Genomic DNA, 143,076 nt, shown 5'->3' on the forward strand with positions numbered 1-143,076 from the left:
GGCACCTCACCTCTATGGAGTGTGCTCAGTTGCTCAGTCGTATCCAACTCTTTGGGAGCCCCATGGACTGTAGCCCACCAGGTTCCTCTGTCCATGGGATTTCCCAGAAAAGAATACTGGAGTGGGTTGCCATTCCCTTCTACAAGGGATCTTCCTGACCCTGGGATCAAATCCACATCTGCACTGGCAAGTAGATTCTTTACCACTGTGCCACCTGGGAAGCCAACCTCAGCTCTGCCATAATCCCCTCCAAATCTCAAAACCTCAGATAAATCCAAACTGAGGATGACATTCCACAAAATACCTGACCAATTCATCTTATATTTGTCAAGATCATGAAAAACAAGTGAAGAAAGAAACTGTCACAGATAGGAGAAGCTAAGGAAACATGATGATTAAATGAAAGAGGGATCCTGGATTGGATTTTGGAACAGAAAAAGGACATTAGTGGAAAAACTAATGAGATCAAATAATGAATGAAGAAATAATAAATCTGTAGTTTAGTTAATAGTAATGTACCAATGTTGATTTCTTAGTTTTGACAAATATACCATAATTATGTAAGATGTTAACATTAGGGCACCGGGTAGCAGGTATACAGGAATTTTCAGTGCAGTCTTTACAACTTCTCAGTAAACAGACTTATTCCTAAATAAAATGTCCATTACAACTCAGTAGATGTCCATGCCTCACTGTCTGAGATTATGATTCACTATTTCTGGGTGAGGGGGGAAATACCATTATTTTCTAAAAATTCCCCAGATGACTCTGGTGTGGGGTCCACACTTTAACTACTGCTCTGTACCAAACTCATGGCGATTTCTCTCAAACCACTGTGAAAAGTAACCACGTGATACATAGCAGTGTTATATAGTGCAAAGAGCACTAGTTTACAGCTCAAGAGACTTAATCCTTCATCTATCATCATTCAGCTATAGAACCTGGATAAAGCACTTCATCTCTCTTAGCCTCAAGCTTCTCATCTTCAAAATAGAGACTGGTTTAATGACCATTAAATTAAATAAAATCTATAAAATCTAAAAATGTTTCCAACATTTTTAATATTTTAAAAACTTTAAAAATTATTTGTGGCAGTGCTGGGTCTTCGTTGCTGCATAGGTTTTCTCTAGTTGCAGAGAGTGGGGGCTACTCTAGTTGTGGAGCTCAGGCTTCTCCTTTTGATGGCTTCTCTTGCTGCAAAGCACTGGCTCTAGGTGCTCAGGCTTTAGTATTTGCAGCACATGGGCTCAGTAGTTGCAGCTCACAGGCTCCAGAGTGTGAGCTCAGTTGTGGCATTGCCCTGCAGCATGTGGAATCTTCCTGGACCAGGGATTGAACCTGTGTCCCCTGGATCAGCAGGCAGATTCTTAACCACTGAACCACCAGAGAAGTCCTCAACTTTTCAGATTACCATCTAGTTCTGTTATCACCAACTTAATAAATAATTCCATGAAATCTAAGACAATATTTTTAAAACATTAGTGGAAGACTTTTCTCTAGGATACATGCTAAGAAGTAATGAAGACTATTATAATCAATAAGCCAGAGGTAATATATCTCAAATTAATAACATCCACACTTCATGGTATTACCATATACCCAGTCCAATGATGCTGTCATCGCCCCAGATACTTTGGGACTCCTTTAATATAGATTGAAGCCAGTTTTTAGGTCACACAAGAAAGTCTTTTAAAATCACACCTCATTGACCAAATGTAGCCAGCTTTCTCACCCATGTTTAACCACAAGACAGCTCTCCAAATGATCCTTGGTTATTTCTAAAAGCCAAAACTGCCCTAAAGGAACATAGGTCATTAGGGGGAAGAAAATTCATTTGAGAACTTGATAAAAAGATACACAGTCTTCCACAGAAAAATATATCAGCATGCAAGAAAAATTTGCCAACAATTTGAATCCTTAGACTTTATTTTAAAACTCCCAATCTGGGGAGATAAATATTTACCATTATTAAGAAAATTCAAATGTTCTGAAAAGGCTCAGAAGAAATCCTTTGGAGGCAACTTCTCTGAAGTAAATAAATGCACAACAGGAAAACACTGTGCTTGGGGTGAAAACAAACACCTCAAGATTTGGCTATGTCACTAGTTTATAGCAAAAAAGTCACCTTCCTCTTAATGTCAATTTCCTCATTTGCAACATGCAGGAAAGAGGATTGCACTACATCAATGGTTCTCCATGTGTTCATGGACCAGCCTCACAATCACCTAGGAGGTCATTAAAAGTACCTACTGAATCAGAAACTTTGTGAGTGGGGCCTGGCCATCTGTGTTTTAACAAGCCCTCCAGCGGATTCTGATGTACACTCAAGTTTGAGAACCACCAAGCTAAATGAACTCTAGTCTATTTGAGCTCTCAAATTCTACAATTTGGAAAGTATAAACTTCAGTAAGTCAAAATATAAAACCAAAACCAACAGTTTCAGTCACACATGTGTTAAAAGATTTTCTAAAATTAATTTCTAAGGGAAAAAGAATAAGAATCTTTACTTTTACGTTATACCCCCCCATAGTACCCGTGCATACCTATTTACAAATACTGGGCATTCATATATTTACCATGTGGTCCAATTTGGCTGAAAAAGAAAATTCTCTGACCCAGAGGTAGGTGAGAGATAAAATACCTAGTTCAACTTATCTTGTAGTTATTTTCCCTTCCTTCTACCTGCAATCCAAATTATTCCATGGTTTTATTAACAAAGTAGTACGGAAAACTGGACTTTGTTTTTATCTAAAAGTAATACATATCTTGTTTTTACTGGAAATATGCTCAAGACACACCACTAGGACTTATCAAGCAATAATAAAAATAATTATTCTTAGTGCTAACAAAAGTAGAATAATTTTGAAATTAATAAGGCTGATGGTAATGGTTCTAATTTCAAACAAGTAAACCAGATATTTAATATTAAGGAATTATTTTAATAAGTATGATGATATCATAGTTATATATAATATAGAAGTGCCATTATCTTTAAAAAAACTTGATACTGTAATATTTAAAAATGAAAAATAATACCTGTTAACTTTACTATCATCAAGTATTGAGCTAAGGCGAGTGGTTCGGTTCAGTTCAGTCACTCAGTTGTGTCCAACTCTGTGACCCCATGAACTGCAGCACGCCAGAACTCCCTGTCCATCACCAACTCCTGGAGTTTACCCAAACTCATCTCCATTGAGTTGGTAATGCCATCCAACCATCTCAACCTCTGTCATCCCCTTCTCCTCCTGCCCCTAATCCCTCCCAGCATCAGGGTCTTTTCCAATGAGTCAACTCTTCACATGAGGTGGCCAAAGTATTGGAGTTTCAGCTTCAGCGTCAGTCCTTCCAATGAACACCCAGGACTGATCTCCTTTAGAATGGACTGGTTGGATATCCTTGCAATCCAAGGGACTCTCAAGAGTCTTCTCCAACACCACAGTTCAAAAGCATCAATTCTTCAGTGCTCAGCCTTCTTTACAGTCCAACTTTCACATCCATACATGACCACTGGAAAAACCATAGCCTTGACTAGATGAACCTTTGTTGGCAAAGTAGTGTCTCTGCTTTTTAATATGCTGTCTAGGTTGGTCATAACTTTCCTTCCAAGGAGTAAGTGTCTTTTAATTTCATGGCTGCAATCACCACCTTCAGTGATTTCGGAGCCCTCAAAAATAAAGTCTGACACTGTTTCCACATCTATTTCCATGAAGTGATGGGACCAGATGCCATGATGTCAGTTTTCTGAATGTTGAGCTTTAAGCCAACTTTTTTACCCTCCTCTTTCATCAGAGGCTCTTTAGTTCTTCTTCACTTTCTGCCATAAGGGTGGTGTCATCTGCATATCTGAGATTATTGATATTTCTCCCAGCAATCTTGATTCCAGCTTGTGCTTCCTCCCGCCCAGCATTTCTCATGATGTACTCTGCATATAAATTAAACAAGCAGGGTGACAATATACAGCCTTGATGTACTCCTTTTCCTATTTGTAACTAGTCTGTTATTCCCTGTCCAGTTCTAACTGTTGCTTCCTGACCTGCATATAGATTTCTCAAGAGGCAGGTCAGGTGGTCTGGTATTCCCATCTCTTTCAGAATTTTCCACAGTTTAGTGGATGGAGAGGTAAAAGGAACAAGATTGGCCATGAGAGAAGCGTTGAAGTAGATATGGTATCTGAGGGTGCACTTTACTCTTTTACTTGAAAGTTTTTAATAAGACAAAGCAGAAAATATACCAATTCAATTATCTGCTGTTTTAAGGAAAAAGAAGCATATAGTGGGATCCTGCCAACCAAATGAATAAACTGGAATTTAAAACAGAAACTGGCACCCAATTTCCACATCATTCAAACATTAAATTGTATTCATAGTCAAGTGAAACAGTCAATATTTGAGAAATTTTTTTAATTTTTCCATTAAACCATCAATTTCACAGCTTAGATAGTGGCTTTAAGGAAGTAGAAAAGGAAATACAGCACACTCTTCCTCTCATACCAATCACTTATAAATAGTAACTGTGGGCAGCAGTTTTGAGTCACTGATTACTGTTCACTGGTAAAATGATGATACATAAAACATCAAATATCTAGATCTGTACTATCCAACAGAACTGTGATGATGGAAATGTTCTATATCCTGTATTTTCCAATGCAGTAGTCTCTTCTCTTATATGGCTACAGCACTCTTGAAGTGGTGCTAATGGAACCAAGAAGCTAAATTTTAATTTTCATTCATTTAAATAGCTATGTGTGGTTATGGGTTACCATAATAAACAGTATATACAGTTTTACAGTAGCTAAGAAACACAAACACACAGATACACATTTCACTTAATATCTGACTCACATTTATTAAAAATTAAAGATTACCAGAAAAGCATGAATTATATTGGCTTTATTAAACAAGCTCAATTAACTTACCTTTGACTAACAAATCAAAGCATTTAATATCACAAAAGGAATTTTGAGCATGAGGTCAATTCCAACCTCTGAAATAAAAAATAAATGAAAAGCAGCCAAGACATTTTCCAAATGAGAGAGCAACCACAGATCTCCCTCTAGTGGCAAGAGATAAAGTTGCTGCTGAAAGGCTGAACTGCTTCTGTACCAATACATAAAACTGCTCACAGACATTACTTTTATATAACTTAAGAAAACTCTACAAGGAAAATAGATCTGGTTTTTGTAAACAACGTTAGACCTAATTTTCACTTACTATGAATTCTAATGCCTCTAGAAATCTGATCTTTCCAGGAGAAGAGAGATTTGCCAGTGACATCTGGGGAATTAGGACTTAAAACAAAACAAAAGCTATAGAGCCTTAACCAAACTGAGCAAAAGAGAAGAGAGAAATTTTTCTCTGTTGATAAATATTCTAGAATGGGACATGAAAAGGAGTAGATTCAGAAGTATAAAGCAGTAAGCAGCAGTGGGTTTGTACAAATCCATGGTACACCAAAAGAGAATTTAAAATATTACAAGTTTTTCATAACCAAAACACTTTTCATTCTTATAATCAGTTTCAAAAGACAGCTCTGCCACATTGCCATTTTAATTACAACCGTACATACTATATAGATTTAACTACTGAATGACTACTCTCAAGTACAAGAGGAAACTCAAAATAGAAGTGACTTGTGTTACAGCTATTGTTTTTCCCTCACAGCTTCAGGAAAAACAGCTTTTATATACAGTGAAGTAAGTACAGAATGTACAGAAGACAGATATATAGATATATATATACAAAAGTGCATTAATACAGTAATACATTTAGCAGAAATACAGGAAAAAAATCCTGGTTAACAATCTGATACATTACAGTATTTAAGACTACTTGAAGATTCTCCAAACCAGTCAACTTCCTACTTGCTTTGGTTATGATATTGGTGCTACATAACTAACCTTTGAAACTAAAACAAAAATTTGAAATTTTTTTTTTAAATTTGAAATTTTTAACCATCTGTGAAATGTTTTACATATACTTGTGTTTATCCTTAATAGCTTTTGAAAACAGTTCTATAAAACTCCCAACACAAAGATTTAGAATGGATAATACATATATCTAAATAAGAGTGTTCAAAGAGGAAATTAAATTGATCCACTATAGGAACAGACACAGTCTGCTCCATTCCTAAAAGCCTCAGCTTGGTAACCTAACCCCAAAGTCTCAACTTAAATCCAATTGGTCAGCTACTATTAAAGAACAAGCAGCTCCACAAAACAAGCCATGGCTTCAGGCCACTGTTCCTTAGAACAATTCACAATAGGTAAGTGCTAACTTGTCATTTATACATATTAATTCTACAACTACCTTTTTATAGTCAAAATGCATATGTATAATTAGACTACTCTCCTCTTTTCTACCCCCACCCCTCACCACAAAAAAAGAACACAGATTTCCACAGGTTCCACTGACCACTAAGATGTAACAAAGAAATCCAACAATACCTACTGAAATCAGAGAAGACCAAATCAGTTTTTCCAAGTTCAGTATGGATATCAAATTTAAAAAAATTAATTTACCATTATGTTATCTAGGTTAAAACATTAATAACCTTAATTTAAAATACAATTGTGAAGGGTGTATTTAAAATACAATTACTGAAAACAAGTAATCTTTATATTAGAAAAAATATGTAAATAAAATTTTATTAGTGAGTCAACTTGGCTATACCATACAACTTCCTATTTTTTTGTCTTAAAATATTTTATTGAAGTATAGTAGATTTCTTACTCATATTAATAATAGCCAGTTACTTAGAATTTGTCAAGTTCCTTCTAAGCCTTCTGGAATTTTCCAAAGAAATAAGAATTAAGCATTTCTAAGGAGATATGTTCCAGATACTACACTGATAAGGATGCCTAGGTATAAATATCTCTCAGATACCTCCCGCCACTTAGCATAATTTAATTGTAAAGATAAAACTTATCTTACTTTGTCAGACTTAAAATGAATCCAAAGTTATCACAGTACATGTGTATACAAATATTTATTTTCTACCTAATAGTCCTTTTAAGGATTAAACTTACTTCTAGGTTTAGACATATTGAATGTCAGTGTGCTCAACATCAATACTCGCATTTGACTGTAATTGGAAATTTTCTTATCAACCATCTCAAACTATAAACTGATTTTAAGTAACCCCTTCCCAGTTTGGAGCAAACATTTTTCTTATAGACAGAAGTGTTATGAAGTTAAAGGGGAAGAGGAATGTTACGCTATTACATAAATGAATACAAAGAATTGCTAAAGTTAACAAATCAATTTGCTATATAATCTCTGATTTGAAGTACTTTTGCCTTGAAAATTATCTTTCCAGAGTTAACTCAACTTTAAAAAATATTCTTGGGAATTCCCTAGAAGCCCAGTGGTTGGAACTCCATGTTTTCACTGCCGAGGGCCTAGTTTGAATCCCTAGTCAGGGAACTAAGATCCTGCAAGCTGCACAGTGAGGCCAAAAAATAAAATAAAATAAGTAAAATAAAAAGTATTCTGCTTTATGACTTTTATCAGGGGAAAAATAAACAAATACATTAAACTATACTTTAGATGACTTCAATGTTCTATGACTTAGCTGGGCCAAAAATCAAGTTATATAAGTGAAATTTAAGATCTGAAGGTTTTTGTTATGTACTCTATTATCATTGATTAGTTCGATATAATGCCTTTGCTTACTGATATCCAAGAGCATGGGCATTTTATAAAATGAATTACAACATTTAGATTACTTTTGAGTTTGGAAAAGCGTAATATTGACGAGACGTATAGAGTTCACCTTTAAGGCACAGGAAGCTATAAGGAGTAAGCCACAAACAAAAGACTGCTAGAGAATCCTGGGAACAAGACTTTTCTATTTGTCATGAACTAACATTTTTGACTTAAAAATGAATACATTTGATAAACTTCACAATTTTTAAAGCTCATCACAATCTGGATACCTTTATATAGTAGTTTCTTAAAATTTTTCCTTCATGAGGGGTTTTAGCACTTTTAAGAGCTAAATAAAGTGAGACATCTATCCAATCCATGGAGTCATCAAATTTCAAATCAGTTTCTGGAATTAATTCAGCAATATCTAGTTAACCCAAAGGACTGACAAAATGGACAAAACAGCCACCACTTAACTAAAAATGAGACAAGTCTCAAAAAATAAAGTTATTTTACTCTAAATTCTTCTTGGGACAGAAGAACAGTATAAAGTCCTGTGTACTTCACTACACATTATACCACATTGCCTCACTTTAACTCAGTTGCAAAACTGTAGAAAAAAATACACCATTTTGTTTATAGTCAAGGTTTGTACTTTTAAAACCTGTGGTAGGGACTGACAGACTTCTACAAGGTCTTTTTTCCCCAGTTTTGTTGAGATATAATTGACATACACACAAGATCCCTAATAAATGTGAATAAATGTGATGTGACTTCATTATGCCCTTAATTAAGAAGTCTTATTTTTTAATCACGCCCTCATGTAACAAGGCTTATTTTTAGAGGGAAAGACTTATTTGCTCTAATGTCAATTCTCTACAGTTGAGAATTGACAATGGAGCAAGTAAGTCTCACATTTTTATTAATCGGTTAGTCGAGGTTTATACTTTTTTATACTTTTAAAGAAAAAAATTGAGTTGGATTTGTTTTAAATTGAACTTAGAAAGAGATTAGACTAAATTTATTATTTATTCTGAGAAAGAAATAATTCAAACCTGAATTATCTACATGAGGCATTAAAACCTAAAAAAAAAGTATAACACATTAACAAAGACGAGAATTTTTTGTCTTTTTCTGTTGTTTTATTGGGGGGGGGGTAGGTAGAGAAAGACTTTGTAATCTCCCTCTTCAATCATAAGCAAACACAAGTTGCTTAATTTTTTTTTCCTGTTCTTTCTTTCAATCCCTTCCAAGCCACCTTACTGACCTATCTTCTAATTTGTGGTACCATAAAGACAGTGCATCCAGATTTGTACAACGCTTCATGGTGTACTTTACTATAAACACTCAAACCTTTATAAACTTTAAAAATTGGCTTTGTGACACTTTGGTAAACTTGCTTAACAGTGACTTAAGTTAAATCTATGGTAATAAGACTGCGATTATTGGGAGAGTAGAGGAATTGGTTTTATTAGGATCTTCTTTTACTGGTCACTGTCAAGTAAATTGTTTCCAAGTATTTAACAGATACATGCTGCTCTAAGGTCTCCAAAAGGGGCCTGTTTTCCTTGAAGAATAACTAAAGAGAATAGGCAGTCATTCCCTGGAATTTTGCTTTTGCTAAGAGCAGGTAGAGAATTCAGCTGTATTTGCTCTTCTATTTACTCTTTCTATATTTAGAAGGGACAACACAACAAGGTGGACCCTTTCAATCTTCCTCAAGAGTATCCTGGGGTTTATCCCCAAGCTCTCTTTGGGCACTCTAAGCTAGTCAGAAGCACTAAAGAGGGGGTAAGAGGAAAGTCAGAGGGAGTACTCCAACTGACAACCATATACACATATATACCATTATTTCAGTAAAATTTTGAAGTATGAATTTAGTAGTCTTCAAAATGTTACAACCATACCACAGACCTCAGTAAAACTGCAATATATAAATTTTTTCCCTTAGTTTCAATTCTTTAACTTTTGAAGAACCAAAATAAAGTAAAAATTTCAAAACATGATTGTAAGCCAAGGTTATGCTGAGAATTAAGAATCCGAAGCTGAGAATTAAGGATCTACATTGTTAATCTTTTTAATGGATTACTTGATATGATACAGTGTAAAAAAAAAGTAGGAATTTATCAATCTGACTCGAGTTTAAAAAAATATTGACAACTCATCCTACAAAATCATGATTACCTCCAAAGTTTCCACAATAAAAAGAAAATTATGAAAGTCAGAAAGCAGCTTGATTGTCAGTAGTATCAGTTTCCATTTTCTTTAACCCGTGTGAATGTTTAAAGATGTGTGGGAAAATAAAAGGAATCACACTACTTATAACGTTCATGATAATAAACTCTTCACGAAAACATTTAGAGACTCTATGATTTCACATTTAAAATTAGGGTACTATTAGTAGCCAAGAAGCAAAGGTTTTTTTTTTTATATCTCACTGCTCAGTGTATTTCTAGCGATTTACAGAGTTTAGCAGAACTGTAAGGGTTTTCTTGAGTTAATTTTGAACATTAACTTGTTCACATGCCACAAAGCTGTTACACCAAATATTTAAAAATTAGAGCTGTGCTGAAAATAAAAAGACCTACAAAAAGAACTTGACAGAGGTGTTTCTTGCCTTTAAGACAGTTTCACAGCCTAAAATTTCAAAAAGCAGTGAAAAGTAGAACTGGTTGTTTTGCTTGCTGGATTTTTCCATTTAAATATTAATCAATGTAGCATTAAGTTTAAAATTCAGCTACGAGTAACATTATTTTCTCAGTAGTCATCACTTGCAGAAAGGATTCTGAATATACATAAAGTGAAAAACAAAAACAAACCTAATAAAAGATGTTAGGGCCTATTTTTTACACATTTGAGTTAATAATGAATGAAAACAAATAAACCTAATGAAGGCACTATTGTAAACAGCAATCCACATCCTATCCCTATAACCTCAAAAAAAAGATGTCCACTAGGAATTGAGAATTATGCTATGGCCCTTTAGAAAAACTAAGAAATCACAACATTAAGAAACTAAATTATGATCTCTACACATTCTATACTGACATAATAAATTATCTGTCAGCAGTACCTTGAAATCTCCTAAACTGTTAAAGTACTAGTCTGAAAAAGCCCACTTAACCACTCTGAAGTTTAAATAGTCAAACATTTACTAAATCAGTGGTTCTTAAAACTAGAGTGTTTGGCAGAATAACCTGGTACCTGTTAAAACACAATGCTATGCCCTTTCCCCAGCGTTTCTGATTCACTAGGTCTGGGGTGGGTCCCAAGAGTATGCATTTCTAATAACTTCTCAGGTGATGCTAAAGCTACTGGTCCAAGGACCACCTGCTGAGAACCACAGACCAAATTATTAACGGTACATCAGCACAGCCCTAACCAAAAGTTTGGTCAAGATGCATGTAAACAAATAAGGACAGAATAATGCTTAGAAACAATGCTGATAAATTCACCCTTATTACATCAAAACATCTACATCTGCTTCATGATCTTCCTCAGTCACTTTCAAGGACAGCACTTCTTCATTAAGGAAGAGCCCACTGAGCCTCTCCTTCCGAGCCTGCCTCTGCTCTTTCAGCTGCCTCTTGCGTAAGGCCTTCTGCTGTAACTTCCGCTGTTTGGATCGCTTCTGTCAAAATAAAAATTTCTAAATCAGTGAGGTTCAGTTCTGGCATATCCACCCCGAAGTACTGTGTGGATCACATTCAATATTTTCTGAATAGAGATGTTCAAATTCCTCTGCAGTACAATCCTGGTTCTAGTAAGTGAGCCATTAGCTTAGGCATGAAAACAATTCTTCAAGATTCTATATTTATGGTATTTGACCAGGGAATCTTCTGATTAGGAAGGTTTGAAGCTTGATCATTTGACTAGTTATGGATAACAAATCATTTCTAAGGTTTTTTTATATTAAATTAAGGTACACTGGTGTCAGTGCAGAAGAAACATGCAGTGAACAATAATGAATACAAATGTAGAGAACATTGTCAAAATCTCTAATGCTTATGCTTCAAAGGTGCCTTTCATCCAAAAGCATTAGCAATTTTACAATGGCTGGGAAAGAACCATGTCTTTTTCATATTAAGCAAATACCATCTTTTAAGCCCATTAGAAACCCAGTGGGTACTCTATTTCTTGCCACTGGTGAACTGATGCCAAAAAGAATGACCACATACACAGAGGAAACCCTTGGCAACCAACAAAGATGGCTATGTTTCTGCTACTTTGGTTAAGAACCAAGTAAAGAATCAGTTTCCAGGAAAAGTCACCACTGGGTTCCCAAGAGTTATAGAGATACCCTTATCATCTGTAAGTTGGCTCCACACTGTCACCACTGCAAGGAAATGAACTCTCCTGCTAAGCATCACAAAACTATTCTATATACATTTAAACTTTCTATTTCTTATGCATTCAAAAATATTATAGAGTTTTTTCAACTGTGAAAAGAGTATTCAGAAATTAGAGAAAGCACTATTACATTTTAAAAAGAGCTACAAAGAAATATTCATGATTAAAACTTCAAGAAAACATTTAACACACACACACACACACACACACACACACACACGACATACAGGACATTTTTAGGAGCTAATAGACAGCAACATCAGCAACCTAGTGAGATCTGCTTAATAGTAAGTTGCAGTCAGTATTGCAATCTTGAGACTCATTCATTATTTCCATCAATTTATCTTACTTAAAACAGACACAAAAATCAGATAAAATTGAAGGTAATATGGCTGTAGGTTAAAACAGCATTTCAAAGCACTCAGTGTAGAGGGCTTTGTTCAAAAGCAGAGAATTCTGCTTGCTCAATTAAAATCAAAACCCACAGGCATCTATAGAGCAGGACAATTTTAACTCTTCAAGAACTGTATATGAAGGAACACTAATGTTAATATTGAAAGGTAAAGTTTTGTATTGATTAGACGTTTTACTTTTGAATCCCGAATCCGCTCTGCTGCACTTGCAGACAAGTTGCTGTCACTGTGTGCTCGACTCATGTTGGCACTGGAGTTTGAAGCAGAGTTTCCAACACTGGACCCACTGCTGCTTGCAGAACTGACCATGCTGGAACTGCTGCTGCTGGCACTGGCACTGGCACCGCTCACTCCACTGGTGCTTGCACAACTAAAGTTGCTTCTCTTCCAGGCCTCTCTTGTGGGCCGTAGGCGAGGGCTATGCTCCTTGATATAGTTTCTGACCTTGGAACAGACAGACAAAAACTGGTTAGTACTGTACCTTGATGTTCTGCCCTCAAAATAAGGGAGAAAAAAAGAATATTGTACTTAAAGATTGTCAAAAGTGCTGTAGATGCATACAGGTAGATCAGAAAGACAAAAGAAATCTCTAAATGTAGAAACAAGTACCAGAAAAATTCTGGTGTTCAAAACTTTAGAATAAATATTATGAAGCTAGATTTTTTAAGTATATAAAGTATATTCAGTAAATGATAAGCTACTAGCTTCCAGAATTTAGCAGTGTAAGAAAATAACACTAGAAACAGAAACTAACAATAAAATAGATAAGAGTAGGCATATTTTAAAAGGTTGCCACTTAAGTATGCTGCTGATTATATTAGAGTGTTTCCTAGATCTTAGGTAGGGGCCCATAATACCTGTCTTCAAATGCAAGGCATCAATTTACCATACTAGTGAAAAATGGGCTGGAATGTAGAAAATTATATAGTATGTCTGTTGAGAGAAACACTGAAATGAGGGAAATTTCTCATAAATGATGACAAATACAAAATTTAAAATGTTCACTCAAGTATAGCTCTCAATAATATTTTGATTCTCTCCACTGGTCTTTTGTAAGATGAGTTAGAATAAATCTATACCTTAGCATAATAACTCCTTAAATTGTGAAGTCAAATTTCAAAATCTATATAACTAGAAAGTAGGTTCTAGATCCAAATAATCCCAGAAAGGTATGGCCACATGAGATGTACATAAAACCTCTTAAAACCACATGTTCTAATATTACATTTCACAGCAGTGATTTTGACCTTAATTATCTATATATATGACTATCCAAGTCATATATAACTATTCAAGTATAAAAAGCAGAGACATTACTTTGTCAACAAAGGTCTGTCTTGTCAAAGCTATGGTCTTTCCACTAGTCATGTATGGATGTGAGAGTTGGACTATAAAGAAAGCTGAGCACCGAAGAATTGATGCTTTTGAACTGTGGTGTTGGAGAAGACTCTTGAGAGTCCCTTGAACTGCAAGTAGATCCAACCAGTCCATCCTAAAGGAAATCAGTCCTGAATATTCATTGGAAGGACTGATGCTGAAGCTGAAACTCCAATACTTTGGCCACTTGATGCGAAGAACCGACACATTGAAAAGACCCTGATGCTGGGAAAGGTTGAAGGCAGGAGGAGAAGGGGACAACAGAGGATGAGAAGGTTGGATGGCATCACCGACTACAAGGGACATGAGTGTGAGTAAACTCCGGGAGTTGGCAGTGGACAGGGAGGCCTGGTGTGCTGCAGTCCATGCGGTCGCAAAGGATCAGAGACAGCTGAGCTACTGAACTGAATGATTCAAGTACACGTGTTATAAAACAATGGTATTTTTAATAGCTGTAGAATCTGTATTTTCTTTACATACCTGCTTCAGTTTTTCATCTGTGAGACAGTTAAGTTCAATAATAAACTCACTGTCAGTAGGGGAGATTTGAGCAGAAGGATCAATTATTTTAATAATATCAAGTTGTTCCCGAAGACCCATCTCAGTACTGACTTTACGACTCAGATACTCAATATATTCCACCTATGTGATGAAAAATTATAATAAATAAGATCAATGCCAAAACCTCTGATCTTTTAGTGTGCAACTTATAATATGTTTAAGTATCAGAAACACTTATATTTTTCCATGCAAAACAATTAGAACTCAAATTCATATTTACTAAGCAATCCACATTTATCCAGTAGCTTTAAATTAGACAATACATCAAGCTTCACATATTCTCCACATATATGCTTTTAATTAAGAATGTAAAGATCTCTACCTGCTCATCATTTGTCATTGCACTCCAAGGAAGTTCATCTAAATTCTGGTGCTTGTTTTTCTTTTTAGGAAGCAGGCAAGGTGAACTTGGAATACTGGGTATGACATCAGAAAGTACGTCACTCCCACTGGCAATGTCACTGCCAGGTAACTTTATAAAAATAAGGAGAAGGTAGGGAAAGAAAAATTAAAAGCAAGTTTAAATGCCATGTTTCATATTGACCAAAAATTACTTTAATAAAAGACTACTGACAAATACTGAATCAGAAGACATTAACTCTGATCCACTCCTATTTTATACAAAGCAGCAACAACAACATACTCTCTGTATATGTAGTCAGTTATTCAATGAGTGGTATTTTCCAAAAGTTTAAAATCACAATCAAAGCTTATTAAAATGCTAACTTAAGAATCACTCATCATTAAGGTTTTAAATTCATGTGAATGCAGACTAGGGCCCACACTGCATAATGAATAAGGAGCGCTAGTCTCCATCTCAAGAAACCTGAGTGATCTGCCACTATCTGGCTCTTTGCCAGACACTGTGCTAGACACACTGCCAATACAAAGACAAATAAATCATGGCCCTTGTCCTCATGCCTGTATTAATAACCTCAAGACAATTAAAATAATTTCAAATATGTTGTTAATATGTACCCATGGCACTGTAACAGGTACACGGAATCCAAAGGAGTCTAAGTCATAGTCCTTACACAAGAACTTTATATTCTACTTGGAAAGATAACACAGTAGTACAAACATATAATTATACAACATAACAAATAACAAATGCACGTTTGAGATGACAAGTCATCAATGGAAATACCTAGCAACAAGTTGAAGCTGCAAGATTAAAGCTTAGAGTACTACTAGGGGACAGGCACTGGGGAGTAAATTGTATAGAAGAGATGTATGAAGCCACAGAAAGGAGGTGGATCACTATGCAAGGTGATCATGTTTACAATGAAGTTATCTAAGTTAGCTATTCCCCTTTAAAAACTACATTTTCACTTTGATAGTCATTGATGAATCCAAGTACATAAGTGACATCCAACAATCTATAACTTCCTTCAAAATCTCATTAACTAACACTGCTTGAATTGTCCACCCTTAGCCCAAATGTCAGTGTAATAGTCAGTATTAAGAATGATTGCTGAATGCACGCACAAAGGCCATCGTTTTCAGTTTTTAATGTCAATAAAATATTTTGCTATTTCCCCTTTGAAAAACTTCAAATCACAACATTACTATGTTAAAGATCCTCCTGGGGTTCCTAAAACAAAACGAGATACTCCTTATCAGATAAAAGGCCTCCCCTACTTCAAACTACTTTGATAAACTAGGTAGAGAAAGGAACTTTCAAAATATCTATACTCTCAAAAGATAAGAAAAAATTTCATCTAAATCTTTAGCAAATATCTGCTAAGTGCCAGACTACATGTTAAGCATTTTAATTTGTCCCTTTAATCCTATTTACATGGTTGTTGGGGGATGGGTGGTAAAAAAACAGGCAATTAATGGTCCTTTGGCCAATTTTTTTCTGGGGAGAAGTAAAAGATCCCAGAGTTCAAATCCCAGCCCCACTGCTTACTAGCTGTGTGATCTTATAGAGGTTAGTTCCCTTCTTTGAGCCTAAGAGTCTTCAGTAAGTTATGGTTACTATCATCCATCTCAAAGGACTGTTGAGAGATTAAAATGAGGTAACATGCCCAGCACATAGGTGATACTCAATAAATTGAAGTGTGTCCTTTTTTCTGTACCTTGCCATGATTTTAAAAAGAAAGGAACAGGCAGGAGGGGGGATCGGGATGGGGAACACATGTAAATCCATGGCTGATTCATGTCAATGTACGGCAAAACTCACTACAATATTGTAAAGTAATTAGCCTCCAACTAATAAAAATAAATGAAAAAAAAAATAAATAAAAGCCAAAAAATAAAAAGAAGAAAGGAACATAAACTCTGAGAATACTTCATATTGCTTAAGTGGCTGGGTTAAGTTTCACATGTTAGTCTCTAAGAATGACAGCATGGGGAAAAGGAAGAGGCAGTCACACAAAGAGAATAATAAAACCATAGGTAGAAGGGGAAAAAAACTAACACAGGATGAGATTATGAAGACCTATATAATTAAAACAGAAAATCAGTGCTAGGGATTTAAAAGCTTTACAAATGAACCAGAGCTGTTATATGATATAAAGAAGTAGGCCAATAACATTTCTAAATAGAAGAAGTATGGCAGTTCTAATTCCAGGTTTTTAAGAAATCTCCACACTTTTCTCCATAGTGGCTGTACTAGTTTGCATTCCCACCATATGACCCAGCAATCCCACTTCTGGGCATACACACTGAGGAAACCAGATCTGAAAGAGACACGTGCACCCCACTGTTCATTGCAGCACTGTTTATAATAGCCAGGACATGGAAGCAACCTAGATGCCCATCAGCAGACAAATGGATAAGGAAGCTGTGGTACATATACACCATGGAATATTACTCAGCCATCAAAAAGAATTCATTTGAATCAGTTCTAATGAGATGGATGAAACTGGAGCCCATCATACAGAGTGAAGTAAGCCAGAAAGATAAAGACCAATACAGTATACTAACGCATATATATGGAATTTAGAAAGATGGTAACGATAACCCTATATGCAAAACAGAAAAAGAGACACAGATGTATAGAACAGAATTTTGGACTCTGTGGGAGAAGGCGAGGGTGGGATGTTTTGAGAGAACAGCATCGAAACATGTATATTATCTAGGGTGAAACAGATCACCAGCCCAGGCTGGATGCATGAGACAAGTGCTCGGGCCGGGTGCACTGGGAAGACCCAGAGGAATCGGGTGGAGAGGGAGGTAGGAGCGGGGATCAGGATAGGGAATACATGTAACTCCATGGCTGATTCATGTCAATGTATGACAAAAACCACTACAATATTGTAAAGTAATTAGCCTCCAACTAATAAAAATAAATGAAAAAAAAAAAATAGAAGTAGTAATGATGAAATTGGTCTTGAAGGAAGATGAGTTAAAAAGCAGTATGGGGGCTTCCCTGGTGGTTCAGTGGTTAATAATCCTCCTGCTAATGCAGGGGACATGGGTTCAGTCCCTGGTCTGGGAAGATCCCACATGCCTTGAAGCAACTAAGGCTATGTGCCACAACTACTGAGCCTGTGCTCTAGAGCCTGAGAACCGCAACTACTGAAGCCCTGGCACTGTAGAGCCTGTGCTCTGCAAGAAGAGAAGGCAATGCAATGAGAAACCTGTGCACCTCAACAAAGACTTGCTCCTGCTCATTGCTAGAGAAAGCCCACACCCAGCAATGAAGACCTAGTGCAGCAATCAATCAATCAATAAAATTTTTAATAAAATGCAGTATGGGAACAAAATAGAGGAAAAACTGGAATTAGGAAGCTCTTGTGATTTGGACCTGGACTAAGATAAGCATCTCACATGTGTGGATGTGAGAGTTGGACTGTGAAGAATGCTGAGCACTGAAGAATCGATGCTTTTGAACTGTGGTGTTGGAGAAGACTCTTGAGACTCCCTTGGACTGCAAGGAGATCCAACCAGTCCATCCTAAAGGGGATCAGTCCTGGGTGTTCATTGGAAGGACTGATGCTGAAGCTGAAACTCCAATACTTTGGCCACCTCATGCGAAGAGTTGACTCACTGGAAAAGACCCTGATGCTGGGAGGGATTGGGGGCAGGAGAAGAAGGGGACAACAGAGGATGAAATGGCTGGATGGCATCACCGACTCGACGGACGAGTTTGAGTAAACTCTGGGAGTTGGTGATGGACAGGGAGGGCTGGCATGCTGCGATTCATGGGGTCGCAAAGAGTCAGACACAACTGAGCGACTGAACTGAACTGAAGATAAGCAAAAACAGAAAGAAAAATGGGAACAGATAGGGAAATTTTCAAATGAAATACAATTTACAAGACTATTTGATAACTGAATAGATAAGGATAATAATCGACTGGGGCTACCCAGGTGATGCAGCGGTAAAGAATCCACCTGCCAATGCAAGGGATTCAGGTTCAATCCCTGGGTCAGGAAGATCCCCTGGTGTAGAATATGGCAACCCGCTCCAGTATTCTTGCCTGGAAAATTCCACAGAGGAGCCTGGTGGGCCACAGTTCAGGCTGTCGCAGAGGGTCAAACATGTCTAAGCACACGGCACCATATGTGAGACCAGAAGAAAATTGGCAACATTTCAGTCATACAACCCATCCAGGTTAACACACAACCCTTAAAGACCTCATTTTTTTATGACAAGAGACCTGAAGTAATGTTATATAGATCTTCTAGTCCAATACCTCATTTTATAAGTAAGGAAAAAATGATATCCAGGGAGGGCCATACGGTTAGTGGCAGCATTCAAATCAGGACACAAGTCCAGTACTTTCAATTATATCAGGCTGTCTTGCCCTGCAGGTAGTTTGGAATGAGAGAAGGCAATCTGGGATATGGTGAGTTTGCAGTGATAATGAGAAAACCAAGTACAAGTGTTCGTTGAAATTACAATAATCATTTTTCAATACACTATAAGACATGTCACAAAGCAGAGTTTTTTTCCCCCCATGGAAACACAGTAATTGGAAGTTGCATTACTGATTAAGGATTCAGCATCAGATAATGGGTTAGCATTAAATAATAAGGTCATTCAAGTGGAGATGTCAAGTAGCCAATTGGAGATATGGGATTACAGTTGCAGATGTACAGAACAATTAACTGTATGGACTTCTGTGTATTTATTAAAGCAGCAATTTTCCACTTTATAACTGAATATATTTCAGAATCAAAATGGTTAATAATTCTCATATTTTTCATGGGCAACAATATTTTGTATATTTATATTAGAATCAGTAATTGTGACAAGGAGAATTAAATCAAACCTCTGCTATATTTTCTGTAGCATGCAGCAAAATTTTATGAGTAAGCTCATTTCTGTAACAGCTGATGTACAATTTCAAATTGCACCTCTAGGTTTCAAGCATGACAGCTATATTACTCACTTTCTAAATTTTCTATGCTTTCCTGCTCAACAATAAAATAATTTCTCAAGCTCTAAGACTAGTCATATATATCTTTAACAATAAAAGGACTGCAAGCAAAGAAAACTATGTGCAAGGCAAAATGCTTTGATGCAACTTCAAATGCTAAGATGCTTTTCATTCTAAGGTTGAAATCCTGCCTTATCAGGTAGTTAGCATTTCTCTTCAGAGAGAATCTATGAATCATTTATATTTATTTTAGTAGTAACTGAAACATCTGTTCAGAAGAAAGATTTAAACATATGTAGATTTTAATCACAACAGAGGTAATATGAATTTTTTAACTACAGTCAATGATTTCTAGCCTATATTAATCCTAACACATAATTTGTAATTATCTTCTAGGGTAATTTACTATTCATCACTATGAGATCTCCCAAAGACAAGAGAGCTTTTTAAACCTTTCGGCATATTTAAACAGCAAATATCCATGGTAACAGAGTACCTACACTCCAATTTCAGAAGTGGGAAAACACATTACTAAGGCAGGCCTTAGTTTGTTTCAATGTTGTAGTCAGTCGTGTGCATTAATGGTGAGTGGTTGGGGATAGTTTTCCACTCCACTCATAAAATGAATGAAGAAGTCAGCAATTAAGATTTTAAAGTGCCTGCCATTTTGCAACATTATGTATGATAAGAACTCTAAATAAGTCACATGAGAATTTTGCTGTATATACTGACAGTTCAATGGTCTTAATATCCAGTGTTTCCTTAAATATGTTCCGGGCAGCATGGGTTCAGTAGGACCTTAATGGCTGTGGTTTAAGTAAGGGTCTTCTGATGATTAAACTGTGGGAGACACCATATTAAACAACAACAACAAAACAGAATTCTTTGTGCAGAATTACAAACCACCTTTAATATATAAACCTGCCCCATGAATCTCTAAAGAAGAGCATTTCCCCATGCTTACTTAACCAGACAAATCAATTATTCTTCAGTATGAAACTCCTACCTTGTTCATTAACCAAAAGAAAGATCAAGCTGAGGAGGTATCTGTGTTAACCCTAACACAGGTCATACATTTCACATATGATATCAATTTCTTCTTTGCAATAAATCCATGAGTTTGTTATTAGATATTAAATACAAAGTGTGCACTTCAAAAAAATGAGACAGTGGGAAGTAGAGGAGCAAAGAATGAGAATTTGTGATTAGCAGAGGCAAACTATTATATATAGGATGGATAAATAACAAGGTCCTACTGTACAGCACAGGGAACTATATTAAATATCCTGTGATAAACCATAATGGAAAAGAATATATATATATATATGGGAGTGTGTATGTGTATAACAGAGTCACTTTGCTGTACAGAAGAAATTAATACAATATTGTAATCAACTATACTTCAATAAAATTTTTTTAAATGAGGCACTGGAGAATAAAAAGGTATAATATCTAAACAAAAATGCACACTATTATTTATAATAGAAAAAAACTGAAACAGATATGAATAGAGGAATGGTTTCATAGGTTCTGGAATATCTAATACCAGAAATATTATGTAGTTATCAAATGAATAATTTAAATATCACAAAAAAGTTTATATGTTAAATGAAAAATTTTTATTACAGCATCTTATCCAGAAAAAAAGCGAACACTGCCCAATTCATTCTGTAAGGTCAAAGTGATACAAAGGCATCACAAGAAAAGAAAACTACAGACCAGTACCTCTTACTAATACCGATGCAAAAATCTTCAACAAAATAGTAGCAAACCAAATCCAGCAGCAATTTAAAAGGATTATATACCATGAGCAATTATGATTAATCCCAGGAATGCAAGGGTGAATCATTATTAGAAATCAATATACTACATCACACTAACAGAATGAAGAGAAGAAACTGCATGATCATCTTAACAGACATGCAGAAAAAGCATGTGACAAAATCTAACACCTTTTCAGATTAAAAACACAGAACTAGGAATAAAAGGGAAATGCCTCAATATGACAATAAAGAACATCTGTGAAAAAGCTACAGCTAACATACTCAATAGTGAAAGACAAAGCTTCTCAACTAAGATAAGGAAAAAAGCAAGGATACCTGCTTTTGCCAGGGGTATCTAGATCTTCTTTCTTTCAACATTGTACTAGAGATCTCGTCAGGGCAATTAAGCAAGGAAGAAAAGTATCCAGATTGGAAAGGAAAAAACAAAACTATATATTCATAGATGGAGGAGATCTCGCTCTGTCATGTCCGACTCTCTGCAACCCCGTGGAAGGTACCCTACCAGGTTCCGCTGTCCATGGGATTTTCCAGGCAAGAATACTGGAGTGGGCTGCCATTTCCTTCTCCAGGGGTATTCATAGATGACATGATCTTAAATACAGAAAACCCTAAAGAATCTATACACAAAAAAATTATTTAAAATGAGTTCAGCAAAGTTTCAGGATATAAAACTAATATATGAAACACAACTGTATTTCTATACACTAGCAGTGAAAACCCAAAAAAATGAAATCAAGAAAACAACTCCATTTACAACTGTATTGAAAGAATAAAATGTTTAGGAATAAATAAGCTGAACCAAGGAACTAAAAGACCTAATTAAACATAGAAAACTATTTAAAAAATCACTGACAGAAATTAAAGAAGGCCTAAATACATTCCAGTCCATGTTTATGGACTAGAATATTTAATAATACTATTAAGATAGCAACATTCCCCAAATTGATCTATAGATTCAATGAAATCCCTATAAAAATTCTAACTTCCCTTTTTTGAAGAAGTGACAAGCTGGTCCTAAACTTTGATAAAAAAGAACAAAGTTGCAGAACTCATACTTTCTGATTTCTAATCTTGTTACAAAGCTAGTCATCAAAACATAACTTGCCATAGATAGATATATGAATCAGTGGAATAGAATCAAGAGTCCAGAACTAAACCTATATATGTCTATGACCAATTCATTTCCACAAAGGTACTAAGACCACTAGATAAGGAAAAAATACAGTCTTTTCAACAAGTGGTGCTGGGACAACTGGATATCTACATTCAAAAGAATGAATCTGGAACTCCTACCTTATACCATAAACAAAAAGTAACTCAAAAGGATCAAAGACCTAAAATGTAGGAACTAATTAAAGCTATAAAATTCTAAGAAGGAAACAGATGAAAAAATGTGCATAATCTTGGATTAAGGGATGGTTTTTAAAATATGACATGATAAGCATAGAACTCAAGAGAATATAAATTGGAATTCTTTAAAAGTTAAATTTTTGTGTATTAAAGGACACTATATCAAGCAAACAGACACAAGCAAGTGAAAAGACAACACAAATAATGGGAAATATTTTTGCAAATCATGTATATGATAAGGGTCTAGTAGTCATCATATATAAAGTATTCTTACAATTCAAAAATAAAAGATAACACAACTTAAAAATGGGCAAAGGATTTGAAAAGACATTTTCCCAAAGAAGATATACAAATAGTCAATAAGATAAGAAAAGATGCTCAACATCATTAGTAATTAGGGAAATCCAAATCAAAATCACAATAACATACCAATCTTACACACAGTAGAATGGTTGTAATAAAAAAGACAGACAATATAAAGTGTTGGAAAGGAAGTGGAGAAACTGGAACTTTCATGTATTGCTAGTAGAAATGTAAAATGGTACAGCCACTTTGGGAAACATTTTGGCAGTTTCCCAAAAAAGTGAACATAAAGTTATCACATGACCCAGAAAATCTCAATGGATTATCAAGAGAATTAAAAATAAAAATCCATATGAAAACATATACCTGAATATTCATAGTAGTATTATTCATAATAGCTCCAAAGTGGAAACAATCCATCAGTTGATGAATGAACTAAACAAAATGTGATGTATCTATAAAATGGAATAGTCAGTCATAGAAAGAAACTGCTATGGACTAGATGTTTGTCACCCCCTAAATCCGCATCTTGAAGCCCTAATCCCCAATATAGTATTTGAAGGTGGGGCTTTGGGAGGTAATTAAGTTTATAAGAAGTCATGAAGGTGGAGCCCTTGTGATGGGACTGGTGACCTTATAAGGGAACCAAAAGAGGATATTGCAGAAGACAGCATCTGCAAGCTAAGGGTATGCTCACCAGAACCTGTCCATGATGGCATTCTGACCTTGGACTTTCAGATTCCAGAACCATGAGTGTTTGTTTTTTAATGCACCCAGTCAATGATATTTGTTACAGTAGCCCAAGCTGACTTAAGACAGGAATGAAATACTCTTATGTGCTATAACCTGGATGAACTTTGAAAACAGTAATGCTAAGTGAAAGACCACAGACACAAAAGGCCACATATTACACGAGTACATTTATATTAAATGTCCAGATAGGTAAATCCATAGAGAAAGCAGAAGAGTGGTTGCCAGGTGACAGGGGGAAATTAGGACTATCCACTAATAGGTATGGGTTTCTTTTGGAGTGATGTAAATATCCTGGACTTAGATATGGTGGTGGTTAAACAACATTGTGAATATATTAAAATCTCTGAATTATACATGTTAAAATTATTAAAATGGTACCTTTTATCTAAATTTTTAACTTTTTATCCAAATCATATTTATAACTACATATGAAACAGAAGGATTTGAAATAAAATAAAATACAAAAATAAAAGTGGTTGTAGATTATTTCTTCCTCTTTAAAAACCTCTTATTTTTCAGCATAGTATTGTTTATAACTAGAAAAAACTGAAATCAACCTAAATATTCATTAATAGGGAAATGATTCAATTATGCTTCAGTTATTGAAAAGAATGAGATAAAGTAGTTGAAACTGCTATCACTGAGGTGACCAGGGATCAAACCTGTTCCCGCTTCAGTGGAAGCACAGAGTCTTAACAGCTGGACTGCTAGGGAAGTCCCTTTGTGTGCCTTTGTAACACTGTGCAAACATACTGTATCTGTATAAGCTCTTAATGGTGGTAACCACAGCAGAGTTGGACTTGGAGACTTATTTTTAATTGTATGCCATTTGATATTACTTTATATTTTAATAAAAATTTCTCAAAATATTTGACTCCTCTTTTGTACAACAATTTCAAGTACCTAGAAGGCGATATTCAAGTATACACTGAATATAACAGTTTCTGTATGCAAAGAAAGCTTCTTCAAATGTTATTGTCTTTTTTGTTGTTGTTGTTATTCTCTTTTACAATCAGAAAATGGATGTTGCAATAACATGATCTACATTTTCTGAAGGACTGTTTGGAAATGCTGCCTCATAATGACAGCAATTTGCCACAAAGCCATTTTATAATGTGTTATAATGTGCCACAGAAGAAAAACACTGTTAGGTGGAAAACATCTCTACATATGACGAGAATACAAAATGAGAAATTATATTCCTGACAACAATGAAAAATTATGTACTATGGAGTGGTTTGTGATCTTATATAATATGACCCTGGTGTAAATTTATTATACCTATAAGGACATGCAGGCCATTTATTACTAAAGAGAAAATTTGCTTGGATTAATACACAGAAAGGTATTGATGATATATATATTAGGAGGAACATTATACAAGTACTAAATTACATGAAAATGTACAAAGGTCACCTGCAGCATGAGAAGCCTAAAATGTACATTAGTAAAAATAAAGGATACATATTTCTTCTAATTCTTAATGCTGTAAGAGAATCTCTAGGACTGAATAAAAATTGGGAGAAATTTACTTTGAGGTAGAAATGAAAATACTGAAATAGAAATTCATACTTCTACTTATGGAGTAATAATGGCAATATAAGAAAAAAAAACCTACCTGCCATTCAAATTCGCTATCTGACCAATCCCAGTATGTGCTAATAGAAGAAGAGACATCACTGCAGACACTCCCTTCAGGAAATAAATCAAAAGATGTGAACTCTTGATCATCTAATAGGGAATAGCAATCATCTTGATCTCCAACAGAAACGGATGAAAACAGTTCTTCACTGCATTCTGAACTGGCCACACTTGTTCCACAGGAAGTTAAGTTCCACCTTAAAAATGACACAAAATCAATCACAACAGAAACTACAGAATCCATACAATTTTTTAAGATACAAACAGTTCAGTTCAGCTGCTCAGTCATGTCCGACTCTTTGCGACCCCATAGACTGTAGCATGCCAGGATTCCCTGTCCATCACCAACTCCCAGAGCTACAAACAAGATATATTTATTACATTTATGAGGAGTATGACCATATTTCTAGATACAATAATTATTTTCAAAAGAGCTCTATCTTTTAAAGATATATAGTAAAATATTTATGAATGAGTATGTCTGGAACCTATCTCAAAATTATATGGAAGGGATTGAGGAATGAGTGCATGTTCAGTCACTTCAGTCGTCTGACTCTGCAATCCTATGAACTGTAGTCTGCCAGGTTCCTCTGTCTATGAGATTTTCCAGGCAAGAATATTGGAGTGGATTGCCATGCCCTCCTCCAGGAGATCTTCCTGACCCAGGGATAGAACTTGCATCTCTTAGGTCTTCTGCATTGGTAGGTGGGTTCTTTACCACTAGGGCCACGGATAGGGGCATTGATAAAGTACACTGCCATATGTAATTACTGAAGCTGCATGATGGGCATATGGGGTTAATTACATTATTCTCTACTGTTATATCTGACTGGAGCCAGAATGAATTAAAATTCTTGCTCTGTCATTTGCCTGCTGTTTGATCTTAAACAAAACAAATCTTCACCAAGCCTGGGTCATCATCTTTAAAATGCAGTTACTATAAACATTATATGAGAATGCATACAGAGCACTCAGTGGATATAAAATGTGCTCAATACATGGCAGCTATTATTTTTTTTTTAATTTTTGGTTTTAGGCTGCACTGTATCTTTGTTGCTGTGCCCATGTATTCTCTAGTTGCTGCAAGTGGGGGCTACTTCTCTAGTTGTGGTGCATGGGTTTCTCATTGTGGTGGCTTCTCTTCTTGTGGAATATAGGCTCTAGGGTGCAGGCTGAATAGTTGTGGTACATGGGCTTAGCTGCTCTGTGGCAGGTGGAATCTTCCCAGACCAGGGATCAAACCTGTGTCTCCTGCATTGGCAGGTGGATTCTTAACCACTGTGGACAACCAGAGAAATCTACAGCTATTATTATTAAAGGAAGAGGGCAGTCAGTGCAGGGCAGAGAAAAGTACCAACAGAGTATACAGGTAGAAGCTCAAAGTGTTTCTTATATTTAAGTAACTTTTACAAATCAATGATATACAGGATCATTGCAAATATGTTAGAATAAGAAAGGAGTCATGAATAAGGCTAAAATTACCAATAATTCCCCTAATTAGCAATAACTGATCCATAATATCTTGGTACTTTTTTCTACATGCATATGTATATTTTTATAGAATCAGTGTTGTGTGTATAGATATTAGTACCCTATTTATTTTCACTTAATATTATATACTGAACATTTACCCAGCTATATTACTTGAAAACATTTTAATGCCTATATAAATAGTCCATTAATTAAACATAATTTATTAAATATTATCCTTCAATAACAGGTATTCTGTTCAAAATTCTATTTTTTTTGTATTACAAATAATACTGAAATGAAACCTTGTTTATAATTATTTATCCAAATATACAATCTCTCAGGATAAGTAACTTGAAAGGAAATTACTAAATCAAACAATATGAACACTTCTAAGGGTGTAGTATACTTAGCCAAGCACCTTTCTGAAACGTTGCATAAATTTACACTCCCTAAAGCAGTCTATAAAAGTGTTCATTTCACAACCTTAATAGCACTGAAATTTTAATTTTTAAAATTTTACCTAGCTGATAGGAGAAAAACTTTTTTATATCAATTTTTATTTCTTTGACTACCATTGAGAGTAAAATTAAAAATATTTATTAGCTATTTTGCTACAACATTTTACAATGTGTTAGTATTTTTCTTGTTGATTTTGTTAAGAGTTCTTTATGTAGTAAGGATATTAATATTTTGTCTGTATTATTTGTATGCAGATCAAGAAGCAACAGTTAGAACCGGACATGGAAAAATGGACTGGTTCCAAACTGGGAAAGGAGTATATCAAGGCTGTATCCTGTCACCCTGCTTATTTAACTTACATGCAGAGTACATCATGCGAAATGCTGGGCTGGATGAAGCACAGGCTGGAACCAAGATTGCTGGGGGAAACATCAATAACCTCAGATATGCAGATTACACCACCCTTATGGCAGAAAGCGAAGATAAACTAAAGAGCTTCTTGATGAAAGTGAAAGAAGAGAGTGAAAAAGCTGGCTTAAAACTCAACATTCAAAAAACTAAGATCATGGCATCTGGTCCCATCACTTCATGGCCAATAGATAGGGAAACAATGGAAACGGTGACACACTTTATTTTGGGGGGCTCCAAAATCACTGCAGTTGGTCATTACAGCCATGAAATTAGAAGATGCTTGCTCCTTGGAAGAAAAGCTATGACAAACCTAGACAGTGTAGTAAAAAGCAGGGACATTACTTTACCGCCCAAGGTCCATACAGTCAAAACTATGCCTTTTTCCAGTAGTCCTGTATGCATGTGAGAGTTGGACCATAAAGAAAGCTAACCGCCAAAGAATTGACATTTTTGAATTGTGGTACTAGAGAAGACTCTTTGAGAGTCCCTTGGACTGCCAAGAGATCAAGCCAGTCAATCCTAAAGGACATCAACCCTGAATATCCATTGGAAGGACTGATGCTGAAGCTGAAACTCCAATACTCTGGCCACCTGATATGTAGATTCATTAGAAAAGGCCCTAATCTGAGAAAGATTGAAATCAGGAGAAGGGAATTACAGAGGACTAGATAGTTGGATGATATCACCAACTGAATGGACATGAGCTTGAGCAAGCTCCAGGAGATGGTGAAGGACAGGTATACCTGGCATGCTGCAGTCCATGGGGTCTCAAAGAGTCGGACTATGGAGCAACTGAACAAGTGTATTATCTGTTGCAGGGTTGTGCATTTTTCATTGTTTTTTGGTCTTGAAACCTACAAATCTGTTTTCTTTTATAAATTTCCACTAGCTTTATATTATTAATCAAATAATCTTCATTGCTCTGGCAGTATCCTAGGAAATTAATCCTTAAGACATGAGTTAGTATATCCAATACTAATAAGGTACTGAAATAATGACTTCCTGAAGAAGAGCCTATTACTTACCTATTATTAGGTTGTTTCTCATGCTTCATTAAATCCAGTTTTTTCTTGAATTATGTATTCATTTTTTAACTTCCCCTCTTATCTTATATAGCTAATCTTAATTCCAAAGTTCCTGATTTACAAAATTTGGGCAATCTGACAATTTTATGGCACCTTTTCCTTTGTGATAAAGGTAGAGAATTTTAAAGCACTGAAACACACAGAACATAAAACACTGAAACACATACGCTAACCTAGTAGTTCCATAATATAAAAGCAGATGTCAAAAAACTTTTATAAATAGGCAAAAACTCAAAATTCATCTAAGAATCCTAGAATACCTTTTAATATTACCTAGTTTTATCACATGCTTGCTAGGTAAGCAGTATACGCAATTTTTTAAAAGATCAACAAACCTGGTAGAATTAACTTAATTGCTTCAGTCATGCAATAGGGCAATAAAAAGCCGTGAATGGCAATTACAAGTTCTGCCCTTTCACACACTCAACAGACATTTAGTCAGTATCTTCAAAGTGCCAAACACTGTGTCATGTACTAAGAAAAGCTGTTAGGTAATTGTTTTTAATGAGAATTTCTCCTCAGCTTCAAAAATTTAGTAGAAATGTGTTTTCTTTCATGAGTAATAATGACTCTTTTTAAAAAAACTATGCCATATTTAATAAATGAAACATTAGGTCACTGACAAGGGAGTCTGGAATTTGCTTGATTTTGTGCTCTTACCTTACAGCAAAATCAGGATGTTCTTCAGTTTTTCAGATCTGTAACTTTTAATAGATATTACAAAGTTCTGGGTATTCTTAGAAGCCTTAGCTCCTTGTTCTTTTCTTTTTTTAATTAACAACAAGGAAACTGATCTCATACTTGAAAGTCATTTATGAAACAGAAAAACAGCACTTCAAGTTTTCAAAAGATTCTCTTATCTTCTAATATGCAAATATTATTGTTGTTGTTTTAAAACAATGTAGATAAAAACCAAGTAGGAAGTACTTTCATCCCCTGCCAGTGGGAGTGTTATATTGGCACTGACATAATCTGTATATATAGATTTGGTAGATATGTGTATAAAGCAATTTGGTAGTGTATATATAAAGAACTTTAAAAAGGTTCATTCTTTTGACTCAGTAATTGCTTTGCTAAGAATCAATCCCTTTTCCCTAACAGATATTTGGAAAAGAAGCTGTATATATAAACTTGCCCAAATATTATAATAGCAAAAAAAAAGGGGGGGACAAATGCTCCCAAAACATTGGGAATAATTAAATGAGTATATTTTATAATCATTAAAATCATATTTTCAGACCATTTATTGAAAAAGAAAATACAAGTGCAAATAATCTGGTCACAAATTACAACTCGATCCTGGTTTTTAAAATTACATGTGTACAAAAAAATAATAACATTAAAAGTAACAACAGGGAATCCTCTCTAGTCCAGTGGTTAGGACTTGGTGCTCCCACTCCAGGGGCCCAGGTTCAATCTCTGGTCAGGGAACTAAGATCCTGCAAGCCTCATGGTACAGCCAAAAAAGGTAACAACATCAAAATGTTGACAGCTGTTATCTGTAGTGAAAAGGATTATAAGCAGTGTTTATGGTTTTGTATATATGCCCACAATTTTTTCTAATGAGCTTTTATAAGTTCACAATTAATGAAAAATAACAATACTTATTATTTTGGCCAAGTATTGATTGTTGTATATATGGATATACAACAAAAATGTACATTTTTAAAAAAGATGCTATATAGGTCATGTGATCTTTTGCTAATTGTATTATTCCTCCATGTCTTTATTTTTGTCTATTAAAAATGTCTAGTTCTGAAAAAAAAAAAGAAATTTAAGTGATGCTTTTAGACAGTTCTGTCGGCTTCAAATATGTAACGCAAGACCATCATGTACGTGTGCTCAGCACTGAATTCTTCAAACTTACAAAGCCCTTAAATATTATTTCACTAAGAGAAAACTACTTAACACTAAGATCCTAGCAATAACCATGCAATTATTCACAAAGGAGACTCTCTCCATATCTCAAAAGAAAAATGTTGAAAAGAATCCATGAAATGGGGTTTAACTCAGTAAATAGGCTTACTGCCAAAATTTTAATTAAAAAAAAAAAAAGCCAAGAACACTTATCTGCAAGGCATTTCGGCAATAATATACAGATGAAGGGCTTTCAATGGCATTTTTGTAAAATTAAAAAAGCATGGGCATCATATACATTCTTCTGAAGCATTTCTCAGGAAAACCTAACCATTACCTCTGAGAATGAGAATCCAATGAGCACTGTGGAATCAAGTCCTACTGTCGATGATGAAAAGTCACTCCAAAGTTATCCTTTCCCAGTTAACAATCCCCTATCATCACTTGTATTCATCACTGATGCCCTGCTAGAACTCCCATACAACCACCTTGACCTCTGCTACTGTTGTGGAGCCCAAAAGGCCATCAAGGTCCCAAGTTAGAACAGATGATACAACCCCCTACTCTGCTCATTCAAATTTCCAACTTTCATCCCAGCGACTTCAACAGTCTTGGGATCCTTACCCATCGCTCTTACCCCCTCTATAGTTTGGGAAGTAAACAACATTCCATGTCATTTCTAAGGCTAATTCTTCCATTTAGCCTTCTGAGTTAATCCCATCCATCTCCTTGTCATCCCACCTGCTCTAGTATTTTTGATTTCTTCTTTTCCTGTGGGCTTCTTCTAAGGAGCTAACATATCTATTCTTCGAAAATAAACACTAAACAAGACAAAAAACAAAGAAACCTTCACTTTTTTTTTCAAATTATCATCACATCTCCCTTTCCTTTCCCTGTTAAATTTATTGAAAAGTTTCTTCTATTCTCTTAACTTGTGTAACCCACAATTCCACTCCTATTGCACTAATGAAACTGCTGTTCTGATTACTCCCCAATCTACATTTCTAACCTGGGTAGTTCTCCAAAGCCTTATCCCCATCCTCAATTTGTCACAAGTCCCTAAATAAAATTCCTCCTGCCTCTGTAACATACCTCACTTCGTGAAATGTGGTTCTCCCACCTGTAACTCACAGCTCTTCTGCACCTACAATTTTCTAACAAGACAGGAAAACTGTGGGTGGAACAAAAGGCACCCAGGAGTCTTGGGCTTTCTCCAGTTAATAGTGATTGAAAATGGGGCTCTGAAATCACAGAACTGAGTAACTAACTGCTTTATACAATATGTAGTTCACTTTGTATCCTGCCAATAGGGTGTAGAAAAGTGAGACACTGTCCTCCCACATGCTTTTCACAATTGTTCAATGTCAAAGTACTGATGTACTCCTGAAAGAGGAAGAGAAAAACACACTGAGTAGTTCATATTAACCTCCTTCATCTCACAATTATAGGATCTACCAATATTGCTGTAATTTTTTCAATTTGCTAAAGGATATCCTTCATTTGATGACAATGGAAGTTACAGTGGACAAAGGCTGAAAGAAAATCCACAATTACATCAGAAAAATCCCATCCTCCAAACAAAAAAAAAGCCTTAAAAACTATATACATATATATTTCATATTGACATTTCAATTAAAAAAATGTTTTTTGGCTTACTGAAATTCTCCCCAAATTCCAGACAAATCCAACTGGTCATAAAATCCTAAAAGATACTCCTAGGAAAGTGAATTCTCAGGAAGTTGGCTATGTTCATGTAATTTATTTTCCAGTGACCCTAGACCAGTGACACACCAATATAAGTCACAGGTGATTCTAAACACAACAAACATTCAAACTTAGGGATTATAAGTAATAGTGCCTTGACCCTCTTGGTTAATGAAGACTGCATAGATACCCCAGCGTCCAGTAAATGAGAGGGCACAAAATTGTCATCATCACAAGGCCCTTATCAATAGCATTATCTAAATAATCTCCTGATAACAGTTTTGTAATCAGGTAACAATGAAGAAGCAAAATAAAGGTAAATCAATTATCTACCCACTGACAAGCTTTCTGTTTTCAATGGGACTTATTTTATAATGATTAAACCCAAGACAAGGCTTCCCTGGTGGCTCAGACAGTAAAGACTCCACCTGCAATATGGGAGACCTGGGTTTGATCCCTGGGATGGGAAGATCCCCTGGAGGAAGGCATGGCAACTCACTCCAGTATTCTTGGTTGGAGAATGCCCATGGACAGAGGAGCCTGGCGGGTTATGGTCCATGGAGTCTCAGACAGTTGGACATGACTGAGCAACTAAGCACACAGCAAATCCAAGACACAATATCAGTACTCAACTATTCAGATCTGATTGCTGGATTGTTCCTTGAATTGGTGAATAATGTGCTGTGAAGAAAAAAAGTGACCCATATGATTCTGAAATAAAAGAACTCCTTAAACTAAACTTTGCCCACATATATGATTTAGCTGTTTGCTTCTCCCTAAAAAGAAATGACTGGAAGCATATGGTCCTCTCAAACATCATCCTGAGGAGGGGATAATAAGGCAGGACATTCCAGAAGGAAAAAAAGATTTAAAAAGTAAGGTAGCCTGGGGCAGAAACATCACCTGCTCTAAGAATTGCTAACTCTACTTCCCCTAAACTCTGCTGAGAAGAGTACAGAGCAAGATACACTAGACCTGCTGCTACCATTCCAAGCCCTGTGAAAAGGAGTTGTTGTTGTTGTTTAGTCACTAAGTCCTGTCGGACTCTTCATGACCCCCTGGACTGTAGCCCGCCAGACTCCTCTGTCCATTGGACTTCCCAGGCAGGAATACTGGAGCTGGTTGCCATTTCCTTCTCCAGGGGATCTTACCGACCCAGAGATTGAACCCGTGTCTCCTGGCATTGGCAGGCAGGTTCTTTACTGCTGAGCCACCAGGGAAGCCCAGGGTAGGAGAGGGGATTTTGAAAAACAGGCAGTAACTAGAAAAAAATACTTGACTTGGAAAAACTGGGGTTGAACAAGAACCTCCCCCTCTATCTTCATCACCTCATTCTGGAAAACAACCTTGACCTCACCAAGGTCTGATAGACAAGGGGGAGAAAAACACAAGGAAAAAATGGGGAGGAGAGAGAACAGAACAATCTGTAAGAAATGTATATTCACTGTTCTTCACTCCCCAGCACCCCCACACATTTTGGCAGCACTTAACCCTTGTCCCCACTCCCCTGCCCTCATCATTAGAGCAGGCTAATCCCGAGATCATTTAACTTTCCTATGTATATGATTTACTCCAATGCTGCAAAACTTAAATATCAAATATGTGCACAAGTATTTTTATTTTCCAATGCTAACAATTCTAAGCACACTTGATTTCATAAATGTTACATTCATGCTATAGTCACATCCTGGGCTTCTGTATTAGTCTAAGAAACTGTAACAACCATTTATAACACTGCAGCCATTAGCTCTGTTCCAAGTTTCATCACTGGCTCCAAAGGAGTAATTCTGGCTTTGCCAAACTCGGTTTTATGACCTTGAACTCAGTCTTTTCTTTCTGGGCCCGTTTCTTCATTTTTTGTAACCAGGATTTGGAACAGTTAAAACCAACTTACCATGACTTCCTTTTCAACTGTGTTACAGTGATGAACTATATCGTTATTTAATTGTAACATCTTGTTTCCAGACTATAACTTTCTTTTAGGTAACAAAGGTATTTGATACATTCCTTGTACTCAGTAGAAGCTCAGCAACTCTGTAGATTGATTTAAGGGATTGGTGGGGGGGGGCACGCAAAAGGTATTAGACTGTGGAAGGATTTGTTCATGCTCATACCGCAAAATGGACCAGAAATCAGAACTAGACGGCTTAATTCAGCTCCAGTATTTTCCATAGCTGAATCCCTCTCTCCTTCCCTCCTCCCTTGCCTCTCCTCCTCCTCCCTTGTTCTCCACACACCTTGCCCTGCCTGTTTGTGTGCCCCTATACAGGCTTCCCTGGTGGCTTAGCAGTAAAGAAGATCCCCTGGAGGAGGGCATGGCGACCTACTCCAGTATTCTTGCCTGGAGAATCCCATGGATAGAGGAGCCTGGTGGGGTATGGTCCATGGAGTAAGAGAAGAGTCAGACATGAGCGATTGAGCATGCACATACACAAATACATATAATATGCGCCTATGTTATAGGTTAGGGCTGTGTGTAAAACATCTTCAAATTCCCCACATTTGATATAACACAAATGTCTGCATGAGAGAATTCTCCAGAACACTCTACCTTCTAATAAAACTAGTTAGGGGATGCACCCTCTGAAAAAATTTGTATAAGCAAGCTCATCCTAAGCTTCCCTCCATCCCTCCACTGGCGGAACAAACCAAAGGATGTGCTTCAGGAAAGAATCTTCCAGATTTAAGCTTATACATTTTGGCAGGGCCTAAAGCGCTGCCTAAAGCAAAGAGTTCATAGAGGAAGGAAAAAAAAGAGAATCGTCTGGTTTTCTAGAGCTTCACTAAAAAATGGGAGGGGGGGGGTTGGAGGTTGGAAACAGCGCTATAAGACATTAAAAAAATAGGGAAAGGAAGATTCTAGCTTTTAAAATGCCACCTTTCAAAACGTCGACTGATTTTGATTTTGAGCCACCCGAAATCTTCTTTATAGCATACCGGAATTGGAAGGGGTTAAACTTTTGCTGGTGGATGGAAACAGGGAAGCATCTAAAAATCAAGGGTGGGGGTTTGGGATTCGCGGGGTACAGATGGGGCAGAAGGGGGAAGGGAAGGGAACGGAAGGGTCAGAAGATGAATGGGGTGGGGGGAGAGAGTAAAATGCCGGCCAAAAGGAAAATAGGAGGGAAGGGATGCAATAGGGAGGGGGAGAGGGAAGGAGCCCGAGAATGAGAGCTGGATGGAGAAAGGTGAGGGAGGGTGCAACTGGACGCACAGCCCCTAGGCGGAGGGCCAGGATACGGGGGGAGCCGGCGTTGTCCGACTGGAGGCAGGGGTGTGGTAAATTTGCTCCTGCCCTCAGCAAAGGTTTGTACCTGTTGGTGTGGAAGCGGTGGAGCGGGTCCGTGCGATGGCAAGAGGAGAGCTGGCAGCCGAAGTCGCTGATATCCAGGCAGCCCGGCTCCTCGCTCGGGCATGTCCCCACCCCGCGAGGGGGTCCCAGAAGCGGGAAGGGCTCCTCGGGAGTTAGAAACTTCTCGTACGAAGTGGTGGCTGACGCCTCGTCGGACATGGTTGGAGATGGCCTGGCTCAGACTCCCACTCCGGCCCGGGGCTGCTCCCGCGCCTGCCCCTGCCCCCACTCTAACCTGTCTGCGGCCCACTGCTGCCCGGGGAGCGCCTGACGGCTCGCAGGCGCTGCTCGAGGCCACCCAATCAGCCCCTCAGTGGCCTCTGCAGCCACCTCAGCTGTCGTCGCGGCTTCCCGCCCCAGCCCAACGTAGCGCCGCCGCCGCCGCCGCCACCCGGCCCGCCCACCGCGCTCGCCACTCGCGGTAGCAGCAGTCCGCCAGGCGCCCGCAGGTAGGGGAAAGGCGGCGGGAAGACGCTCCCTATGCCCCCTGCTGGCGCGGAGGAGGAACTGAATCTCCGCCCGCCGCAGCCCGCTCCGCCGGCTCCACCCCGGCCCGCCGGCTCCACCCCGGCCCGCCGGCTCCACCCCGGCCCGCCGGCTCCACCCCGGCCCGCCGGCTCCACCCCGCCCCGCCGGCTCCACCCCGCCCCGCCGGCTCCACCCCGCCCCGCCCCGTCCTCCGCGCGTCGAATCAGGGATTCCAGGAGCTGTAAGAGCCCGACGCTTCACGCCAACATCCTCCTCCACTTTCTCACCCTCCGCTGATTACTAAGCGGCAAGCCACAGTCCCAAGAAAAAGGACTTGGCCAAGGTCACACTGCGGGTGCGTGAGAAAGAATCCGGAGGCTTTGGTTCCCAGCACACTCGATCACCCTGTCCCAATTTAACAAGTATTTATTGAGCTCCTGCAGTGTGTGTGCCCAGCACTGTGCGATGGGCTGCGGGGGAAGAGGGCCAAGTAGGAAAAAAATAGTCCCTGCTTCTCTCTTGATCGCCTAGCCCTGAGAACTTTTGGCAACAGCCGGCGGGCTTCTTAGAGTTGCTGGGCACGTAATGCTCTTTTGTGCTCTGTGCTCTTGCTCACATTATGCGTTCTGCTTGGAAAGCCCTGCCTTTTCTCCACTGCTAATCCTTAAAGCCCCAACTCAAACGTTACCTCCTCTGTGAAGCCTTCCCTGACTCCCAAATGAGACTGAGGCATTTCTGCTGCTGTAGAAGATATAATACATTAAGGCGCTAAACGTCTTGAACTTGATAAATCAACTTATTAGGTGTCGCATGCTTTTCTTTCTTCCTACCTCTTTCTCGTCTCTCTCATTTCTAGACAGTAGTTCCAGATCTTGGGCGTGTAAAATTTTTAAAAATAGTCGGAGGAAAACACAAGGTTACCAATTACTTATTTTGCCAAAGACAATTTTTAAAACTACCTATGACTATTTTACAAAAGGAAGTACATTTTAATATAAAATGATAAGGCCATAATCTTTCAATTAAAAAAATTAAATATATTTAACTTTATGGAAAAACATCGCAATGATCCTTGAGGGAAGTGTAGAAGTAGATGGAAAGGAGAGGAACAGTGAAAGAATGCAGGAGGATGGGAAGGATAAAGGGGGTTGGGAGAAGTGGGGAGTTGTCACATGAGCCCCAAACAGTGTCTTGTCCTACCAACTCCTCAACCGCTCCTTAAAATTTAATGTCTTGCTTCAGTTATTTGGCTACCCCACTGTTGAGTATATCTTCTTTCACTCAATTTAGAGATCAAAGAACAGTGATGATGGTTTAACTGATGGTCTCCAATGCACCCATTTTCAGGGGCCTGGACTAGTGAGACAGAATGGCCCATACAAACAGGAGACTTGATTCTCCAAATGAAGCAGGAGTCAAGTGCTGCATTATAATGCAGGAACTCAGATAATAGTACCATAAAGTATTACTAAGAAGCTAACAAAATAGTCTCATTTAAACATATATTTATTTACACATACTATAATAGGACAGTGTTTATCAAACCGGAATCCGATGACAGAGTCTGAGTTTTTCTCTAAGTATGTTTTACATTCAGTTTCAGGCATATTCTGGAGTATCTGGATGACTGAATGGTAACAGCTGCCACATAATTAGGACATGTATTTGAGCCTGTTTTTAAAACCAAGTTGGCACAAAGTAATACTACTTTGTCATGAGCTAGTGAGAAAAGAAATAAAGTGACCCTCCTCCTTCAAGGCTTACTGTACAACTGAAAATTTTCATCATTTGAAAATGGAAAGTGATGGGAAAGGAGAGTCCTCACAAGACACACATACAAGCATGCATACAGGCCAGTCGTAGTATGCTGAGGTTTCTAAGGGCAGTTTTGTCTCAGCAAACATCATGTACCACATTAAATGAACATTTTTAAAATTTGTGCATAATTGGTAAATTGAATTTGTATAAGAGCTTTATGAACAGCAGAGTTCATATTTAGTTTTATTTATATTTAAGAAATAGTAGTACAAAAATTAACATAAATGATTGGGTCTGAGAAAGTTTTTAAGAGTTCCCTTAAATATATTTTTCAGTTGAGAAACAGTTATAGAAATAATGATGCAGCACATAGAGTATGTGCACTATGTGTATAATGTTTACTCAAATATATGATCTAGGAGTTGATGACTGTTGTGCATCCTTCTTACTTCACTTCAATTTGCTTGGTTAGTTCCTTGGGGATACCTAGTCTGAATGCATTTACCCAATTCATCCTTCCCTACAATTATAATGAAATGGAATAATTCTGATATATATATATTAGTTCCCTACCTTCTTTGAGGGGCTGGGCCTGGAATGCAACCCTGGAGTGATCTACCTTTCTCAGATGCATAACTTAGTACCCAAAGAGATGATGGACTGCAAGAGGGTTGTGAAGAGACTGAACAGGATCAAGAATTGCCAAACAATCTTTATCATTTTGGTTACTATTGGATAGAAATATATTGAATTTGACACAATGATCTGTGATCTAATCTTTATAATTTTTCCATGTGATTGATGGATGCAAATTATAAGTGTGTATATATCTATGTCTATACCTAGATATATTAGATGTGCTGTGCTGTGCTTAGTTGCTCAGTCATGTCCAACTCTTTGTGACTGTAACCTGCCAGGCTCCTCTGTCCATGGGGATTCTCCAGGCAAGAATACCAGAGTGGGTCGCCATGCCCTCCACCAGGGGATCTTCCCAACCCAAAGACTGAACCCAGGTCTCCCACATTGCAGGCGGATTTTTTACCATCTGAGCCACCAGGGAAGCCCAAGAATACTGAAGTGGTTAGTCTATCCCTTCCCGACCCAGAAATCCAACCAGGGTCTCCTGCATTGAAGGCAGATTCTTTATCGGCTGAGCTACCAGGGAAGCCCCAGATATATTAGATTATATATATATATATATATAAAATCAGCTCCCCAAGTATCACCAACACAACTTGAAAAACAAAGCTTGAGTATATTACTTATCACAGCAAGGCAGAACATCTATTCCATAAAGATTTGGCAGTGTCTCAGAGGGAAGAAGGTAAGGATAGAATTGATTAAAATAGGGTGTTTGTTTTAAAGTAGAGATTTCAGTGTGGAGACTTGACTAGGATTGAGTAAGACTCATGACACGACAGTCCAAGAGTGGTGGAAGCAGCAAGCCAAGAATTGAGGTAAGAAATTCAGAGAATCTTAGGGTGCAAACTTTGTCAATGCTTTCCACTGAAGCGCTGGTGGGTCTTTTGGGAAATTCTTATGAAGGGTATTCAGTATGTGGTCAGTCACTCAGTTGTGTCCAACTCTTGCAATGCTTTGGACTGTAGCCCACCAGGCTCCACTGCCCATGCAATTTTTCAGGCAAGAATACTGGAGTGGGTTGTCATTTCTTCCTCAAGGGGATCTTCCCAACTCAGGGATTGAACCCATGTCTCCTGCATTGCAGATTGATTCTTTACCACTGAGGCATCAGAGAAGCCCTACTGGGTCTATGTCTATATTAATTTTTTTGCATGTGGATGACCAGTTGTTCCAGCACCATTTGTTGAAAAGAGTATCTTTTCTCCTTTGTCAAAGATTATTTTTTGTTGGTCTGTACTAGGACTGTATGTTGTTACACAGATCTATTTGTCTCTTCTTTTGCCAATACCACACTGTTTTGACTGCTGTAGCTTTTATAGTAGGTTTTCAAGTTGGGTAGTGTCAGTCCTCTGACTTTGTTCTTCAGCATGTGTTGGCTATTCCAGGTCTTTTGACTTTCCATATAAACTTTAGGATCAGTCCGTCGATATCCACAAAATAATTTGTTGGGATTGTGATCAGGATTGCACTGAAGCTATAGATCATTGGGAGTGCTAAATGTAAATAGTATTGTGTTTTTCATTTCAAACGCCACTTGATCATTGCAGGTATATAGGAAAGTGACACTTTTGAATATTAACTTTGTTTCCTGGGGAAGTTCTTGGGATGAGCAATCAAACTGTTTGCCTGGGCAGGACAGTCCTGAAAATAAAGAGATGCTCATGAAGACAGAGGAACAGCAAAGTTATACTAATATAGACAGTAAGCATAGTTTTGGTTCTCAGAGTCCAGGCTGAGTGTGGGGATAGGCAGTTTGGGCTTTCAGTTTTCCCTTAAATACACTATTAATATCTAAGGTGTGACCATTCTGGATTTTCACTGTTGTTTGGGGTATCACAATCACATGTCAAGTTTTTCTATAGTTGTTCTGGTCCCCAAGTTTCCCACAGTGGTTGTTTATATCTCTGTATCAGGCTTTTCTGCTCTTCCTGCTATATAGCCATTTGCTAGATTGTTTGTCATAATAACAGCTGTGATAGAGATCACAGATCTGAAACTGAAAAATAATACTAAATACTGAAAGAAGTATTATGACCAGAGTTTATATGTTTGATTATGATCAGAATTCGTGGTCCACTTTTCAGTCAGGAGCCATGAATGCCTATATTAAACCAAGGGGGGTATATCCCATCCCTGATCTGAAGAGCCTGCCAAACCAGCTATGGGGTTGTTCTCCAAATTACCCAAATTCAGATTTCTTGGTTTACTTCCTGATTTTTAGTAGTATCAAAGATCTCAGAGAACTTCTTTCATGGTTAAGAATCCACCTGCCAATGCAGGGGACATGGGTTCAATCCCTGGTCCAGGAAGGTTACTCATGCCACAGTGCAACTAAGCCCATATGCCCTGCACTCTAGAGCCTGCAAGCCACAACTAGAGAAAACCTACATGCAGCAATCAAGACCCAATGCAGCCAAAAATAAATAAATAAATAAATCTCGGAGAGTACTGTAGGGATGTAGGCACAACATCCTACTGTTAAATTAGCTCACGTTCTCCCTCAAGAAGCCAATCCTATATCTAAGGTAGTTCAATTCTGAACCATGGCCCATTCAATTGCATGAACTTCTGGGGCATGAAGTTCTATCATTTTAAGTGGTTGTTATTAGTTTCATAAGGCTGCTATGACAAATTGCCACAAACTTGGTGGCTTTATTCTTGCACAGTTCTGAAGTCTAGAAATCTGAAATGTGGCAGGGCCACACTCACTCCAGAGGCCCTAGAGGAGAAATGGTCCCTTGTTTCTTTCAGCTTCTTGTAGCTACCCTTGCATTCATGGACTTGTAGACTCATTTCTTCAACATCTGCCTTCATCACACTGCCTTCTTTCTGTGTCTCTCAAATCTTCCTCTGCATCACTTTTTAAAAAATATTTATTTATTTGGCTGTGCTGGGTCTTAGTTTCAGTATGCAGGATATTTAGTTGTGGCATGTGGGATCTAGTTCCCTGACTAGAGATCTAACCCAGGCTCCCTACATTGGGAGCTCGGAATCTTAGCTGCTGGACCACCAGCAAAGTCCCTGTCTCACTTTTTTAAGAACACTTTTCTTCGGACTTAGGGCCTACCCAGATAATCCAGGATAAGCTCTCCTCTCAAAATCTTTATGAATATTTTTGGCTTAATATATATTGCAATATTCACAGATTTCAGGGATTAAAGGTGGAAATATCTTTCAGGGTCTACCATTCAACCCACTGCAGTAGCATTGTCTAGATCGCTTGATATTCTCTGAACCACAGCATGTAGGGTTTGCTCTACTTTCTGTGCCTTTTATAAAGCATGAAATTAAGGGGCCTGAGAAAAGGAAAAAGAAATCCAGAATTCCAAAAAAGCAGTTAGGGTTTCAGTCCTCTAATTGGAGACCCCTCCTTTTTTTCTTTTTTGAATTATCTGTTTATCCTTTTTCCTAGAAGACAAACTAATGGAGCAAAATGTATATCAGAGCCAATTCTGATAATGCCAATTACCAAAGTTTTCAACAAAATATCTATAACAATTGAGTATATTTTCATCAAAAACAGTAAATATTACATCTGATTTACAAAAAAAAAGAAACAATTTTTACAGAGGAAAAAACTGAAAGATAATAATAGAGATATGATGTACATTCTATACCATGAATATACTAAACATACAGGAAGAATATATATTTATAGAATATCAAGAATATCAACTAGTTCCTGATCTTAGAGGAAATGCTTTTAGGTTTTCACTGTTGAGAATGATATTACTTGAGTCAGTTGGTGTAAGGTTGATGAACCTAGATTCTGTTATACAGAGTGAAGAAGTAAGAAAGAGAAAAACAAATACCATATATTAATACATGCATATGGAATCCAGAAAAATAGTACTGTTGAAACTATTTACAGAGAAGAAATGGAGACAGAGATGTAGATAACAGACTTGTGGGCACAGGGGGGGAAAGGGAGGTTAGGACAAATTGAGAAAGTAATACTGACATATACACACTATCACGTGTAAAATACATTAGCGGGAAGCTGCTGTATAATGCAAGGAGCCCAGCCCGGTGCTCTGTGACAACCTAGAAGGGTAGAATTGGTGGGGGGTTGGTGCTTAAGTGGGAAGGGATATATATCATACACTCATACACACACACACACACACACACACACACACACACACATATATAACTGATTCACATTGTTGTATGGCAGAGACCAACACAACATTGTACAGAAATTATCCTCCAATAAAAAATAGAATAGCAACTAAAGAAATTCAGTAAATCTGGAGCAGGTACAACAAAACCTATATTTCAATGGAACTCTTAAGTCTGATACACATCCTCACTTAAAAGCCACAGGCTTTGAAGATGCTAGATTCAAATTAATAAGAAGTAAGGTTGTGGCCAAGAAAAGGTTTATAATAATAACTAAAATTATAACTGATAATGCTAAACTGCTTTTGCCTAATATTCTCAGGCAAAGTACCACCAGAACTCTGATAAATAGAAATACCGTGGAGACCAAGAGCCTTGAGAAATCTCTAATTATTTTCCATTTAGGATACAATTTCTGACATTTTTATGTTAGTAATACTTTGCCCATACAAATGTAACTTAGGGGAAAGTGAGCATCTCTTCTAATTAGACAACTCTTCCTATGCATTTCATCAATAGTAACACTAAATAAACATAATAGTTTCTAGCACCTTTTTCTAAGGTAAAAGAAAGAACAAATCTTTGACCAACTGAGGGTCCTTTGGAAAACATCAAACATAGCTTTAGGTGCAAAATATATCCTGAAAGTTATTTCATTTCATTTTACATTTAGGATTCAACCTTAGGAAGAAAACAAAATCAAAAGTCAAGAAATTTGAATACTTAAAATAGGCTAGTTGGTGAAAAGAAACAGTATTTGGCTATTCATATGAAGGGAACAATAAAGCATTTAAAAATAAACACAGAAGGTAACATGACTCTCAAGAACCTTAGCTCCATCATAAGTGAGGAAGCTTTGTTTTCTTAAATAATCAAGGACATGATTATAGTCAACACAAAGCACAGAAATTATTCTGGTAAAACATGAAATCTTTTTTATTTGGAAGATTACATAAAATAACCCTTCACATTGCAGGTGAAGAAAATAAACAATAAATAGTGTCATGTACTATTCTAGGCCCTTGAAATACAAAATAAATGTGACATACTCTAAACCGTCCAAGATTTTACAGCCTAGGTAAGGAAACAGGTATGATTTTTTTTCTTAAGTGAAAGAATGTGACAGAGATTGCTAGTTGTTTATCCCTTTCTCCCCATTATTTCTAAGTGATAAAACCTGATTTTCTTGGGTGGGGGGTGTGGATATGAACCCAAATAAGAAAAAATGTAATTTCTCAGTCTTTCTTTCAAATAGGGATGTCCATGTGACTAAACATAGGTCAATGGTACGTAGGTGGAAGTTGTTGGGTGGGGCCTCCTAGAAAGTTTCAAAATTTTGTCCGTGTGTATGTGTATGTGCACATACATGCACTGGGGTGGGGGAGGAGGAGTCAGAGTGCTTATAAAGTTGTTAAGCCGGGAGGCCATTTTGCATTACCTTTTTACTCATTCTTGCCCAGGACATGGGTGTGATGGCTGGAGCTACAGCAACTATATTGTTACATTGAGGAAATTGAGCTAGGAAGGCAGAGCTTGAGCTTGGAAAATAAAGCATAAAAATGAAAGGAGAAGCTGTAACAATATTGAACTGCCTACTTTTGGATTTTTTTATATAATAGAAAAATAATGGGTTTCTTAATGACGTGCAAAAACAATTGTTAACTTATGCAACATATTATTATAACACAGTGAGATGCAAGGTCTAAAAGAGGTATGTATAAAGACCTATGAGTGCACATTTAAGCAAAGGATGAATTCTGCATAGGAAAAAGGAGATTGGGAAGGTCTTTTGTCACAGAGGGAGTGACATTTGGCTTGGGATTTTAGAATATGCATATCTGTCAACTAGGCCGGAAAAGATGGGCACTGTGTATCAACAGTGATGCTGAAATTTCATATTTCCATGGTGAAACTGGTGAATGTTGAAAGATAGATGAAGACTTAGAAAATGTTTTTATTAGAAATGGACAATGTGATAATTAATCATTTACAATCTTAGAAACCTTTAAGGGTTGATAGGCAGAAAATTTTTGAGAAATACCAACAGAGGGTACTGTTATAATAAAATTTGCATATCTACCCTCATACAATTTTCTTATTATTTCTGAAAATAAGTTATATTATCCTCCTGTATAATTTTACCCATTCCAATGCTCTAGTACTTCAAAAATTTTAATGAGTAATTCACCATTCTTTGCTCTTACCAAGACTTCATTTAACAATGATTACAGATAAGTTAGGAAAGTCATTTCTTCTCTTCAGTATACCTGTGTTAAGCAAGTTAACACAGTATTCTTTCCTATACTATACTGAAAATCTTGTACAGAACTAAATTACTGAACAAGCTCTATAAATACTGAGATTTATTTGACTAATGTGGAAAGGACTTTTCAGAAACAATAGTTTTCAGATCAGTATAAATTTTTAAATAATGATATTTTCCTCTTATGAAATAGGAAGTGTTTATTTCAGTTACCAAATCAAAAACCAACACTTAAAAGACTTTTCATAATCTGACTTTTTTCAAGGGAGGATAAAATCAATATATTTAGCAAAATAGCAAGTAAAAAGGAATTGAAAGGGATCAAACCCAGGTCTCCCGCATTGCAGGTGGATTCTTCACCAGCTGAGACACAAGGAAGCCTGAAATAATAAATAATAACATAGAATATACAAATAAATACATGTAAATAATAAATGAAAGGGAATTAATGATCAGAGGTCACACTAAAAAAATATATTAAAATCCACAGAGAAATAAGTTTTCAGATATGTTTGGGTCTTAATTTAGATGGAAGTTAATTGAGGGGATAACCCCAGCAAAAAAAATCACCTTGGCTCTTTTAAGCTAGAAGAGTGGATTTAGCCAGCTGTTTTGGTATGGTGGTTTTACAAAGGCTTTATAATAGGATTTATGTGTTCGAGGAAGAAATTGAGTGTGATGCCAGAAGTAAAGGATTTTGTATGTCTGCAAATGTAAATTTAAAAATCTGATCATTTTTAATCTGAACACTTTTCCAACCTGAACCCTATTCAACCAATACCTACACACTTCTACAATATTATGATCAAGGTTTATAATAATGATCCCAATATGTCTTCTGAATTATACCAGAATTATTTTAGGATATATTTTTATTATTTGGAAATTGGTAGTCTTGTCTGTTTTTTTTTTTTAACATTTCTAGCTTAATCAGAGTATCCTTATTAGATACACAACCTTGGGCTTGTTCTTGGCCATCTTCAGTAACAGCTTACAGTCAACAGAAATGAAATAGCAAATAACTGATCAATTTAAGATTCATGCTATTAGAGCAGGAATATCTATCACAAAATAATTATAATCTAACCAAAATTTTAACAAGTCTCGAATAGCTTTTTCTAACAATTATAAGTTTTTTCCCCATAGTCTGTAGTGGAAAAGAACTACAATGAAGCATGAATGAATCTACTTTCTAATTTGAGAGAATGTAATCTGTTGATGTCAGCAAGACAAAAGAAGTTAGGAATACGCTGGGCCTCATTTTCATTTGTTAGGTTGCAGGGGTGTGTGAGGAGAATGAGTCTTATAACAGTACTGAAGCTTTTATTCTGCACAGTGCAATTATCCAGAAAAGGAAGCAGCTGTAGTCAGCTGCTAACACCCACAGCTGCTGGGGGAATCAGTCCATCTGCCTTGTAAAGGGAGCCTGAACTGGTCACCAGCAGTGTGTGTACCCTACAGTATAGAAACACTGTCAAATGTGTATTAGGACCCCAGATGAGCCCTTAAAAACATATAACTGAAAAATACCACAGAAAGCATGGCAGAACTTGAACACAAACTACATATGACAGTTTCTAAAATTACATTATGAGAACATCTGGGATGAGATACCGGTAACACATCTCCCTTTCTAAAATTGGGTTTAGGAATAAGGAATATCCTCTCCCCTTACCTACTCTCTTTGCAAAGCAATAGCAGCTGGTGGTGGCTTCTGTGATCAGGGCAAGTTGCCCAGCAGTCAAAAAACCAGATTGGTAAGAATTTGAGGCAGATGAAGTCTCTGGAATGGGAATATGGGTTTAGGATGAAAGGAGCTATAAGTGTAGGGTCTCTTGTTTATGTCTGAGATCTGCACCCAAACTCTGCTTTATTTCTACTGGCCCTAGAGACACCCTTGCCTGCTTGTTTTCCTTCTGTTAACACTTATGCTTTGTGCCAGGGAAGATTTCCTGACTTCTGGAACTGGACTTCTCTCAGCTTTACCCCTATGCTGACACTTTATAATAGTCTGACACTAGAAGTAATGGGGGAAATTAAGATAAAAGCTTTCTAATTCTATCCCTCTCCTTTATCTTTTTAAACTTAGCCACTGGAAAATTCCATGGACAGAGGAACCTGGAGGGCTACAGTCCATGGGGTCGCATGACTGTGTGACTAACACACACACACACACTTTAAAAAAAAGTTATAGGTATGCTCAGTTGCTTAGTTGTGTCAAACTCTTTTCGACCACAAGGACTCTAGCCCACCAGGCTCCTCTGTCCATGGGATTTCCCAGGCAAGAATACTGGCATAGTTGACCCACAATGTTGTGTCAGTGTGATGGCCTATATGGGAGAAGAATCTAAACTTAGCCATTTTGAGTAGAAGACCAAGCCCAGGGACTTACCTGGTGGTCCAGTGGTTAAGACGTCATCTTCCAATGCAGAGGATGCGAGTTCAATTCCCAGTGGGGAGCTGAGATCCCACATGCCTCATGACCAAAAAAACCAAAACATAAAAATGAAGCAGGGACTTCCCTGGTGGTCCAGTGGCTAAGACTCCACACTCCCAATGCAGGGGGCCTGGGTTCAAGCCCTGGTCAGGGAACTAGATCCCACACGCCATAGCTAAAAAAATCATGCATGCCCAAGATTATTCTATGTGCTGAAACTAAGACCCAATACAGCCAAATAAATACATATTTGAAAAAAACCTGAAGTAATGCTGTAACAGATTCAATAAAAACTTTTAAAAAATGGTCCACATTAAACACACACACACACACACACACACACACACACACACGACTATCCATGAGTGCTATTGTTGGGGGTTGTGAAGAAAAAAAAGACAATTTGATTCTTCTGCAATTCAAGCCCAAAGGCTTTCCTGGGTGTGCAGGATAATGAGTTCTGAAGTGCCAAAAGGGAGTAAAGAAGGTTAGGGAGCTACAAAATGGGTACAGGGGTAGGGACAAAACAGTACTTGGTTTACCTTCAGCAAACTTGGGGACTTACATTCTTTTTCCTTACCAGTCCCCTTACCATCAGCAGCCTTTCTCCTGGGAAAAAAAAAAAACATTGTGAACTGCCTGAGCATCAGTTGGGAAGTGGGAGTAGGTAACGTGTGGAGCGAGAATAACAAGACCCTGGTACTGTAGGATCTGAGGGAAAAGAGGTGATTCCTTTTTTGTTTTTATCTAGGAAAGAGGAGATTTCCCTGTGCTCTTGGGCTGAGGTAGAAATACCTGATTCTACCTGCTGCTAATGTGGAAATTACTACCACTTTGGCTGGAGTCATAATAGTATATTAAAGAGTCTCTTGGTGCCATCCTAAAACAAGAAAAATCTTTTTATAATATCCAAGCTTTAGAGAATGATGAGGTGAGGAGGGGATCCTGGACCTTTTATCTCCGGTGGTCTTAGGCAGTATGGGCAGTAATAGGGCCTGTGTGGCACAGTGGGGCACAATAATTGAGTTCATTATGACTTGCTATTTTAGTCATCTTTGCAGCCAGCCTTCAGGGAAGAGACCCTTGCTTTATTGTCTGCTGTCCTTCTGCCTCTGAAAAGAACTTAGCCTTCCTAACCTGCATGGATATTGAGGGAACTCTTATGGAAAAGAAGAGCACTCACAAAGAATTTATGGCAGTTTTCTCAGTGATATTTGAGAAAGGTCAAGTCATATCTAAAAGGCCTTCCCTGGTAGTTCAGATGGTAAAGAATTTGCCTCCAATGCAGGAGACCTGGGTTCAATCCCTGGGTCGGGAAGATCCCCTGGAGTAGGGATGGAGACACCCTCTAGTATTCCTGCCTGGAGAATTCCATGGACAGAGGAGCCTTGTGGGCTACGGTCCACAGAATCAGAAAGAGTCCGGACACAACTGGGCAACTAACGCACACAAGACAAATCAGAGTTTTAAGTCTTGGCTCTATCTGTTAGTAGCTCTGAGTTATCTGCAATCTTATAGTTCTGAATTTTCTTAGTTGCTTAGAAAAACAAAGAGGAGGGGAGAGAAGGATAATACGACTACTACCAATGATGATGAGGATTAAACAACAGAAATGGATGTAAAGCACTTAACACAGTACCTGGTCCACAGATAATCAAATGTTAATCAAGATTATCATTTACTATTTATCAGCTAGAAGGTCTTAGCTGAGGAGACATATCCATCAATGTCAATAATTGTAATTTTTATTCCAGTATACCACTTAACTCTTTGCTAGGCAATGTTCTAGGTGCTGCTTGCATATGACTTTTAAAATTCTCACTACAACTCTAGAGGCAGATCTTACTATTATACCCATTTTACAGATGAGGAAGTCAAGGAATAGCGTGATTAAATCCTTTAACCAAGATTCCATGGTTGGATAAATAGTAGAGTGGAGATTCAAACCCAAAAAACCCGGTTTACAAAATCGGTACCCTTAACTATTGAGGCATGCGGTTAAATAGTCAGACAAGAACTAAAAGGAGATGGGAAATGGAAGGTAGAAAAGGCACAGGATCAAGGTGAACAGTCAAAAACAGCAAATTTAGAGTGCCAGTTGGTTCAGAAACTTAAAGGCATCATTGTGAACTGTTCATGTTGTCAACAAATATATTAAGGTCGTATTTATAAATGAGTAGGTAAGCTTACCGGAGAAGGCAATGGCACCCCACTCCAGTACTCTTGCCTGAAAAATCCCATGGACGGAGGAGCCTGGTAGGCTGCAGTCCATGGGATCGCGAAGAGTCAGACATGACTGAGCGACTTCACTTTCACTTTTCACTTTCATGCATTGGAGAAGGAAATGGCAACCCACTCCAGTGTTCTTGCCTGGAGAATCCCAGGGATGGGGTCGCACAGAGTTGGACACGACTGAAGTGACTTAGCAGTAGCAGCAGTAGCAGGTAAGCTTACAAGCCAATTTACAAGCAAGCTGCAAAAACGAGATAACTATAACTGAGGGGCCTGCTTGCGTGCTAAATCGGGTCGGCCTCTGTGCAACCCTATAGATTACAGCATGCCAGATTATTGGAGTGGGTTGCCATTCCTAGGGATCGAACCTGCGTTTCTTATGTTCCGCAGGCAGGTTCTCTACCACTAGTGCCACATGGGAAGCCTACAACTAGGGGTCCCGCCTTTCACGTCTTTTACCATGTAAGTGTCGGGGATCTCCCAGTGATGCAATCTGCGTGCCTGGAGTCGTCGATAGGCCAATAAACATGGACGTGAAGGGGTTAATGTCGGAGTTTGGGGGTGGAACAAGCGGAAGCGAAGAGGGTTGTGGGAGCTCCGTTGTACGTCGCCCCAGGGCATCCGGGAAATATGCAGTGCTCTTCTCTATTATCACCGACCCTAAGTAAGGGCCACCGGCTAACTGAGTCTGGCCACTGCCAGCGCAGCTTCTCTCCGAGGCTGGAAAGCAGGGGCCGTCGGCCGGCACCAGGAGAGCAGAGGAGGCGGAAGTTTGTAACACTTGTTTTGGACTGAAGGCGTAGGCAAGTCCTGGCCTCCCGTCGCGCTGGAACAGGGGAACCGAAGTGAAAGGGGGTGAGGAGTCGGGGGAACTGACAGCCTGACGGACCCGGCGGCGAGAAGTGATGACCAGGGTGTCGGAAGAGGGTATGTAATTATATTGTGTAGGTGATGAGCGTGTGAATCTTCTTTGTAGTGTTTGGGAATAGGGGAGGTCGGGAGCAGATGAATGGAAGGTAAAATCAGCAGTGAAAAAACATTTTGTTGGCGAGGCACCGGCACATGCGAATTGTACCTATATTGGATGATTTCCGCGACAGTTAGAGCCTGTCAATTACAGTATGCATTTGGAGACAGGCAGTTACAATACAAGGAGATAAAAAACCTGTCGGGGGCCAAACGCTCCAGAGGGTGCCATCTGGGATGATCTTTGATGTGATGATTTGACATATATTTTAAAGATATAATAAACAGGGCAAAACTATGTGCAGTTTTCTCCAAGCACGTTTCCTTACTGCTTAGCTCAGCAATCTGGAGAGTGACTGAGTAGCACTTAAGGCCCAAACTCGTTTATACCTGGTGAGAGCATTTATCCATCACAGTGGCACTTCCAGGACCCCTGCTGGAGAGTCAGTCTTACCAGAGAGCAAGAACTCCATTTACATGCATAGCCTGCAAGCTCTGAGTGGGACTAAAATGGCAGAACTCAAGGGCTCTCTGGTCTAAGCATTTGAAACGCTCTGTGCCAGCTCTTTAGTTTTCTAGCAAACTCAGTTCACAGCTGGGAATTGTGTATTTACTTGAAATTCTAAGCAATCTTTTAAAACTTTTGAATCATATCTCCTGCTTTGTTTGCCAGAGAAACAGCAGTATAGCAGACAGTCCAAGTCAGTGGTTCCCAAACTTTCCTGTGCATCAGAATCAGCTGGGGGACTTGCTAAAGCTCAGATTGCTGAATTCCACCGAACAGTTGCTGATTCAGTGGGTCTGGCATTGGCCCCCAAATTTACATTTCCTACAAGTTCGCAGGAGATGCTGATACTGCTCATTCTGGGCGTTCTGGGAGCACACTTAGAGAAGTACTAGTCTAAACAGAACTGAGATTAGTAACCAGAAAGGACATCTCTATGCTTATGCATATTCCTAAAGGTTAAACAAGTCTGAATTCAGCCATGGTAGATATGAAAACAGATGTGTTTTGATTGTTCATTTGTATGTTTTAAATGGGTGAGCAAAGATGAATCTTCTTGAACTAAACAAGGTAAGATTTACATCAGTTTTTTTTTCACTCATGGGGATCAGAGTTTCTTAAATCATTTAAAACACACAATAGTTATTTTCTTTTCGGATCCCTTTCTGAGTTATATTCAAATAGGTAGTTATTTGTGCTCCTCAGGTGACTCTAGTGATAAAGAACTTGCCTGCCAATGCGGGAGACATAAGAGATATGGGTTCAAACACTGGGTCAGGAAAATTCTCTGGATGAGGGCATGGCAATCCATTCCAGTGTTCTTGCCTGGAGAATCCCATGGACAGAGGAGACCTGTGGGCTACAGTCAGTGGAGTCACAAAGAGGTGGACATTGACTGAAGCTACTTAGCACACAGGCACACACAGCTAGTAATTTATAGTTATTTATGACACTTGTGTCATCACCAAAAAAATGAGGTGTTCTAACTTCTGGTAATTATGTTTGAAGTTAAAAAAGTGAAAGGACAGTTGGGACAATCTAATCAACACAGAAATAGTTGTATAAAGAGCCAGAATTGAGATAGTGTGATAAGTAGTTTATTTTTTTTTATTTTTTCACCCTCAATGAAATCCCTCCCTCTTCAGAAGAAATAATCAGTTTATTCACTCTAGAGCACAAAGGGAACCAGAAACCTTACTGTGCCAGAGATTAACATGAAACCTTCCTTTATAGATTGACCTAAACAGCCTACTGGAGGGTTGCTGTTGTTGTTTAGTCACTAAGTTATGTCCAACTCTTTCGTGACCCTATGGACTGTAGCCCACCAGGCCCCTCTGTCCATGGGATTCCTCAGGTAAGAATACTGGAGTGGGTTGCTGTTTCCTTCTCCAGGGGGTCTTCCTCATTAGGGATGGAACCCAGGTCTCCTGCATTAGCAGGTAGATGCTTTACTACTGTGTCACCAGGGAATGGCAGTCCCTAGTTCTGCTTACCCTCTAAACTCTTACATGGGCCTGAAAAAGGTCAGGACACATTTTCAGAAATGTCACTCACACCTGTTAGTGTTTGCTCCCAAATCTCTCCCCAGGCCAGTTATGAAGCAAAACAAAACCTCAAGACCAGTCATGCAGACACACATAAAATGCACACAAAAAAGTCCAAATAAACTGGCTTAGGTCTACTCTGAGCTTTTTCAGTGACCAGCAAGATACTAGGATGACAGGTGACCTGGATGTTTCAGAAGTCTGAAGGTCTTCCATTACAACGGAATCAGCAGGACACTGTAGGGGTAAGAAAAAGTTTTCCTCTACTGTCTCAAGGTCCCTGACTGGGTCTGAAAATTAAACTGACAAAGACAGATTAACAAGAGAGAAGCATACAAATGTATTTAATGTAAGTTTTACATGACTTGGGAGCTGTCACAGGGAAATAAAGACCTAGAGAAACTGAATTCAGTATTTTATGCTGGCTTCCCAGGTGACATGACTTAGTGGCTAAACAAACAACAAAATTTTATGCTAGGTTTGACAAAGAGTGGGAAATCATGGAGAAATAAGACAAGGAGTACAAGGAAAGTGTAGTAAACTGGGGGAAACTTAGCAAGTCCTGTTTGTTAGGATTTTCTCTGCATCCCTTTGTATTTGGAGAGAAAAATTATCCTCTCCTCTGGATATAAGGAGGGAACATCTCACATGAGGATTTTATGATCTGTTTCAGGAGAGAAGAGGGGTGAAGAGGTCAAGTGACCTTGTTTCTGCCATTTACTCAAACTCCTTCAGCTTTAAAATATTCAGTATGCCATAACACCATATTTTGGAGTAGCATGTTCTGAACCCCATCAGTAAACACACACATGACTCTTGAATATCAATTAAATTTCACATATGGTTGGTGAGTTGTACACTGGCTCCTCCCCTCCTCACCAGTCCTCATCTCTGCCTAATTCACACTTAGTCTTATAGACAGTATAGTTTTCAATGGAATGTGAGGGGATAAAAAGGAATAAAAGAAACCTGTGTTAGTTTGAACTGTGTCCTAAGTGATTCCTAAATAGGAATGATTTAATTTTGTTGCCTGAACACTCAGTAGTTTATGGATCCAGAGAGCAGACCGATGGATGCTAAAGGGAATTGCAGCCAGGTGTGTCAGAGCAGCAAACACATGATCACTCCTGAATTCAGATTCAGACAAGATTTCTTCTAATCCAGACTTCCTGCTTGTTACAGCTGATTCCCTAAACAACTTTATTTTTTATTTTTGGCTGTGCTGGTTCTTCATTGCAACACGTGGGCTTCTCTAGTTGCAGCATGCAGGCTTAGTTGCCTTATGGCATGTGGGATCTTAGTTCCCTGACCAAGGATAAAACCCATGTGCCCTGCATTGGAAGGCAGATTCTTAACCACTGGACTGCCAGGAAGTCCCTAACCTTAAATCAGTATGTATCTCTAACCTCAAGTGGAGTGAGGTTTTAAATCCGGCACTTAACCACAAGGCTATGGATGTCATTGTTTTCTTTGGAATGTTTTTTCTGAGGATGAGAATTCTTACATCAAGTGAATGAGAACTATACAGTAGAGGGGAGAAGGGTAATTATCATAGTTAATGTCATGTTGTTTCTTTGAAAAATAAGGTTAGGAGAAAAACAGAAGAGGAAGAGGAGACACAAATATGTTCTAGAATCTGGAATCTGCAACTGAAGAGGCAGTTGCTGGGTGTATAACTTACTGCTTTTCCCACAGTAGAGGCCTAACAACAATGTGCCTGCAGCCAGGTTGCCCTTAGATCCTGTGACCTGTTGGAGACAGGAGAGTTATTGCTACTATGTATCATAATGACTTTTCTGTACTTGATAATATGATGAAAAAACCCTGATAACCTACTGTTATATATACACACACACACACACACACACACACATATATAGTATCTATGGGAGCATTTTAATAGCTTTCAGAAATCCAAAGAACTCATATAATTGTCTTCCAAAACTGCATATAAGAGTCTTACTGAAAGCTGGAGACCAGAAGATCAGAAATGGCCTTGCCAGAAATGTGTTTTCTAATTTCAAGGTCCTTAGAGGAGTCACCAGTGCACTGCAGCTGAAGACCACCAGGAACATACCTGTGGTTGAGCAAGTCAGTTGCTTACTTAGTGAGTTGAGGCAGGATGCACACCACGGGGAGCTGGTGGAATATCTCAGAGGATGTTAGAAAGGACTTATTATAGGATTTGGACTTGTATTAGGTGATTTGGGGCAGAATTTAAAGAAGTGAGGCTTCATTCTAAATTGCATTCTGTTAGGAAGCAGCAGACTATACATAGGGATAATTCCATGATCAGGTATCTTAATTAATCTTATCTAGGAGAACAGACTAGAAAGAGGCTAATTGGTAAAGTAGCAGCTATCACCCAGGACAGGAGGATATTTTGGCCATTTTGTGGTTTGATCAAAGTTGGCGTTTTGTCTGTTTTCAGACATGGATGCAGTAGTCTTGGTTTTGTCACAGAGTGGCCTTATTTGATGTTTATGGTCTGTGAGATTGGCTACATTACACTCATCAGGAGAACACCAAGACCTAGCTGAGGGCCAGGACAGCTCCCATATGTCTGGCTGCTTTTCTCCTCAGAGTGATTAATGCCAAGTCCAGCAGCCTATAGGAGACCAAATTTCCTTTCTGCCAGGAGCTGTATATAGCAGAGAAATGGTTAGATGTATTGAATAGGAAAGATTGAGGGCTGGGTGTAGATGAAAGCATCTAGTTACCCTCTATTAGAACTTAGGAGCCTCAGTGAGAAATAGCAGTCTTCTAAGGTGGTTTTCCTAAAAAAAAAAAAAAAAAAAGAAAAATCATTGGAGTATATTTCAGCAAGATAAGTGGATGGAAGGGAAAACATCGTCTTTTTCAGAGATGACCAGAACAGTAGGTCTCATCCCATGCACTCTTCTATAATGTGACCTTGCCACTCTTCCATTGAGAAGTAGGGTTAACATCCCCTCTGCTTTAAATCTGGACAGACTTCTATTGTCTAAATCAACAGAATAGGAAGAAATGAGACTCTGTGACTTCTGAGGCCATAAGAGGCAGCATGGCTTGTGACTTATCTTCAGGGACATTGACCTTTAGAGTCCTAAGTTGCCATGTAAGAAGTCTGACTTCCCTGAGGCTGCCTTGTTTTGAGGAAGCCTAAGCCTATGGTGGCCACAGGACTGGAAAAGGTCAGTTTTCATTCCAATCCCAAAGAAAGGCAATCCCAAAGAATGCTCAAACAACCGCACAATTGCATTCATCTCACATGCTAGTAAAGTAATGCTCAAAATTCTCCAAGCCAGGCTTCAGCAATACGTGAACCATGAACTTCCAGATGTTCAAGCTGGTTTTAGAAAAGGCAGAGGAACCAGAGATCAAACTGCCAACATCCGCTGGATCATCAAAAAAGCAAGAGAGTTCCAGAAAAGCATCTATTTCTGATTTATTGACTATGCCAAAGCCTTTGAATGTGTGGGTCACAAAAAACTGTGGAAAATTCTGAAAGAGATGGGCATACCAGACCACCTGACCCACCTCTTGAGAAACCTGTATGCAGGTCAGGAAGCAACAGTTAGAACTGGACATGGAACAACAGACTGGTTCCAAATAGGAAAAGGAGTATGTCAAGGCTGTATATTGTCACCCTGGTTATTTAACTTTTATGCAGAGTACATCATGAGAAACGCTGGGCTGGAAGAAGCACAAGCTGGAATCAAGATAGCTGGGAGAAATATCAATAACCTCAGATATGTAGATGACACCACCCTTATGGCAGAAAGTGAAGAGGAACTAAAAAGCCTCTTGATGAAAGAGGAAAGTGAAAAAGTTGGCTTAAAGCTCAACATTTAGAAAACTAAGATCATGGCATCTGGTCCCATTACTTCATGGGAAATAGATGGGGAAACAGTGGAAACAGTGTCAGACTTTATTTTTGGGGGGCTCCAAAATCACTGCAGATGGTGATTGCAGCCAGGAAATTAAAAGACACTTACTCCTTGGAAGGAAAGTTATGACCAACCTAGATAGCATATTAAAAAGCAGAGACATTACTTTGCCAACAAAGGTCTGTCTAGTCAAGGCTATGGTTTTTCCAGTGGTCATGTATGGATGTGAGAGTTGGACTCTGAAGAAAGCTGAGTGCCAAAGAATTTATGCTTTTGAACTGTGGTGTTGGAGAGTCCCTTGGACTGCAAGGAGATCCAACCACCCATCCTAGGGGAGATCAGTCCTGGGTGTTCATTGGAAGGACTGATGCTGAAGCTGAAACTCCAATACTTTGGCTACCTCATGTGAAGAGTTGACTCATTGGAAAAGACCCTGATGCTGGGAGGGATTGGGGGCAGGAGGTGAAGGGTACGACAGAGGATGAGATGGCTGGATGGCATCACCAACTCGATGGACATGAGTTTGCATAAACTCCGGGAGTTGGTGATGGATAGGGAGGCCTGGCGTGCTGGGGTCGCAAAGAGTCGGACACGAATGAGTGACTGAACTGAACTGAAATAACCCTATGGTGAGGCCAGCTACAGGTCCTCTGGTCAACAGCCTCAGGTGATGTCCCAGCTAATAGCAAACATCAACCAGAAGATGAGAGAACGAAGACACCTCTAGATAATTAGAGTTCCCCAGCTGCTGTGTCTTTCCAGCTGAGACTCCAGACATCCTGGAGTAGAAGCAAGACATCCCTGCCATATCCTGAGTTCCCAAACAGAATCTGAGAGCAAATTAAAGTGATCATTTTGCACCACTGAATTTTGGATTGGTTTATCACAAAGCAACAATAACCCAAACATGGGTAGAAATGTTGATTAACACCCAAGGAATGGAGTGAAAGGAGCAAGGAAGGCAAGTAATTGTAAGGGGGAAAATAGGCTAGTGACAAAACATTTTGCTTTGCAGTTGCTGCTGCTGGGCTTTTTGATTCCAGAGACCCCAGAGTGGATAGAAGATGGAAGAGTTTCATTCTAATTGAAACTTCTGTAGATAATTGCATCTTTTTTTAAAATAAAATCTGGAACTATTTAGTTATTTCTTTAATTGAACATCTTGATTAAAACTAACAGAAGTATGTGGAGTTCCCCCCCCCCCCCCAAGGAAACAAATAGTAACATTGATTACCAGTACTTTGTAACCATGCAGCTTCCCTGGTGGCTCAGTCCCTAAAGAATCTGCCTGCAATGGGGAAGAAGTGGCTTCAATCCCTGGGTTTGGAAGATCCTCTAGAGAAGGAAGTGGCAACCCACTCCAGTATATTTCCTGGGAAATCCCATGGACAGAGGAGCCTGGTGGGCTTCAGTCCATGGGGTAACACAGAGTCAGACACGACTGAGCAACTAAACCACCACTACTTAGTAATCAGAGGATGAGAGATGCTGGTCTCCTCTGTATCACTTCATGGGGCTGAAGGAAACCACAGTGTTGTTTCCAATGATATGTATAGATATTTTATTCTGTTAATCTGACAGAATATGGTTCACTTTTAAAGCTTCCATATTTGTCTCTATTTTATACCCACTGTGTAAGTCATTTAATCTGTAAGTTAGAAGTCCTAGTATTTTGTTGGAATTGTGTAATTGGTGAGCCCTCAATTATATTGGTTGTAAATGTTGAGTAAAACCATCAACTGACCTCATGGTTATGGGTCGAGAGCAGAATGTCTCAGTCTCTTGGTTCCTTGTAAAAATGCATGTGAATTTGGTGTTTGACTCTTTCAGTGTGTTCCAGCCACACTGAACGCCCTTACTGGAACCTTGATCATCCATTTACTACTACTTGTTCTGCTTACTCCCTCTGTACATTCTTCCTTGAAAACTACCCCTATCTGTTCACACATACCCCAATCTTTTGTAATACTAAAGGCCCAAGTCAGACAGTGCCACTTGTTTGGAAACCTAGATCTCATGTTCTCTTGGTCACCTTTCCCTGTTTCACTTTTCTGTCACCTTCAGTTTGGCATTATAGTTATCTGGAACTGTGTCTGACCTTCCTACTAGTCTGTGAGCCCCTGGAAAACAGAATCTATATTAGATTGATTTAGGAGTTCCCCACAACTCCAAGATGGATGTTCTGTCCACCTTTAGGGACTGCAGAGAGGACACCTGAGCCTGGACATGCTAATGGAGATCTTACATCTAATTTGTAGCAGAGCTAGGGCCAGAACCCAGGTTTCCTAATTCACAGCTTGATGTTCTCTACTAGATGAAGAAGGAAAAGAGGGGAGGGGAAAAGAGGGATGAAGTAGTATGCTTCATGAGCATAAACCTTTGTATCTGTTTCATTCATTACTGCATCCCCACTGCGTAGAACAGTGCCTGGCACGTAGTGCACACTCAAAAAACATTTACTGAAATAATAAGTGATTGGGGTAAATAGGCATTCAGGTACAGGGATGATGTACAATGACCTTAGGGGGCGTAGGTATTGTTTACTTATCACAAGTTCGTATCTCATGTGTTGTTCTGATGCAGGAAAGAAGAAATAGAAAGCCCCAAAAATCCAGCTTTTCCTGCACTGGTATTTTTCCACTGCTCTCTTGTGTCACTTATCTTTCCCTGGTAGCAATTCTAAAGACCGTCAGACAGCTCCCACTGAACTCTTTCGTCAGTGTTCTGATAAAATAAAAATATGTGTTACTGGGCAGAAAATGTCTTCATTTTATGTAAAAACCTTCTTTGAAAAGTAAGTATTTCTTTAAAAGAAAAAAAAAGCATAGCTCACCACTAATGGCTGCCTTTTATTGGCCTTGCTGGGGACATCCCAGTGGGACAATGTGGCTGGAGTCTAGAGTTGCCCAAGAGATCCTACTGTCTCAGTAGAGATGACCCCAGGTAATGGAGGCCATAGGTGTGGCTGAAAGACAAGAAACAGGATGGATAAAATCACATACCTTTTAGTCCCCTGTACTCGCTGGCCTGTGGTCATCATCCTGGTACCTCCTACCTCAAATCTCACTAAAGAAAAGCCTCTGCTGTTCCCTCCCAATCTGATTTCTTCCTCCTTGTCTTTGCTTATTGTGTTCTGAAAAAGGTATCTTTTCCTTAGCTCTATTCCAATCCTCTTCTTAATTCTCACCCCCAGGGTGGAAGTGATTTTGTACAAATTTATATAGGAAAATCATCTCCTTGTCTGTGATACCTGAAAGTACAGTTTCTAAGATTTAAAATCTAAGGCAGGGATTTCCCTGGTGGTCCAGTGGCTAAGACGCCATACTCCCAATGCAGAGGGCCTGGGTTTGATCCCTGGACAGAAAACTATTAATATATCCCACATGCCACAACCAAGAGTTCACATGCCACAACTAAAGATCCTGTGTGCCACAGCTAAGAGCCGGAACAGCCAAATAAATGAATTAACTAAAATAAAATTTTAAAGTGACTAAAATCCAGGGCAGAGGGAGTAGGACTAGAAAACACACTTTGGCCTCAGTCTAGACCAAAGCCACATGGTTTATAAGAGCCCTCCATCTGAGGAGTTAAGGGCGCTTGCTCAGATGAATAGCACAGCCTCTGGGGGAAGACTGCCTGTGTTGCAGTTTGGGCTCCATGCTCTGTAGGCTTTGGTGACTCTGGGCAAGTTATTCAACCTGTCTGCTATAGTTTTCTTATCTGTGAAATAGAGATGTGTTAAAGGGATTTGCAGAGTTAATATAGGTGAAGCACTTAGGATGGTACCTGGCAAACAATAAGTACTATTTATTTATTTTTAAATATTAGAGTATAGTTGATTTGCAGTGTTGTGTTGGTTTTGGGTGTACAGCAAAGTGATTCAGTTTTATCTCTCTCTCTCTCTCTCTCTCTCTCTCTCTCTATATATATATATATATATATATATATATATATATATATTCTTTTTCAGATTCTTTTCCCATATAGATTATTACAGAATATTGAGTAGGGTTCCCTGTGCTATACAGTAAGTCCTTGTTGATTATCTATTTTATATATAGTAGTGTGTATATGTTAATGCCAAACTCCTAATTTATCCCTCCCCCACTTTTCTCCTCTGGTAACCATAAGTACGTTTTTGAAGTCTGTGAATCGGTTTTGTTTTGAGTTGTTTGTTTATTTTGTTTTGGCCACACTGCGTGGCATACAGGACCTTAGTTCCCTGACTAGGGATCAAACCTGTGCCCCCTGCAGTGGAAACACAGAGTCCTCACCACTAGACCGCCAGGGAATTCCCCTCTTTCTGTTCTGAAATAAGTTCGTTTGTATCATTTTTTTTAGATTCCACATATTAGTGATATCATATGATATTTGTCTTTCTGATGTATTTCACTTAGTATGATAATCTATAGATTCATCCATATTTAAACAGTAAGTGCTGTTTAAATGTTAGGTGTTATATCTGTCATTATTATTATTATTATTAAAGTTATTAAAACAGACTTTGTGTGTATGTGCCATCAGGAGCTTAAGGGAAGATGTAAGTGGCACCCCACATGTAATAAGTAAGTGTTGAAAGTGAAAGTGTTGTGTAGCTCAGTCGTGTCCAACTCTTTGTGACCCCATGGACTGTAGCCCACAGGCTGTCCTGTCCATGGGATTTTCCAGGCAAGAATACTGGAGTGTGCTATCATTTCCTTCTCCAAGGGATCTTCCCCACTCAGGGTTCGAACCCAGGTCTCCTGCACTGCAGGCAGATAGATGTTAGAGAAGCAAAAAATGCTGAACAGACCTAAAGAATTAAGAAATTCTATCTAAGGGTATTTTTAGGAGTTTTAATCTTTTACTAAAAACAAATCTCAGTTTCAAGCCATTACTCGTAATTTTGGATCTATTCAAGACACAGCTGCCTAATCTAAGATTGGGAAGATTGACACCTGTGTTTTCCTCTAGTTTTATAATTTAATGTCTTACATTTAGGCCTTTCATCAATTTGGAGTTACTTTTTTACGTACAACATGAAGTGGGAGTCCAACTTCATTCTTTTACATGTTAATATCTAGTTGTTCCAGCACCATCTGTTGAAAAGGCTATTCTTTCTTGTTGAGTGGTCTTGGCACCCTTGTTGAAAATCAATCGCTGTAAAAGTCTGAGTTTATTTCTGGACTCTCAGTTCTATTTCTCTGATCTCTCTGTTTAACCTCCCCCAGTACCAGTCTTAATTAGTATAGTTTTGGGGTATTTTTTTAAATCATGAACTGTGAGTCTTCTTCTTTTTATTTTTCCAAGATTGCTTTGGTTGTTCTGGACCCTTTGAATTTTCATGTGATTTTAGGATCATCTCATCAGTTTCTGCAAGATAGCTAGAATTTTGATAGGGGTTGCAGTGAATCTGTAGAAAAATTTATGGAGTATTGCCATATTAAAAATATTAAGTCTTCTGATCAATGGGTACAGGTTTCTTTATATTTGGGGTCACAAAGAGTCAGGCATGACTGACCGACTTTCCCTTTCATATTTTCATACATATACAAGTCTTGCACATCTTTTGTTAAGTTGAAAGTGAAAGTCAAGTCATGTCCAGCTCTTTGCGACCCCATGGATGATACAGTCCATGGACCAGCTGAGCCACCAGGGAAGCTCAAAAATAGTGAAATGGGTAGCTTATCCCTTCTACAGCAGATCTTGCCAACCCAGGAATCAAACTGGGGTCTCTTGCATTGCAGGCGGATTCCTTACCAGCTGAACTACCAGGGAAGCCCCTTTGTTAAATTAGTTCCTAAGTAATTTTTATGCTATTATAAATAGAATTGTTTTATTAATTTCCTGTTTGGAGTGTTCATTGTTAGTACAGTTGATTTTTGTATGTTGACCTGAAAGCTTGCTGATTTTATTAGTTATAATTATATTTTTGTGATTCCTTTAGATTTTATGTTTTATGTGATCATGCCACCTATAAATAATTCTTCTTTTCCAACATAGATGTTTTTTATATCTTTTTCACCCTGCATTGCCCTGGCTAGAACCTCCAACACAATGTGAAATAGAAGTGGCAAGGATGGAAATCCTTGTCTTGTTTCTGGTTTTATGATGTGTCTAGGTGTGATTTTCTCTGAGTTTATCTTGGAATTTGTTGAGCTTCACAGATGTATAGATTAATGTTTTTCATCAATTTTGGAGAACTTCAGGCATGTTTTCTTCAAATATATTTTCTGTCCCTTTCTCTTTCTCTCCTTCTGGGACTCATTATGTGTATGTTGGTATGCTCTTAGGTCTCTGAAGCTCTGTGAATTTTTCATCACTCTTTTTTCTTTCTGTTCCTCACTCTGATCAATCTCAATTGACCTGTCTTCAATTTTGATGATTCTTTTTCCTGCCAGCTCAAATCTGCCATTAGACTCCTCCAATAAATATTTATTATATATTTAAACTCCAGAATTTCTGTTTGGGTCTTTTTAAAATAATTTGCCTCTTTATTGGGATGACCTAAATCAAATCCCTTATGATTATACAGTGGAAGTGACAAATGGATTTAAGGGACTAGATCTGATAGACAGAGTGCCTGATGAATTATGGACAGAGGTTCATGACATTGTACAGGAGACAGGGATCAAGACCATCCCCAAGAAAAATAAATGCAAGAAAGCAAAATGACTGTCTGAGGAGGCCTTACAAATAGCTGTGAAAAGAACAGAAGCGAAAAGCAAAGGAGAAAAGGAAAGATATACCCATTTGAATGCAGAGTTCCAGAGAACAGCAAGGAGAGATAAGAAAGCCTTCCTCAGTGATCAGTGCAAAGAAAGAGAGGAAAACAATAGAATAGGAAAGACTAGAGATCTCTTCAAGAAAATTAGAGATACCAAGGGAACATTTCATGCAAAGACGGGCTCAATAAAGGACAGAAATGGCATGGACCTAACAGAAGCAGAAGATATTAAGAAGAGGTGGCAAGAATACACAGAAGAACTGTGCAAGAAAGATCTTCATGACCTAGATAATCACGATGGTGTGATCACTCACCTAGAGCCAGACATCCTGGAATGTGAAGTCAAGTGGGCCTTAGGAAGCATCACTACAAACAAAGCTAGTGGAGGTGATGGAATTCCAACTGAGCTATTTCAAATCCTAAAAGATGGTGCTATGAAAGTTATGCTCTCAATATGCCAGCAAATTGGGAAAATTCAGCAGTGGCCACAGAACTGGAAAAAGTCAGTTTTCATTCCAAACCCAAAGAAAGGCAATGCCAAAAAATGTTGACTACTGCACAGTTGCACTCACCTCACACACTAGTAAAATAATGCTCAAAATTCTCCAAGACAGGCTTCAACAATATGTGAACCGTGAACTTCCAGATGTTCAAGCTGGTTTTAGAAAAGGCAGAGGAACCAGAGGTCAAATTGCCAGCATCTGCTGGATCATCGAAAAAGCAAGAGAGTTCCAGAAAAACATCTATTTCTGCTTTATTGACTATGCCAAAGCCTTTGACTGTGTGGATCACAAAGAACTGTGGAAAATTCTGAAAGAGATGGGCATACCAGACAACCTGACCTGCCTCTTGAGAAACCTGTATGCAGGTCAGGAATCAACAGTTAGAACTGGACATGGAACAACAGACTGGTTCCAAATAGGAAAAGGAGTACGTCAAGGCTGTGTATTGTCACCCTGCTTATTTAACTTATATGCAGAGTACATCATGAGAAATGCTGGGCTTCAGGAGGCACAAGCTGGAATCAAGATAGCTGGGAGAAATATCAATAACCTCAGATATGCAGATGACACCACCCTTATGGCAGAAAGTGAAGAGGAACTAAAAAGCCTCTTGATGAAAGTGAAAGAGGAGAGTGAAAAAGTTGGCTTAAAGCTCAACATTCAGAAAACTAAGATCATGGCATCTGGTCCCATTACTTCATGGGAAATAGATGGGGAAATAGTGCCAGACTTTATTTTTGGGGGCTCCAAAATCACTGCAGATAGTGACTGCAGCCATGAAATTGAAAGATGCTGTTCCTTGGAAGAAAAGCTGTTGTCATCCTAGACAGGATATTAAAAAGTAGAGACATTACTTTGCCAACAAAGATCCATCTAGTCAAAGCTATGGTTTTTCCAGTAGTCATGTATGGATGTGAGTTGGACTATAAAGAAAGCTGAGTGCCGAAAAATTGATGCTTTTGAACTGTGGTGTTGGAGAAGACTCTTGAGAGTCCCTTGGACTGCAAAGAGATCCAACCAGTCTATCCCAAAGGAAATCAGTCCTGAATATTCATTGGAATGACTGATGCTGAAGCTGAAACTCTAGTACTTTGGCCACCTGATGCAAAGAACTGATCCATTTGAAAAGACCCTGATCCTGGGAAAGATTGAAGGCAGGAGGACAAGGGGTTGGACAGAGGATGAGATGGTTGGATGGCATCACTGACTTGATGGACATGAGTTTGACTAAGCTCCAGGAGTCAGTGATGGACAAGGAAACCTGATGTGCTGCAGTCCATGGGGTCATAAGGAGTCAGATATGACTGAGTGACTGAACTGAATTCTGTAAATTCTGTTTTTCCTTTTGTGTGTGGCCACTGAAGTCTTGCCCAGGTACATCACTAAGCTTGTAGCTTAGCTGTCAGCTAAAAATTGGTGAAAGTTTTTCTACAGTGTCTTGAACCAATAACCCTCCCACTTACTACAAACCAGCTCTGCATGTATTGTGGTACACTCTTAGTGCTCTGGTAAAGTGAAAGTGAAAGTGTTAATTACTCAGTCATGTCTGACTCTTTGTGACCCTGTGGACTATAGTCCACTAGGCTCCTCTATCCATGGGACTCTCTAGGCAAGAGTACTGGAGTGTGTTGCTACTCGTCCAACCCAGTGATTAAACACAAGTATCCTTTGCAGGCAGAGTCTTTACCATCTGAGCCACCAGGGAATCCCCCCAGTGCTCTCGTAAGCAGTTCACAATTCTGTCTTAGCTTTCACTTCTTGTTTTCACAGACTCAAGTTTAGCCAGAGGTGAGAGATGGGAGCCTTCTATGTCTTTCTTGGGCAGGTACACAGCCCTTGACATGTGTGACTTTTAGATCCTTAAGAATGTATTGTGGCTTTTCAAAGACCTTTTTAGATATCTCATTCCCCAAATCTTAAGTTTTTTGATCAGTCTCTTATTTTTCCACCAGGTGGTGCTGGTGAAAAGAACATGCCTGCTAATGCAGCAGGCATAAGAGACATGGGTTCAATCCCTGGGTCAGGAAGATTCCCTGGAGGAGGGCATGGCAGCCCATTCCAGTGTTCTTGCCTGGATAACCCCCTGGACAGAGTAGCCTGGTGGGCTATGGTCCATAGTGTTGCAGAGTCTAACACAAGTGAAGTGACTTAGCACATTTATCCTAACAGGTATCATGGTTTAGGCAGCTGTGATGTTAAACAATTACCACTGAAACTGTTTGGCAAATGCCGCCGTAGATGGGGCTTTTCACACTATCTCACGTCCTGCTGAGTCATGTTAAATAACTGCAAGTCATGGGAAGGAGGCTTTTTCATTGGGAGCTGACAGATCAAATAGTGATAGTGCTCTGAGGATGGTAGTTTTTCAGGTTGTTTTGAGACAGTAAAGCATCTGCCTGCAATGCAGGAGACCTAGGTTTGATCCCTGGGTCAGGAAGATCCCCTCGAGAAGGAAATGGCAAACCACTTCAGTATTCTTGCCTGGAAAATCCCATGGATGGAGGAGCCTGGTAGGTTACAGTCCTTGGGGTCGCAAAGAGTCTGACATGACTAAGCGACTTCACTTCACTTCACTCACTCTGCCCCCACCAGTGACTGTTAGGCTACTGGCTTTCATGGCCTTTTACCATGGGTGTGAGACTGCTGATTTTCAAGATTACCACTGGTCAAGAGAGAGGGGGATTGAAATAGGGCAAGTTAAAAGGCCTCAAAGATCAGTGTTCTTAACAAGACTCAGTAGTTTTCTTTCTTTCTTTCTTTTAGCCACACCTCACAGCTTGAGGGATCTTAGTTCCCTGACCAGGGTTTGAACCAGCACGCTCAGCAGTGAAAGCACAGAGTCCTAACCACCAGAATTCCCCACACTCAGTAGTTTTCTTGAATAAATGCTCCTCAGATTGGTGTCTGCAAACTTTTTAATCATTTCCAGAATTCTAAAAACGTTGATTTTAACACGTTTTGCAAGTGTTCTCATTGCTGTTTTGCAAAAGTAGATTTCCAGAGGTTCCTACCATGCCATTCTGAAAGCTCCTACTCATAGATTTTTATTCTCTTTAGGGTACAATCAGATCTCCATCTAAGGAAGTGTTAGTCACTCAGTTATGTCTGACTCTTTGTGACCCCATGGACTGTAGCCCACCAGGCTCCTCTGTCCATGGGATTTCGCAGGCAAGAATTCTGGAGTGGGTTAGCATTTCTTTCTCCAAGGGATCATCCTGACCCAGGGATCGGACCCAGGGATTGAACCTCGGTCTCCTACATTGCAGGCATATCCTTTACCATGTGAACCACCAGGAAAGCCCTATCTCTATCTAAAACAACAATCTTATGTGAATGTTTGTGTCAGAACTTCTTAGCAGTAGACAAGATTTGGACAAACAATGACAATGCTGAAGATGGCCTCTTCCTGTGTCTTGAGAAATCAAAGTCTGTTCTGGACTGAGGCTGGGCTGTGATCATGAGCAGGCCAGTGGGTGAAAACTATGGGTAGCCAGAGGAGCTAATGTTGTCTTTTCTCCAACATATCTTTTCTAAGTCATTTCATTCTATGCTCATAGGCACCTAAAAACTTGGAGGTGTATTTGAGCCAAACTTCTCCACAGATGAGCCACCAATTCCTCTTTACTGTTCTCCATATTCTCCAGAAAGTTTATTGGACATGGACCATTCCTTTAGAAGGAATTTGGGGGAGAATGATGTTAAAGGGGGGGAAACAATTGCTTATTGAATGAACCAATGAGTAGTGGGCTGGAGAAATCAGGGAAGGCTTCCTGCAGGAGGCATGGGTTTGATCTTATCCTGTAAGAATTGGTGCATGTTGGTTAGTTGAAAAAAATGTGTGTTGAGTAGGAAAGCAGTTAAATTTAATGTAACCAACTGAAATATCTAATTAATTCCCCTCACTGAGCCACTGTAGGAATATACCTCAGGCTTATCCCTGGGGGAAAGCCAGAGACTAGGCAATAATAAAAAAAATAAATAAATAAGGAGGGAGGCAGTATGTCCTAGTGGTTAGGAATTCAGTTACTGATGTTAGACTGCTTAAGTTCAAGTCCCAGGATTTCTGCTTATTAGCTATGTGATCCTGGACAATTTAATCTCTCTGGCCCTATTATCTTTATCTGTGACATAGGAATACCTTCCTGCCTCACAGGTTTGGTGAGAAGATTCAATGGGATAATGCATCAATAATGCAAAATACAGTGCCTTGTGCAAAGCAACTGCTCAGCAAAGGGCAGCAATATATTTTTTCTTACAGTTTTGAGATATAATTGCAATAAAGTTTAAGATAAACAGTATGATATGATTTATGTATATCATGAAGTGATTATCACAATGTTTAGTGAACATTCATCATCTCATATAGGTACAGAATTAAATTAAAAAAAAATTTTCCTTGTGATGAGAATACTTAGGATTTACTCTCAACAACTTTCATATGTAACATACAGCAGTATTAATTGTATTCATCATGTTGTACATATATCCCTAAGGCAGGCAGATTTTTAAAAATATTTATTTGGCTGCACTCGGTCTTATAAATAGTTGCAAAACTCAAGATCTTCAGTCTTTATTGTGGCATGAAGGATCTTTTGATTGTAGCATGCAGGAGCTTTAGTTTCGGAATGAGAACTCTCAGTTGTGGCATATGGAATCTAGTTGCCTGACTAGGGATCGAACTCTGCATTGGGAGCATGGAGTCAGCCACTGGACCACCAGAGAAGTCCCCAGATTTCTCATCTGAGTCCAGCAACAAATCCAGATACCAAATGCACAAATCTGGAAACCATGTAGGTAGTTTCAGAAGTGAAATTGTTTTTAAATGCTTCCTGCAATTCCTTTGTTTATTTCTGTTCAGTTCATCTTTAGAATTTGGTAGCATATTATTGAAAATGCCAGCATGTTTCCATTACATTAAGAAGGATTATATTTTTTGTTTATGTTCAGAGACAGAACATTAAACAGAAAATACTCGCTTTGGGGGCAGGGAGTGGAAGGCTGCAATAAAGGCAGGGATCCCACAGAGAGACCCCCTAGGAACTAGATGAGATTCAGAGTGATGGAATCAAGTTTTGGATCTGTTTAACTTCTTAGGAGTAGATTCTACTACCTGAGCTTTTCTAACTCCTTGGGTTTCAAAGGTCCAAGGTTTTTATTTATTTGATCATCAAGCAGGCATTGGGGAGGGTGGAGGCCCAGTAGTATTTTGGGGGGCTTTGGGGGGTTTTTTTGGCCACACTGTGTGGCATGCGATATCTTAGTTCCCCAACCAGGGATTGAACCTGTGCTCCCTGCAGTACAGTTCAGAGTCCTAACCACTGGACCGTCAAGAAATCCCCAGTAGTTATTTTTAAAATTGTGTTTGTTTGTTTGTTTGTTTGTTTGTTTACTTATTTATGGCTATGCTGGATCTTCATTGCTGTTCGGGCTTTCTCTTGTGGCGAATGGGGGCTACTCTGGTTGTAGTGCACTGGCTTCTCATTGTGGTGGCTTCTCTCCATGCAGAACACAGGCTCTAGAGTGCTCTGCCTTCAGTAGTTGCAGCACTTGGGCTCACTAGTTGCAGCTCATGGGCTCTAGAGCACAGGCTCAATAGTTGTGACACACAGGCTTAGTTGCTCCATGGCATGTGGGATCTTCTCAACCCAGGGATGGAATTCATGTCTTCTGCATTGGCAGATGGATTTTTTACCACTGAGCCACCAGGGCAGCCCTCCAGTCATATTTTTCTTTAACTAAAGCATGGGCTCTGGCCCCAGGTCAGGCTTGAATCTGAGCCCCTAACATTTCCTAGCTCTATGACCTTGGGCAATTTACCTAACCTTTCTGTGCCTCCATGGGATAATATCTGTCTCATAGAATTACTGTAAGAGTTAGATGTGTATATAGGGGACTTAGCTAAGTTCCTGGCATATAGTAAATGTTCAACAAATGTTAAAGCTAATTTTATAGTGGGTGGAAAGGTGAGTATTTTTAAATTTATTTATTTATTTACTTTTGGTTGCACTGGGTCTTTGCTGCATACGGGTTTTTTCTAGTTTTGGAGTACAGAGCCTACTCTTCATTGTGGTGCATGGACTTCTCATTGCAGTGGCTTCTCTTGTTGCAGAGCACGGGCTCTAGGGCACAAAGACTTCAGTAGTTGTGGCTCCACAGCTCTAGAGCACAGTCTCAATAATTGTAGTGTGGGGGCTTAGTTGCCCCATGGTACGTGGAATCTTCCTGATCAGAGATCGAACCAGCGTCCTCTGTGTTTCAAGGCGGATTTTTAACCACTGGACCACCAGGGAAGACTGGAAGGTGAGTTTTTTAATTCTGTGTTTACACATTTAACTGTTTAAATACTGAATTAGTTTTGTTCACTTTTGTGTCTCCCATGCCTTAAACAAATTTGTTGGGTGAATGAATGCCCACTGGTAAACGATCCTAATACAGCGAGAAGTGCTGTAACCGAGATTGAATACAAGGCACTTTTCAGTGCATGAGGGATAGGGTATGTTATGCTTAACTCTGAGCAGTTCAGGGAACATTTGGTTGAGAAGAGCTGTTCCCTTCTAGAATTTTCAGTGCAGTCAGATCTATGAGAGTCAACCACATCCTGGAACTAGGTAAAGCTATGCTATGGAGCCACCAGGTGGCACTACTACAAAGGGATTCAACCAGCAGAGGAGCCCTTTCCAGCCAAGAGTTCATGTTTCTATCTGACGCAGTTTTTCCCTCCTCTCCACAGAAACTCAAGCTATGACTTCTTCCCTCTTGTTCTGCTGGTTTTGGAGCACTGCCATTCTTACCCAAGGCTCAGTTCAGTTCAGTCACTCAGTCATGTCCGATTGTTTGTGACTGCATAGACTGAAGCACACCAGACTCCCCTGTCCATCACCAACTCCTGGAGCTTGCTCAAACTCATGTCCAAACCCAAGGCTACTTGAGAGCCATCTGATGCTTAAGCTACTCTGTCTTTATCAGGTGAGAGGAGAGAGAGAGACAATGCTGAGTATATTTCCAGTTCTTTGCGTTTTGGACTTCTGACTCCCACACCACTGCCTTGTTTCTCCTGTTCTGCCCTGGATGAAACTAAAAGAGTAAGGGGAGAAGCAAAACTACCCTTTTTTGAAACAGCGGGCACTATATCAGAAATGGTAAATAGTCACATTGTTGAATGGCAACAGAACCCTGAGAGATTATTTTGTCATTTATTTTGCTTCAGCAGTTATTAACATAGGCACTGCCAGTCTTATTTCTGTGATACCCCCCACCCAACACCACTGAATTATTTTCAGGCAAATCCCAGATAATTTTTCATTGCATAATTTCATTTTTAAATGCTTTCTTACATTTCTCTTAAGAAAATAAGGGCATTTAAACATCACAGTATCATTATAACACTTTTAAATCCCCCAAGAAATAATACCCTAATATTATCAAATATATACCTACTGTTCAAATTTACCTAGATGTCTCGTTTTAAAAACTGCATTTGGTTAATTCAAATCAGGATTCCAACAGAGTTCATACATTTAATTCATTTGATATGTGAGCTATGAGCCATTTTACATAGAGGGAAACTGAGGATCAAGAGATAATCTGTTGAGTATTCAAAAACAATTCTCTGTTGAATCAGACCTGGTACCAGTTGTTGGGCATGCAAAGATAAGAAAGACACAAGTCTCTGCTTCAAGGAACTCAGTCTTTTGCTTCTATGATGCTCTGTGAATATATCTATCACAAGACTTAGTGTGTATTAATGTGTGTTTTTTTCTGTCATACCAGATAAGTGGCAGAAGGCAAGGACCAGTTTGTAGTCAACATTGTATTCTTAATACCAAGCATAGCCCCTGGTACATAGTAGGTGTTTAACAACTATGGGGAAAGGAATAATTTTTTCCGAGTGGGCAGGGGGAACCAGTGAAGAGTTTCAAGCAGGGCAGCAGCATGTTAAGACTATCACTGTAGTTTGGTGGCACATGTCATTATTTGGATTGAAGGCATGTGAGACTGGAGGCAGAGAAGGGACTTTTGCTGGAGAGCCAGACTAAAGCAATGGTGCTGAGTATGGAGATGAGAAGACAAACTGGAGAGTTACTGGGGATGTGAGTTTGGTGGTATTTGGTAATTTGTTAAATGTAGAGAATGAGTGTTTCTGGCTTTGATGATGGTGGTGCCACAGATAGATTCAGAGCAAAGAGGAGACCAAGTTTGGGATGGAAGATGAGTTCCATTTTGGAGATGCTAAGTTGTGTCTGTGTGATCTTCAGGAGAATGTGTGAGACCAGAGCCCAGGTCGGAGGTCAGGAAAGATCAGGGGAACACAGCATGAAGGTAGAGCTTGAAAGCCTGATGATGGATGCCCTCACTGGTGAGAAGACATGCAGGGAGTGGACTCAGGAGGGAACTCTGACACTTACCAAGGGAGTGGAGAATAAGAAGCCCATGAGAAGGATGAAAAAGGAACAGCCAAGGAGATTGGAAGAAAATCAGGAGAGTGTGTGGTGCCACAGGAGCCAAAAGAGGAAAAAGTTCAGGAGAGAGGGAGTGGAAGTGGTTGACACTCTTCAGGTAGGTAAAGAGGTGGTGACAGAAGACAGCTCAGTGCTGTGGCCAGAGTGTGGTCAATCGTGAAGGAGTGGCAGGTGGTGGGCATCAAAAGGCCAGTTGGTCCCTCATCCAAAAGGGCCTTGGTCACCCACCTATAGAGTTAAGCCTTCATTCTGTAGATAATGCAGAGTCATCGAGAAGTTTCAAAAAGGAGTGACCTGGTCAGAGTGGAGTGTTCCAGAAAGATCAGGCCGAGGCAGGATGCTGCAGAGGATGTTGTGGAGGAATAGGATCTTTAGCAGGTAAAATTGGCAGGCACTGAAGATGGTAGCTAACACTCATTGAGCCCTTATTATGAGCTAGGCACTACTCTCAGTGCTTATATGAATTATCTCACATCATTCTCACAACCCATCTATGGGGTAGATAACATTGTTGACCTCACTTTACGCCTGAGGAAGCTGAGGGATAGAGAGAGAAAATAATTTGCAGGTGGTCAGAGAGCTGGTAAATGACAGAGCCTCGATTCAAGTCCAGGTGGTTGGTTCTAATCCACTCTAACCTGTTTCACTGCATGCCACTCTTAACTTCTAGATTGTTTTGCCTTGATTAGATGTGAGGAGCGAGGGGGTTGGGATTAGGTTCAGCTATGAGCTATCAGGCATCCAAAAACAAGAACGTATTAAACAGGGTAGAAGGTTTCTGTGGTGGCTCATTGGTAAAGAATCTACCTGCCAAACAGGAGACATGAGTTTGATCGCTGGGTCAGGAAGATCCCCTGGAGAAGGAACTATTCTTCCTTCAGCACATACTCCAGTATTCCTGACTGGGAAATCTCATGGACAGAGGAGCCTGGTGGGCTTACAAAGAGTTGGACATGACTGAGCAACTAAACAACAAACAGGATAGAAATTCATTTCTCTTTCATTAAAGAAAAAAATTAATTAAACCTTAAAAGGCTTAATGGCCAGTCATCTCCACAATGTGGCACTTGTCTCCATGGTACAGGATAGAGCTCCAGCCATCATGTTCATGCTCTAAGCAGCAAAATGCTGGGTGGAGGGAAAGAAAGAACAGATATTGGGGACAACTGGCAGTCTGCTGTAAGAGAAATTCCAGAACTCTGCCATGAGTGATTGCAAGGAGAATGGGGTTAACCAGCAGTGGAGGTAGAGAACACAGGAAACCTGTTAGGCCTTTATTATTTTTGTTTGCCCAAGGTCTTTCCCCTCCCTTGGAAGCAAAACCCTCTGTTTTAGGGGAGTACTGCTCTTCTCCTGTCCAGCAATGCCCATTTTAGTCTGGGCTTCCAATCCAAGTACCCTGTCATCTCCCTAGTCACAGTTGATCTGCTGGGTTGATGTACAGGCATGTGATCTAAATCAGAACAATCTGAATCCTTCTCTTCACCAGTTTAAATGGGGGGAAATACTGTGTCCCACTTTTGTGGGACAGCTTGTATATGTGTGGCCAGAAACTGTTGGTGGCCCTTTTACAACTCCAAGGAGGAAGTATGTCTGAGAGAATGCAATCAGCATGCAGAATGAACTGTAAATTCCTATTGGTATTCAAGTCTCTGGTCTTGCCCTTGAGACCCGTCTACATTCTTGCCCTTAGTATGATTAGGTGAGACTTCGGATAAATTCCCTCTTGTGCTCAAGTTAAAGCTGTATTTCTGTCAACTTGCAACCAGTAAAATCCTGATTAAAGCTGTGTTCTAAAAGTTAACTCTCGAATCAGTGTAGATATGCTTAAGGTCTATGTGTGTGTTTGGGGGTGGTGGTCATAGTAAATAGCAACCAGAAGCAGGAGGATACTTTATGAGGCTGTTTTAATAGTCTACATGAGGAACAATGAGAATCTGAACTAAAGTGATATCAGTGGGTACTGTAGCTTCTGGCCTGGTTTGCTATGTCTCTTCTAGACCTTGAATCAGTTGCCCATATCTGCATATTGATCATCTCTACCTAAAATGGATGGCATCACTACCTGGATGGATGGCATCACCAACCACTGGTTGGATGACATCACTGACTCCATGGACATAAGTTTGAGCAAGCTCTGAGGGTTGGTGATGGACAGGGAAGCCTGGCGTGCTGTAGTCCATGGGGTCGCAAAGAGACACGACTGAACTGAACTGACCCTGGATGGAATGTAACATGTCCCTGTTCATTATGAGGATATTTTCCTCTATATCTTTTGTTCTTCAGTCACTGACTTTGTGACCCCATGAACTGCAGCACATCAAGCTTCCCTGTACTTCACTATCTCCCAGAGTTTGTGCAAACTCATGTCCATTGAATCAGTGATGCCATCCAACAGTCTCATCCTCTGTCATTCCCTTCTCCTCCTGCCCTCAATGTTTCCCAGCATCAGAGTCTTTTCCAGTGAGTTAGCTCTTCACATCAGGTGGCCAAAGTATTGGAGCTTCAGCTTCAGCATCAGTCCTTCCAATGAATATTCAGGGTTGATTTCTTTTAGGATTGACTGGTTTGGTCTCCTTGCAGCCCAAGGGGTTCTCAAGAGTCCTCTAAAACCACAAGTCAAAAGGATCAATTCTTCAGCACTCCATCCATATGGTCCATCTCCATCCATACATGACTACTGGAAAAACCATATCTTTGACAATACAGACCTTGTCAGCAGAGTCTTGTCTCTACTTTTTAATATGCTGTCTATGTTTTTTATAGTTTTTCTTCCAAAGAGCAAGCATCTTTTAATTTCATGGCTGCAGTCACCATCTTCAGTGATTTTGGAGCCCAAGAAAATAGTCTGTCTCTGTTCTGATTTTTTTCCCATCCATTTGCCATGAAATGAGGGGACCAGATGCCATAATCTTCATTTTTTGAATGTTGAGATTTAAGCCAGCTTTTTACTCTTCTCTTTCACCTTCATCAAGAGGCTCTTTAGTTCCTCTTCACTTTCTGCCATTAGTGTGGTGTCATCTGCATGTCTGAGGTTATTGATGTTTCTCCCGACAATCTTGATTCCAGCTTATGCTTCAACCAGTCCAGCATTTTGCATGATGTCCTCTGCATAGAAATTAAATAAGCAGGGTGACGATATACAGCCGTGGCATACTCCTTTTCCAATTTTAAACCAGTCCATTGTTCCATGTCTGGTTCTAACTGTTGCTTCTTGGCCTCCATACAGGTTTCTCAGAAGGCAGGTAAGGTGGTCTGGTATTCACATCTCTTTAACAATTTTCCATAGTTTGTTGTGATCCACAGAGTCAAAGGCTTTAGCATAATCAATGATGTAGAAGTATATGTTTTTATGGAATTCCCTTGCTTTTTCTGTGATCCAGCAGATGTTGGCAATTTGATCTCTGGTTCTTCTGCCTTTTCTAAATCTGGCTTGTACTCTGGAAATTCTTGGTTCATGTACTGCTGAAGTGTAGCTTAAAGGATTTTGAGCATTACCTTGCTATCATGTGAAATGAGTGCAGTTATGCAGTAGTTTGAGTATTCTTTGGCATTGCCCTTCTTTGGGGTTGGAATGAAAACTGACCTTTTCCAGTTCTGTGGCCACTGCTGAGTTTTCCAAATTTGCTGGCATATTGAGCACAGCACTTTCACAGCAGCATCTTTTAGGATTTGAAATAGCTCAGCTGGAATTACATCACTTCCACTAGCTTTGCTCATAGTAAAAGCATCCTAAGTCTTCACACTCCAGGATGTCTGGCTCTAGGTGAGTGATCAAACCATCGTGGTTATCTGGGTTACTAAGACCATTTTTGTAGTTTTTCTGTATATTCTTGCCACCTCTTCTTAATATCTTCTGCTTCTTTTAGGACCATATGGTTTCTGTCCTTTATTGAGCCCATTTTTGCATGAAATTTTCCTTTTGTATTTCTAATTTTCTTTAACAGATCTCTAGTCTTTCCCATTCTATTGTTTTTCTCTAGTTCTTTGCATTGTTTATTTAAGAAGGCTTTCTTATCTCTCCCTGCTATTCTCTGGAATTCTGCATTCAGATCCATGTATCTTTTCTTTTTGCCTTTGCCTTTCACTTCTTTTTTTCAGCTATTTGAAAGGCCTCCTCTGACAACCATTTAGCATTTTTGCATTTCTTTTTCTTGGGGATGGTTTTGATCACCACCTCCTATACAGTGTTACAAACCTCCATCCATAGTTCTTCAGGTAGTCTATCAGATCTAATCCCTTGAATCTGTTTGTCCTTGGACATATGTGTAATATCTACTTAAAAACTCCTCTGTCTTAATTCTAACATCTAGATCTCTAGGGGCTGGTTTTCATTGATTACCTTTTTTTCTTCAGTATGGGTCACATTTATCTGTTTCCAATATGCTCAGTCATTTGAATTTCTTGGAGGACATGTTGTAGAGAATCTGGATTCCATTGTGTCCCTCGGAAGAGTATTGATTTTTTTGTTTTAGCAGGTAGTTAACTTGACAGAACTCAGATTCTATACTCAATTTCCCCTGCAATAAGTAGGAGCCAAAATTTCTATTCAGTTCTTTTAGTTTGAACTGTTGGGAAACTGCCCTGTGAGTTCATGGCCAAGTTTGAGGAACTTGTGGGACATTCAGTCTGAGTGCATATGAGTCTGGGTTAGTGGAGAGAGAGCTGGGATGGAGATGTATAATGCAGAATCTCTGGTGGCTAAGTGATAGATGAGTCCATGGGTGTAGATGATATAACCAGATAACAGAGTAAGAAAACAATTGATAACAAGGCCCAGTAGTTAAAGGAAAACCATAAGAAATGAGTCACTTTAGGAGACTAAGAAACAACCAGAAAAATTCAAGGCACACAAGAAAAGGTGGTATACAAAAAACAGGGGAGGAGAATTTCATGAATGAGTTAGTGGTCAGTAGATTCCAGTTCAGCAGAAAAAGCAAACAAAGCAAGTACTGAAAAGCAGGCATTGGATTTAACAACTAAGAGGTCTTCACCTCAGGGATCGCAGTTTCAGTAGTATGGGGCATTGTTACATTGCAATTTGAGGAGTGTGAGAGTGTGGTAGACTTTATCCCATGTTCCCTGTTAACAGTTCCTCTCAGTAATCATACCCCTGTCTATTCACCTGGTCTTGAATCTGGTGAGCTCTCTATGTAAGTTTAACTAATAGAATGCAAGAAGTGATGCTGCTTGACTTACAAGGTTAGGTCATAAGGAACCTTGCCACTTTCACTTTGGTCTTTAGGGCTATGAGCAATCATTTAAGAAGTTTCATCACCCTGTTAGAGAGACCACATGGAGAGATTGTGAGACAGCATGGACAGAGCATGAAACCTAGCTGCACCCAGGGTTCCAGAAATCTCTACCAAGGCACCAGACATAAAGGAAACCATCCTGGCTCCACCAGATCAACTTAGCCACCAGCTGGACATCACTAGGTGAGTCTAGTAGATGCCATATGGGGCGGGAAAATTGTCCAGTAAGACTTGCTCAAATTTCTCATCCACCCAATCATGACAATAAAAGAATGCTTATTGTTTTCATTCCTGTGTTTGGGGGTGGTTTATTAAACAGCAGTGTATAACTGGAACATTGGACATTGAATCCCTGATAGCTCAGTTGGTAAAGAATCTGCCTGCAATGCAGGTGATCCTGGTTCGATTCCTGGGTCAGGAAGATCCACTGGAGGAGGGATAAGCTACCCACTCCAGTATTTTTGGGCTTCCCTTGTGGCTCAGCTGGTAAAAAATCAGCCTGCAATGGGGGAGATCTGGGTTCGATCCCTGGGTTGAGAAGATTCCCTGGAGAAGGAAATGGCTACCCACTCCAGTATTCTGGCCTAAAGAATTCCATGGACTGTATAGTCCATGGGGTCTCAAAGAGCCAGCCATGACTGAGTGACTTTCACTTCACTTCACTTGGGCATTGAAATAATAGAGATTGTAAATGCATGTTATACTTCCAGTAAGCTTGGAAAGGGAAAGATCAGATGGCAGCTAGAAGGTCTCATAAGATTGTGGGTAGATTTTTTTTAAGGTGGTAGAGACTTGAGAATATTTACATGTTTTGGTGGAGGGAGCTAGGAGATGGAGAAAGTTGAAGATACAGAAGAGAGGGGAGATGATTGATGTGTGAGATTTCGAGAAGGGAAGGGATGAGATTCAAAACTCAAGTAGAGGAGCTGATGTTAGGCATAAGGGTAGTGGGGCACTTCAGTCTCTAAAATAAGAGATGTCTGCCCTCTTCTGGATGTTTAAAAATGTCAGGCTTTCCTATTACTGGAATTGAGAGAATATATGAAGGTTAGTTAGACAGTAATGGATCTCCCAAGCATTGATGACTGCGGCACTTTCTTTGGCTTATTCACTTAACCCGGACCAGGAAGTGACTAGAATTTCCATCCTTAGTTCTGTTTTTCCTGTTAACTAAGAGTTTATTCTGTCTACTGAGAATGTTGTGAGCAGAAATAGGTATTGGGCTTGAGGATGGTAATGAAGATTTGGAAGAACTGTTTTGAGAAGTGAGAGCAGGAACTGACTAAAATTTGGTGGATTTTGTGCCTGGTGGATTTCCATGCATTATTGGATTGAAAACCACAAAAGTGAGAGATCATTGTACCTATGATATTTTCTTTAAGGATACACACTGCAGCCCACTAGGTTCCTTTGTCCATTGGATTCTCCAGGCAAGAATCCTGGAGTGGATTGCCATGCCCTCCTCCGAGAGATCTTCCCTACAGGAATTGAACCCGAATCTCCTGTGTCTCCTGAGTTGGCAGGTACAGTCTTTATCACTGAACCACCTGGAAAGCCTGATATATTCTCTCAGTTCTTAAAGGCATGGCATAAAGAGAAAAGACTGTCCTTGCGTGGATTCAGAGCTGATGTCTTAGGTCAAGGTTTGGTGAGAGTATTGGTCAGAGAGGTTAAAGTGATTGATTATAAGCTATAAAGTAAAAAATAAGGAAAATGATAAGCCATACTGGGAGAAAAATGAAGGGATCAAGGAGGTCTTGATAAGGTTGAAGAATTAGTGTAGTGTGAATAAGAGAGAGAATGAGCTGGAGAGACAGAAGTAGACTAAACTATTTCAAAGATAAAGAATTCTAGGTGATCACAAAGTTCAGGGTATGAACATGGAAGAAAGTCATTGGAGACAGACAAGAAAATCAAGAGAATGAGAGGCCAGGGTACTGCATGAGTGAAAACATGGAACTTGAAATTAGGTAATAGGAAAACTTGAGGGTAGGAAAGAAGACATTAGTTGGGATGCCCTATCCCTCAATGAAGGTAAGGGAGTGAACAGAGTTCAGAAGCTGACATAATAAGAAGACTGTGATGTGGTTTACAGAGAAAAATGCATGTATTAGATAAGCTTCCTTCAGGCATGAGTTACAGTGATGTTGGCTGTGAATTCAATTTCTTGATTTAACAATAAGGTACATCCAGAAAAGGGAAGAGGAAATTTGCTGACCTATATGTGACACCATCCAGAAATCACTAAAATACTATCTGTTGTGTGCAATGAAACTATGGAAAAGATGGATAACTAGCTAAATTTGTGGATTTGTAAGATGGCAACCAAACTTTACAAAGCATAATAAACAACATTGTTTTGAGGCTGAGAGCCAAAGAAATTTAAGATCTTGTTACTCAGGTCAGGAAAATGTTAGACCCTTCTCACTATGAAAAAGGAATAGTGCATATATAATTCATTATTTTAAGAACTATAAAATGAGATGTCTTTAAACAGAAACACAAGTGTACCTAAGGCTAATTCTTGTTCATGATTGACAGTAAACCACAAAATTCTGTAAAGCAATTATCCTTCAATTTAAATAAATAAAGTGGCATAAAAAGATTATATGTTCATTGGTTGATGAGAATGTGACCAGGTTTGCAGGAATGTCACCCTGTATGTCCACTAGGAGCAGTGGCTCAGTATTTGCTAGTTCACTGCTCAAGGTAATTTTATTGGACACAACTACCCCATATAATGAGAATTGATGTGTGTGTGTGTTGAGGTATTTTAACACAAATTTCAGACATCCTAACATTTCCTTTGTAAATATTTCAGTATGTATCTCCAGCATAGTGATTCTCCAAGTATGGTCTGAGGACCCTGGAGAAACCTGACACCTGAAATCCATTCAAAGGGCCTGGAAACTCCTCCTTTTTCCCACTACATATCTCCATAAGGTTGAATTTTCTTCATATATGTCAACCAAAGTAACCACAACCGTATCACAGTGATGAAGCAAGTAAGAGAGTCTAGCTGTCTTATATTAAGGCAAACATTACAGAGCTTTTCAAAAAAGAAAACATTTCTAAATAATTTTTTTATTTTACAAAATAGTTATTTTAATAAAATATATTGTTTATGTTAACATGTAGTGGATTTATTGTTATTTTAATGAATTAATAAATATTTTTAGATATTTTCAGTTTTTATTTTGAATATAGTAAATATTAATAGATCTGTAACCTACATATGTGAAAGTCTTTAGGGTCCAAGAAAATAGTAGTGATCTCTTTTTACTGTGTTCACATTTTAAACTATATTATAAAAAAGCTGGCAGAATTTTTAAAAAGAAGCACTGGTGTAGTTCCTTTGAACACGTTTGCAAAACTTTCCAGAAGGAAGAGGAAGTTTTAAACTACTCTAGCTGTGCATGAAAAGGAACTAGCATGGAATGATTCTAATAATTAAAGTCACCAAGGCTACTTTCTGAAACTCTGGAAATCCCACAACAACTTTTTTAAAAAAACCTTTTTGTTTTTAAATAATTATGGCCTCACAGGAAGTTGTAAAATAGTGCTTAGAGGTCCATGTGCTTGTCATCAGGTTTCCCCAATGATGGTATCTTATTTAACTGTAAAATGTCAAGTCCAGGAAATTGATATTGGTACGATATTGTTAATTAGATTATAGACCTTATTCAGTTGTCATCACTTTTTACATACTTTTGATTTTGTGTGTGCATGTAGCTCTATACAATTTTACCTCATGTTTAGATTTGTACAATCCCCACCACAGTCAATATATAAAACTGTTCAGTTATCTCAGATGGCTCAGATGGTAAAGAATTTGCCTGCAATGTAGGAGACCCGGGTAAGATCCCTGGATCAGGAAGATCCCCTGGAGAAGGGAATGACGACCCACTTCAGTCTGGAGAATTTCATGGCAGAGGAGCCTGGCAGGCTACAGTCCCGAGTCTCAAAGGGTCAAATAGGACTGAGTGACTAACACTTTCAGTTATCTCAAAAGTGCTCCCTTGTGCTACCCCTTTGTATTCTCAGCCCCCAGCTCCATCCTTACACCCTGGCAACAATTAATCTCTTCTCAATCTCTATAGTTTGGCATTTATATAAATGGAATCCTATAATATGTAACCTTTGGGGATTGACTTTTTTCACTAAGTGAAATGCCCTTGGAGGTCCATCCTAGTCACTGTATTAATAGTTTGTTCCTTTTTATTGCTGAGTAGTATTCTACTGGATGGATGTACCAGAGTTTATTTATCCAGTTGCTAATTGAAGGACATTTGGGTTGTTTCCTGCTTTTGCTATTACCAATAAAGCTGCTCTGATTATTCATATACAGGATTTTTTAATCTTTTATTTTTTTCCATTTATTTTTATTAGTTGGAGGCTAATTACTTTACAATATTGTAGTGGTTTTTGCCATACATTGACATGAATCAGCCATGGATTTACATGTATTCCGCATCCCGATCCCCCCTCCCACCTCCCTCTCCACCCCATCCCTCTGGGTCTTCCCAGTGCACCAGCCCTGAGGGTAATTACTTTACAATATTATGATGGTTTCTGCCATACAGCAACATGAATCAACCATAGCTATGTATATGTCCCCTCCCTCTTTAACCTCTCTCCCCCCTCCCTCCCCACCCCACCCCTCTAGGTTGTCACAGAGCACCTGATTTGAGCTCCTTGTGTCATACAGCAAAATCCCACTGGCTGTCTATTTTACATATAGTAATATATATGTTTCAATGCTACTTTCTTAAATCATCCCCCTTCTCTCTCCCTCACTGTGTCTAAAAGTCTGTTCTCTATGTCTGCATCTCCATTGCTTCCCTGTAGATAGGTTTATCTGCACCATATTTCTAGATTTCATATATATATATATATATATATTAATACATGATATTTGTCTTTCTTCTCCTTACTTACTTCACTTTGCATAATAGGTTCTAGGTTCATCTACCTCATTAGAACTGACTCAAGTGCGTTCTTTTTTATAGCTGAGTAATATTGCATTGTGTATACGCACCACAGCTTCTTCTCATTTCTCTGAGATAGATGCTCAAGAGTTTACTTGTGGGGTCTTATGGTAAATGCGTGTTTAGTTTTATAAGAAACTGCTAGAATGATTCCTAGAGCCTTACTATTTTACATTCCTAGCAGTATTGTATAGAAGATCCTATTTTCCACAGCTTTGCTAACATTTGGTATTACTATTTTATATTTTACCCATTCTAATGAGTACATAATCATAGCTTATTGTGGTTTTTATTTGCATTACTCTAATTAGGTAATGATATTGAACATCTGTTCATGTGCTACTTTGCCATCTGTATGTCTTCTTTGGTGAGATTCTCTTCATGTCTTTTGCTCGTTTTCTAATTGTATCATTTGTTTTTTACTGTTGAGTTGTGAGAATTTGTTATATATTCTAGATACCAATTATTTGTTGGGCATGTGGTTTGCAGATATTTTCTCCAAATCTGTTGCTTGTCTTTTAATACTCTTAACGGGCTATATTACAGCACAAGAATTCTTAATTTTGGTGAAATCCAATTAATAATGTTTTTTTCCTTTGTTGTTTAGTCACTAAGTCATGTCCAGCTCTTTGCGACCCCATGGACTGCAGCACACCAGTCTTCCCTGTACTTCGCTCTCTCCCAGAGTTTGCTCAAACTCATGTCCGTTGAGTCGATGATATATCCAACCATCTTATCCTCTGTCTCCCCCTTCTCCTCCTGCCCTCAATCTTCCCCAGCATCAGGGTTTTTCTTTTCCAATGAGTCAGCTCTTTGCATCAGGTTGGAGCTTCAGCTTTAACTTCAGTCCTTCCAATGGAATATTCAGGGTTGACTTCCTTTAGGATTAACTGGTTTGATCTCCTTGCAGTCCAGGGAACTCTCAAGAGTCTTCTCCAGCACCACAGTTCAAAAGCATCAATTCTTCAGTGCTCAGCCTTCTTTATGGTCCAGCTCTCACATCCATACATGACTACTGGAAAAACCATAGCTTTGATATTTGGACATTTGTCGGCAGAGTGATGTCTCTGTCTAGGACATTTGTCAGCAGAGTGATGTCTCTGTCTAGATTTGTCATAGCTTTTCTTCTGAGGATCAGACGTCTTTTAAATTCATGGCTGCAGTCACCATCAGCAGTGATTTTGGAGCCCAAGAAAATAAAATCTGCCACTGTTTCCGTTTTTTCCGTATCTGTTTGCCATGAAGTGATGGAACCAGATGCCATGATCTTAGTTTTTTGAATGTTGACTTTTAAGCCAGCTTTTTCACTCTCCTCTTTGACCTTCATCAAGAGGCTCTTTAGTTCCTCTTTGCTTTCTGCCATTAAAGTGGTATCATCTGCATATCTGAGGTTATTGATATTTCTCCTGGCAATCTTGATTCAAGCTTGTGCTTTGTCCAGCCTGGCATTTTGCATGATACACTGCATATAAGTTAAATAAGCAGGGTGACAGGATACAGCCTTGATGTACTCATTTCCCAATTTTGAATCATTCCATTTTTCCATGTCCACTTCTAACTGTTGCTTCTTGACCTACATACAGGCTTCTCAGGAGACAGGCAAGGTGGTCTGGTATTCCCATCTCTTTAAGGATTTTCCACAGTATGTTGTGATGTATGTTATGGTTTTTGGTCTTAGATCTTTTCAGCAAGACTGAGGTCTCAAAGATTTTCCTCATGTTTTCCCACTAAAAGTTTTATAGTTTTATATTTTATGCCTAAGTCCATGTTTCATTTTTAGTTAATTTTTGTATCTGATGTCAGGTTCAGATTGAAGGGTTTTTTTTTTTCTTTTTGCCTGTGGATGTTCCATTGTTCAAGCACCATTTTTAAAAAAAGGTATTCTTCTATTGAAATTTTTTACACCTTTGTCAAAAATCAGTTGGGTATATTTGTGTTGGTCTGTTTCTGGGTTCTTTCTTTGTTTCCTCTGACCTGTGTCTCTCATTCCTCTAATATCCCACTGTCTCAATTTGCTATATCTATATAACAAATCTTATCATTAGGTAGAGTGATTCTTCTCAGTTTATTCTTTTTCAAAATTGTTTTAGCTATCAGAGTTACTTTGAATTTCCTCACAAACTTTAAAATAAGCTTCTCTATATCTATGAAAAATCTTCCTGGGTGTATGTGTGTGTGTGTGTACTCAGTCATATCCAACTCTTTATGACTGTAGTCTGCTAGACTCCTCTGTCCATGAGATTTCCCAAACAAGAATACTGGAGTGGGTTGTCATTTCCTACTCTATGGGACCTTCCCAACCCAGGGATTGAACCCACATCTCCTGAGACTCCTGCATTGGTAGGGTGATTCTTTACCACTCAGCCAACTGGGAAGCCCTGTAAATGCTTTACAGGTATTTAATATTCTGATGAGTGCACTGTTGTTGTTTATTGACTAAGTCGTGTCTGACTCTTTGTGACCCCATGGACTGTAGCCCGCCAGGCTCCTCTGTCCGTGGGATTTCCCAGGCAAGAATACTGCAGTGGGTTTCCATTTCCTTCTCTAGGGGATCTTCATGACCCAGGGATGGAACCCACATCTCCTGCATTTCCTGCCTTAGCAGGCAGATTTTTTACCACTAAACCACCTTGTACTAATTGTTTTAAACCTAGAGATCACTTTGGGGAGAATTGATGTCTTTACTATATTAAGTCTTCCAGTCAATGAATGCTGCATGTCTCTCTGAAAGGTTGCTGCTGAACCAAAAAAAAAGACACCAGGATTCTTGGCCTCCAAAGGAGAAGAATTTAATCTGGGGCCAGAGACAAGGCTTGATCACTCAGAGCTTTTGTGTAATAAAGTTTTATTAAAGTATAAAGGAGATAGAGAAAGCTTCTGACATAGACATCAGAAGGGGGCAGAAAGAGTGCCCCACTGCTAAAGACTAACTGGATATTTTTTAGCTACTAGCAATCTGCTAATTAGAGAAGGAAATGTCTCAAAACTCAGAGAATATCACCAGAGCCCTCACCCACAACATGCATTGAGATAACATTGGCACCAGTGAGTCATCCTGGACCATGAAACGATTGACATAAATCTTGAAGAAAAGCAGGTTTCCAAACAAATATATAGTTTCATTAACATAGATTAGGAGAACAATGTATGAGTATAACATACTGGTTTGTCGAGTCAGTTCTGAGCCTTTCAGTTCAGTTCAGTTCAGTCATTCAGTCGTGTCTGACTCTTTGGGACCCCATGATTCACAGCACGCCAAGCCTCCCTGTCCAGTCACCAACTCCCAGAGTTTACTCAAACTCATGTACATCGAGTCGGTGATGCCATTCAGCCATCTCATCCTCTGTCATCCCCTTTGCCTCCTGTCCCCAATCCCTCACAGCATCAGGGTCTTTTCCAATGAGTCAACTCTTCACACCAGGTGGCCAAAGTATTGGAGTTTCAGCTTCAGCATCAGTCCTTCCAATGAACACCCAGGACCGATCTCCTTTAGGATAGACTGGTTGGATCTCCTTGCAGTCCAAGGGACTCTCCAACACCACAGTTCAAAAGCATCAATTTTTCGGCACTCAGCTTTCTTCACAGTCCAACTCTCACATCCATACATGACCATTGGAAAAACCATAGCCTTGACTAGACAGACCTTTGTTGGCAAAGTAATGTCTCTGCTTTTTAATATGCTATCTAGGTTGGTCATAACTTTCCTTCCAAGAAGTAAGTGTCTTTTAATTTCATGTCTGCAGTAACCATCTGCAGTGATTTTGGAGCCCAAAAAAGTAAAGTCTGACACTGCTTCCACTGTTCCCCCATCTATTTGCCATGAAGTGATGGGACCAGATGCCGTGTTCTTAGTTTTCTGAATGTTGAGCTTTAAGCCAACTTTTTCACTCTCCTCTTTCACTTTCATCAAGAGGCTTTTTGTTCCTCTTCACTTTCTGCCATAAGGGTGGTGTCATCTGCATATCTGAGGTTATTGATATTTCTCCCAGCAATCTTGATTCCAGCTTGTGCTTCTTCCAGCCCAGCGTTTCTCATGATGTACTCTGCATATAAGTTAAATAAGCAGGGTGACAATATACAGCCTTGACATACTCCTTTTCCTATTTAGAACCAGTCTGTTGTTCCATGTCCAGTTCTAACTGTTGCTTCCTGACCTGCATATAAGGTTTCTTAAGAGGTGGGTCAGGTGGTCTGGTATTCCCATCTCTTTCAGAATTTTCCACAGTTTATTGTGATCCACACAGTCAAACACTTCGGCATAGTCAATAAAGCAGAAATAGATGTTTTTCTGGAATGCTCTTGCTCTTTCAATGATCCAGCAGATATTGGCAATTTAGGTGGAACCAAATTGAAGACAGAGTCTAGGGTAAATACATAGTACATTAACATAGCTTAAGACAAACATTTCCATAAGAAAAATGCATTGGTTAGCTCAAGGTTTGAGAAAAGTTAAGTTCAGGTGAAACCAGGTGTCATTATGGCAACACAGAATTTTAAGAGAAATCTCTTTTTTTTTTGTATAAAGATGGGGAAAATGCAACACTACTTTGTTTCCTCCTGCAGTTTAAGAGAGAGAAAAAAAAATGTCTGACACTTGCAGCTTATTTCCTCGCTTTGGAGACCCCTGGCCTTCCTATCTGTTATCCTCTCATCTCCATTCATTTAAATCTTTGCTTTTTTGCTTGCTTGCTTTCATCAGTTTGGCAGGAAGGGATATAGTTATAAAACTGCTAGGTTCTCAGTGGCTTAAGCTATGTAAACCCTGTAGCCTTAGTTGCCTCCTTTGTGGTGACAGCTCCCTCATAAGGTCATGACAAGGATTTAAAGAGACATTGCAAAAAAAATAAAATAAAATAGACATTGCTGGTGTAAGTCCTGCCTCTGACATGTTTATTTTCCTTCTTATTCATCCTGTTTTTAGCTTTTGGGTCTCTCACATCCTGTCTGTTAACCCACATGGCAATAATAGTGGGACTGATTTCCAAAGGGTTGTTGTGAGAAAGTAAGGTGAGAATTGAAGTAAAACACTAAAGGGACTGCCAGATACAGAGTAAGGGCACCATGAGCAGTAGCTGTATTAATATTATATGAATGTAGGGAGGTAAAACTAATTTCTCCCTGATAGTTTCACTGAAAGAAACTGTTGACAGAAATCAAGTATGTAGTCCAAAGACCTGCCAGCACAAGGCAGGTTGCAGGATCTTGCTGATGGTTTGGGAGAATGTAGGAAGTTCATCTCAACACAGCAGACAACATGAAAGAAAATCTCAGAGCCAAGTGCCTGCTGTAACCTGATTTTTATATATTTGTTTTAGTATAAAAGCAGCTCTGGAAGAACATAGACCAGACTAGACTGTGGGGAATCAGATTAGCTTTTACTTTTACTTTGTTCCTTTCTGTATTTGAAAGCTGTTTTATTTTAATTGAGCATATGCTACACTGAATAATGTTAAAACAAATTATTTATTTAAAGGCCAGCCAATAAATCAGCCAATCAGCAAATTACACAAATGAATCTCAGGGCAGTTTCACTCACACTTCTCTTCCATTCAGAAGCTTCCTGCCTGGCTCTTGAGCTCCTGGCCTCCTTGGCTTAGCAGCTCCCATTTCCCAGAGTTCCTTCTACAGAGAAGTAAAGCTGCTATCTTCGTCTAGATCCAGGCCATCTCAGCTGGGTCCAGAGAGCCTCACTCCCTTCCCCAGCTAAACAAGCATCCCTGCAGGTGTGTTCCTAAGCAAAGACAGTTCCTGTTCTAAGAGGAACTATTTGGTTAGCTCTTAAAGGAGTTTTAATCTCACCCTCTTCTACATGGGTAAAGGAGCATAAGGCTACTGAGTTTAATAAAGTTCCCTGTGAAGAGGCTGAGAGAGAGGGCTTAGGTAGTCCGTCTACAAGCCTGTTCAGAAAGTTTGGAGAGAAATGTTTGATGCAGTTGTAATGGTATTCTGTGGCACAGTGCTTAAAATGCACTGGACACTCTTTAAAGCTTTGCAAATGCTCACACATTTCATTCTTACCACAACCCTTTGAGGGTTATTACTCCAGTTTACCAATGAGGAAGGTGAAGCACAGAGCACAAATTCATACAATTTGTAATGAAAAGAGCCAGGGTTTCAAGACTGTGCAAATCATGTCCCTCCTCTCTTGATTGAACTGCCCAATCCCTCCATACGGAACCTGACTGGCCAGTTTTATACAAAGTACAATATTCATATTGGAATCACAGTATCACTACTCAAAGAGCTCAGACAGTGCCCAATCACCCAGCCAGTACCCAACTCCCAAAAGCTAGATTCAAGAGTATAGTTTAGTCAGTACAGTGTAGCAACATGTCCTGCTTGAAACTAAATTTCTGATTATCTTCTTTTTCATCCATATGTTATTGAGGGTAGTTGCATTTTCACAAAAGGGGGATGTAGGGTAGCCAAACAAAAAAACCAAACAAATTTCTCATTCAAGAAAATGCAAGTGAGATCATCCTTTTCTTTTAGTTGAGTACCTCAAGATGTGATATTTAGCTAAGGTGATGGTAAAATGGTTGGAACTTGTGGATCTAGAAGTCTACAAAAACCTGTGACTGTCTTGAGGCTGCATTCTGCCATTGGTCTTCAGCCAGAGAAGTGCCTGAAGCTGCTGGAAATGGATAATTAAACATGTAGAACTGAATGATAATGAAAGATCTGAGTTTCAGCCAAGCTTGTAGAATATACCTCAAACAGTACTCAAAAGCAAATTTAAAGCCAAAGAGTGTATGTTTTAAATGAAGACTGCAAAAGAGACTGAAAATATATGCAGCATATGTCCAATATAATAATTTAGTTAAGATATAACTGGTAAAGATAAGAGTAGAAATCAGTGAAGTAGAAAACAATAGAAAAGTCAGCTAAACCAAATTTGTCCAAAAGACATGTAAACTTCTAGAAAAGTCTACTGAGAATAAAGAGAAAATTTTAAAAAACATTCCAAATGCCACTAGATTGTACACTTAAAATGGGAGATTTTATGTTATATGCATTTTACCCCAATAAAAATATTCAGAATGGAAAAGGGGGGTAAGAATGGATAGAGTACAGAAGAATCATATAATTTGATATGATATTTAGTAAGTGCTGTAAAAATAACCCATTAAAAATATGAAGGATTATAGATGAATCAAGATGCAAAAATGTTGATAATTCTTGAAGCTGGGTGATGGGAAATGGGGGTTCATTATACCATTCACTACACCTTTATGTGTATTTGAAAAGTTCCATTAAAAAAGTTTAGATACTACTCCCCAAACTATTTGAAAGCTTAGGTAATTTTGTGATTTCTTAGAGCTAATTGGCATTTAAATATTACATGTTAAAGTCTATAGTAGCTCAGGGCTAAAGAGTCTTATGGGCACATTAAGAAATGAGGAAAGTTGATGATTAAGATTCCCAAAACATCACACTTTACTTCACCACCAACTAGTCAAAAGCAAGTCATTGAGCTGTAGGCCTTACCCCAAGTGTTGCCTTTAACCATTCCCTGCAAGCCACTGGGAAGTTCAGTCTTTGACCATGAGGTGCCCGTTTTCCTTGCATGGTTCCCTGCAATAAACACTGTACTTGTATCACAACCAGTGTTGGTAGATTGGCCTTGCTGAGTAAGTGAAGAGCATGGAGACTCGAGTTTGGTATCATTAGTACTGTTTAAATAATGTTTAAAAAACAGTGTTGGAGATTCATATTTGAGTTGTAAAGCTCTAAAGAAAAGCCATAAAATAATAATAATAAAAGTAATAGCTATAACTATCATGAGAGAGGTTTCCTTTAGGGGAGTCAACAGGTTGCGGTTTTACAGTGGCTCACAGGGATTTCAGGAGTTCTGGTAATGTTTTATTTCTTGATCTTTATGGTGGTTTGCTGTACAATAATTTATTAAGGTGTATATTTACATTTTATGCTTTATAGTTTTTTTTTCCCTCTTAAATGTTTTAGAACCTGGAGATAATATTAGGATCTATATCAGGGCTTATTATGAGAATGAAATGAAGCCATGTAGAGCTCTTAGAATATGCCTGGTACTGTGTAAGACCTTAGTAAATGTTAGCTATCTACAATAAAAGTTTGCTATTTTTGTTGTTTTATTATTTGTTGCTAGTATTTCTCAGCTGTTAGTCTTTTATTTCTGCCAGTGCTATCTTTTGTTATTGGCCTTTACTGTATAATTTCTTTCATCACTGTTAACCATAGAAAGTCTTCTGTAGTCCAGAGATTTAATAAATATTTATTTTCTTGCAATTTTAAGTGGTGTTGCTTTTGAACATTTGATTCTGTTCATTCCCTTCATAACAACAATATATTAAAAATAATATGCATAATATCTGCATTTATTTCTCAAATTTATCTGGAATTCATATTTAATGTCATGGTAGAAAGAAAACAGATCTTTTTTCCAATCAGGTAATTAAGTCCCCCCAGCACCACTAATTGAACAATTCATCTCTCCCCCACTGACTTCTGTGGCTTTCACCTCTTGCATATGTTAAATTTACAGCCATTTGCACTTAAAACATAGAAATGGTATGTGACAATACAACTGAAGGAGGGGGAGGGGATGTTGCCAGGCAGCTGCAACCTGGAGAGAAAGAGAAAGAAAGGTAGAAAAGTCTTTTTTGTGTCAAAGAAAGATTCCTTAAAGATTCCATCCCTGAGTGTGACACACAAGCCATTTGCTCTTATGACGTTTGGCTAATCACTTTCTGTGCGTTGCCCTCAGTCTCCTCATGTGTCATGCATAGATAGTGACAGCATCTACATCATATAGGATGGTACCTGAGAGCTAACCTGAGTAAGCTTTGGAGTCAGCCAGCCAGGAGTATCATCCGTGGTTCATCATGAACTAGCTGCATGATCCTAGGTAATTTCCTACCTTTCTGGCTTGTTTCCTCATCTGAAATATGTGGCGAGCATGCATACTCAGTTGCTCAGTTGTGTCCAACTCATTGTGACCCCATGGATTGTAGCCCGCCAGGTTCCTCTGTCCATGGGATTCTCCAGGCAAGAATACAGGAGTGGGTTGCCATTTCCTTCTCCAGAAATATGTGGCAGTTAATAGTAATTAAATTAATATTAATAGTAAATTAGAAATAGTAATAGCTACCCTCTGAGGTTGCTATGAAGATTAAAGAGCTATATTCCATTAAAGAGCTTAGAACAGGAGTTCCTGACACATAATATGCTTTTAGTAAGTCACAGTTGTGGTGATTTTAATTTCTGTCACTATTATTATGGAACAATCAGGAAGAGAAAGAAGTTGCAGCAAAGAAGACTGAGAGGCATCAAAAAGATCTTAGAAGGGGAAACTGTGAGACTAGGGTGTCAGAGAAGATCATATCTAGAAGGAGGGAGATAATGCAAAAAAGAAGGTCATTTGAAGGCTAGCTTCTCCTGACAAAAGACTCATTTCATCTCTCAGCATCTAATGAGATTAGGGAGAAAGAAAGGAAGAAAACCCATAATCTTAAATGAAACCTATCAGACAAAAATTATCTAAAAGTTTTCTTTTGAAAAAAAAGTTTTCTTTTGGCTATTACCCTCAGTCTGATCTGAGTGCCCATGTCTCCCTTGTCTTCTAATCAGGGAAAATACATACTTTCTACATAAAAGAAAAGCCAGCGTCATGTGAAATGAAATAAACTCACAGATTTGCATAATTTTGTAGAAATAAAACTTTAGATAATTTTAAGTTTAAATGACATAGAAGAGGATAGAGGCTGGAAGAAAAGGGGGATGAATTAGAGGTTATCAAAGAAGTGGTCTATACTGAATCCCCAAGCTAACTCCACTGTAAAGGAGGGCACTGGTTGGTATAGCATTTATTTATTTTTCTTTATCTGGTCCCAGAGAGAAATTATGACGGCATAAACTTAATTTGTGTAAATCAGTCAACAAGTGATTATGGAATAAAATTGAGAAAAGGTGAGTAGAAAGAGGAGTGATATTTTAATCTAGGGTAATAGGGTGCAGATTCCTTCCAGGGGCAGATTTAGAGGATAGGATGGAGGCTATAAGCCTGTAAGAGTCTGAGAATGTTGGGCTCCCCTGTGGCTTTGAGGGCCTGATTGGAGCTACATCCTGCCCTGTGGTGGGGGAGGGGTCCCCTGTATTTTCACATGCCCTGGCATCCAGATTGTTTTTCATCTTTCCCCAGTGATTTCAATTTCTTGGGTCAGAGGGAGGTTTGCTGGGAGTTCTTGGGTTTCTGGTGTCCCCTAGCATGTAGCTAGGGTGAAGCCAGGGTTGTCCCAAGCCTCCTAGTACTGAACTCTCATGAGCAACTGCTTTCTCTGCAGTTGATGGGGAGGCAGAGGGTAGTGTCAACCCAAAGGGTAGTCTTGTTGCCACGGGGTGTTGTTCAGAAGCATTGGATAGTAGCAATTTAAGGAATCTGCTCAGGGAAGGGAACACCACCCCTTCCCAAAGTGAACAGGAATGGAGCCCCTGAAATACCCATTTCCTATTACTGCCCCCTCCCCTGTCTGTCAGCAGATTTCTCAAGATGTATTAGCTAAGAAAGCACTGGGGCATTATTTTTAAAATATATGTATTTATTTATTTGGCTGTGCAAGGTCTTAGTTGCAGCACGCAGGATCTTTTAGTTGAGGCATGTGAACTCTTCATTGTGGCATATGGGATATAGTTCCCTGACCAGGAATTGAAACCCAGGCCCCCTGCATTGAGAGCACAGAGTCAAAGCCACTGGACCACCAGGTAAGTCCAGTGGACCCAGATTTGGTTCAGTGCCATAGGTCAGTTGTGATAGGGGACTCTTTGGGAGATAGCTCCTTTCAGCTTCTGTTTTCCTCATCTGTAAATGAGGTTGATAGAACTCCACTTCACAGTATGAGTTCTCCCATTTATAGCTTCTATATTTAGTTTTCTTATTATTTTCCTAAAAGTAATATCACACAGAGACAGCAAACTTGATGCTTATAAATTGACATAGAAGTCCACAACATATATTGTTTGGTGAAAAAATACACAGCATAGAATAACACATATTTGATCACTTTTATCTGTATATAATATCTATCTTGATACCCAGGAATAGGGAGATATCTAGAAGGCCATTCATTCAAGGACTGACAATGGTTATGTAAGGGTGGGGAGTTTCAGGTAATTTGCACTTCAGTTTTTGTAGTTTCCTTCAGTCTTTGAAGGTTTAACAATAACTTGTATTCCTTTCACAAAAGGAACAAAATCATCAAGGAAATAGACACACATATAGACCCTTAGGCAGATGGAGGGAGGACCAGGGACAGAGGTCAAGCTGTCTTCTTCATTTTGCTGGTATCCACAACCTCTTCTTCCCCAAAGAAAGCCACTTTGTGGATTAATTCATGCACATAGAAGCTTCCCCCAGCCTACCCTAGTTTTCCCCATCAGGAGTCTCTGAATACAGTTAAAGGTTCACTTAGGGCTGGGTCTAGCACCTTACTGTGGCTCAGAAAGGTCACTGTGTTTGCCTGGGATCTCTTTTGATGTCTCCTCCTCTGTATGTGTCAGCTCTTGCAGGGTGATGATCAGATTCTCAAAACACCTAGGCCTTGCTCTTCCTGTCACTGGTTTCCTTTGAGTGGCCCTCCTCACCACAGTATGAACAGTGGATTGTATATTTTCTCTTCCTGGCTCTACATATATCCCCAGGACCATCATTCTTATATGCAGAACCACCACTGGTAGAAGGAGATTGAGCCTGAGAACTGTTTAAGGAATCAGCAACCAGTATTTGATCCTGAAGTTTGGCACTGACCCTGAGGAGAGGGGCGCCTGTGTATGTAAGTGGAGGGTTCTGAGACTCCACCAGGATCACATCCTCTTGTGAGTCATTAAGGGTATCATCTACTTCTATCACACCACAATCAGCAGTGCTGATGGCTATTGACTGGGGACCCTGAAATGCCATGGGGCTTGCTGCCCTTTCCATGATTAGTCCAGATCTTTTGGGCTGCTTCATTTTCAAAGAAGTGTCATTCCAATCCTCTTCTTCCCTTATCATCCTGATTAACTCCAGGAAACTGGGGAGACACTCCTGCTCATTTGCATACATCCTGAGAAGATTCTTCAGCCTGAAGCACAGGTCCCCATTCAGCTCGGCCCCTAAAAGGAACTGGTGCAGGCGAGACTGGTTGGCATCTCTCTGAGCTATGATCCCTGCCTGAATAGCATTCTGGAGCTGCACCTCTAAATGGATCACATAAAGGGAGGCTTTCTCCCCTTGTGCCTGCAAGGTGTTAAAAAATTTGCCATGGGCGGTGACACTGCTTTCAGAATCCCCAAACACCAACTTCATAGTGAGAGTCAATTCCTAGGCAGGTTGATAAGAAGTCTAGGGGTCCCCATGGAGAGAGGGGTTTGGAATTCTCAAGGAGGAAGAAAGGACAAACTTTTTTCCCCCTCTACATTCCTTAGGATTATATAACAATAATGCATCCTGCCTGAGGACAGTCTCTGGAAAAAACCTTCTGGCTAATTCTGTTATCTCAAAATGTAAATCATAGGAGTAGGTCTGGTGAGGTCTTTACAACCTCTAGACATTCTTTTGATTCACTGTAATAGCTAATTTGAGAGTCTATAATTCCAGTGCTAAGGCTAACAAGGGGGTACTCTTTCTGCCCCCTTCTGATGCCTGTGTCAGAAGCTTTCTCTATCTCCTTTATACTTTAATAAAACTTTATTACACAAAAGCTCTGAGTGATCCAGCCTTGTCTCTGGCCCCAGATTGAATTCTTCTCCTCTGGAGGCCAAGAACCCCAGCATCTTTGCGTGATTCAGCAACAACCTTTCAATAGCACACAAGAAATTTGCCACACTGAGGTTGAGGTTGGCTGCCTGTAGTAAATGCATCACCTCCCACACGGGGCCCCTCAGGGTTTTCATCAAGCACTTGAGCTCTCTTATTCAGACATATTCCAATCTGGCAGGGCCCCACTGACTTGTATCAACCAGTTTTCAAAGGTTTCTTCCTCCTGGGCTGGCACCACCCTCCTGGGGAACAATTTCATCTTTCCTTCTGCCATGTTGACCCTTAAAGGACCAAGACTCCCCTCCCCACTGAGGGACCTCAACATGTAATGGGCCCAGGGGGGCAAGGTTGTATTCTGCTGCTGATTGTTAACCACACGTGCAATGATGCTGGCCATGACTGATGATTATCATCTATATGAATGTAACAAAATGCTCCATCTTTATTGAAAAGACTAATCTGCAGGAGAAACCCCCAAAGCAGCATTCCTGGGCTTGATCTTCCTTGTAACTCAGTAGGGTCTGTAAAGAAGAGGAGGCGGGAAAAGGTTAGTAAGGTAGTAGACTGCATGGAAGCAGTTTGCAGTCGCTTCCTTTACATTCCTGAACACGGAGCGGGTGCATTTTCCATTCGGCTACTGCCCTGAAAATATCCTGCAGGAAACTGGCAATTACAACCTTCAGGAGTTAATGGGTGTTCCCGTGCTAGCAGGGTGCTTTTCAGATCTACAACTATCCTCTCCCGAGAATCCTCGAGGAAGGAAGGCAACTGTGGCTTAGAATTCTAGGTGAAATAGTGTGTAGAGCCCATATTGGGCTCTCAAAATAGAGAGCAGTGGTCTAAGTCTCACAGATTTGTGGTAGCAAATAAGATCTCCATGAAACTTACGGTTTCAGGTCTCAACCACATCCCCTTCTAAAAGTTTCCCCCGTTATTTCTCAGATTCCTGTATGAGCTTGGAAACAAGTGCATGCCTTTATTTCATGATCTGTTTCTGCAACAAGTGCTTGTGTTAGAAAGCTGGACTCTGAGGTAGGTTGGCCTCTGTCCACTTGAGATTGCAGATCCCAGTCTTCAGACCATGGTGGAGGACCAAGCAGGGCAGGGAAGGGAAAGGTTAGAAGGAGTCTCATCCCTCATCTCGCTCCCTTGACCCCTCCCTCCACAGTAGCCAGATGGAGAATTCCACCTTGTGAATACAAGCCAAAGCGACCCCCTATTACATACCATCAAAACCAGTCCAGGAAATAGTTGTCCTACCAGCTCTGCAATCAGCCACACAGAAATAGAGTTTGAATTCAATGTTGATGGCCTGCCACAGAGAGGGAATGGGAGTTGGACACACACACCCACATATGCCTCACCAGGAAGGGATCAGGAGATGCAAAGGGAGTTCAAGGCAGACAGCTTGCAATCCCCCCTGCTTCCTGCCCCCTGACTATCCCCTGAAAATGCCCTCCTGTCAATCTAGGCAAATCCCACCCATTTGGCATCATTCAGTGAAACCCATGGAGAAGGCAGTGGCACTCCACTCCAGTACTCTTGCCTGGAAAATCCCATGGAGCTAGCTTTGCTCCACCCTTTGACAGTGTGGAGGGAAGAGGGCCCAAACCTGTACTCAAGGTGTCAGGGGGCCTATTGCAAGAGGAAGGACCCCTTGAGGAGCTGAGCCCAGGAAGGCACCCAGGCATGTCAAACACACTCCCGCTGCTTGCTTCTTCATGGGCAGTACCGCTATCAGCTAGGAATGTCTTTGCAAGGATCGCAAAGGGAAGGGGAGATACATGGCCCTGCCTCTGGAACTTCAGTCCTCTGAGCAGATCTGGAGGTCTCCCGTTGTATAAGCAAACCTGTTCATTGCATATACAGACTTGCAAACACACGCCAGGTGGCTGCCACTACTTGCTCGAAGGAGGCTCCCTTTCCACACATCCTGTGAATTCCCAAATCTCAGCCTCCTGGAAAAGCATTTCTTGGGGTTCCTTTCTTAGGGGCAGTTATCCCTGAGTTTGGGGCCATGGGGAGTAGCCCCACACTCACAGGGAAAGGCAGAACCACCTCCACACATCTCTTCCATCCCCTTCGCTCAGTAGGAGAGCTCTAGTGAGCCTAGGTCTGTCAGGAAAATTCTTGGCTTTGATGGGAACACACCCTGTGTGTGAACCTGCATACCCGACCTAGGGGACACAGGGCACCTGTTTCGCTTGAGTGGGCCCTGAAGCGGTGCAGCCCAGCAAGAGCTTGAAAATCCATCCAGTTGCTCTTTTCTTACCTCTGACAGAGCTGGCTTTGCTCCACCCTTTGGCAGTGTGGAGGGAAGAGGGCCCAACCCCCTCCCCAAGGGGACATGGGGCCTACTTCGAGAGGAAAGGCCCCTTGAGGAGCTGAGCCCAGGAAGGCACCCAGTCATGTCAAACACACTCCCGCTGCTTGCTTCTTCATGGGCAGTACCGCTATCAGCTAGGAATGTCTTTGCAAGGATCACGAAAGGGAAGGGGAGATACACGGCCCTGCCTCTGGAAATTTGGTCCTCTGAGCAGATCTGGAGGTCTCCCGTTTTAGAAGTGAACCTGTTGCTTCCAAATAGAGGCTTAAATCAGACGCCCGGTGGCTGCCTCTTCTTTCCCGAAGGAGGCTCGCTTGCCCCGCATCCTGCGAACTCCGCTTCCCAGCCTGCGGGAAAAGTGTTTGTTGGAAGTCTTTTCCCAGGGGCTGTTTCTCCTGAGGCTGGGGCCGACGTAGGGGACCCAAACTCACCGGGAAAGGCAGTACCATATCCACACATCTGTTCCATCCCCTTTGCTCCATAAGAGAGCTCTCTTGAGCCTAAGTCTGTCAGGAACATACTTGGCTCCTACGGAGACACACCATGTGTGTGAACCTGCATACCCGACCTAGGGGCACAGGGAGCCTGTTTCTCTCCATGGGGCACTGAAGCTGTGTGGCCTAGCAACGGCTTGAAAATCCATCCAATTGTCTTCCCTTACCTCTGACAGAGCTCCCATTGCTCTAGCCCTTGGCAGTTTGGAGACAACCAGGCCACACTCCCTCTCCAAGTAGGTCTGGGGCCTAGTTCGAGTGGAAACGCAATAATGGAGCTGACCCCTGTAAGGCGCCCTGTCATGACTGACACACTCCCGCAGCCTGCTCCTTTTTGGGCAGTTTGGCTATAACCTAGGAATGTCTTTGCAAGGCTCACAAAGGGCAGGGGAGATGCTCGGCCTTGACTCTGGAATTTCAGTGCTGTGAGAAGACCTGGAAGTCTCCCATTATAGATGCTAACCCGTTCCTTCCAAATATAGACTAGCAAACACATGCCGGATGGTTGCCTCTTCTTCCCCTAAGGAGGCTTGCTTTCCCAGCATCCTGCAAACTCCGCTTCCAAGCCTGTGGGAAAAGCGCTTCTTGGAGGTCTTTTCTCAAGGCTGTTTCCCTTGAGCCTGGCACCGAAGTTGGGGACTCACACTCACAGGGAAAGGCAGAACCACATCCACACGACTGTTTCATTCCCTTTGTTCTGTAGGAGAGCACTAGTGAGCCTAAGTCTGTCAGGAACATTCATGGCTCCTATGGAGACACAGCCTGTGTGTGAACCCGCATACCCAACCTAGGGGCACAGGGCCCCTGTATTTCTCCATGGGACCCTTAAAGCAGTGTGGCCTAACAACAGCTTGAAAATCCATCCAATTGCTCTTCCCTTACATCTAACAGAGCTACCATTGCTCTAGCCCTTGACAGTTTGGAGAAAACCAGCCCCAACCTCCTCTCTGAGTAGGACTTGGTGCTAGTATGAGTGGAAAGGCAATAGTGGAGCTGTCCCCAGTAAAGGTGCCTAGTCATGTCTGACACACTGCTGCAGCCTGCTCCTTCATGGGCAGTACTGCTACAAGCTAGGAATGTCTTTGCAAGACTCACAAAGGGCAGGGGATATGTTCACCCCTGACTCTGCAATTTCGGTCCTCTGAGCAGATCTATAGGTTTCCCATTGTAGAAACTAACCCTTTCCTTCCAAATACAGGCTTGCAAACACACGTTGGTTGGCTGACTCTTCTTCCCCGAAGGAGGCTCGCTTTCCCCATATCCTGCGAACTCCACTTCCGTGCCTGTGGAAAAAGTGCTTCTTGGAGGTCTTTCCCAGGGGCTTATTACCCTGAGCCTGGGGATGAGGTTGGGGACCCACATTCACAGGGAAAGGCAAAAGCACAAACATATGTCTTTGCTCAGTAGGAGAGCTCTAGTGAACCGAAGTCTGTCAGGAACATTCTTGGCTCCGATGGAGACACACCCTGTGTGTGAACCTGCATACTGGACCTAGGAGCACAGGGTGCCTGTTTCCCTCTGCAGGGCACTGAGCTGTGCAACCTAGCAACAGCTTGCAGATCCATCCAATTGTTCTTCCCTTATCTCTGACACAGCTCCCATTGCTCTAGCCCTTGGCAGTTTGGAGACAACTGGGGCCCAATCCTTCTCCAAGTAAGCCTGGGGACTAGTTCCAGTGGAAAAGCAATAGTGGAGTTGATGCCAGTAAAGCGCCTAGTCATGTCTGACACACTGCCGCAGCCTGCTCCGTCATGGGCAGTACCAGTATGAGCTAAGAATGTCTTTGCAAGGCTTGCAAAGGGCAGGGGAGATGCTTGGCCCTGACTCTGAAATATTGGTCATCTGAGCATATCTATAGGGTCTCCCATTGTAGAAGCTAACTCTTTCCTTCCAAATACAGGCTTGCAAGCACTCGCCAGTTGGCTGCCTCTTCTTCCCCAAAGGAGGCTCACTTTCCCAGCATTCTGGGAAGTTTGCTTCCCTGCCTTCCGGGAAAGTGCTTCTTGGAGGTCTTTTCTCAGGGGCTGTTTCCCCTGAGCCTAGGGTCAAGGTAGGGGACCCACACTCAAATGGAAAGGCAGAAACACATCCACACATCTGTTTAATCTCCTTTTCTCTGTAGGAGAGCTCTAGTGAGCGTAAGTCTGTCAGGAACTTTCTGGGTCCTGCAGAGACAAACCCTCTGTGTGAACCTGCCTAACCAACATAGGGGCACAGGGCTCCTGTTTCTCTGCATGGGGCGCTGAAGCTGTGTGGCCTAGCAACAGCTTGAAAATCCACCCAATTGCTCTTCCCTTGCCTCTGACAGAGCTACCATTGTTTTAGCCCATGACAGTTTGGAGAAACCAGGCCCATCCCCCTCTCCAAGTAGGACTTGGGCTAGTTCGAGTGGAAAGGCAATAGCGGAGCTAACCTCAGTAAGGCACACAGTCATGTCTGACATACTCCCCCATCCTACTCCTTCATGAGAAGTACCGGTATAAGTGAGGAATACCTTTGCAAGCCTCACAAAGGGAAGGGGAGATGCTCGGCCCTAACTCTGGAATTTTAGTCCTCTGAGCAGATCTGGAGGTCTCCCATTCTAGAAGCTAACACATTCCTTGCAAATACAGGCTTGCAAACACACGATGGTTGCTGCCTCCTCTCTTCAGAAGGAGGCTCGCTTTCCTCGCATTCTGGGAACTCTGCTTCCCCGCCTTCAGGTAAAGCACTTCTTGGAGGTCTTTTCTCAGGGGCTGTTTACCCTGAGCCTGCAGCAGATGTATGGCATCCACATGAACAGGAGAAGGCAGAAACACATCCACACGTCTGTTCCATCCGCTTTGCTCAGTAGGAGAGCTCTGGTGAGCCTAAGTGTGTCAGGAACATTCTTGGCTCCAACAGAGACACACCCTGTGTGACAACCTGCGTGTCAACCTACATACCCGACCTAGGGGCACAGGTCGCCTGTTTCTCTCTGTGGAGACCTGAGGCTGCTCAGCCTAGCAAGAGCTTGAAAATCCATCCAGTTGCTCTTCTCTTACCTCTGATATAGCTCCTATTGCTCTAGCCCTGCATAGTTTGGAGACAACCAGTTTGCGCCTCCTCAGTAGTAGACCTGGGACTTAATCGTGTGGAAAGGCAATAGCTGAGCTGACCCCAGTAAAGTGCCCAGTCATGTCTGACACACTCCTGCAGCCCCCTCCTTCATGGGCAGTACAACTTGTAGCCAGCCTTGTCTCTGCAAGGCTGGCAAAGGGCAGGGGAGATGCTCGGCTCTGACTCTGGAATGTCGGTCCTATGAGCAGAACTGGAGTTCTCCCATTGGAAGAGCTAAGCTGCTCCTTCCAAAGACCGGCTTGCAAACACTCGCTGGTTGGCTGCCTCTTCTTCCCCAAAGAGGCTCGTTTTCCCTGCATGCTGCGAACTCTGCTTCCAAGCCTGTGGGAAAAGGGCTTCTTGGTGATCTTTTCCAAGGGCTTGTTTTCCCTGAGCCTGGGGACGAGCTAGGGGACCCACACTCACAGGCAAAGGTAGAAGCACATTGAAACATCTGTTCCAGCCCACTGCTCTGTCAGAGAGCTCTAGTGAGCATAAGCCTATCAGGCACATCCTTGGCTCCTACAGACACACAGCCTGTGTGTGAACGTGTGTACCCGACCCAGGGGCACAGTGGGCCTCTTTCTCTCCGTGGGGCGCAGAGGCTGCTCGGCCAGGCAAGAGCTTGCAAATCCATCCAGTGGCTCTTCCCTTCCCTCTGACTGAGCTCCCATTGCTCTAGCCCTTGGCAGTTTGGAGACAACCAGTCCATGCCTCCTCTCCAAGTAGGCCTGGGGTCTAGTTGGCATGGAGAGGCAATAGTGGAGCTGACCCCAGTAAGGCGCCCAGGAATGCCTAACACACTCATGCAGCCTACTCCTTCATGGGTAGTACAACTTGAGGCCAGCAATCTCTGCAAGGCTGGCAAACGACAGGGGATATGCTGTGCTCTGACTCTGGCATTTTGGGCCTCTGAGCAGAACTGGTGTGTTTCCGCTGTAAGACCTCCCCTGTTCCTTCCAAATGTGGGTGTACAAACACTCGCTGGTTGGCTGCCGCTTCTTCCCTGAAGCAGGCCTGCTTTCCCCGCATTGTGCACACTCTCCTTCAGGCCTGGGACAAAAGCGTTTCCATGAGTTCTTCTCTCAGGGCTCTTGCCCCTGAGCCTGGGGACGAGCTAGGGGACCCACATACCCAGGCAAAGGCAGAACCACATGCACATGTCTGTTCCAGCCCCCTGCACCTTCAGAGAGCTCTGGTGAGCCAGAGTCTGTCAGGAACCTCCTTGGCTCCCCCAGCAGCACAGCCTGTGTGTGAAGGGGCAGACCCGACCTAGGGGCACAGTGGGCCTCTTTCTCTCCATGGTGCGCTGAGGCTGCTGGGCGAGCAAGGGCTTGAACGTCTGTCCAGTTGCTCCTCCCTTCCCTCTGACAGAGCCCTCACAGCTCTAGGCATTGGCAGTGTGGAGACAACCGGTCCTCAGCTCCACTCAAAGGAGGCCTGGGGCCTAGTTCGAGTGAAAAGGCACTGGCGGAGCTGATCCCAGGAAGGTTCCCGGACATATCTGACACACTCCTGCAGCCTGGCCTTTCAGGGGACAGTACCACTTGAAGCTCAGAAGGTCTTTGCAAGGCTGGCCAAGTGCAGGGGGAATGCTGGGCTCTGACTCTGGAATTTCGGTCCTCTTAGCAGAATGGGTGTTTTCCCACTGGAACACCTCCCCGGTGCCTTAAAAAGGCTGATTTGCAAACACTTGCTGGCTGGCTGCCACTCTTTCCCTGGAGGAGGCTCTCTTTCCCCGCATCCCACGCTCTCTGCTTCCAGGCCAGGGAGAAAAGCACTTTGGGAAGGTCTTCTCTCAGGACTCCTTCCCCTGAGGCTGGGGATGAGCTCAGGGACCCACACTCACAAGCAAAGGCAGAACCACATGCACATGTCTCTTCCAGCCCCCTGCACATTCAGAGACCTCTTGTGAGCCGAAGTCTGTTAGGAAACTCCTTGGCTCCCCCAGCAGCACAGCCTTCTGTGAAGGGGCAGAGCCGACCTAGGGGCACAGTGGGCCTCTTTCTCTTCATGGTGCACTGGGCCTCCTGGGCAAGCGAGGGCTTGGACGTCCGTCCTGTTGTTCTTCCCGTCCCTCTGACAGAGCCCCCACGGCTCTAGGTCTTGCCAGTGTGGAGACACTCAGTCTGCAACTCCTCTCTAAGGAGGCCTGGGGCCTAGCTTTAGTGGAAAGGCACTTGCGTAGCTGAACCCAGGAAGGCCCCTTGGGCATGTCTGATACACTCCCGCAGCTTGCTAGTTTGGGGGATGTTCCACCTGAAGCCAGAAATGTCTTTGCAAGGCTGGCCAAGGGCAGGGGGCTAGCTGGGCTCTGATTCTGGCATTTTGGGCCTCTGAGCAGAACTGGCCTTCTGCTGGAAGACCTCCCCGGTGCCTTCCAGAGGCCAGTTTGCTAGCACTCGCTGGTTGGCTGCACCTTCTTCCTTGAAGAAGGCCCGGTTTCCCTGCATCCCGCGCACTCTGCTTCTAGGCCCGGGAGAAAAGTGCTTTGGGGTGGTCTTCTCTCAGGGTCCTTGCCCCTGAGCCTGGGGGAAAGCTAGGGAACCCACACACACTGTCAAAGAAAGAACCACATGCACACGTCTGAGAGCTGCAACTTCAGAGAGCTCTGGAGGGTAAGAGTCTGTCAGGCAGCTCCTTGGCTCCCCAGCAGCACAGCCTGTGTGTGAAGGGGCAGACCCGACCTAGGGGCACAGTGGGCCGATTTCTCTTCATGGTGCGCTGACGGTGCTGGGCGAGCAAGGGCTTGAACATCCCTCCAGTTGCTCCTCCCTTTCCTCTGACAGAGCCCCCACGCCTCTAGGCCTTGGCAGTGTGGAGACAGCCAGTCCGCACCTCCTCTCCTAGGAGGCCTGGGGCCTAGCTCGAGTGGAAAGGCCCTAGCAGAGCTGACCCAGGAAGGCCCCTCGGGCATGTCTGACACACTCCCGCAGCCTGCTCCTTCATGGGGCAGTCCCACTTGAAGCCAGGAATGTCACTGCAAGGCTGTGCAAGGGCAGGGGGCATGCTGTGCTCTGACTCTGGCATGTCGGGCCTCTGAGCAGAATTTGCCTTCTCCCGTGGGCAAACCTCCCTGGTGCCGTCCAAAGGCCACTTGCAAACACGCGCTGGCTGCCTGCCACTTCTTCCGGGGAGGAGGCACGCTTTCCCCGCATCCCACGCACTCTGCTTCCAGGCCCGGGAGAAAAGCGCTTCGGGGTGGTCTTCTCTCAGGGCTCTTTCCCCTCAGCCTGGGGACCAGCTAGGGGCCCCACACTCACAGGCAAAGGCAGAACCACACGCACATGTCTGTTCCAACCCCTGCCCCTTCCGAGAGCTCTGCTGAGCCTAAGCCTGTCAGCTACCTCCTTGGCTCCCCAGCAGCACAGCCTTGGGTGAAGGGGGCAGGCCCGACCTAGGGACACGGTGGGCCTCTTTCTCCCCAGGGTGCGCTGGGGCTGCTGGGTGAGCAAGGGCTTGACCATCAGTCCAGTTACTCTTCCTTTTCTCTGACAGAGCCCCCATGCCTCTAGGGCTTGTCAGTGTGGAGACAGCCGGTCCGCACATCCTCTCCTAGGAGGCCTGGGGCCCACCTGGAGTGGAAAGGCCCTAGCGGAGCTGACCACAGGAAGGCCCCCCCCCCCCACCCGGGCATGTCTGATACAGTCCCGCAGCCTGCATCTTCATGGGACAGTCCCACGTTAAGCCAGGAATGTCACTGCAAGGCTGTGCAAGGGCAGGGGCATACTGAGCTCTGACTCTGGCATGTCATCCCTCTGAGCAGAAATGGCCTTCTCTTACGGGCACACCTCCCCCGTGCTGTTAAACGGCCGCTTGCAAACACGTGCCAGCTGGCTGCGGCGTCTTCGCAGGAGGAAGCACACCTTCCCCACATCCCACGCACTCTGCTTCCAGGCCCAGGAGAAAAGCACTTCGGGGTTGTCTTCTCTCAGGGCTCTTTCCCCTAAGCCTGGGGACCAGCTAGGGGACCCACACACACAGGCAAAGGCAGAACCACATGCACATGTCTGTTCCAGCCCCCTGCCCCTTCCTACAACTCTGCTGAGCCTAAGCCTTTCAGCTACCTCCTTGGCTCCCCAAGCAGCACAACTTTGATTGAAGGGGCCAGGCCTGACCCAGGGACACGGTGGGCCACATTCTCCCCAGGGTGTGCTGGGGCTGCTGAGTGAGCAAGGGCTTGACCATCAGCCATTTGCTCTTCCCTTTCCTCTGACAGAGCCACCACGGCTCTAGGCCTTGGCAGTGTGGAGACAGCCGGTCAGCACCTCCTCTCCTAGGAGGCCTGGGGCCTAGCTCGAGTGGAAAGGCACTAGCAGAGCTGACCCCAGGGAGGCCCCCCCCCGGCATGTCTGACACACTCCCGCAGTCTGCTCCTTCATGGGGCAGTCCCACTTGAAGCCAGGAATGTCACTGCAAGGCTGTGCAAGGGAAGGGGGAATACTGTGCGCTGACTCTGGCATGGGGGCCTCTGAGCAGAACTGGCCTTCTACTGCAGGCACACCTCCCCAGTGCCATCCAAAGGCCACTTGCAAACACACGCTGGATGGCTGCCACTTCTTCCCAGGAGGAGGCATGCTTTCCCCTCATCCTGCACACTCTGCTTCCAGGCTGGGGAAAAAAGTGCTTCAGGGTGGTCTTCTCTCAGGGTTCTTTCCCTCAGCCTGGGGACCAGCTAGGGGACCCACACACACAGGCAAAGGCAGAACCACACGCACACGTCTGTTCCAGCCCCTGCCCCTTCCGAGAGCTCTGCTGAGCCTAAGCCTGTCAGCTACCTCCTTGGCTCCCCAGCAGCACAGCCTTGGATGAAGGGGGCAGGCCCGACCTAGCAACATGGTGGGCCTCTTTCTCCCCAGGGTTTGCTGGGGTTGCAGGGAGAGCAAGGGCTTGAACATCAGTCCAGTTGCTCGTCCCTTCCCTCTGACAGAGCCCCCATGCCTCGAGGCCTTGGCAGTGTGGAGACATCCAGTCTGAACCCGCTCTCCTCCTAGGAGGCCTGGCACCTAGCTCGTGTGGAAAGGTCCTAGTGGAGTTGACCCCAGGAAGGCCCCCCGGGCATGTCTGACACACTCCCCCTGCCTGCTCCTTCATGGGGCACTCAAACTTGAAGCGAGGATTGTCACTGCAAGGCTGTACAATGGCAGGGGCATTTTGTGTTCTGACTCTGGCATGTGGGGCCTCTGAGCAGACCGGGCCATCTCCCGCGGGCACACCTCCCCGGTGCCGTCCAAAGGATTCGTGCAAAGATGCACCTGCTGGATGCCGCTTCTTCCCGAGAGAAGGCACGCTTTCCCCGCATCCCGCAAACTCTGCTTCCAGGACAGGGAGATCAGAGCTTTGGAATAGTCTTCTCTCAGGGCTCTTGCCCCTGAGCCTGGTGACCAGCTAGGGGACCCACAGTCCCAGGCCAAGGCAGAACTCCATGCACACGTCTGTTCCTACCCCCTGCCCCTTCAAAGAGCTCGGCTGAGCCAGCGTCTGTCAGGCAGCTCCATGGCAGCCCCAGCAGCATTGCCTGTGTGTGAAGGGGCAGAGCCCACCTAGGGGAACAGTTGGCCTCTTGCTCTCCCTGCTGTCCTGAGGCTGCTGTGCCAACGAGGATTTGGGCATTCACACCATTTCTCCCCCTTTCCCTCTGACAAAGCGACCTGCCCTCTGGGCTGTTGCAGTGTGGAGGCAGACCCTGCTAGCACCTCCCCACCAAGGAGGCCTCAACTGAGGCCTAGGCCCAGGGGAAAAGCCCAAGCGGGGCTGAGCTTGGGGAGGCACCCGTGCATGTCTGGCCACACTCCCTGCAGCCTGCCCTTCATGGGGCAGTGCCTCTGGAGGCCAGGAAGGTCTGGGCAAGCCTGGCCAAGGGCAGGGTCCATGGTGGGTTCTGCCTCTGGCCTGTGGGGCCCCTGAACAAAGCCGATCTAGGGGCACATTGGGCCTCTTGCTCTCCCTGCTGCCCTGAGGCTGCTGGGCCAAAGAGTACTTGGGCATCCACCATCGTTCTCCCATCTTCCCTCTGTCAGAAGGCTCTGCCTCCTGGGACGTTTCAGTGTGGAGGCAACCCCTGCCAGCACATCCACTCCCAGTAGGCCTCAACTGAGGCCTAGGCCCAGGGGAAAGGCCCAAGCGGGGCTGAGTTGGGGAGGTGCCCGGGCATGTCTGGACACACAACCCACAGCCTGCCCTTTCATGGGGCAGTAGCCCTCCAGGCCAGGAAGTCTGGGAAAGGCTGGCCAAGCACACGGACCATGCTGGGTACTGCCTCTGGCCTGTGGGGCCTCTGAGCAAAGCTGACCTAGGGGCACACTGGGCCTCTTGCTCTCCCTGCTTCGCTAAGGCTGCTGGGCCAAAGAGCTCTTGGGCATCCAGCCCATTGCTCCCCCATTCCCTCTGACCAGGGCCTATGCCTTATGGGCCGTTCCAGTGTGTCGACAGCCCCTGCTAGCACCTCCCCTCCATGTAGGCTTCTAATGAGGCCTACGCCCAGGGGAAACGTGCTAGCTGGGAGGAAGCCTGGGGAGGCGCCCGGCCATGTCTGGACACACTCCCCGCAGCATGCCCCTTCATGGGGCAGTACCCCTGGAGGCCAGGAAGGTCTGGGCAAGGCTGGCCAAGGGCAGGGGCCATGCTGGGTTCTTCCTCTGGCCTGTAGGGCCTCTGAGCAGAGCCGAACTTGGGGCACAGTGGGCCTCTTGCTCTCCCTTCTGCCCTGAGGCTGCTGGGCCAAAGAGTTCTTCAGCATCCACCCCCTTGCTTCCCCCTTCCCTCTGACCAGGGCCTATGCCCTATAGGCCCATACAGTGTGGAGACAACCCTTGCTAGCACCTCCCATCCAAGTAGGCCTCAAATGAGCCCTACGCTCAGGGTAAAGGCGCTAGCAGGGATGAGCCTGGGGAGGCGCCCGGGCATGTCTGGGCACACTCCCCACAGCCTGCCCCTTCATGGGGCAGTACCCCTGGAGGTCAGGAAGGTCTGGGCAAGGCTGGCCATGGGCAAGGGCCATGCTGTGTTCTGCCTCTGGCCTTTGGGGCCTCTGAGCAGAGCCGACCTAGGGGCACAGTGGGCCTCTTGCTCTCCCTGCTGCCCTGAGGCTGCTGGCCCATAGAGGTCTTGGGCATCCACCCCTGCCGGGAGCCAGCACATGAGATCCCACCCATGACAAGGTCATGAGGAGAAGGCCTGACGGGCAAGATGGATCAGGTTTTCAGGGATTCTGAAAAGCTGCCCCTGGTGCTCACCTTCAAGATGATATCTGTCTTTCTGATGCTTGCTTCAATAGACTACTCCCTAATTTCTCTGACACAGGCAGAAGGCCTTCCCTGATCTCTTTCCTAATAAGGATCAATTTAGAACTTTAATCAATATGTTTCCCAGGTGGTGGTATTTTATGAGATTATCCAGGGTGAAAGGAGTGTTTTAATTTAAACTCCTTTGCTGTATTTTAGTGTGTTTGGCAAATGCGTTTATGCCCTTGGTACTAATATGCATGATTGCTTATAATACCCTAATCATAAAACAGCATAAAGAACCTGATCACACAAAAGGCCCTAATAGGCAAAGAGCCCTTCGTGGAGAGGAAGCCCTATTAGAGAACACAAAAATATTATTCTAAAATGTTTAGAGGTAAAGATTTAGAAAAATAAGAGTTTAGAATTGTTCATTTTAACCAGGAATGCTAAACAGGGGCTGCCTCACCGGAGCTGCAGAGTCTTTGTGTGGTAAACCTTTTAGATAAATTTAACTGAGAACTTCTGCAAAAGGACTGACCTTTGTGTTCTTTAAAGAATAGATTACGGAAAACAGCTTTGTTTTCACCTAGGTCACAAAATGTCAATAGGCCCCAAGGCCAGAAGATAATGTATAAGACTCTCAAAGAAGTTGCAGAAAACACCCTGGTTTCATGAAGGATAAGCTGATGTAATATTAAACTATCTTCCCCTTAAAAATGTCCTAAAAATATAAAAGCTATGGTAAATAAAAAATAGAGTATTGCCAGACTCTACTACACCTCTGCAGTCTGATCACTCTCTCTCTCTCCTTTTCTCGACGATGTCGTTCATCCTGAGGGTACCACTGGATCCTGCTGAGGCTGGACCCCGGCACACCCCCTTGCTCCCCACTTCCAGAGGGGCCAGGGCATCTGCCTTCTAGGCCATTGCAGTGTGGACACAGCCCTTGCCAGCACCTCCACTGCAACTGGCCTCAAATGAGGCCTAGACCCAGGGGAAAGGCGCTAGCGGGGATGAGCCTGGCTAGGCACTCGGGCATGTCTGGACAAACTCCCCGCAGCCTGCCCCTTCCTGGGCCAGTACCCCTGGAGGCCAGGAAGGTCTGGGCAAGGCTGGCCAAGGGCAGGGGCCATGCTGGGTTCTGCCTCTGGCCTGTGGGGCCTCTGAGCAGAGCCGACGTACGGGCACAGTGCGCCTCTTGCTCTCCCTGCTGCCCTGAGGCTGCTGGGACAGAGAGATCTTGAGCATCCACCCACTTGCTAACCCTTCCCTCTGACCAGGCCCTCTGCCCTATAGGTCGTTGCAGTGTGGAGGTAGCCCCTGCGAGGACCTCCCCTCCAAGTAGGCCTCAAATGAGGCCTAGGCCCAGGGCAAAGGCGCTAGCGGGGATGAGCCTGGGGAGGCGCCCGGCCATGTCTGGCACATACCCCGCAGCCTGCCTCTTCATGGGCAAGTACCCCTGGAGGCCAGGAAGGTCTGGGAAAGCCTGGGGATGGGCAAGGGCCATGCTGTGTTCTGCCTCTGGCCTGTGGGGCCTCTGAACAGAGTTGACCTAGGGGCACAGTTGGCCTCTTGCTCTCCCTGCTGCCCTGAGGCTGTTGGGACAAAGAGATCTTGGGCATCCACCCACTGGCTCCCCCCTTCCCTCTGACCAGGGCATCTGCCTTCTAGGCCGTTGCAGTGTGACACAGCCCTTGCCAGCACCTCCCCTCCAATTGGCCTCAAATGAGGCCTAGACCCAGGGGAAATCCGCTAGCAGGTTTGACCCTGGGGAGGCACCCGGGCTTGTCTGGACAACTCCCTGCAGCCTGCCCCTTCATGGGGCAGTACCCCTGGACGCCAGGAAGGCCTGGGCAAGGCTGGCCAAGGGCAGGGGCCTCGCTGGGTTCTGCCTCTGGCCTGTGGGGCCTCTGAGCAGAGCCGAACTTGGGGCACAGTGGGCTTCTTGCTCTCCCTTCTGCCCTGAGTTTGCTGGGCCAAAGAGTTCTTCAGCATGCACCCTTTCTCCCCCCTTCCATCTGACCAGCGCCCATGCCCTATAGGCCGTTACAGTGTGCAGACAGCCCCTGCTAGCACCTCCCTTCCAAGCAGGCCTCAAATGAGGCCTACGCCCAGGGCAAAGGCGCTAGTGGGGATGAGCCTGGGGAGGCGCCCAGGCATGTCTGGACACACACCCCACATACTGCCCCTTCATGGGCAGTAGCCCTGGAGGCCAGGAAGGTCTGCGCAAGGCTGTGCAAGGGCAGGGACCATGCTGGGTTCTGCCTCCGGCCTGTGGGTCCTCTGAGCAGAGCTGACCTAGGGGCACACTGATCCTCTTGCTCTCCCTGCTGCCCTGTGGCTGCTGGGCCAAAGAGTTCTTGGGCATCCGGCACATTGCTACCCCGTTCCCTCTGACCAGGGCCTTTGCCCTATAGGCCGTTTCAGGGTGGAGACAGCCCCTGCCAGCACCTCCCCTCCAAGAAGGCCTCAAATGAGGCCCAGGACCAGGTGAAACGCACTAGTGGGGAGGAGCCTGGGGAGGCACCCAGGCAGGTCTGGACACACTACCCACAGCATGCCCATTCATGGGGCAGTACCCCTGGAGGTCAGGAAGGTCTGGGCAAGGCTGGCCATGGGCAAAGGCCATGCTGTGTTCTGCCTCTGGCCTGTGGGGCCTCTGAACAGAGTCGACTTAGGGGCACAGTTGGCCTCTTGCTCTCCCTGCTGCCCTGAGGCTGTTGGGACAAAGAGATCTTGGGCATCCACCCACTGGCTCCCCCCTTCCCTCTGACCAGGGCATCTGCCTTCTAGGCCGTTGCAGTGTGGACACAGCCATTGCCAGCACCTCCACTCCAGTTGGCCTCAAATGAGGCCTAGACCCAGGGGAAAGGCCTTAGTGGGAAGGGGAAAGCAAGGAGGTGGATGCCCAAGCCCTCTGTGGCCCAGCACCCTCAGGGCAGCAGGGAGAGCAAGAGGCCCACTGTGCCCCTAGATCGGCTCTGCCTCCTTCCCACACAGGCAGTGCTGCTGGGGCTGCCAGGGAGCTGCCTGACAAACTCTGGCTCAGCCGAGCTCTCTGAAGGGCAGGGGGCAGGAACAGACGTGTGCATGTGATTGGGCCTTGGCCAGGGTGTGTGGACCCCCTAGCTGGTTCCCTGGCTCAGGGCCAAGGGCCCTGAGAGAGGACCACCCCAATGCGCTTTTCTCCTGGGCTTGGGAGCAGAGTGCGCGGCTTGCGGGAACAGCCGGCCAGAGTGCTTGCAAACCGGCCTTTGGAAGCAGCCGGGGAGGTCTTCCAGCGGGAGAGGGCCGGTTCTGCTCAGAGGCCCCACAGGCCAGAGGCAGAACCCAGCATGGCCTCTGCCCTGGGCCAGCCTTGCCCAGACCTTCCTGGCCTCCAGGGTTACTGCCCCATGAGGGGCATGCTGCGGGGAGTGTGTCCAGACATGCCCGGGTGCCTCCCTAGGCTCCTCCCCGCTAGCACATTTCCACTGGGCCTAGGACTCATTTGAGGCCTACTTGGAGGGGAGGTGCTGGCAGGGGCTGTCTCCACACTGCAACGGCCTATAGGGCAAAGGCCCTGGTCAGAGGGAACGGGGGAGCAAGGGGGTGGATACCCAAGACCTCTTTGGACCAGCAGCCTCCGGGCAGCAGGAAGAGCAAGAGGCACACTGTGCCCCTAGGTCGGCTCTGCTCAGAGGACCCACAGGGCAGAGGCAGAACCCAGCATTGCCTCAGCCCTGGGCCAGCCTTTCTCAGACCTTCCTGGCCTCGAGGGTTACTGCCTCATGAAGGGGCAGGCTGCGGGGAGTGGGCCTGACATGCCCGGGCTCCTCCCGAAGCTCATCACCACTAGTGCCTTTCACGTGGGCCTAGGCCTCATTTGAGGCCTACTTGGAGGGGACGTTCTAGCAGGAGCTATCTCCACACTGCAATGACCTATAGGGCAGAGGCCTTGGTCAGAGGGAAGTGGGGAGCCAGGTGGTGGATGCCCAAGAACTCTGGCACAACAGCCTCAGGGCAGCAGGGAGAGCAAGAAGCCAACTGTGCCCCTATGTCGACTCTGTTCTGAGGCCCCACAGGCCAGAGGCAGAACACAGCATGGCCGCTGCCCTTGGCCAGCATTGCCCAGGCCTTCGTGGCGTCCAGGGTTACTGCCCCATGAAGGGGCAGGCTGCGAGGAATGTGCCCAGACATGACCGGGTGCCTCCCCTGGCTCATCCCCGCTACTGTCTTTGCCCTGGGCATAGGCCTCATTTGAGGCCTACTTGGAGGGGAGGTGCTAGCAGGGGCTGTCTCCACACTGTAACGGCCTATATGGCATAGGCCCTGGTCAGAGGGAAGGGGGGAGCAAGGGGGTGGATGCTGAAGAACTCTTTGGCCCAGCAACCCCGGGAAGAAGGAAGAGGAAGAGGAAAGGCCTACTGTGCCCCTCGTTCGGCTCTGCTCAGAGGCCCCACAGGCCAGAGGCAGAACCCAGCATGGCCCCTGCCCTTGGCCAGCCTTGCCCAGACCTTCCTGACCTCCAGGGGTACTGCCCCATGAAGGGGCATGCTGCGGGGAGTGTGTCCAGACATGGCCGGGCGCCTCCCCAGGCTCCTCCCCACTAGCGCCTTTCCCCTGGGCCTAGGCCTCATTTGAGGCCACTTGGAGGGGAGGTGCTGGCAAGGGCTGTGTCCACACTGCAATGGCCTAGAAGGCAGATGCCCTGGTCAGAGGGAAGGGGGGAGCCAGTGGGTGGATGCCCAAGATCTCTTTGTCCCAACAGCCTCAGGGCAGCAGGGAGAGCAAGAGGCCAACTGTGCCCCTAGGTCGACTCTGTTCAGAGGCCCCACAGGCCAGAGGCAGAACACAGCATGGCCCTTGCCCATGGCCAGCCTTGCCCAGACCTTCCTGGCCTCCAGTGGTACTACCCCATGAAGGGGCAGGCTGCGGGAATTATGTCCAGACATGCCCGGGCACCTCCCCAGGCTGATCACCGCTAGCGCTTTTCCATGGGCATAGGCCTCATTTGAGGCCTACTTGGATGGGAGGTGCTAGCAGGGTCTGTCTCCATGCTGTAACGGCCTATAGGGCATAGGCCCTGGTCAGAGAGAAGGGGGAGAAAGGGGGTGGATGCTAAAGAACACTTTGGCCCAGTAGCCTCAGGGCAGAAGGGAGAGCAAGAGGCCCACTATGCCCCTAATTCGGCTCCGATCAGGGGACCCACAGGCCAGAGGCAGAACCCAGCATGGCCCCTGCCCTTGGCCAGCCTTGCCCAGACCTTCCTGGCCTCCAGGGATACTGCCCCATGAAGGGGCAGGCTGCGGGGAGTGTGTCCAGACATGGCCGGGCGCCTCCCCAGGCTCCTCCCCGCTAGCGTTTCCCCTGGGCCTAGGCCTCATTTGAGGCCTACTTGGAGGGGAGGTGCTGGCAGGGGCTATCTCCACACTGCAACGGCCTATAGGGCAAAGGCCCTGGTCAGAGGGTACAGGGGAACAAGGGGATGGATGCTCAAGAACTGTCTGGCCCAGCATAATCAGGGCAGCAGGGAGAGCAAGAGCCCTACTATGTCCCTAGGTCAGCTCTGCTCAGAGGCCCCATAGGCCAGAGTCAGAACACAGCATGGCCCCTGCCCATGGCCAGCCTTGCCCAGACCTTCCTGGCCTCGAGCGGTCTTGCCCCATTAAGAGGCAGGCTGCAGGGAGTGTGTCTAGACATGGCCGGGTGCCTTCCCAGGTTCCTCCCCGCTAGAGCCTTTCCCCTGGGCCTAGGTCTCATTTGAGGCCTACTTAGAGGGGAGGTGCTGGCAGGGGCTGTCTCCACACTACAATGGCGTATAGGGCCAAGGCCCTGGTCAGAGAGAACGGGGGAGCAAAAGGGTGGCTGTCCAAAACCTCTTTGTCCCAACAGCCTCAGGGCATCAGGGAGAGCAAGAGGCCCACTCTGCCATTAGGTCACCTCTGCTCAGAGGCCCCACAGGCCAGAGGCAGAACACAGCATGGCCCCTACCCTTGGCAAGCATTGCCCAAACCTTCCTGGCCCCCATGGGTCCTGCCCAATTAAGGGGAATACTGCAGGGAGTGTGTCCAGACATGCACGGGCACCTACCCCACCTCAGCCCCGCTAGGGCCTTTCCCCTGGGCCTAGGCCTCAGCTGAGGCCTACTGGGAGGGGAGGTGCTGGCAGGGGCTGTCTCCACACTGCAACGTCCCAGGAGGCAGAGCCTTCTGGCAGAGGGAAGGGGGGAGCAATGGAGCGGATGGGCAAGCCCTCTTTGGCCCAGCAGCTCAGGGAGCAGGGAGAGCAAGAGGCCCACTGTGTCTCTTGGTTGGCTCTGCCACATCCCACACAGGCAGTGCTGCTGGGGCTGCCAAGGAGCTGACTGACTATGGCTCAGCCGAGCTCTCTGAAGGGGCAGGGGGCAGGAACAGATGTGTGCATGTGGTTCTGCCTTCGCCTGGGAGTGTGGACCCCCTAGCTGGTAACCAGGCTCAGGGCCAAGGGCCCTGAGAGAGGACCACCCCAAAGAGCTTTTCTCCCGGGCTTGGGAGCAGAGTGCGCAGCTTGCGGGAACAGCCGGCCAGAGTGCTTCCAAACCGGCCCTTGGGAGCATCCGGGGAGGTCTTCCAGCAGGAGAGGTCCTGTTCTGCTCAGAGGCCCCACAGACCAGAGGCAGAACCCAGCATGGCCTCTGCCCTTGGCCAGCCTTGCTTAGACCTTCCTGGCGTCCAGGGCTACTGCCCCACGAAGGGGCAGGCTGCAGGGAGTGTGTCCAGACATGCACGGGCACCTACCCCAACTCAGCCCCGCTAGGGCATTTCCCCTGGGCCTAGGCCTCAGCTGAGGCCTACTGGGTGGGAAGGTGCTGGCAGGGGCTGTCTCCACACTACAATGGCGTGTAGGGCCAAGGCCCTGCTCAGAGGGAATGGGGGAGCAAATGGTTGGAATCCCAAGACCTCTTTGGCCCTACAGCCTCAGGGCAGCAGGGAGAGCAAGAGGCCCACTCTGCCATTAGGTCAGCTCTGCTCAGAGGCCCCACAGGCCAGACGCAGAACCCAGCATGGTCCCTGTCCTTGGCCAGACTTGCCCAGACCTTCCTGGCCTCCAGGGCTACTGCCCCATGAAGGGGCAGGCTGTGGGGTGTGTGTCCAGACATGCCCGGGCGCCTCCCCAGGCTCATCCCCGCTAGCACCTTTACCTCGGCCTAGGCCTCATTTGAGGCCTACTTGGAGGGGAGGTGCTGGCAGGGGCTGTCTCCACACTGCAACGGCCTAGATGGCAGAGGCCCTGGCCCCTCTGGAAGTGGGGAGCAAGGGGGTGTGCCGGGGTCCAGCCTCAGCAGGATCCAGGGGTACCCTCAGGATGAACAGCGTCATTGAGAAAAGGAGAGAGAGAGAGAGAGATCAGACTGCAGAGGTGTAGTAGAGTCTGGCAATTTTTTTTATTTTTTTTTACCGTAGCTTTTATATTTTTAGGACATTTTTAAGGGGAAGATAGTTTAATATTACATCAGCTTATCCTTCATGAAACCAGGGTATTTTCTGCTACTTTCTTTGAGAGTCTTATACATTATCTTCTGGCCTTGGGGCCTATGGACATTTTGTGACCTAGGTGAAAACAAAGCTGTTTTCCGTAATCTATTCTTTAAAGAACACAAAGGTCAGTCCTTTTGCAGAAGTTCTCAGTTAAATTTATCTAAAAGGTTTACCACACAAAGACTCTGCAGCTCCGGTGAGGCAGCCCCTGTTTAGCATTCCTGGTTAAAATGAACAATTCTAAACTCTTATTTTTCTAAATCTTTACCTCTAAACATTTTAGAATAATATTTTTGTGTTCTCTAATAGGGCTTCCTCTCCACGAAGGGCTCTTTGCCTATTAGGGCCTTTTGTGTGATCAGGTTCTTTATGCTGTTTTATGATTAGGGTATTATAAGCAATCATGCATATTAGTACCAAGGGCATAAACGCATTTGCCAAACACACTAAAATACAGCAAAGGAGTTTAAATTAAAACACTCCTTTCACCCTGGATAATCTCATAAAATACCACCACCTGGGAAACATATTGATTAAAGTTCTAAATTGATCCTTATTAGGAAAGAGATCAGGGAAGGCCTTCTGCCTGTGTCAGAGAAATTAGGGAGTAGTCTATTGAAGCAAGCATCAGAAAGACAGATATCATCTTGAAGGTGAGCACCAGGGGCAGCTTTTCGGAATCCCTGAAAACCTGATCCGCCTTGCCCGTCAGGCCTTCTCCTCATGACCTTGTCATGGGTGGGATCTCATGTGCTGGCTCCCGGCAGGGGTGGATGCCCAAGACCTCTATGGGCCAGCAGCCTCAGAGCAGCAGGGAGAGCAAGAGGCCCCCTGTGCCCCTAGGTCAACTCTGTTCAGAGGCCCCACAGGCCAGAGGCAGAACGCAGCATGGCCCTTGCCCATGGCCAGCCTTGCCCAGACCTTCCTGGCCTCCAGGGGTACTGCCCCATGAAGGGACAGGCTGCGGAGTGTGTGTCCAGACATGCCCGGGCGCCTACCCAGGCTCATCCCCGGTAGCCCCTTTCCCTGGGCGTAGGCCTCATTTGGGCCTATTTGGAGGGGAGGTACTAGCAGGGGCTGTCTCCACACTGTAACGGCCTATAGCGCATAGGCGCTGGTCAGAAGGCAGGGGGAAGAAAGGGGGTGGATGCTGAAGAACTCTTTGGCCTAGCAGCCTCAGGGCAGCAGGGAGAGCAAGAGGCTCACTGTGCCCCAATTCGACTCTGCTCAGAGGCGCCACAGGCCAGAGGCAGAACCCAGCATAGCCCCTGCCCTTGGCCAGCATTGGCTAGACATTCCTGGCCTAGAGGGGTACTGCCCCATGAAGGGGCATGCTTCAGGGAGTGGGTCCAGACGTGGCCAGGCGCCTCCCCAGGCTCCTCCCCGCTAGCGCCTTTCCCCTGGGCCTAGGCCTCATTTGAGGCCTACTTGGAGGGGAGGTGCTGGCAGGGGCTGTCTCCACACTGCAACGGCCTATAGGGCAAAGGCCCTGGTCAGAGGGAACGGGGGAGCAAGGGGGTGGATGCCCAAGACCTCTTTGGCCCAGCTGCCTCAGGGCAGCAGGGAGAGCAAGAGGCCCACTGTGCCCCTAGGTCGGCTCTGCCCCTTCCCACACAGGCGGTGCTGCTGGGGCTGCCAAGGAGCTGCCTGACAGACTCTGGCTCAGCCGAGCTCTCTGAAGGTGCAGGGGGCAGGAACAGACGTGTGCATGTGGTTCTGCCTTGGCCTGGGAGTGTGGACCCCCTAGCTGGTCCCCAGGCTCAGGGCCAAGGGCCCTGAGAGAGGACCACCCCGAGCGCTTTTCTCCCGGGCTTGGGAACAGTGTGCGAGGCTTGCGGCAACAGCCGGCCAGAGTGCTTGCAACACCGGTCGTTGGATGCAGCCACGGAGGTCTTCCAGCGGGAGAGGGCCGGTTCTGCTCAGAGGCCCCACAGGCCAGAGGCAGAACCCAGCAAGGCCCCTGCCCTTGGCCAGCGTTGCCCAGGCCTTCCTGGTATCCAGGGGTACTGCCCCATGAAGGGGCAGGCTGTGGGGAGTGTGTCCAGACATGCCTGGGTGCCTCACCAGGCTCATCCCCGCTAACGCCTTTGCCCTGGGCATAGGCCTCATTTGAGGCCTACTTGGAGGGGAGGTGCTAGCAGGGGCTGTCTCCACACTGTAACGGCCTATAGGGCATAGGCCCTGTTCAGAGGGTAGGGGGAAGCAAGGGGGTGGATACTGAAGAACCTTTTGGCCCAGCAGCCTCAGGGAAGAAGGGAGAGCAAGAGGCCCACTGTGCCCCAAGTTTGGCTCTGCTCAAAGGCCCTAAAGGCCAGAGAAAGAACCCAGCATGTCCCCTGCCCTTGGCCAGCCTTGCCCAGACTTTCCTGGCCCCCAGGGCTACTGCCCCATGAAGGGGCAGGCTGTGGGAAGTGTGTCCAGACATGGCCGGGCGCCTCCCCAGGCTCCTCCCCGCTAGCGCCTTTGCCCTGGGCATAGGCCTCATTTGCGGCCTATTTGGAGGGGAGGTGCTAGCAGGGGCTATCTCCACACTGTAACGGCCTATAGGTCATAGGGGATCGTCAGAAGAAAGGGGGGAGAAAGGGGGGATGCTGAAGAAATCTTTGGCCCACCAGCCTCAGGGAAGAAGGGAGAGCAAGAAGCTCACTGTGCCCCACGTTCGGCTCTGCGCAGAGGGCCCACAGGCCAGAGGCAGAACCCAGCGAGGGCCCTGCCCTTGGCCAGCATTGGCCAGAAATTCCTGGCCTAGGGGGGTACTGCCCCGTGAAGGGGCATGCTGCGGGGAGTGGGTCCAGACATGGCCGGGCGCCTCCACAGGCTCCTCCCCTCTAGCACCTTTCCCCTGGGCCTAGGCCTCATTTGAGGCCTACTTGGAAGGGAGGTTCTAGAAGGGGCTGTTTCCATACTGCAAAGGCCTATAGGGCAAAGGCCCTGGTCAGAGGAAACGGGGGAGCAAGGGGGTGGATGCTGAAGAACTCTTTGGCCCAGCAGCCTCAGGGCAACAGGGAGAGCAAGAGGCCCACTGTGCCCCTAGGTCGGCTCTGCTCAGAGGCCCCAGAAGACAGAGGCAGAACACAGCAAGCCCCTTGCCTTTGGTTAGCCTTGCCCAGAACTTCCTGACCTCTAGGGGTCCTGCCGCATTGAGGGGCAGGCTGTGGGGAATTTGTCCAGACATGCCCGGGTGCCTTCCCAGGCTCAGCCCCGCTTGGGCCTTTCCCCTGGGCCTAGGCCTCAGCTGAGGCCTACTGGGTGGAAAGGTGCTGGCAGGGACTGTCTCCACACTGCAACGTCCCAGGCGGCATAGCCTTCTGGCAGAGGGAAGAGGGGAGCAACTGGGTGGATGCCCAGGCCCTCTTTGCCCCAGCTGCCTCAGGGGAGCAGGGAGAGCAAGAGGCCCACTGTGCCCCTAGTTCGGCTCTGCTCAGAGGCCCACAGGCCAGAGGCAGAAACCAGCATGGCCCCTGCCCTTGGCCAGCCTTGCCCAGACCTTCCTGGCCTCCAGGGGTGCTGCCCCAGGAAGGGGCAGGCTGCGGGGAGTGTGTCCAGACATGCTCTGGCGCTTCCCCAGGCTCTGCCCCGCTAGGGCCTTTCCCCTGGGCCTAGGCCTCAGTTGAGGCCTACTGGGTGGGGAGGTGCTGGCAGGGGCTGTCTCCACACTGCAACGGCCCAGGAGGCAGAGCCTTCTGGCAGAGGGAAGAGGGGAGCAACGGGGTGGATGCCCAAGCCCTCTTTGGCCCAGCTGCCTCAGAGCAGCAGGGAGAGCAATAGGCCCACTGTGACCCTAGGTGGACTATATTCAAAGGCCCCACAGGCCAGAGGCAGAACACAGCATGGCCCTTGCCAATGGCCCTCCTTTCCCAGACCTTCCTAACCCAGGGGTACTGCCCCATGAAGGGGCAGGCTGCGGGGAGTGTGCCCTGATATGCCCGGGCGCCTCCCCAGGCTCATCCCCGCTGGCGCCTTGGCCCTTGGTGTAGGCCTCATTTGAGGCCCACTTGAGGGGAGGTGCTAGCAGGGGCTGTCTCCACACTGTAACGGCCTATAGGGCATAGGACCTCGTCAGAGGGAAGGGGGAAGCAAACGGGTGGATGCTGAAGAACTCTTTGGCCCAGCAGCCTCAGAGCAGAAGGGAGAGCAAGAGGCACACTGTGACCCAAGTTAGGCTCTGTTCAGAGGCCCTACCGGCCAAAGAAGAACCCAGGATCGCCCCTGCCATTGTACAGCCTTGCCCAGACCTATCTGGCCTCCAGGGGTACTGCCCCATGAAGGGGCATGGTGCGGGGAGTGTGTCCAGACATGGCCGGGCGCCTCCCCAGGCTCCTAGCCGCTATTGCGTTTCCCCTGGGCCTAGGCCTCATTTGAGGCCTACTTGGAGGGGAGGTGCTGGCAGGGGCTGTCTCCACACTGCAACGGCCTATAGGGCAAAGGCCCTGGTCAGAGGGAACGGGGGAGCAAGGGGGTGGATGCTCAAGAACTCTCTGGCCCAGCAGCCTCAGGGCAGCAGGGAGAGCAAGAGGCCCACTGTGCCCCAGGTCGGCTCTGCTCAGAGGCCCCACAGGCCAGAGGCAGAACCCAGCATGGCCCCTGCCCTTGGCCAGCCTTGCCCAGACCTTCCTGGCCTCCAGGGGTCCTGCCCCATTAAAGGGGCAGGCTGCGGAGAGTTTGTCCAGACATGCCCGAGCACCTCCCCAGATTCATCCCGCTAGCTCCTTTGCCCTGGACGTAGGCCTCATTTGAGGCCTACTTGGAGGGGAGGTGCTAGCAGGGGCTATCTCCACACTGTAACGGCCTATATGGCCTAGGCCCTGGTCAGAGGGAAGGGGGGAGCAGGGGGTGGATGCTGAAGAACTCTTTGGCCCAGCAGCCCCAGGGCAGAAGGGAGAGCAAGAGGCCCACTGTGCCCCTAGTTCGGCTCTGCTCAGAGGCCCACAGGCCAGAGGCAGAACCCAGCATGGCCCCTGCCCTTGGCCAGCCTTGCCCAGACCTTCCTGGCCTCCAGGGGTACTGCCCCATGAAGGGGCATGCTGCGGGGAGTGTGTCCAGACATGGCCGGGTGCCTCCCCAGGCTCCTCCCCGCTAGCGCCTTTCCCCTGGGCCTAGGTCTCATTTGAGGCCTACTTAGAGGGGAGGTGCTGGCAGGGGCTGTCTCCACACTGCAACGGCGTATAGGGCCAAGGCCCTGGTCAGAGGGAACGGGGGAGCAAAGGGGTGGATGCCCAAGACCTCTTTGGCCCTGCAGCCTCAGGGCAGCAGGGAGAGCAAGAGGCCCACTGTGCCCCTAGGTCAGCTCTGCTCAGAGGCCCCACAGGCCAGAGGCAGAACCCAGCATGGCCCCTGCCCTTGGCCAGCCTTGCCCAGACCTTCCTGGCCTCCAGGGGTCCTGCCCCATTAAGGGGCAGGCTGCAGGGAGTTTGTCCAGACATGCCCGGGTGCCTACCCAGGCTCATCCCCGCTAGCGCCTTTCCCCTGGGTCTAGGCCTCATTTGAGGCCAATTGGAGGGGAGGTGCTGGCAGGGGCTCTGTCCACACTGCAACGGCCTATAGGGTAAAGGCCCTGGTAGGAGGGAATGGGGGAGGAAGTGGGTGGATGGTCAAGTACTCTCTGGCCCAGCAGCCTCAGGGCAGCAGGGTGAGCACGAGGCCCACTGTGCCCCTAGTTCGGCTCTGTTCAGAGACCACTCAGGCCAGAGGCAGAACCCAGCAGGCCCCTGCCTTGTCCAGCCTTGCCCAGGCCTTTGTGGCGTGCAGGTGTACTGCCCCACGAAGGGGCAGGCTGCAGGGAGTGTGTCCAGACATGCCCGGACGCCTCCCCAGGCTCATCTGCACTAGCGACTTTGCCCCTACTTGGAGGGGAGGAGCTAGCAGGGGCTGTCTCCACACTGCAACGGCCTATAGGTCAAAGGCCCTGGACAGAGGGAACGGGGGAGCAAAGTGGTGGATGCCCAAGACCTCTTTGGCCCTGCAGCGTCAGGGTAGCAGGGAGAGGAAGAGGCCCAGTGTGCCCCTAGGTCAGCTCTCCTCAGAGGCCCAAAAGGCCAGAGGCAGAACACAGCATCACCTCTTCCTTTGGCCAGCCTTGCCCAGACCTTCCTGGCCTCGAGGGGTAGTGCCCCAGGAAGGGGTAGGCTGCGGGGGTGTGTCCAGACATGCCAGAATGGCTCCCCAGGCTCATCCCCGTTAGCGCCTTTGCCCTGGGCGTAGGCCTCATTTGAGGCCTGCTTGGAAGGGAGGTGCTAGCAGGGGCTGTCTCCACACTGTAGCGGCCTATAGGGCATGGGCCCTGGTCAGAGGGAAGGGGTTAGAAAGGGGGTGGATGCTGAAGAACTCGTTGGCCCAGCAGCCTCAGGGCAGAGGGGAGAGCAAGTGACCCACTGTTCCCCAAGTTCGGCTCTGCTCAGAGGCCCCACAGGCCAGAGGCAGAACCCAGCATGGCCCCTGCCCTTGGCCAGCCTTGCCCAGACCTTCCTGGCCTCCAGGGGTACTGCCCCATGAAGGGGCAGGCTGCGGGGAGTGTGTCCAGACATGCCCGGTCCCCTCCCGAAGCTCATAGCCACTAGTGCCTTTCACCTGGGCCTAGGCCTCATTTGAGGCCTACTTGGAGGGGACGTTCTAGCAGAGGATATCTCCACACTGCAACGACCTATAGGGCAGAGGCCCTGGTCAGAGGGTAGGGGTGAGCAAGGGGGTGGATGCTCAAGAACTCTGGCACAGCAGCCTTGGGGCAGCAGGGAGAGCAAACTCCCACTGTGCCCATAGGACAGCTCTGCTCAGAGGCCCAACAGTCCAGAGGCAGAACTCAGCATGGTCCCTGCCCTTGGCCAGCCTTGCACAGACCTTTCTGGCCTCCAGGGCTATGGCCCATGAAGGGGCACGCTGCGGGGAGTGGGTCCAGACATGCCCGAGCACCTCCCCAGGCTCATCCCCGCTAGCACTTTACCCTTGGCCTTGGCCTCCTTTGAGGCCTACTTGGAGGGGAAATGCTGGCAGTGGCTGTCTCCACACTGCAACGGCCTATGGGGCAAAGGCCATAGTCAGAGGGAACGAGGGAACAAGGGGGGGGATGGCCAAGAGCTCTTTGGCCCAGCAGCCTCAGTGCCGCGGGGAGAGCAAGAGACCCACTCTGCCCGTAGGTCGGCTCTCCCCCTTCCCACACAGGTGGTGCTGCTGGGGCTGTGAAGGAGCTACCTGACAGACTCTGGCTCAGCTGAGCTCTCTGAAGGTGCAGGGGGCAGGAACAGACGTGTGCATGTGGTTCTGCCTTGGCCTGGGAGTGTGGACCCCATAGCTGGTCCCCAGGCTCGGGGCCATGGGCCCGGAGAGAGGACCACCCCAAATCACTTTTCTCCCGGGTTTGAGGTCAGAGTGCGCGGCTTGTGGGAACAGCCGGCCAGAGTGCTTGCAAACCGGCACTTGGAAGCAGCCGGGGAGGTCTTCCAGAGGGAGAGGGCCTTTTTGCTCAGAGGCCCCACAGGCCAGAGGCGGAACCCAGCATGGCCTCTGCCCTGGGCCAGCCTTGCCCAGACCTTCCTGGCCTCCAGGGCTACTGCCCCATGAAGGGGCAGGCTGCAGGGAGTGTGTCCAGACATGCCGGGCACCTCCCCAGGCTCAGCCCCGCTAGGGCCTTTCCCCTGGGCCTAGGCCTCAGTTGAGGCCTAGTAGGAGGGGAGGTGCTGGCAGGGGCTGTCTCCACACTGCATCGGCGCAGGGGGCAGAGCCTTCTGGCAGAGGGAATAAGGGAGCAGAGGGAATAGGGGAGCCAGTGGGTGGATTCCGAAGCCCTCTTTGTCCCAGCTGCCTCAGCGCAGCAGGGACAGCAAGAGGCCCACTGTGACCCTAGGTCGGCTCTGCCACTTCCCACACAGGCGGTGCTGCTGGGGTTGCCAAGGAGCTGACTGACAGACTCTGGCTCTGCTGAGCTCTCAGAAAGTGCAGGGGACAGGAACAGACATGTGCTTTTGGTTCTGCCTTGGCCTGGGAGTGTGGACCCCCTAACTGGTAACCAGGCTCAGGGCCAAGGGCCCTGAGAGAGGACCACCCCGAGCACTTTTCTCCTGTGTTTGAGAGCAGAGTCCGCGGCTTCCGGGAACAGCCGGCCAGAGTGCTTGCAAACCAGCCCTTGGAAGCATCCGGGGAGGTCTTCGAGCGGGAGAGGGCCGGTTCTGCTCACAGGCCCCACAGACCAGAGGCAGAACCCACCATGGCCTCTGCCCTGGGCCAGCCTTGCCAAGACCTTCCTGGCCTCCAGGATACTCCCCCATGAAGGGGCAGGCTATGGGAAGTGTGTCCAGACATGCTCGTGCACCTCCCCAGGCTCAGCTCCGCTAGGGCCTTTACCTTGGGCCTAGGCCTCAGTTCAGGTCTACTGGGAGGGGAGATGCTGGCAGGGGCTGTCTCCACAGTGCAACGGCCCAGGAGGCAGAGCCTTCTGGGAGAGGGAAGAGGGGAGCAACGGGGTGGATGCCCAAGCCCTCTTTGGCCCAGCTGCCTCAGGGCAGCAGGGAGAGCAAGAGGACCACTGTGCCCCTAGGTTGGCTCTGCCCCTTCTCACACAGGCACTGCAGCGGTTGCCATGGAGCTGCGTGACAGACTCTGGCTCAGCTGAGCTCTCTGAAGGTGCAGGGGGCAGGAACAGACGTGTGCATGTGGTTCTGCCTTGGCCTGGGAGTGTGGACCCCCTAGCTGTTCCCCAGGCTCAGGGCCATGGGCCCTGAGAGAGGACCACCCCAAAGTGCTTTTCTCCCGGGTTTGAGAGCAGAGTGCGCGGCTTGCGGGAACAGCCGGCCAGAGTGCTTGCAAACCGGCCTTTGGAGGCAGGCGGGGAGGTCTTCCAGAGGGAGAGGGCCGGTTCTGCTGGGAGGCCCCACAGGCCAGAGGCACAACCCAGCGAGGCCCCTGCCCTTGGCCAGCCTTGCCCAGGCCTTCCTGGCATCCAGGGCTACTGCCCCATCAAGGGACAAACTGTGAGGAGTGCATCCCGACATGCCCAGGTGCCTCCCCAGGCTCTGAACCGCTTGGGCCTTTCCCCTGGGCCTAGGTCTCCATTGAGGCCTCCTGGGATTGGATGTGCTGGCAGGGGCTGTCTCCACACTGCAACGGCGCAGAGGGCAGAGCCTTCTGGCAGAGGGAAGAGGGGAGCAACGGGGTGGATGCCCAAGCCGTCTTTGCCCCAGCTGCCTCAGGGGAGCAGGGAGAGCAAGAGGCCCACTGTGATCCTAGGTCGGCTCTGCCTCTTCCCACCCAGGCGGAGCTGCTGGCTGCCAGGGAGGGCTGCCTGACAGACTCTGGCTCAGCCGAGCTCTCTGAAGGGGCAGGGGGCAGGAACAGACGTGTGCATGGAGTTGGGCCTTGGCCTGGGAGGGGCAGGGGGCAGGAACAGACGTGTGCATGGAGTTGGGCCTTGGCCTGGGAGTAGTGGACCCCCGAGCTGGTCCCCAGGCTCGGGGCCATGGGCCCGGAGAGAGGACCACCCCAAAGCACTTTTCTCCCGGGTTTGAGAGCAGAGTGCGCAGCTTGCGGCAAGAGCCGGCCAGAGTGCTTGCAATCCGGCATTTGGAAGCAGGCGGGGAAGTCTTCCAAGGGAGAGGGCCGGTTCTGCTCAGAGGCCCCACAGGCCAGAGGCAGAACCCAGCAAGGCCCCTGCCCTTGGCCAGCCTTGCCCACGACTTCCTAGCATTCAGGAGTACTGCCCCATGAACGGGCAGGCTTCGGGGAGTGTGTACAGACATGCCCGGGCACATCCCCAGGCTCAGCCCCGCTTGGGCTTTTTCCCTGGGCCTAGGCCTCCGTTGAGGCCTACTGGGAGTGGATGAGCTGGCAGGGGCTGTCTCCACACTGCAAAAGCTCGTGGGGCAGAGCCTTCTGGCAGAGGGAAGATGGGAGAAACCTGGTAGAGGCCCAAGCCCTCTTTCGCCCAGCTGCCTCAGGGCAGCAGGGAGAGCTAAAGGCCCACTGTGTCCCTTGGTCGGATCTGCCCCTTGCCACACAGGGGGTGATGTTGGGATTGCCAAGGAGCTGCCTGACAGACTCTGGCTCAGCCAACCTCTCTGAAGGTGCACGGGGCAGGAATAGAGGTGTGTATGTGGTTCTGCCTTGGCCTTGGAGTTGGACCCCCTAGCTGGTCCCCAGGCTCAGGGCCATGGGCCCTGAGAAAGGACCACCCCAAAGCGCTTTTCTCCCGGGTTTCAGAGCAGAGTGCGTGGCTTGTGGGAACAGCTGGCCAGAGAGCTTGAAAACTGGCCTTTTTAAGTAGCCGGCGATGTCTTCCAGAGGGAGCAGGCCGGTTCTGCTCAGAGGCCCCACAGGCAAGAGGGAGAACCCAGCAAGTCCCCTGCCCATGGCCAGCCTTGCCCAGGCTTTCCTGCATCTGGGGTTACTGCCCCATGAAGGGACAGGCTTGGGGAGTGTATCCAGACATGCCCAGGCGTCTCTCCAGGCTCAAACCCACTAGGGCCTTTCCCCTGGGCCTAGGCCTCACTTGAGGCCTACTGGGAGGGGAGGTGCTGACAGGGGCTGTCTCCACACTGCAACAGCCCAGGGGGCAGAGCCTTCTGGCAGAGGGAAGAGGGGAGCAAGGGGGTGGATACCCAAGCCCTGTTTGGCTCAGCAGCCTCAGGGCAGCAGGTAGATCAAGAGGCCCACTGTGCCCCTAGGTCGGCTCTGCCCCTTCCAATAGAGGAGGTGCTGCTGGGGCTGCCAGGGACCTGCCTGACAGACTCTGGCTCAGCCGAGCTCTCTGAAGGTGCAGGGGGCAGGAACAGACGTGTGCATGTGGTTCTGCCTTGGCCTGGGAGTGTGGACCCGCTAGCTGGTCCCCAGGCTCAGGGCCATGGGCCCTGAGAGAGGACCACACCAAAGCGCTTTTCTCCCGCATTTGAGAGCAGAGTGTGCGGCTTGTGGGAACAGCCGGACAGAGTGCTTTCAAACCGACCTTTACAAGTAGGCGGGGAGGTCTTCCAGAGGGAGAGGGCCGGTTCTGCTCAGAGGCCCCACAGGCCAGAGGCAGAACCCAGCAAGACCCCTGCCCTTGGCCAGCCTTGCCCAGGCCTTCCTGGCATCCAGGGGTACTGCCCCATGAAGGGACAGGCTGTGGGGAGTGTATCCAGACATGCTCACACGCCTCTCCAGGCTCAGCCCCGCTTTGGCCTTTCCCCTGGGCCTAAGACTCTGCTGAGGCCTACTGGGAGTGGATGTGCTGGCAGGGGCTGTCTCCACCTGGAAACAGCACAGAGGGCAGAGCCTTCTGACAGAGGGAAGATGGGAGAACGATGGTGGATGCCCAAGTACTCTTTGGCCCAACAGCCTCAGGGCAAGAGGGAGAGCAAGAGGCCCACTGTGACCCTAGGTCAGCTCTGCCTCCTTCCAACACAGGCGGTGTTGCTGGGGCTGCCAGGGACCTGCCTGACAGACTCTGGCTGAGCCGAGCTCTCTGAAGGTACAGGGGGCGTGAACAGACATGTTTATGTGGTTCTGCCTTGGCCTGTGGTTGTGGACCCCCTAGCTGGTCCCCAGGCTCAGGGCCATGGGCCCTGAGAGAGGACCACTCCAAAGCGCTTTTGTCCCAAGTTTGAGAGCAGAGAGCGCGACTTGCAGGAATAGACTGCCAGAGTGCTTGCAAACCGGCCGTTGGAAGCAGCCGGGGATGTCTTCTAGCGGGAAAGGGCCCGTTCTGCTCAGAGGCCCCACAGGCCAGAGGCAGAACTCAGCATGGCCTCGGCCCTGCGCCAGCCTTGCCCAAACCTTCCTGACCTCCAGGGCTACTGCCCCATGAAGGGGCAGGCTGCAGGGAGTGTTTCCAGACACGCACGGGCACCTACCCCTACTCAGCCCCTCTAGGGCCTTTCTCCTGGGCCTAGGCCTCAGCTGAGGCCTACTGGGAGTGGATGTGCTGGCAGGGGTTGCCTCCACACTGAAACGTCCCAGGAGGCAGAGCCTTCTGACAGAGGGAAGATGGGAGAACGATGGTGGATGCCCAAGTACTCTTTGGCCCAACAGCCTCAGGGCAAGAGGGAGAGCAAGAGGCCAACAGTGCCAATAGAAAGGCTCTGCCCCTTCCAACACAGGCGGTGTTGCTGGGGCTGCCAGGGACCTGCCTGACAGACTCTGGCTCAGCCGAGCTCTCTGAAGGTGCAGGGGGCAGGAACAGACGTGCGTTTTGGTTCTGCCTTGGCTTGGGAGTGTGGACCACCTAGCTGGTCCCCAGGCTCAGGGCCATGGGCCTTGATAGAGGACCACCCCTAAGCGCTTTTCTGCCGTGTTTGAGACCAGAGTGCCTGGCTTGCGGGAACAGCTGGCCAGAGTACTTGCAAACCGGTCCTTTGAAGCAGATGGGGAGGGCTTCCAGAGGGAGAGGCCCAGTTCTGCTCAGTGGACCCTCCGGCCAGAGGCAGAACCCAGCAAGGCCCCTCCCCTTGGCCAGCCTTGCCAGGCCTTCCTGGCATCCAGGGGTACTGCCCCATGAAGGGACAGGCTGCGGGGAGTGTGTCCAGACATGCCCGGGCGCCTCCCCAGGCTCAGCCCCGCTTGAGGCCCACTGGGAGTGGATGTGCTGGCAGGGGCTGTCTCAACACTGCAACAGCCCAGGGGGCAGAGCCTTCTGGCAGAGGGAAGATGGGAGAAAGGCGGTAGATGCCCAAGCCCTCTTTGGCCGAGCAGACTCAGGGCAAGAGGGCGACAAAGAGGCCCACAGTGCACCTAGGTGTGCTCTCCCATTTGAAACACAGGTGGTGCTACTGGGGCTGCCAGGGACCTGCATTACAGACTCTGTCTCAGGCGAGCTCTCTGAAGGTGCAGGGGGCAAGAACTGACGTGTACAAATGGTTCTGCCTTGGCTTGGGAGTGTGGACCCTCTAGCTGGTCCCCAGGCTCAGGGCAATGGGTCCTGAGAGACGACAACCCCAAAGGGCTTTTCTCCCGGGTTTGAGAGCAGAGAGTGCGGCTTGCAGGAACAGCCGGCCAGAGTGCTTGCAAACTGGCCCTTGGAAGCAGCCGGGGAGGTCTTCTAGCGGGAGAGGGCGGGTTCTGCTCAGAGGCCCCACAGGCCAGAGGCAGAACCCAGCAAGGCCCCTGCGCTTCGCCAGCCTTGCCCAGGCCATCCCGGCATCCAGGGTTACTGCCCCATGCAGGGAGAGGCTCTCTGGAGTGTATCCAGACATGCCCGGGCGCCTCCCCAGGCTCAGCCCCACTTGGGCCTTTTCTCTGGGCTTAGGCCTCCGTTGAGGCATACTGGGAGTGGATGTGCTGGCAGGGGCTGTCTCCACACTGCAACAGCCCAGGGGGCAGAGCCTTCTGGCAGAGGGAAGATGGGAGAAAGTTGGTAGAAGCCCAAGGTCTCTTTGGCCCAGCAGCCTCAGGGCATCAGGGAGAGCAAGAGGCCCACTGTGCCCCTCAGTTGGCTCTGTCCCTTGCAACACAGGCGGTGCTCCTGGGACTGCCAGGGACCTGCATTACAGACTCTGTCTCAGGCGAGCTCTCTGAAGGTGCAGGGGGCAAGAACTGACGTGTACAAATGGTTCTGCCTTGGCCTGGGTGTGTGGACCTCCTAGCTCTTCCCCAGGCTCAGGGCCATGGGCCCTGAGAGAGGACCACCCCAAAGCGCTTTTGTCCCGGGTTTGAGAACAGAGAGTGCAACTTGTGGTAACAGCTGGCCAGAGTGCTTGCAAACTGGCCCTTGGAAGCAGCCGGGGACGTCTTCCAGCGGGAGAGGGCCGGTTCTGTTCAGAGGCCCCACAGGCCAGAGGCAGAACCCAGCAAGGCCCCTGCCCTTGGCCAGCCTTGCCCATGACTTCCTAGCATCCAGGGGTGCTGCCCCATGAAGGGCAGGCTTCGGGGAGTGTGTCCAGACATGCCCGGGCACATCCCCAGGCTCAGCCCCGCTTGGGCCTTTTCCCTGGGCCTAGGCCTCCGTTGAGGCCTACTGGGTGGGAGGTGTTGGCAGGGGCTGTCTCCACACTGCAACAGTCCCAGGGGGCAGAGCCTTCTGGCAGAGGGAAGATGGGAGAAAGGTGGTAGAAGCCCAAGGTCTCTTTGCCCCAGCTGCCTCAGGGCAGCAGGGAGAGCAAGAGGCCCACTGTGATCCTAGGTTGGCTCTGCCTCTTCCCACCCAGGCGGAGCTGCTGGGGCTGCCAAGGAGCTGCCTGACAGACTCTGGCTCAGCCGAGCTCTCTGAAGGTGCAGGGGGCAGGAACAGACGTGTGCATGTGGTTTTGACTTGGCCTGGGAGTGTGGACCCCCTAGCTTGTCCACAGGCTCAGGGCCAAGGGCTTTGAGAGAGGACCACCCCAAAGCGCTTTTCTCCTGCTTTTGAGAGCAGAGTGCGCGGCTTGCGGGACAGCCGGCCAGAGAGCTTGAAAACTGGCCTTTGGAAGCAGCCGCGGAGGTCTTCAGGCGGGAGAGGGCCTGTTCTGCTCAGAGGCCCCACAGGCCAGAGGCAGAACCCAGCAAGGCCCCTGCCCGTGGCCATCCTTGCCCAGGCCTTTCTGGCATCAAGGCATACTGCCCCATGAGGGGACAAGCTGTGGGTACTGTTTCCATACATGGCTGGGCACATCCACAGGCTCAGCCCCGCTAGGGCCTTTCCCCTGTGCCTAGGCCTCAGCTGAGGCCTACTGGGTGGGATGTGCTGGCAGGGGCTGTCTCCACACTGCAATGGCCCAGGGGGCAGAGCCTTCTGGCAGAGGGAAGAGGGGAGCAACGGGGTGGATGCCCAAGCCGTCTTTGCCCCAGCTGCCTCAGGGGAGCAGGGAGAGCAAGAGGCCCACTGTGATCCTAGGTCGGCTCTGCCTCTTCCCACCCAGGCGGAGCTGCTGGGGCTGCCAGGGAGCTGCCTGACAGACTCTGGCTCAGCCGAGCTCTCTGAAGGGGCAGGGGGCAGGAACAGACGTGTGCATGTGGTTCTGCCTTGGCCTGGGAGTGTGGACCTCCTAGCTCGTCACCAGGCTCAGGGCCATGGGCCCTGAGAGAGGACCACACCAAAGCGCTTTTCTCCCAGGATTGAGAGCAGAGTGCACGGCTTGCGGGAACAGCTGGCCAGAGTGTTTGCAAACCGGCCTTGGAAGCAGCCGGGGAGGTCTTCCAGAGGGAGATGGCCGGATCTGCTCAGAGGCCCCACAGGCCAAGAGGAAGAATCCAACAAGGCCCCTGTCCTTGGTCAGCTTTGCCCAGGCCTTCCTGGCATCCAGGGGTACTGCCCCATGAAGGGACAGGCTATGGGGAGTGTGTCCAGAAATGCCCGGGCATATACCCAAACTCAGCCACACTAGGGCCTTTCCCCTGGGACTAGGCCTCCGTTGAGGCCTACTGGGAGTGGATGTGCTGGCAGGGGCTGTCTCCACACTGCAACGTCCCAGGAGGCAGAGCCTTCTGGCAGAGGGAAGAGGGGAGCAACGGGGTGGATGCCCAAGCCGTCTTTGCGCCCAGCTGCCTCAGGGGAGCAGGGAGAGCAAGAGGCCCACTGTGATCCTAGGTCGGCTCTGCCTCTTCCCACCCAGGCGGAGCTGCTGGGGCTGCCAGGGAGCTGCCTGACAGACTCTGGCTCAGCCGAGCTCTCTGAAGGGGCAGGGGGCAGGAACAGACGTGTGCATTTAGTTCTGCCTTGGCCGAGGAGTGTGTACCCTCTACCTGGTCCTCAGGCTCAGGGCCATGGGCCGTGAAAGAGGACCACCCCAAAGACTTTTTTCTCCTGGGTTTGAAAGCAGAGTGTGCGGCTTGCGGTAACAGATTGCCAGAGTGTTTACAAACCGGCCTTTGGAGGCAGGCGGGGAGGTCTGCCAGAGGGAGAGGGCCGGTTCTGCTGGGAGGCCCCACAGGCCAGAGGCACAACCCAGCAAGGCCCCTGCCCTTGGCCAGCCTTTCCCAGGCCTTCCTGGCGTCCAGGGGTACTGCCCCATGAAGGGGCAGGCTGCAGGGAGTGTGTCCAGACATGCCCGGGCACCTACCCAAACTCAGCCCCGCTAGGGCCTTTCCCCTGGGCCTAGGCCTCAGTTGAGGCCTACTGGGAGGGAAGGTGCTGGCAGGGGCTGTCTCCACACTGCAACGAACCAGGGCACCGACACTTCTGGCAGAGGGAATAGGGGAGCAACGGGGTGGATGCCCAAGCCGTCTTTGCCCCAGCTGCCTCAGGGGAGCAGGGAGAGCAAGAGGCCCACTGTGATCCTAGGTCGGCTCTGCCTCTTCCCACCCAGGCGGAGCTGCTGGGGTTGCCAGGGAGCTGCCTGACAGACTCTGGCTCAGCCGAGCTCTCTGAAGGTGCAGGGGGCAGGAACAGACGTGTGCATGTGGTTCTGCCTTGGCCTGGGAGTGTGGACCCCCTAGCTGGTCCCCAGGCTCAGGGCCATGGGCCCTGAGAGAGGACCACCCCAAAGCACTTTTCTCACGGGTTTCAGAGCAGAGTGCATGGCTTGCGGGAATAGCCAGCCAGAGTGCTTGCAAACCGGCCTTGGAAGTAGCCGGGGAGGTCCTCCAGAGGGAGAGGGCCATTAATGCTCAGAGGCCCCACAGGCCAAGAGGTAGAATCCAGCAAGGCCCCTGGCCTTGGTTAGCTTTGCCCAGTCCTTCCTGGCATCCAGGGGTACTGCCCCATGAAGGGACAGGCTGTGGGGAGTGTGTCCAGACATGCCTGGGTGCCTCCCCAGGCTCAGCCCCGCTTGGGCCTTTCCCCTGGGCCTAGGCCTCCGTTGAGGCCTACTGGGAGTGGATGTGCTGGCAGGGGCTGTCTCCACACTGCATCGGCGCAGGGGGCAGAGCCTTCTGGCAGAGGGAATGATGGGAGAAAGGTGGTGGATGCCCAAGCCCTCTTTGTCCCAGCAGCCTCAGGGCAGCAGGGAGAGCAAGAGGCCCACTGTGCCCCTAGGTCGGCTCTGCCCCTTCCAACAGAGTCAGTGATACTGCAGCTGCCAGGGTGCTGCCTGACAGACTCTGGCTCAGCCGAGCTCTCTGAAAGTGCAGGGGGAAGGAACAGATGTGTGCGTGTTGTTCTGCCTTGGCCTGGGAATGTGGACCCCTAGCTGCTCCATAGGCTCAGGGCTATGGGCCCTGAGACAGGACAACCCAGAGCACTTCTCAAGGGTTTGAGACAAAGGGCGCGGCTTGTGGAAAAAGCCGGCCAGAGTGCTTCCAAAACGGCCTTTGGAGGCAGGCGGGGAGGTCTGCCAGAGGGAGAGGGCCGGTTCTGCTCGGAGGCCCCACAGGCCAGAGGCACATCCCAGCGAGGCCCTGCCCTTGGCCAGCATTGCCCAGGCCTTCGTGGCGTCCAGGGTTACTGCCCCACGAAGGGGCAGGCTGCAGGGAGTGTGTCCAGACATGCCCGGGGCACCTACCCCAACTCAGCCCTGCTAAGGCCTTTCCCCTGGGCCTAGGCCTCAGTTGAGGCCTACTGGGAGGGAAGGTGCTGGCAGGGGCTGCCTCCACACTGCAACGTCCCAGGCGGCAGAGACTTCTGGCAGAGGGAAGAGGGGAGCAACGGGGTGGATGCCCAAGCCGTCTTTGCCCCAGCTGCCTCAGGGGAGCAGGGAGAGCAAGAGGCCCACTGTGATCCTAGGTCGGCTCTGCCTCTTCCCACCCAGGCGGAGCTGCTGGGGCTGCCAGGGAGCTGCCTGACAGACTCTGGCTCAGCCGAGCTCTCTGAAGGGCAGGGGGCAGGAACAGACGTGTGCATGTGGTTCTGTCTTTGCCTCGGAGTGTGGACCCCCTAGCTGGTCCCCACGCTCAGGGCCATGGGCCCTGAGAGGACCACCCCAAAGCACTTTTCTCACGGGTTTCAGAGCAGAGTGCGTGGCTTGCGGGAATAGATAGCCAGAGTGCTTGCAAACCGGCCTTGGAAGTAGCCGGGGAGGTCCTCCAGAGGGAGAGGGCCATTAATGCTCAGAGGCCCCACAGGCCAAGAGGTAGAATCCAGCAAGGCCCCTGGCCTTGGTTAGCTTTGCCCAGTCCTTCCTGGCATCCAGGGATACTGCCCCATGAAGGGACAGGTTGTGGGGAATATGTCCATACATGCCTGGGCACCTCCCCAGGCTCAGCCCCGCTTGGGCCTTTCCCCTGGGCCTAGGCCTCACTTGAGGCCTACTGGGAGTGGATGTGCTGGCAGGGGCAGTCCCCACACTGCTAAAGGCCAGGGGGCAGAGCCTTCTGGCAGAGGGAAGACGGGAGAAAAGCGGTGGTTGCCCAAGCCCTCGTTGGCCCAGCAGCTTCAGGGCAGCAGGGAGAGCAAGAGACCCATTGTGGCCCAAGCTCGGCTTTGTGCCTTACAACACAGGCGGTGGTGCTGGGGCTACCAAGGAGCTGCCTGACAGACTCTGGCTCAGCCGAGCTCTCTGAAGGTGCAGGGGGCAGGAACAGACGTGTGCATGTAGTTCTGCCTTGGCCTGGGAGTGTGGATCCCCGTAGCTGGTCCCCAGGCTCGGGGCCATGGGCCCTGAGAGAGGACCACCCCAAAGCACTTTTCTCCCAGGTTTCAGAGCAGAGTGTGCAGCTTGCGGGAACAGCCGGCCAGGTTGTTTGCAAACCGGCCTTGGAAGCAGCCGGGGAGGTCTTCCAGAGGGAGAGGGCCAGTTCTGCTCAGAGGCCCCACAGGCCAAGAGGAAGAATCCAGCAAGGCCCCTGTCCTTGGTCAGCTTTGCCCAGGCCTTCCTGGCATCCAGGGATACTGCCCCATGAAGGGACAGGCTGTGGGGAGTGTGTCCAGACATGCCCGGGCGCCTCCCCAGGCTCAGCCCCGCTTGGGCCTTTCCCCTGGTTCTAGGCCTCCGTTGAAGCCTACTGTGAGTGAATGAGGTTGCAGGGGCTGTCTCCACACTGCAACAGCCCAGGGAACAGAGTTTCTGGCAGAGGGAAGATGGGAGAAAGGTCTTGGATCCCCAATCCCTCTTTGGCCCAGGAGCCTCAAGGCAGGAGGGAGAGCAAGAGGCCCACTGTGATCCTAGGTCAGCTCTGCCTCTTCCCACCCAGGCGGAGCTGCTGGGGCTGCCAGGGAGCTGTCTGACAGACTCCGGCTCAGCCGAGCTCTCTGAAGGGGCAAGGGGCAGGAAGAGACGTGTGCATGGAGTTCTGCCTTGGCCTGGGGGTGTGAACCCCCTAGCTGGTCCCCAGTCTCAGGGCCATGAACCCTGAGAGAGGGCCACCACAAAGCGCCTTTCTCCCGAGTTTTAGTCCAGAGTGTGCAGCTTGTGGGAACACCCTGCCAGAGTGCTTGCAATGTGGCCATTGGAGGCAGGAGGGGATGTCTTCCAGAGGGAGAGGGCCAGTTCTCCTCAGAGGCCCCTCAGGCAAAGCGGTAGAATCCAGTAAGGCCCACGCCATTGGTCAGCTTTGCCTAGGCCTTCCTGGCATCCAGGGGTACTGCCTCATGAAGGGACAGGCTGTGGGGAGTGTGTCCAGACATGCCCGGGCGCCTCCCCAGGCTCAGCTCCGATTGGGACTTCCTCTGGGCCTAGGCCTCTGTTGAGGCCTACTGGGAGTGGATGTGCTGGCAGGGGCTGTCTCCACACTGCAACAGCCCAGGGGGCAGAGCCTTCTGGCAGAGGTAAGATGGAAGAAATGTCGTGGATGCCCAAAGACTCTTTGGTCCAGGAGCCTCAGGGAAGGAGGGAGAGCAAGAGGCCCACTGCGCCACTAGGTGGGCTCTGCCCCTTCAAACACAGGCGGTGCTACTGGAGCTACCAGGGAGCTTCCTGACAGACTCTGGCTCAGCCGAGCTCTCTAAACGTGCAGGGGGCAGGAACAGAGGAGTACATTTAGTTCTGACTTGGCCTGAGAGTGTAGACCCCCTAGCTGGTCCCCAGGCTCAGGGCCATGGGCCCTGAGAGAGGACCACCCAAAGCGCTTTGCTCCCGGGTTTCAGAGCAGAGTGTGTGGCTTGTGGGGACAGCCGATAAGAGTGCTTCCAAAGCGGCCTTTGGAGTCAGGCGGGGAGGTCTGCCAGAGGGAGAGGGCCGGTTCTGCTGGGAGGCCCCACAGGCCAGAGGCACAACCCAGCGAGGCCCCTGCCCTTGGCCAGCCTTGCCCAAGCCTTCCTGGCGTCCAGGGCTACTGCCCCATGAGCGGGTAAGCTGCGGGGAATGTGTCCAGATATGCCCGGGCACCTTCCCAATCTCAGCCCCGCTAGGGCATTTCCCATTTGCCTAGGCCTCAGTTGAGGCCTACTGGAAAAGAAGGTGCTGGCAGGGGCTGTCTCCACACTGCAACGTCCCAGGAGGAAGAGCCTTCTGGCAGAGGGAAGAGGGGAGCAACGGGGTGGATGCCCAAGCCGTCTTTGCCCCAGCTGCCTCAGGGGAGCAGGGAGAGCAAGAGGCCCACTGTGATCCTAGGTCGGCTCTGCCTCTTCCCACCCAGGCGGAGCTGCTGGGGCTGCCAGGGAGCTGCCTGACAGACTCTGGCTCAGCCGAGCTCTCTGAAGGGGCAGGGGGCAGGAACAGACCTGTGCATGGGTTCTGCCTTGGCCTGGGAGTGTGGACCCCTAGCTGTTCCCCAGGCTCAGGGCCATGGGCCCTGAGAGAGGACCACCCCAAAGCGCTTTTCTCCCGGGTTTCAGAGCAGAGTGCGCGATTTGCAGGAACAGCCGGCCAGAGTGCTTCCAAAACGGCCTTGGAGGCAGGCGGGGAGGTCTGCCAGAAGGAGAGGGCCGGTTCTGCTGGGAGGCCCCACAGGCCAGAGGCATACCCCAGCAAGCCCCCTGCCCTTGGCGAGCCTTGTCCAGGCCTTCCTGGCATCCAGGGTTACTGCCCCATGAAGGGGCAGGCTGTGGGGAGTGTGTCCAGACATGCACGGGCACCTACCCAAACTCAGCCCCGCTAGGGCCTTTCCCCTGGGCCTAGGCCTCAGTTGAGTCCTACTGGGAGTGGATGTGCTGGCAGGGGCTGTCTCCACACTGCAACAGCCCAGGGGTCAGAGCCTTCTGGCAGAGGGAAGATGGGAGAAAGTGGTAGATGCCCAAGCCCTCTTTGGCCCAGCAGCCTCAGGGCAGCAGGGAGAGCAAGAGGCCCACTGTGCCCCTAGGTCGGCTCTGCCCCTTCCAACACAGGCGGTGATGCTGGAGCTGCCAGGGACCTGCCTGACAGACTCTGGCTCAGCCGAGCTCTGTAAAGGTGCAGGGGGCAGGAGCAGACGTGTGCATGTAGTTCTGCCTTGGCCTGGGAGTGTGGACCCCCTAGCTGGTCCCCAGGCTCAGGGCCATGAGCCCTGAGAGAGGACCACCCAAAAGCGCTTTTCTCCCGAGTTTGAGATCAGAGTGCGCACCTTGCGGGAAAAGTCGGCCAGAGTGCTTTCAAAAAGGCCTTTGGAGGCAGGCGGGGAGGTCTGCCAGAGGGAGAGGGCCGGTTCTGCTGGGAGGCCCCACTGGCCAGAGGCAGAACCCAGCCAGGTCCCTGTCCTTGGCCAGCCTTGCCCAGGCCTTCCTGGCGTCCAGGGGTACTGCCCCACGAAGGGGCATGATGCGGGGAGTGTGTCAATAAATGCCCTTGAACCTACCCAAACTCAGTCCCACTAGGGCCTTTACTCTGGACCTAGGCCTCAGTTGAGGCCTACTGGGAGGGAAGGTGCTGGCAGGGGCTGTCTCCACACTGCAACGTCCCAGGAGGCAGAGCCTTCTGGCAGAGGGAAGAGGGGAGCAACGGGGTGGATGCCCAAGCCGTCTTTGCCCAGCTGCCTCAGGGGAGCAGGGAGAGCAAGAGGCCCACTGTAATCCTAGGTCGGCTCTGCCTCTTCCCACCCAGGCGGAGCTGCTGGGGCTGCCAGGGAGCTGCCTGACAGACTCTGGCTCAGCCGAGCTCTCTGAAGGTGCAGGGGGCAGGAACAGATGTGTGCATATGGTTCTGCTTTGGCCTGGGAGTGTGGACCCCCTAGCTGGTCCCCAGGCTCAGGGACATGGGCCCTGAGAGAGGACCACGCCACAGCGCTTTTCTCCCAGGTTTCAGCGAAGATTGCGCATCTTGCGGGAATAGCCAGCCAGAGTGCTTGCAAACCGGCCTTGGAAGAACCCTGGGAGGTCTTCCAGAAGGAGAGGGCCGGTTCTGCTCAGAGGCCCCACAGGCCAAGAGGTAGAATCCAGCAAGGGCCCTGTCCTTACTCAGCTTTGCTCAGGCTTTCCTGGTATCCAGGGGTACTGCCCCATGAAGGGATAGGCTGTGGGGAGTGTGTCCAGACATGCCCGGGCGCCTCCCCAGGCTCAGCCCCGCTAGGGTCTTTCCCCTGGGCCTAGGCCTCCGTTGAGGCCTACTGGGAGTGGATGTGCTGGCAGGGGCTGTCTCCACACTGCAACAGCCCAGGGGGCAGAGCCTTCTGGCAGAGGGAAGAGGGGAACAACGGGGTGGATGCCCAGGCACTCTTTGCCCCAGCTGCCTCAGGGGAGCAGGGAGAGCAAGAGGCCCACTGTGATCCTAGGTCGGCTCTATCTCTTCCCACCCAGGCGGTGCTGCTGGAGCTGCCAGGGAGCTGCCTGACAGACTCTGGCTCAGCCGAGCTCTCTGAAGGTGCAGGGGGCAGGAACAGATGTGTGCATGTGGTTCTGCCTTTGCCTGGGAGTGTGGACCCCCTAGCTGGTCCCCAGGCTCAGGGCCTTGGGCCCTGAGAGAGGACTACCCCAAAGCCGTTTTCTACCTGGATTCAGAGCAGAGTGCGTAGCTTGCGGGAACAGCCGGCCAGAGTGCTTCCAAAACGGCCTTTGGAGGCAGGCGGGGAGGTCTGCCAGAGGGAGAGGGCCGGTTCTGCTTGGAGGCCCCACAGGCCAGAGGCACAACCCAGCGAGGCCCCTGCCCTTGGCCAGCCTTGCCCAGGCCTTCCTGGCATCCAGGGTTACTGCCCCATGAAGGGGCAGGCTGTGGGGAGTGTGTCCAGACGTGCACGGGCACCTACTCAAACTCAGCCCCGCTAGGGCCTTTCCCCTGGGCCTAGGCCCCGGGTGAGGCCTACTGCGAGTGGATGTGCTGGCAGGGCCTGTCTTCACAATGCAACAACCCAGGGGGCAGTGCCTTCTGGCCGAGGGAAGATGGGAGAAATGTGGTGGATGCCCAAGCCCTCTTTGGCCCAGCAGCCTCGGGGTAGCAGGGACAGCAAGAGGCCACTGTTACCCTAGGTCAGCTCTGCTCCTTCCAACACAGGTGGTGTTGCTGGGGCTGCCAGGGACCTGCCTGACAGACTCTGGCTCAGCCGAGCTCTGTAAAGGTGCAGGGGGCAGGAGCAGACGTGTGCATGTAGTTCTGCCTTGGCCTGGGAGTGTGGACCCCCTAGCTGGTCCCCAGGCTCAGGGCCATGAGCCCTGAGAGAGGACCACCCCAAAGCGCTTTTCTCCCGGTTTGAGAGCAGAGTGCGCACCTTGCGGGAAAAGTCGGCCAGAGTGCTTTCAAAAAGGCCTTTGGAGTTATGCTGGGAGGTCTGCCAGAGGGAGAAGGCCGGTTCTGCTGGGAGGCCCCACTGGCCAGAGGCAGAACCCAGTCAGGTCCATGCCCTTGGCCAGCCTTGCCCAGGCCTTCCTGGCGTGCAGGGGTACTGCCCCATGAAGGGGCAGGCTGCAGGGAGTGTGTCAATAAATGCCCTTGAACCTACCCAAACTCAGTCCCACTAGGGCCTTTACCCTGGACCTAGGCCTCAGTTGAGGCCTACTGGGAGGGAAGGTGCTGGCAGGGGCTGTCTCCACACTGCAACGTGCCAGGGGGCAGAGCCTTCTGGCAGAGGGAAGAGGGGAGCAACGGGGTGGATGCCCAAGCCCTCTTTGGCCCAGCTGCCTCAGGGGAGCAGGGAGAGCAAGAGGCCCACTGTAATCCTAGGTCGGCTCTGCCTCTTCCCACCCAGGCGGAGCTGCTGGGGCTGCCAGGGACCTGCCTGACAGACTGTGGCTCAGCCGAGCTCTCTGAAGGTGCAGGGGGCAGGAACAGATGTGTGCATATGGTTCTGCTTTGGCCTGGGAGTGTGGACCCCCTAGCTGGTCCCCAGGCTCAGGGACATGGGCCCTGAGAGAGGACTACGCCACAGCGCTTTTCTCCCGGGTTTCAGCGAAGATTGCGCATCTTGCGGGAATAGCCGGCCAGAGTGCTTGCAAATCGGCCTTGGAAGAACCCGGGGAGGTCTTCCAGAAGGAGAGGGCCGGTTCTGCTCAGAGGCCCCACAGGCCAAGAGGTAGAATCCAGCAAGGACCCTGGCCTTGCTCAGCTTTGCTCAGGCCTTCCTGGCATCCAGGGGCACAGCCCCATGAAGGGACAGGCAGTGGGGAGTGTGTCCAGACATGCCCGGGCGCCTCCCCAGGCTCAGCCCCGCTTGGGCCTTTCCCCTGGGTCTAGGCCTCCGTTGAGGCTTACTGGGAGTGGATGTGCTGGCAGGGGCTGTCTCCACTCTGCAAAAGCCCAGGGGGCAGAGGCTTCTGGCAGAGGGGAGATAGGAGAAAGTTGGTGGATTCCCAAGCACCGTTTGGCCCAGCAGCCTCAGGGCAGGAGATTGAGCAAGAGGCCCACTGTGATCCTAGGTCGGCTCCATCCCTTCTAACCCAGGCGGAGCTGCTGGGGCTGCCAGGGAGCTGCCTGACAGACTCTGGCTCAGCCGAGCTCTCTGAAGGGGCAGGGGGCAGGAACAGACGTGTGCATGGAGTTGGGCCTTGGCCTGGGAGTGTGGACCCCCGAGCTGGTCCCCAGGCTCGGGGCCATGGGCCCGGAGAGAGGACCACCCAAAGCACTTTTCTCCTGATTTTGAGACAAGAGTGCGCAGCTTTCCGGAATAGCCGGCTAGAGTGCTTGCAAACCGGCCATTGGAGCCAGGCGGGGAGGTCTTCCTAACGGAGAGGACCGGTTCTGCTCAAAGGCCCCACAGGCAAGAGGCATACCCAAGCAAGGCCCTGCCCTTGGCCAGCCTTTCCCAGGCCTCCCTGGCATCCAGGGGTACTGCCCCAGGAAGGGGCAGGCGGCGGAGAGTGTCTAGACATGCCCGTGCACCTACCCCAAACTCAGCCCCGCTAGGGCCTTTCCCCTGGGTCTAGGCCTCAGCTGAGGCCTACTGGGAGGGAAGGTGCTGGCAGGGGCTGTCTCCACACTGCAACGTCCCAGGAGGCAGAGCCTTCTGGCAGAGGGAAGAGGTGAGCAACGGGGTGGATGCCCAAGCCGTCTTTGCCCCAGCTGCCTCAGGGGAGCAGGGAGAGCAAGAGGCCCACTGTGATCCTAGGTCGGCTCTGCCTCTTCCCCCCCAGGCGGAGCTGCTGGGGCTGACAGGGAGCTGCCTGACAGACTCTGGCCCAGCCGAGCTCTCTGAAGGGGCAGGTGGCAGGAACAGACGTGTGCATGGGGTTCTGCCTTGGCCTGGGAGTGTGGAGCCCCTAGCTGTTCCCCAGGGTCAGGGCAATGTGCCCTGAGAGAGGACCACCCCAAAGCGCTTTTCTCCTGTGTTTGAGAGCAGAGAGCGCGGCTTGAGGGAACAGCCGGCCAGAGTGCTTCCAAACCGGCCCTTGGGAGCATCCGGGGAGGTCTTCCAGAGGAAGAGGCTCGGTTCTGCTCAGAGGCCTCACAGGCCAAGTGGTAGAATCCAGCCAGGCCCCTGTCGTTGGTCAGCTTTTCCCAGGCCTTCCTGGCATCCAGGGGTACTGCCCCATGAAGGGGCAGGCTGCGGGGAGTGTGTCCACACATGCCCTTGAACCTACCCAAACTCAGTCCCACTAGGGCCTTTACCCTGGGCCTAGGCCTCAGTTGAGGCCTACTGGGAGGGAAGGTGCTGGCAGGGGCTGTCTCCACACTGCAACATCGTAAGGGCCAGAGCCTTCTGGCAGAGGGAAGAGGGGAGCAACGGGGTGGATGCCCAAGCCCTCTTTGCCCCAGCTGCCTCAGGGGAGCAGGGAGAGCAAGAGGCCCACTGTGATCCTAGGTCGGCTCTGCCTCTTCCCACCCAGGCGGAGCTGCTGGGGCTGCCAGGGAGCTGCCTGACAGACTCTGGCTCAGCCGAGCTCTGTGAATGTGCAAGGGGCAGGACCAGATGTGTGCATGTGGTTCTGCCTTGGCCTGTTAGTGTGGACCCCCTAGCTGATCCCCAGGCTCAGGGCCACGGGCCCTGAGAGAGAACCAACTCAAAGCGCTTTTCTCCTGGGTTTCAGAGCAGAGTGCGCGGCTTGCGGGAACAGCCGGCCAGAGTGCTTGCAAACCGGCCTTGGAAGCAGGTGGGGAGGTCTTCCAGAGGGAGAGGGCCGGTTCTGCTCAGAGGCCCCACAGGCCAATAGGTAGAAACCAGCCAGGATCCTGTCCTTGGTCAGCTTTGCCCAGGCCTTCCTGGCATCCAGGGGTACTCCCCATGAAGGGACAGGCTGTGGTGAGTGTGTACAGACATGCCCGAACGTCTCCTCAGGCTCAGCCCCTCTTGGGCCTTTCTGCTGGGTCTAGGCCTCTTTTGAGGCCTACTGGAAGTGGATGTGCTGGCAGGGGCTGTCTCCACACTGCAATAGCCCAGGGGGCAGAGCCTTCTGGCAGAGGGAAGATGGGAGAAAGGTGGTGGATGCCCAAGCCCTCTTTGGCCCAGCAGCCTCAGGGCAGCAGGGAGAGCAAGAGGCCCACTGTGCCCCTAGGTTGGCTCTGCCCCTTCCAACACAGGCGGTGATGCTGGAGCTGTGAAGGAGCTGCCTGACAGACTCTGGCTCAGCCGAGCTCTCTGAAGGTGCAGGGGGCAGGAAGAGACGTGTGCATGTGGTTCTGCCTTGGCCTGGGAGTGTGGACCCCCTAGCTGGTCCCCAGGCTCAGGGCCATGGGCCCTGAGAGAGGACCACCCCAAAGCGCTTTTCTCCCGGGTTTCAGAGCAGAGTGTGCGGCTTGCGGGAACAGCCGGCCAGAGTGCTTCCAAAACGGCCTTTGGAGGCAGGCGGGGAGGTCTGCCAGAGGGAGAGGGCCGGTTCTGCTGGGAGGCCCCACAGGCCAGAGGCACAACCCAGCGAGGCCCCTGCCCTTGGCCAGCTTGCCCAGGCCGTTCCTGGCATCCAGGGCTACTGCCCCACGAAGGGGCAGGCTGCAGGGAGTGTGTCCAGACATGCACGGGCACCTACCCCAACTCAGCCCCGCTAGGGCCTTTCCCCTGGGCCTAGGCCTCAGTTGAGGCCTACTGGGAGGGAGGTGCTGGCAGGGGCTGTCTCCACACTGCAACAGCCCAGGAGGCAGAGCCTTCTGGCAGAG

At 46.1% G+C, this 143,076-nt stretch overlaps 2 protein-coding genes and 2 long non-coding RNA genes across 15 annotated transcripts; 1 reads left to right on the plus strand and 3 right to left on the minus strand.

Moving 5' to 3' along the window:
- Positions 1-9,695: 9,695 nt before the first annotated feature.
- Positions 9,696-36,302, minus strand: FAM199X (family with sequence similarity 199, X-linked). 3 transcript variants are annotated; one of them, XM_070461919.1, is made up of 6 exons: positions 35,811-36,302; positions 25,485-25,704; positions 14,667-14,816; positions 14,264-14,425; positions 12,713-12,850; positions 9,696-11,274 (listed from the first exon to the last, which is right to left on the minus strand). In XM_070461919.1, exons 1-6 carry the CDS (start codon positions 36,005-36,007, stop codon positions 11,104-11,106), a joined length of 1,038 nt encoding a protein of 345 aa, XP_070318020.1. In that variant the 5' UTR covers positions 36,008-36,302; the 3' UTR covers positions 9,696-11,103. The 3 variants fall into 3 exon arrangements, with proteins under 3 accessions (XP_070318020.1, XP_020743490.1, XP_020743491.1); XM_020887831.2 differs by having other exon boundaries at positions 12,584-12,850; positions 35,811-36,298; XM_020887832.2 differs by lacking the exon at positions 35,811-36,302 and adding an exon at positions 28,876-30,972 and having other exon boundaries at positions 12,584-12,850.
- A 1,502-nt stretch (positions 36,303-37,804) lies between these two features.
- On the minus strand, positions 37,805-50,336 carry LOC110133715 (uncharacterized). Of its 3 annotated transcripts, XR_011485749.1 has the most exons (7): positions 50,230-50,332; positions 48,081-48,147; positions 47,494-47,577; positions 46,777-46,884; positions 45,429-45,481; positions 44,277-44,376; positions 37,805-40,357 (listed from the first exon to the last, which is right to left on the minus strand). It is a non-coding gene; the product is annotated as an uncharacterized lncRNA (long non-coding RNA). The 3 variants fall into 3 exon arrangements; XR_011485747.1 differs by having other exon boundaries at positions 44,277-45,481; positions 50,230-50,336; XR_011485748.1 differs by lacking the exon at positions 46,777-46,884 and having other exon boundaries at positions 44,277-45,481; positions 50,230-50,336.
- Positions 49,734-80,708, plus strand: LOC110133705 (uncharacterized). Of its 8 annotated transcripts, none has more exons than XR_011485757.1 (5): positions 49,734-49,982; positions 69,973-70,163; positions 70,594-70,829; positions 77,568-77,760; positions 78,960-80,708. It is a non-coding gene; the product is annotated as an uncharacterized lncRNA (long non-coding RNA). The 8 variants fall into 8 exon arrangements; XR_011485754.1 differs by lacking the exon at positions 49,734-49,982 and adding an exon at positions 50,401-50,697 and having other exon boundaries at positions 69,955-70,163; XR_011485752.1 differs by lacking the exon at positions 49,734-49,982 and adding an exon at positions 50,402-50,697.
- A 13,320-nt stretch (positions 80,709-94,028) lies between these two features.
- Positions 94,029-95,737, minus strand: ZCCHC18 (zinc finger CCHC-type containing 18). The gene is given in 4 exon segments (XM_020887835.2): positions 94,029-94,143; positions 94,145-94,889; positions 95,387-95,494; positions 95,497-95,737. Coding segments are annotated over 4 exon segments (1,209 nt in total).
- Between the last annotated feature and the right edge of the window lie 47,339 nt (positions 95,738-143,076).

This window comes from Odocoileus virginianus, chromosome X, assembly GCF_023699985.2.
Source record: "Odocoileus virginianus isolate 20LAN1187 ecotype Illinois chromosome X, Ovbor_1.2, whole genome shotgun sequence".
Classification (NCBI taxonomy): domain Eukaryota; kingdom Metazoa; phylum Chordata; class Mammalia; order Artiodactyla; family Cervidae; genus Odocoileus; species Odocoileus virginianus.

What these genes read in the sequence shown, in the direction of transcription:
- FAM199X (XM_020887831.2), bottom strand. Translation starts at nt 36,007, where the DNA reads ATGTCCGACGAGGCGTCAGCCACCACTTCGTACGAGAAGTTTCTAACT. An exon ending in ATAGCGAATTTGAATGGCAG is followed by an intron (nt 14,817 to 25,484) that starts GTAGGTTTTTTT and finishes ATTTTTATAAAG; the next exon opens with TTACCTGGCAGTGACATTGC. An exon ending in CAATGACAAATGATGAGCAG is followed by an intron (nt 14,426 to 14,666) that starts GTAGAGATCTTT and finishes TTCATCACATAG; the next exon opens with GTGGAATATATTGAGTATCT.